At 30.5% G+C, this 123905-nt stretch overlaps 9 protein-coding genes and 1 non-coding gene across 16 annotated transcripts; 3 read left to right on the top strand and 7 right to left on the bottom strand.

Annotated features, from left to right (window-relative positions):
- Positions 1–5240: 5240 nt before the first annotated feature.
- On the bottom strand, positions 5241–12644 carry LOC114376935 (pentatricopeptide repeat-containing protein At5g24830-like). Of its 5 annotated transcripts, none has more exons than XM_028335271.1 (5): positions 12375–12644; positions 12094–12249; positions 9609–11155; positions 7578–8477; positions 5241–5580 (listed from the first exon to the last, which is right to left on the bottom strand). In XM_028335271.1, exons 1-3 carry the CDS (start codon positions 12512–12514, stop codon positions 9718–9720), a joined length of 1734 nt encoding a protein of 577 aa, XP_028191072.1. In that variant the 5' UTR covers positions 12515–12644; the 3' UTR covers positions 5241–5580; positions 7578–8477; positions 9609–9717. The 5 variants fall into 5 exon arrangements, with proteins under 5 accessions (XP_028191072.1, XP_028191074.1, XP_028191073.1 ...); XM_028335273.1 differs by having other exon boundaries at positions 7578–8472; XM_028335272.1 differs by having other exon boundaries at positions 7578–8469.
- A 1195-nt stretch (positions 12645–13839) lies between these two features.
- On the top strand, positions 13840–13942 carry LOC114377731. Its single transcript, XR_003659169.1, has one exon. It is a non-coding gene; the product is annotated as a U6 spliceosomal RNA (small nuclear RNA).
- Positions 13943–14330: 388 nt separating this feature from the next.
- On the top strand, positions 14331–15433 carry LOC114373266. Its single transcript, XM_028330768.1, has 3 exons — positions 14331–14344; positions 14748–15154; positions 15298–15433. Exons 1-3 carry the CDS (start codon positions 14331–14333, stop codon positions 15360–15362), a joined length of 486 nt encoding a protein of 161 aa, XP_028186569.1. The 3' UTR covers positions 15363–15433.
- A 6460-nt stretch (positions 15434–21893) lies between these two features.
- Positions 21894–27297, bottom strand: LOC114374482 (protein LATERAL ROOT PRIMORDIUM 1-like). Its single transcript, XM_028332125.1, has 3 exons — positions 26276–27297; positions 25285–25592; positions 21894–22116 (listed from the first exon to the last, which is right to left on the bottom strand). The coding sequence occupies exons 1-2, from the start codon at positions 26937–26939 to the stop codon at positions 25297–25299; spliced, it is 960 nt and encodes a 319-aa protein (XP_028187926.1). The 5' UTR covers positions 26940–27297; the 3' UTR covers positions 21894–22116; positions 25285–25296.
- An 11059-nt stretch (positions 27298–38356) lies between these two features.
- Positions 38357–46891, bottom strand: LOC114374064 (protein LONG AFTER FAR-RED 3). 2 transcript variants are annotated; one of them, XM_028331658.1, is made up of 15 exons: positions 46713–46891; positions 46012–46169; positions 45566–45667; positions 45123–45195; positions 44502–44608; positions 44298–44421; positions 42794–42988; positions 42155–42240; positions 41658–41765; positions 41334–41429; positions 41143–41241; positions 40935–41009; positions 39751–39882; positions 39537–39652; positions 38357–38853 (listed from the first exon to the last, which is right to left on the bottom strand). In XM_028331658.1, the coding sequence occupies exons 1-15, from the start codon at positions 46801–46803 to the stop codon at positions 38679–38681; spliced, it is 1737 nt and encodes a 578-aa protein (XP_028187459.1). In that variant the 5' UTR covers positions 46804–46891; the 3' UTR covers positions 38357–38678. The 2 variants fall into 2 exon arrangements, 1 of the variants encoding a protein (XP_028187459.1); XR_003658517.1 differs by having other exon boundaries at positions 38715–38853; positions 39747–39882.
- Positions 46892–49035: 2144 nt separating this feature from the next.
- LOC114374557 (prefoldin subunit 1-like) lies at positions 49036–51343 on the top strand. The gene is made up of 6 exons (XM_028332219.1): positions 49036–49197; positions 49297–49350; positions 50291–50396; positions 50541–50547; positions 50667–50751; positions 50964–51343. Exons 1-6 carry the CDS (start codon positions 49174–49176, stop codon positions 51075–51077), a joined length of 390 nt encoding a protein of 129 aa, XP_028188020.1. The 5' UTR covers positions 49036–49173; the 3' UTR covers positions 51078–51343.
- A 1576-nt stretch (positions 51344–52919) lies between these two features.
- Positions 52920–62580, bottom strand: LOC114373226 (beta-galactosidase). The gene is made up of 17 exons (XM_028330743.1): positions 62244–62580; positions 61384–61623; positions 60956–61102; positions 60548–60626; positions 59877–60060; positions 59416–59481; positions 58503–58748; positions 57846–58052; positions 57441–57744; positions 57139–57298; positions 56914–57022; positions 56682–56817; positions 56516–56571; positions 56139–56438; positions 55874–55996; positions 54146–54835; positions 52920–53433 (listed from the first exon to the last, which is right to left on the bottom strand). Exons 1-17 carry the CDS (start codon positions 62386–62388, stop codon positions 53260–53262), a joined length of 3366 nt encoding a protein of 1121 aa, XP_028186544.1. The 5' UTR covers positions 62389–62580; the 3' UTR covers positions 52920–53259.
- Positions 62581–64620: 2040 nt separating this feature from the next.
- On the bottom strand, positions 64621–81284 carry LOC114376949 (DNA-directed RNA polymerase V subunit 1-like). Its single transcript, XM_028335290.1, has 19 exons — positions 81166–81284; positions 80979–81037; positions 79687–79791; positions 78938–79064; positions 78735–78850; positions 78150–78203; positions 77423–77593; positions 76704–76862; positions 74450–76342; positions 74177–74352; positions 73876–73951; positions 73134–73258; positions 71771–71907; positions 70763–71037; positions 68562–68735; positions 68339–68479; positions 66126–68251; positions 65540–65654; positions 64621–65265 (listed from the first exon to the last, which is right to left on the bottom strand). Exons 3-19 carry the CDS (start codon positions 79765–79767, stop codon positions 65017–65019), a joined length of 6195 nt encoding a protein of 2064 aa, XP_028191091.1. The 5' UTR covers positions 79768–79791; positions 80979–81037; positions 81166–81284; the 3' UTR covers positions 64621–65016.
- Positions 81285–84211: 2927 nt separating this feature from the next.
- LOC114376964 lies at positions 84212–88200 on the bottom strand. 2 transcript variants are annotated; one of them, XM_028335308.1, is made up of 7 exons: positions 87978–88200; positions 87425–87875; positions 87263–87340; positions 87096–87176; positions 85656–85810; positions 84678–85564; positions 84212–84537 (listed from the first exon to the last, which is right to left on the bottom strand). In XM_028335308.1, exons 2-7 carry the CDS (start codon positions 87848–87850, stop codon positions 84413–84415), a joined length of 1752 nt encoding a protein of 583 aa, XP_028191109.1. In that variant the 5' UTR covers positions 87851–87875; positions 87978–88200; the 3' UTR covers positions 84212–84412. The 2 variants fall into 2 exon arrangements, with proteins under 2 accessions (XP_028191109.1, XP_028191110.1); XM_028335309.1 differs by having other exon boundaries at positions 87425–87870; positions 87979–88200.
- A 1614-nt stretch (positions 88201–89814) lies between these two features.
- Positions 89815–94649, bottom strand: LOC114375488 (phosphatidylinositol 4-phosphate 5-kinase 6-like). Its single transcript, XM_028333273.1, has 9 exons — positions 94318–94649; positions 93037–94204; positions 92592–92759; positions 92222–92387; positions 91488–91604; positions 91224–91417; positions 90937–91079; positions 90761–90836; positions 89815–90454 (listed from the first exon to the last, which is right to left on the bottom strand). Exons 2-9 carry the CDS (start codon positions 94149–94151, stop codon positions 90175–90177), a joined length of 2259 nt encoding a protein of 752 aa, XP_028189074.1. The 5' UTR covers positions 94152–94204; positions 94318–94649; the 3' UTR covers positions 89815–90174.
- Positions 94650–123905: the final 29256 nt, after the last annotated feature.

Here is a 123905-nt window from a genome sequence, read left to right as displayed (position 1 = left end):
AAACATAATTCTTAAGAGCATCTAAAATTTCGCACATGACATAATATTTTTATACAGTAGTATCAATCTTCACCTCAATCTCTTAATGGTGCACCACCAAAAGCATAATCATGCAATATGGTACACAATTTAACAGTGTCCTATCTACTAGCTACCATAAAGTTTACATTCACGCTCAGTAAACGGTAATGGCTATCAATGCTTAAACCGCATGCTTTGTTCCTAATATTAAGTGATGCGTGCATAATTATCATATGTGAGAATATTACTTTAATCTTTTACGAGTAATAATTCCAAATCATGTTTTTCAAACTTTTTTACTGAGTCCTTTTCATGGCAATATGGTCTTCAAAGTAATTATGAAAATCTTTCCTTTTTTGAAATGGGACAACCACAGTCAATGCATAAAAGCTTTTCTCCCATTTGCTGCTGTGAAACCCAGTGCTTCATTAATTTTTTTTAATATTAATTTTTATTATCACCCTAACACATATATGTAACTTTCTCCATTAATTTTACTTTCAAGGTTTGGCCGACGATACCTTATATATATATATATATATATATATATATATATATATATATATATATATCAATCCATAATCTACTTAACCTTTTTTTTCACATAATTTTCCTCTGTGAAATTAAGCAATACAAGACATATAGAAGCACCATATAGAGATGAAATGACTATGAATGTACGTACGTACCTAATTTTGGTGCTAGCTTGTAACCTCATCTTCAAAGGTTTGGCCGACTATCACAATCTGCATATACTATAATGATATCCAATAGCATTTTATGTATATAATAATAATAATATATAGATATTAATATATATTCTTGGTCACACACTCACACATGCACATTAACATAGCCACGAAATAAATTTCATTAATATATATATATATATATATAGTATATAATATTTTATTTTAATTAGGTCTATGATATTACCCTTTTGGTGAAGCTAGCCACATACTTCCTCTCCCGACAGCACCACTTGCACAACACTAACAAAGAGGGATAGTGTGAGTGGCAGTAAGTCAGCACCTGAAGCCAGACCTAATCTGTATAGGGTCCATTTTTGCATATAATGGGGTGTCCAAGTTCACTTATGCAACAGTTTATTTGATGAAAATTACAAGCTAGCTGTGGGGAGTGAGTGAGTGTGTGTTTGTGTGCTATTTGACAAAAATGGAATCTCTGAGTGAAAGCAAGGGCCAATAAAAAAGGGACTTTCTAGACCTTTGTGGGAAGGGAAATGTGTGCCCTAGATTCAATGACTCCAGGTAGGAAATTTGAGTTGGATAGAGACACTAATTTGTACCCCTTATAGCATTTTTCAATGTATATAAAAAAAGAGTAAATAATTTATATATTAGCAATGTAAACATCAATCACAAACCTGTATAATAAATTTATTAATTTTTATAATAATTATATCAAAAATCATATTGATAATAATTTTTTATCGATTGACTGTGTATACTACATAGAAATTAAAGTTGTACCAAAATTGATTTTACTAGGCAATCAAGTTGAGAATGACTTGCCCTTTAATGGTTTACTAGGGGAGGGGCCGCAAACACAGATTTTGGAGATGTTTACGTGGTTGCCAAAAAGCATTAGTGTTTTCCTAACCGATTACAGTGACAGATTGAGAAAAGTGTGTTCTTTATCTGCTGGTGGAGGCAACAACTACAATTCATGTGATTCTCGAATGTTTTTGGGAGGATTTGCATCCCCTTTTTTCGTATGTGAAGATGTGATATATCAATGAGAGTAATGATAATAATAATGGTACCTGAAACGTGCACGTTTTTCATATTCAGCCTCTGAAAAATAATCAAGATTAATAAGAGACAAATTATTGGTAATGTTTGGATCAAAATTCAAATTGTCAACGAATTTAAAATTTGTGGAAACTCAGTAAAATGTTCCATTTTTCAAATATTTTGTTTAGACAAAGTAATTTAACTTTCCTCGGATGAAAATTTCAATTTATGTGTTATTTGAAAGAAAGAAAAATCATTTTAGATGTTATTTGAAATTATTTTATTTTTCTTAAAAAAACTATAAAGTTCCAATCATTTTAAAAAAAAATAGATTTGATATCCAAACAAACCATTTTGATGAATTGAATGGTATTTTAAATTCTCTTAAAAATTTAATTTCTCTATTAAAATTTCCATTCTAAACACACCAAAGTTTTTTTTTGTACACACCAAAGTGTTATTGGAACAAGAAAAATTGGAAAGTGATTTTCTTAAAAATTATTAAAATATATTAAAACATAATTTATTTATTTTCACCAAAAAGATTATTAAATTAAATTTAAAACTTATTAAAGATCTGCTTTTATAAATTGAAATAGATTCCTAGTAAACTATTGCATATTAATTATATTTTGAAAGTATTTATTATATTTTAAAAAATATTTAGCACTCTATAAGAGCGCATCTATAATACATTGCTTATATTATTTATTTATCATAATTTTGAAGATCTTACAATTACACAAGTACTTTAAATAAAAATTCATTTCAATACTAAGATTGTTAAAGTGAGTGTTTAAATTAATTTTATAGGTCTTACGATACTTGAAAATATGTTCTTTATGGTATAATGTTGTTAAGCAACAATTACTCACATAAACAACGATACTTATATAAATAATTCCATGTCATATACTCAGTGAAAAAAAATCTTAAACAATGTTAAAAGTTAAACAACTCATGTAAACATACACATTAAAAATGTGTAAGAAGAAATAGTGTGTATTTAATGTCCTTAACTTATAAAATTATTATACTCTAGCTTTCATGATAATTTACTGCAAGCATATTATTTTTAGAAATGATAAATAATAATAAACTATTTTTAATGAAAAAATAATCAAACATATTTTATATATCAACAAAAGTTACATATTATTCCTCGTATTGAGTACCTATTATATCATCATTTCATGATAACTATACTTGTGATGGTGAAATATTAGTATGGTGCCTTGCTTATCTGAGTTATCTCAGTTAACACTATTTACTTTTTTGGTGGAATCTCAGCTAACACTAATAAGTAGGCTATTTGATTTCTTGTTGTATATTTTAATGTTGTCCATTATTTATAACTTTTTTTATTTCAGAACATGTTTTTGTTTGAAGTTATAAATCTATTTGTTTAATTTTTTTAGAAACAAAGTTAATTTTGTATGGCATACATTTTTACAAATATATATATATATATATATATATATATATATATATATACACACTAAAAGACTTTCTATAGTTTTTTTTAACTTTTTTTTACAAATACATTTTTCAAAAAACATGTAATTATTCTGAATTAATAAGCATATTTTTTTAATTAAAACATACATCTGTTTTTTTCATTAAAAAAGAGAAACAATCGAACCCGAATGATGAAAGGAAGAGGAAGATGGTAACTGAATACAAATCGAAAAGCTTTTGGGTCACTGTATAAAAGGAACGTGGACCACAACCTACCTTTTTTTTGTGTGTATGGAGTATAGACCTCTACAACATGGTTTTTGTACGGGTGTTTCCTACTTGGTATGCATTACTTTTGAGGTAAAATAAAAAAATCAATCTTATCGTGAAAAAAGTGTGTCTCAATTCAAATGGGTTAGGCACTTGGTTTGCATAAGTTTTGATGTAAAAGATAAACATCTTTCAATCTTATCATAAAAAATTTGTGGTTCAATTTAAATTAGTTTTTTAATCTAAATTGAATTGGTTGTTTTAATTTTTATTTTTAGTAGTCACATCAACTTAAAAAAGTCATATATATTATTTTTAGGTCACTGATATATTGATATAAAATATCTAATACATTTTGATTAATTTTTGACAAATTTGACTGACTATGATTTTTTTTCTTAATTAATTTTTTTCCATTAACAAAGACTAAACCTTAAGACCTTATTTGAGAAATCAACGATTTATTGGTATGTACATTTTTTACTTTAACTTAATCATTCAAATATAATTTAATGGTCTATATTTATATTTATAGCTCTCAATTTTTATAATAATAACTAATGGCCGTAGCAACCCCTAAGCCCTCGTAGCTCCGCCCATGCCTTTGTACATATATCATTCACTTTAAATTTTAGCATGTGATATAATGCAATTTCAAATCACATTTAATATAATACAATGCAAAATTCTTGGAATGTTTTTAGAGAAAAAAGAAAAACGTTAGACCATAGATATCCTTCGAGAGATACAATTTTGCTCAATTCAAGAACAATCATAATATGGCAAGATTAGTTCTTTTAATGAAAGTTTTTTTTCGATATACAAGACTCAAAGGCAACCTTATTTAAGATGCATATATCACCTGAATTAATCACCTATGACTACATCATTTTAAATTGAATAATTTTTTTACAGCATTTTAATTGATTAATTAAACTTCTATACTTTTGTTTGGAAAGTGTAGATAGTCAAGGATATGTTAAAAAAATATTGAATGTGCAAATTTCCATCTTAAAATCCCAGACATCACAATATTCAACGCCAATTTACATTTCCGATGGGCCTCAATTTTATGTGGGTATATATTTCTCAACTAAGGTGTTCCTTCACCCTCTATAAAAGCTTTACAGTATTTATGGAAGGCACTTTGAGGAAACAATTCAAGTTTGTCATGACTACGGAAAACACAATACAAAAACGGGAAAAAAAAAATCAACCTGAATCCTGCAATGTGGAATTCACAAAAATGTTAGAATGCTAACATATACTTCAGAACAAGTGGAGTAAATTAATAGATGTAGAATAACAGAAAACTAGTCTGAATCTATAACATGTAATTTATTTGATATCTTTCGGTGATGCTAGGTGTACCCAGCATTTTAAGTAAACGGATAAAAATATCCTTCACTCAAGTTGATCCATATGATTCATACAGATCCGTATAAATCATACAGATCAACCACGAACTCGCATACCTTCGATGCAAGGTAATTTTGAAATTAATAAAAAAATGCTAAGTGCACAAGCAATAAAGCTGGTGCACCTAGCATCACCTGATATCCTTTTAGCAGCCCAAAAAGCACATATGGACCTATTGGATACAAGTCATTAGTATTTTTGAGAGTTTCTCTATTGAAAATAGAGAGATTTTTCTAATAGACAAGTTCTCAAAAACACTTCTAGCATTGCATCCAAACAGGCCTCATAAATATCTCAAGTTAACACTTGCAAACCTTAATCAAAAGTAGCTGAAACATAGATATCTCGCCTCAACATTCCAACATTATTAGAATAAGTAACCATTTTAATAATTACAAGCTGATTCACAATAAAAATACAAGCAAATATGCAAGCTAAACCAGACTCGTCATTAACATTTACAAGCTAGGACACCCACCTAAAGTTACAATTTGAATCATTCAACATTATGAACCAGTGTGGCAACGCCTAAAATTCCCCAGTTTCTGTTAGGCACAATTGGTCCAAGTTGTGCAGGTAGCTTGGCAATGGTACACTTATGGACATTTACGATAACCTCCACCAAGAGAAGCAGCACTTTTTCCAATTGCTCCAACTGAATATAAAATATTTAAGGATAATTACAATTAGCAATAACATAAAAAATGAATGAATAATCAAGAATTCTATAGACAGAAATGAAGCTTGGAGACCAGGCAAATCCACAACTTTGAATGTGCAAATTCCATTAATGTTTGATTCAATTATATATGGTTTATACAGATTATTAGTGCCAGCCAGCTATGTAGTTAGATCAACGATAAGAAAAGAAGCACAAAGGATTGAAGCTACCAAGGATTTTTAAACACAAACACAATTTCAAAAAGTCTGCAGAATTATGCAGCGATACACAGAGAAGTGACTAAAATTGAACCAGAAAAGAAACCATCACCAGCAATAGATATTGTCGCAGGCCCAGACCATTTCAAAGAGAGATAACCTCTCAGTATCCTCAAAATTACTTGCATAAGCAGAACGCCCTTTTCTTTTTCTCACTAGCATCCCATTTAACTCCTTGCCAGTGGCACTCCTATGTGGACTTTTTAATGAAGTCTCCCCTTGTTCCCCACTACACCCTTGTTCCTTATAAAGTTTCAAAACTCTTGGGCCATTCACACTATTTCTGGCCTAACAATACATCTTCTCAGTGTGTCAGGAGCCTTGTTCTAAAAGCTAAAATCAAGAAACAAGCCCCTGATCATATACACATCCTCACATATAGCTTTGGTTTATGGTTATGGCCTATTAGACCAGATACTTGTGACACTTGGTGATTGTTGCAAATAACAACTCATAGGCCAACGCTTCTGGACATTTGATTGGTGGATCATCCACTTCTAACCTGCTGGTAGAGTCAGTTTGCCAAATGCCCTCCCAATGTAACTTTGATAAACCGTCATACTATTAGTTAATCTAAGAAAATTGGGTGAAATTGTATCTTATTCATTGGTATTTGATCTTAAATTTAACTCAATTCTTGACAAAAGGAGCCAATTTTCAAGATGATTGACAAGAATCGTAAGTTCTAGACTCTTAGAATGTGGGTTTGAGCCTAACTCAACCCCAAAAAGCTAGCTCATAGGGTGAGGCTTGTCCACCACTTATATACTCTATCTTGACACTATCTCTAACTAATGTAAGACTTGGATTTTTTTCCAATACACCCTCTCACGCCCAACACTTTTGGGTTTGGTGCGTGGATAATATGGTGGGTGACCCTTTTGATAGATTTAGGATAGACTCTGATACCATCTTAAAATGTGAGTTTGAGTCTAACTCAACCCCAAAAGTTAGCTTATAGGATGAGAGTTGTTCACCACTTATATACTCTATTTTAGCATTATCTCTAGCTGACGTGGGACTTGAGATTTTCCTAGGGGTGGCAAAATAGGCTAACCCGCCCCGCCCCGCCCCATTATTGACCAGCCAAAAACAGGTTAGCCCGTCCCACCTTGTATATGCTTCGGTTGGCAGGTTGGGCCACCAAAGACAAAAATTAAGAAAATAATAAAATAATATATTTTAATTAACTTTATCTTTTATGAAATATTAAATAATAAATACTTACTAAAAATTTGAGTGTATTACATTAAATTTTGAATAATAATTTATTTAGCCAAAAAATAAAGGAAATAAAAATTAATAATATATGTATAAAATATCAAAAAAAATATTAAATCTAAAAAAAAATAAAAAAGCATGTTGGCAGGTTGGCCGGCCCCATTTCTCTCTCAACCTGTTTTTTGACGTGTCAAAACAGGGCGGGTTAAAGTGGGTTGGCTGGCGGGTTGGAAACCTCAACCTGGCCCGCCAAAAATAAGTGGGTTGGACCCATTTTGCCATCCCTAGTTTTCCCAATATAGACCATGCAATGTCAAGCCTAGCCGGCTAGCCACACAACATGAAATGTAAATGGAAATACTCGTAATACTCAAAGGAAGAAGCCTCTGTTACAGGATTTAAGCAGATACTGCCACTACAATAACAATGGAATGGAGCTAAGCTCCTTACAAGATGGGAAATAGATAATATGGTCATAGAAATGGTAAATACCTGACTGAGAGAGGACCAGCTCATCTACTCAATCTAACCTGGCCACTGAGACCCTTAACAAATTTCGTCATGCCCCTTTCAGTTAATTCTCCCTCCTCCATTCTCCTTCCACTACCTGCCCATTCGGTTATTTTCTCTCTTCCTTTTCCTCCTTTGTTGTTGCCACCCTTTTCTTCATTCTCTCGTACACCAATAGGCTTGGCTTCATGAGGCTTTTTAATCCCTTCACTACTCCCACAGCCTCTCTATTTCCTCTACTATACACATTCACAATGGGCATATCAGAAAGGGTTGGAGGAGTCCTGCTGGAGACATGGCTTGGTATTTTTGTTGTTGTTACACTGGACATTCAGCAACAAATTTAATCATAACTGCCATCACTCCTGACCAGTACAAGTTTGCTGCTAGGCATCTGCATGTTTGTAATACTCCAATGAAATTCTACAATCAGTGGAGGAACCCATTCAGATCCTGTGGGTATGACCAATCTCCCATTGTGAAACAACAAGGTCTGCTCTAGTGTACCCAGGTTGGGAGTTAGGATCAGCTCTTATTTTGTCCAAAATTTTCTTCAAAACAGAATCTACTTGCACAGCTTCTTGCACTCTATCTGCATCCTCTGTATTGGCCTAGTCAGTGCCATTAATTCCCATTCCTCTCCTTTACAAGATACGACATCCACAGCTTTGTTTGTTTTTCCCAATTTATACACTACCAAAGCAATAGCCAAGCAATTTTGGCTAATCAATCTTGCTGGTTGGGTTTGATAATCTGCTGCTCTAGAAAGTATTATGGGTTCTTCTGATCATTACAAAGAAGTTATCAATCCCAAATAGCAGCGCAGAGTGGCCTACCCAAAACTGCTATATCATGATAGCAGATAGCAGGATGCCTGCTACACTAAAGATTATATATACAAGATAAATAATTTATAATTTACACTACACGAATAGGTGCATAAAAAGAAAAAAAAATCCAAAATTAAAGATATATTTGTAATTAATAATCAATCATAGTTGTGACTCCATGGCCACTTGTAAACCAGATTAATAACTGTGTCATATTTAAAATTTAAAACTCAATTTCAAAGGGAAATTTTTTAAGGCGTTGATAACTTTAAATTTTATTATATGATACACTGCCCTATTTTCCTTTTCATGAACATTTGGAAATTATGAGCCACAATTTAAATCTCTATAAAAAACTATTGCAAAAGAAATACAAGAACATTAAAGAAAGAGATGATGAGCATACACATATAACCAGTATAATATCCTCATATAGCATTCATAGACCAACTTCTAAATGGATAAAACGAAACCAGCCTCTATAGTAGGTCATATACCAAGCCAAAAAGACAGTGTTCTCAATACAATAAGCAAAGAGGGAAACTTTATTAAAAAGAGAGATATTTCACAAAATACCTACAAGGCACAAAAGGACACAACCTATCTAATACTAATATTTACTAAGCACAAGAAACATGATCAAAAGTCTAAATGAGGTAGACGTGCCTAGAAATCACAGTAGAAGGATGTCCAAGAAAGAGCATGCAGGTGATTTGGCAGGTCACTAATTCTCAATAGACAAAAAAACTGATTGTTGGATTGGGTCCATCTCCAGTGTGCCTGGACCCACATGCCATCCAGATGGGGATCAGTCCAACATACTCACTAACTTGTTCAGGGTCCAGGCAATGAGAATACATCCATTTTCTGAGTAGGACAGGGTTTATAGCAAGTAAATTTCATGCAAGTTAAGCATTTAATCAAAATTTATCAAATAAAAGTTCCAAACAGCACACGCATTATGTTAAATGTGGCATCCCATTTTCATTTTGACAAAATTACAGCATATAATTATGTAAAACTAATTCACAAATCAGCAGTCAGCACATAAAATGGCTCCACTTATCAACCCAAAATCTACTTATGTTTTCAGGTACAACATTTAGCAACAGTTTGGATGACTGAGACTAACACAACTAGTTCACTATAAGTACATTGTGATGGATAAAATGTCAACACACACCTGGAGTGTTCATTACTCATATGATTGCCGACATTTCATTCGAGCAAATGCGGCTTTCTTTTTCCAGAACTTCATGATGTATAAAGCCATAGGCACAATGTGGAATTTATCAAGGAAGACTGCCCTTTTTACTTTCCAACCAGTCTTGATAAAAGTTAAATGCTATAACTGGTTCCTTCAATTTGCAGTACTTATTAAAAAGAATCTGAACTGGAACATGATCATTCAACAAACCAGATTTTAGTATTTTGGCATAGAGCTCTTCTGCCTCTTTCATCTTACCTCTTATACAGAACCCCCTAACAAGTTCAGTATAAGTTATTAAATCTGGTTCATAACCCCTCTGCACCATCTGATCATGTAATAGAAGAGCAAAATCAAGACGTCCTATATTACAAGCAGCACCTATCAACAAATTATAGGTAACCACATCAGGAAAGAGACATTTCGAAATCATCTCTTCCTTCAGAGAGCAAGCACCATGGAAATTTCCACTCTTCACTTGTGCAAGAATTAAAGCATTATAAGTAAATACATTAGGGCAAACACCGAAAGACAGCATCTGATCTCTTGTAAAAAATGCATTACTAAGATCATTATATCTCCCATATAAGTCAATTATTAGATTCCATATTAAAGGCTTGGGCACCATTAAATTGTTCAACATACACCAAAGCAAGTGTTTTGCTCTAACAACCTCTCCAGCAAAACAAAGGCCTCGAATCACAATCTGGTATGTAATTTGATCAGGCATAATTCCCATATTAGACATAACTCCAACGGTATAGCAAGCCTCACTAATTTTTCCTTCCTTGCAAAGAGCACCAATAATAATATTATAAGTAAAAGCATCAGGAAGTAAACCTTTCTTAAACATCTCACATGCATATCCATATGCAAGGTTCATTTGTTGACTCTTGCAAAATCCATTGATAAGAACATTATAAGCTACAACATCAACTTTAGTACAATTTTGAAGCATCTGATTCCAAAGATTGAGAGCCTGAATAATTGCTCCATCCTTAAAGTAGCTATCCATAAATACAGTAGAGATAACTAAATCAGGTATGTCTTTCTCGTCATCATCCTTTAATACTTCTTCAAGCATCCTTTTAGCTTCCATAAGAAGACCTTTCTCACACAGTGCATGCACCAGTATCCTACAAGTAACCCTGTTTGGCAGAATCCCAGCATAGGTCATGGTGGAGAACAGATACAAAGCCCTATCCACACCATTAACAGCACAATAGCCCTTAATCAAAGTATTATAAGTGGCACAGTTGGGACGAGGACCAAATTCTAACATCTCTCTAACAACCAAATCCGCCTTGTCCAGAAGCCCAATTTTGCACAGCCCATTTACAATATGGTTGTGGGTAAACACATCAGAAACGACACCTTTCTGCGCCATTTTCCCCCAAAGCCAAACAGCTGCTCCCAGCTTACCATCTAAGCACAAACGCCTAATAGTAGCTGTATCTTCAGCATACTTGGATTCACATGCATATCCTATAGTTAGACCAGTCTTTACCAGACATAAGTTTTCCCTGCAACATTTAACCCAAAAGTCACTCATCGGAATCCCTTGCATCTTTTTGCTAATGTTTACATAAAACAGACAGGTATACAATATATATAGCTAGTGACAAAGCCATTTTTAAATGATAGGAACAAATCTAGGCCATACAACCATTCATGGATGTCAAGATTATAAGCTTTTTAAAATCACATAATATAGGTCACTTCAAAAAGTCACATGACCTCTTAAAAACTCATATGACCTGTGTGTTTTATGGTTTGTTTGGAAGATCTACTTACAGATTACTTAGACTTATGACATAAACACTTGTGTAAGTGTTTGAAAGAGCCAGTGAAAATATCTAATGAATATGATAAGTCCATAAGCAGTTTTCAGCAAAATTCGATATGTTCTGTAGGATAACTTATGAAAATAACTTACAAGGTGTGTGAAAATAGTTTAACCATGTTCACTATTCGATTATAAAAGCAACATAGTCCCAATTTGGATAAATGACTCAACAAGCACTTACAGGACAAAAAAATAAGAAGGTGAAATGCAAAAAAGCTTCTCCCATAAGTTAAAATTAGCTAATGCAATTAGAAGTTCTCTCATTTAACTTCCCCAAAAGCTGATTTTAAGCTAATTCTAACTTAAGGGAGAAGTATAATTCATTTCATCTTTTTATCTTCTTATCCTTTAAGTGCTTGTTGGGAAGTTCGTCCAAACAGGACCTATACATATGTACTTGCTTATCATGTAATAAGAGCTTAATTAATTTGTTCATCCAATTGCATCCTTAATCTTAATCATTCATAATAATAATATCTAACAGTCAATAACTCAATATTTATTCTTCTTATTCCCATATCATATATGAATGTCACTATGGTAACTAAATTGAACGAACATATCACTTCAAAGTTCAAACTAAATTCTTCGAATTTGATATAAATCGAAACTAACCTCATCATCTTAAGACGCTCTAAACTGTCCTTAAGCATAGTATCCAGCGCATTGAAAACGGCGTGTCGTCCATTCCCGCCGTCGTTTGACAAACAATCTCCGGCGTTTAATTCGCACTTTTTCTCAGTGGCCGAATCATCCACTTCACGGAAAATCCTGCAACAGTAACAAACAAACGACGTCGCCGTCGTCGTCGTCTTGAGAAAATCGAAAGAAAGAGATACAAATTCATTAATGAATGCAAGTGTGATTTAGCGGGGGAGAGAAATGAAATGGCGTGCCTGGAGTGTGCAACGGCGTCGTTTTGGTAGCGAAGAATGCGAGCGAGGAGGCGTCGTTTGATGGAGAGAAAGGTGCGATTTAGGAATATTAAGAAAGAAGGTTCTCCGGTGGGGACGGAGAAAATTAGGGTTTCAGCCATGGGTGTTACTTACTCAGATTGAACTTTAAGGCATTTGAGATCTGTGTTGTTGACAAGAGAAGAATATTGGGAGATAGACAAACTTGCTGCTGGCTGCGCAAGGAGGGAAGAGAGAAGCAGAGTTGAGTTGAGTTTAATTGGAATGTTATGGGTCTAACCCAATTGGGCTCTTAAACCAACCCGAGTTGCTATTTGCACTACTCACATGGATGTCTTTTAGCTGTATTTCCATTGCATAAACAGGAGTGAAAAAAATAAAACAGAACCACCTAAGAATAAAACGACTAAAACTTATACTTTAAAATCATCAACAAAAAATATTTATTATTAATATTTATAAAATAAAAAAAACTTTATATGCTAATAAAAATATCAAATATGTTAATAAAAAAGTCTACACATTTAAAGTAAAAAAAAGAAAGAAAAGTTTAAAAAAATTGTTTTAAACATCACTTATTGTTGGACCGACTTTTCACTCAAGAAAGCAGTTGAATCACTATTGAGAGGCTGGTTTCATTTTTGTTTGGAAATTTGATGTACTAAGCTATTCTCTATTCTCATGTAAGCCTAACAACATATCGGTTAACATTTGTCTTTATTTTATTTCCTACAATATTCTGGTTTTTCAGAAACAAACTAAGGCCATGTTTGATTAGCAGTTTGTTAGCTCATTCCCTATATTACACTCTACTTTATTCTTTGTTTTATATTTTGGTCACTTTTGTTTCCATCCTTTAAACCTAAAATACTTATGCCACATACATCAGTTTTTACTTACTGAGTACTGAGTAGTATGCAGAATTGCAGATATGACGTTGCACTGGGAGCTATACTTGACACGTGATAGTAAAAGAGTGATTGAGATTTGTTTTTGGTTGAACGTTTGACATGTGTGATTTAGTATAAAGTGAAGTTATGGTCAAAAGAAAAAGTGTAAAACGAAGTACCTAGTAATAAGTAATATTGAACAAAATAAATGGTAAAGTGTCAGATATATAAAATAGGCTTTAATAAAAGGAAGAAAAAAAACAAACAAAAAATAGGTTGCAATGGGGCAGAGCAGAGTCATCATGAAGCTAGAAAGGCTACCGATAGATAAACTATAGTTAATTAAATACATTAAAAAATACTTGGATCTTTCTCTTACCCTGTTTATATTGAGACCTGAAACTTGAGAGAGATACACTAATCTTGCCTTGTTGTTTCATTCCCTAACTTACAGGACTCAGCGCATGTCATGTGGTCTCGTTCCCCATTTAAGTCCCACACCGTCTAAACTTATTAAATTATTAATGTTTATAACTAGATGCACAACAACAAAGCTTGTCCCTTCGGGGACATCCGATAAAATTGGAACGATACAGAGAAGATTAGCATGGCCCCTGCGCAAGGATGACACGCACAAATCGAGAAATGGTCCAAATTTTTTTTTGAGTTTCTACTACGTTTAGAATTTTATTTCTTTTGGTTCAGTAACTAGGGCATATTTCGAATATGATTTTTGGGAAGTATTTTTTTTTTACGTTGCAAACGGTTATGCTTTCACTTTCCAATCTTTTTTCAGAAATCTCTGCTCAGTTCGGGTGTCTTCTTTTGGTTTTTATGCTTCTTCCTATGATTCTGGTTTATGCAATGAATATCATGAGATAATTGAACTATTTAGTTGTGTTAATGTATCTTATACTAATACGTGGATCCATTTATCAGTTTATTACATTACATGATTGGGAGTGAAGAACTTGGTCTCTAATTTAAATAGGAGAAACTGAACTAATTGGATACTTTAGTTGGGCTGCATATAAACATCCTCAGAAACATGAGTAGAGTTAAGTGGGTTGCACACTGCAATTGCAGGGACTCATTAGGTCTTTTATTATATCTTTAAGCAATTTTTATTGATTTCTCTAAAACAAAACAAAGGGGGAAAAAACAGATAAGTGGGTTGCACTTTTAATATTTCCCGTGTCAATTGTTCCACTCCCAGTAGATATTTTTTAAGGTATAATAATAATAATAACAAGCAGGATAGATAAGTGTAAGCAGATTAAGCACGGGGAGTAACCTCATATGTGATAACCCAAAAAGTTGTAGTATGCTGAATTAGAAAATAATGATATAAAATGTAATTTTTTTCTTTTAACTTATTTCTTTCAACTTTCTTTTTGGTTCATCTAAAAGACAGCACTAAGGTGAGTTTGGATAGAGTATTTTTAATAAGTTTTTTTTTTTTGAGGTGGGACAACATTTTTGAGAAAAATATACGTAGTGGAACAACTGATGCTGTCAATTTGAAGGAGACAAACACTCCAGCAGCCATTGACTCTATTTCAGTGGCTGAGGGCCTTCCATCCCATGGTTTTCATGATAAATGTAATAATGAGAAAAGTTCCGATGTTAATTTAAATGAACAAATTGGGAGGATTCGTGAAGCTTTGCCAAATGAAGATTTAAAAATTGCAGAGCAACCAGTCTTGGAGTTAAACACATCAATTTCTGATAGTTCAATGGAGGACAAACGGGAAACTGATGCACTTGAACTTGATGAGATGAAAATGGAAGATGATTCCACTGCTGCAAAACATTTATTGCCAGATGTTATAATGAAAGATAAAAGGCTTAGTGAAGTGAGCACTGCCTCAGGTGCCCCACTCATTGACTAATAATATCTTTATTTGGTTATTGAAATCTGTAATTTTTTGCCCATTCATTCACTTGCATGTTACCATTTTAAATTTTGTGATGCAAGTGGCAAGTATAATGAAGTATATTTCCATTATCTCTAGGTGGATTGAGAGTGAAGTCAAGGTTTATTCCCCTTCAGGCGATTGCTGAATCCAACGCCTTTTAAGAAGAAAGGTAAAACAAGCAAGAGAAGAACTAAGCTAAAGTAATTTTTTTTCCGGATTATCATTTTTACATGGCTTATATGTGAGCTAATTCTTTGTAATATCTATTAATACTAGCATATAATATTATTCTAATGTGTTTATATCACAATTCAGTAATAAGTTCTAAATTAGTGTTGTAATTGCTTTAACTATGAGTGTAGTTTTTAAAACATTGGTATACATGGGACTTGAGTCTTAAAATCTCTCCATCTGGTTCACAATATGTTTTGACACGTGTTTGAATGTGGGGGAGAAAATAAGAGAAAAATAAAGAGAAGAGAAGAAAAAAAATACTTTTGTTGTTCGGATGAAAAGAAAAAAAAGGAAGAAACTATAATCATGTAGAATAACATTTAGATTCTGACAATGAAACAAATCGTATACTAATATGTTATTAGTTTGATTGTAAATGTACCAAAATTTCTTAAGGTCTTAGGCTGAGCTTTGTGGATGAAATCACATTTGAGAGTAGTATCGTCAAATGGGTGGCTTCTATCCAATGAATCAAGTGTCGAAAGCGACTTGATCCGGCCTAGGCTAAATTGGCTCAATTTTTTGTCTAAATTTTTATGAATTTCAAATGAAAAAATAATAAAAACAATATTGGGTTTCAGTCAAAAATAAAAAACAATATTGGGTCAAATAGGCCTGATAATATTTTTGTCAACATTTTACAGGCCCAATCTAGTTTACTGGGCTAGGCCCAATTGACCTGATTCTTGGGATATTATTTAACGCACCTCATCATTTGCTTTGGTGCATTCAAAGGGTATTATGAACTAAACAATCCGTAATACAACTTTGTAGGATTTTGTTAAACACCCTCCTCCGTCTTTACTTGTACACCTCTTATCTCTTATTATTTTTCAATAAGTGGAAGGGGTGTAAAAGTACAAATGGGAGGTATATTTAGCATGAACCAACTTTATATTATGGATTGCCCCACTTGGTACGGTTTAAAAGTGCAAAATGTGAAGGGAATGAAATCCAAAAGGTTAGTGTGTCTTGAGGGGATTTGGCTGTGTAATGTCCCAAAATTACTGGTTGCATTTTAGTGAGTGCCTAGTTTTGACAATCATTCATTAAAATAAATCAAAGGATTTGCATCCAAATTTGTGTCTAGAAATGCTGCATGCTTTTCCATGTTTTCAAATTTCAATCCCTCCATTTACTTCAGCTGTTTCCAAATTTGAAACGTGTTAGATGACAGATAAGAACTTTTCTGAATACCAAATTGGCAATGTATTCAACCAACTCTAAAAAATAATATCTTATTTGTATGGATGCTCTGTGATTAGTATATAAACTTTCACATTACAAGTTGGGGAGATTATTGGATAAAGTTTAAATATTGTGTTAAATTACTTTTTAACTTTATGATGGTGGTCTGTGGATGGAAGAATTATTGTTCGGGTGGTATCTATGTATGATTTTACTCTATATGCATGCTCTCAAATACTCAGACACTTACACCCTACCAAGGTTAGTATACAATAATCTAGTCTTTAGATAATCAACCAGATGGTCATGACATTTTAAGTATCATCTAATAAAAATAAAAATAAAAAGTCTTGAGTAACATTGTGAACACTCAACAAAGGAACTTGGTTGGAAGTTCCACTGCAATAAGAATTATATCTTTTCCTTAGGGGAGCAATATACGATACAATTGATTCAATTCAGGGAACTGCCCTTAATTTTTTTCTGCACTGACTTCACCAGTTAATCAGTATCCAGGTCTGGTGCTCTATCTTCTACACATAAAGAGACCAACATTAATCGATGCATCTTTCCCCTCATCTCACAAAAGATATGTGTGAAAGTAACCATTAAGCAGAAATCTGATATTCCTAGAAATTCAAGTTTAATTAATTTGAATTTAGTATGCAAATGGTTCTTTAACAAAGTTGTTGCTCCAAGTTAAATTGGATTTGATCCTTTTAAATAAAATTTTATGTTCTACTTTTGTGGATGATAAAAATATAATTAAAAAAAGAAAATTTCACTAAAGATGATCATCGATCCTAAAGATGATCATCGATCCTTCAATAGAGATTACTACCCCAAAAATATGTAAATTTGCTCATGTGAATGTGAATGTTATTAGTAGTGACATAGTGAAAAACTTACGAGGGCCACTAAATTGATAGGATGGTCCTCATTTCCCCACTCTATTATTATTTCTAGTAGTAACCTCCGAAATTGAGCACATCAAATTTGACGCACATAAATGCCTCCATGGCATATACTTAGAAGACTTTGTAGCCATTGATAAAAATCATCGAATAAAGATTCAATCAGGCTCAGCAAAATCACATCAAATTATAGTGGATTGTGTACTATTCATTTTATGAGCATATTTTCTTTTTGGAAGCTTGGACTAAAACAATATGATATTATATTATTTTTCTATAGTCAAATTATCATATAATTAACTTGAAGTTGAAGGTACACACTGCAATACTGTTTACCAAGTCTTTTTCCTTTTCTTTCTTTCTTTAATTTTTATTTATAACAAGACGAGATATATTATTTACAATTTGATATATCTACTAAGAGGATGGAAATTGTTTGGAATGGTGAGGTCTTGCATTATTTTACCCTTACATGCCGATCCAAATTGAGTGCATTTGTCGTCTAATAAATATTGTGGTTGACCACCAAGGGTCGGTGCAACAATAGAAGAGGCTAGTTTCTAGGGCAGGTCCAAACATAAGGGCGATATATCCAAGTTATTTACAATTTTTGTTCTTATATTTTGTTGAATCCATAATTTTGATTTTTTTATTTTAAAATAGAAACATTCAATTCTTTTATTTTAGAAAATTCACAATTTTTATCATTATATCTTAAAATAAAAATATTTGATTCTCATATTTTAAAATATTCATAATTTTGGTCCTAATTTTTAATTTGCCTATATTTTTTTTTGTTCAATTAAACCATATACCTAACATATTATTTTAGAAGTATCATAATAAAATAAAAGTAAATAAAATATAAGAAATGAAAGAAATAAAACATAGACAAAATTGTTGATAGTACCAAAATTACATATTTTCTAAAATAAGGAGAGCAAATATTTTTATTTTAAAATAGAAGGACTAAAATTACAGAATTTTTAAAATATGATAACTAAATATCTCTATTTTAAAACAAAAGGGCTAGTATTACGAATTGAATAAAATAGGAGAATTAAAATTATATTTAAGCCTAATATTTAGTTAATTTAGTGTAGCCGTAATTAAGATATTTTTTCCTTTAGTAAAAAGAAATACTAATAACATACCTTTTTATACACACTCTATGGATGGTGGGACTATACTTAAAATTTGTTGAAAATTATAAAATTAAAAAAGGAAAACTCATTAAATAAAAAATAAGACTTGTCAATTGTAATTTCAAATAAATTTCAAGTGTTTAGTAAAGTGTGTTAGTATTTTTTATGTAGGTGAATGAGGTTCGAATCCTACCAGAGGAAAAATCTTTTTATATTTTTTTGTAAAATCACTAATTTTTCAGTACTTATATTACTCCCTCCGTTTCAAAATACATGTCCATTTTTGAGAAATTGCGGTAACCAAGGACAGGACACAAAAGTTCCTATTTTACCCTTGTCCTTTATTTTCTCCATTTTATATTTATTTATCCCACCTCATAATTACTCCCAATACCAAAATTAATTAAAGTTAATCAAATTACAATACCAATACATACTGGCAATACCAATACTACTAAATGGCATTATTTTTGCTTCGGTATTGAAAAGCTCAATTGGCATAGTTCGGTTATCAAAGTTTTTTAAAACTCAATTGAAAAAACTTCCCTCCATTATTAATTATACTCTAATCTTAAAATGTTTACCACCAAAGTTAAATTAAAATTTGTATTTCCCACCATTTTTTCAAAAACACTTATAATTTCAGTATATATAAGAGTTAGGTACTCATTTATCAAATTTATATTATTAATGAAGAACAAATGGGAATTAATTATTGTGGACAAAAAACTAGAATCCAATTAATTAGTAGGCAAGGGCAAAATAGTCAAAATGCATCCTTAAACTATCAAATGGACATGTATTTTGAAACAAAAAATTTCTCCAAAATGAACATGTATTTTGAAACGGAGGGAGTAATTTAAAGAGATCTCGCCTCAAAGTTCGCTTAGGTTTAAGAATTTTCGGGATATTGGGTTGATCTTTTTACTTTCCTACAACATGACAAATTCAGGTCCAAATCTCTATTAAAATGTGTGTCCATATTTAATGTTTTTAAACAAGATCCTCTAAAAAGGAAAATTGGTGGGAAAACATTAAAAATAAAATAAAAAATCGCCCTTGACCATAGTTTTGGAGGCTCATTTATCAAGATTTCTAAGCATGGTCCTGCTTTGTCCCACCTTTGTTTTGCCCACATACACCATGCCAGATTTGTTTGCTTCTTGTAGGGGTTTGTAAGGAATTGAACAAAAAATATCATAATATTTTACATCATCTTTGTCATGTCTAATCTAGGTCATACCCTTCCTATATAAGAGTTTAGGAATTTGCTTCTGTGCCATCATCAATGAACCTTGATTTGTTAGCTGATAATTCTACTGTGCTGTTCTATATTTAGTTTCCTTTAGGCTTTAGTCCTATGACTCCTTTATTCACACACACACACAAAATATAAGCAGTATTCGTTGTCAATTTTTTCTCTCTTTATTTTCCAAGTTTTATTTTATTTAATTTTTTTCTAGGATGGCATTAGACGTTCTAAGTGAGTTTGTTAAATTGAATATTCACTAAGACAAAGAACAATAATTTCCTGAGTTAAATAAAAATAGAATTCATAATTATTAAATTTGGTATCCTAACATAAACTTCCAGAACTCATTTGTACTGAAAATACTAAATGTACTCTAGGAATTATGTAAATACTTTAGATAAAAAAAAAGTATAACTAAGAAATAGAATACCTTTTCAGATTAGGAAATCCTGAAATTTGTTGGTTAACTTTAAATTATTTTAAAATAAATTACACTAATCTCCCTTTGTAAAATTACACAAATTCTCTCTCTTTATTTTTTTAACATTTATAACAATCTCCCTTGTAGAAGAGTATGGTGCAATATTTACTATAAAAAAAAGTATAATGTAATGTATTTCAAAGAATTGAGAGAGTTTGTGCAATGTATAAAGAAATGTCAGTATATATTGGTAGTGCGAAACTGGACCGATCCAAAGACATTAAAGAAAACTTGGATATAGTACTAATTTCGTAGTTTTCGGCCAAGCTAGCATAATGTGCATTATTGTAATATGCAATATCATCAAGAATTGATTATAAACAGAAGATTTCACTTAAGAAATTTATAATTAATAAGTTGTAAAATCATTAAAATTTATATGTCCTTATCTTAGAGGAGTCAAATTCCTCCTACGAGTCTATATAAAATTGATGAAGAGTTAAAGGCTTCACGTCATTGAATATTACACATCAATGTATTGCATCATCTTCATTTTTACTTTAGACTTAATCTCGCCTCATTCCTTGAATTTCTTTTGCCTGATGACATTGTTTTGGGCTATTAATGACTTTGGTTGTAGTTTTATTTGGACCATATATTCGTAGGATAATTTCTCTGGTACTTTTAGAAGTTCCAAAATATCTTATATCTAGAAAAAAAAATATAGCTCAGTTAGTTAAATAGAATATGTAAGTTATTATAGATTTTTTAATACTTATTTTTTTTACAGATAATTTTTTTTTGAATTATCTTTTCCTTTCCATTTTTTATTCTAGATCCATTATATTTGTTTCAAGATATAGAAAAAAAATTTAGGAAAATAAACTAAGAATATCTCCGATATAAAAATTTAAATTGGGCTATCAGGTCTCTTATGACAATCTCTTATTGTCACATGGAATTTAATAACACTAATTTTTACTACAACAGTAAAACTCAACATAAGCTCTTAATTTCTTTTTAGGGGGTATCGTTGTATCTCTCTACTCACACAGTAACTGTCATTTAAACTTAAAAATATTTTTTGATAATTAAGCAACCTTATAATAGTTGCTTATATAAGAATTCTATAAGAACCCATTTATTCTCATGTTATTTTCAAAGTTGCTTTAGTTTAAGAACCAACTTAAACAACTCATTGGAATTTCTCTAAAGAATATCATATATTTCATATTTTTTATATAAGTTTAAAAAAACGTTATAAAAAATACTAGTAGTTGATTCTCAAGAATATAAAACAACCATATTTAACTTAGTTTTTGTTCTTTTGGTGAAAAGTAAGTATCTTACATTCTCATTGTAATGAAGTTATTTTCTATATCAACTATTTATCTCCACTTCATTTTTTGACATTTTTTTTAATTTTCAATTAAATGTTGTAATTAAAATTACTAAATAATATTCCTAAACATAATATTCTTGGAAATATAATTTCTGAAATATAATATTCTACTTTGAAACAATTGTATTGTTAAGAATTAGGATAAAATAAAACTTTGATTAAGCACTGAATATGAAATTTCGCAACATATCAATGTCTCTATTCTGATGCAAGAAATTGAAACTAGGTCCCCTATGTATGCATATAAACATTATGTAGAAGAGAAATTTACATAATAACCAAAGAGAATATATTGTCAATTTTCCCTGCAAAACAGCAGAATGAACTGCCCTCAGAGTGTCACAGAACCGATCCATCACCTGTCATTTGTAAATAAAAGGTTTATATATGTTAGCCCTCATTTTGTGTAAAAAAAAAAAAATAGAAGCCCTCATTTAGATGTTGCCTACCAAGTACAGAATGAAACTTTGCAGTTTGACAAATAAAATTAAGAAGTAACATTTTATTAAAATTATTAATTTTTATCATTTTAACTCTACTCAAATATTATTTCCAAACAATGTTCAATTGTGTTGAGTAATAATCCATGGTAAATTTGTTAATAAGTTAAAGTATAATGTCTCCTCTCTTAAAATATGCTTACATTATATTATCATCTTTTAAAATATCTTTTTATCAACCTCCTATTATTTGTCGCAAAACACTATGATCTGTTTGGAAGAGATGAAATGAAATAAATAAATAAAAAAATAGAAAAGATTTCAAAAATTAATGTGAATTTTATACCTTCGTTACATTATTTTAATTCAAATATTTTTTCTTAATTTTATTTCACAGAACCAAATTCACCTGTACAGGTTTGAGGGTTAGGAAATAGTTATCTATCAATCATATTAGAGTATATTAATAATAATTTAATAATCTAAAATATACTTAAACAGCTCCTAGTCAAGAAATAAGCTGGACCATCCATTATTTGAGGCTGATCCAAACAAACAATACCAAGTTTTTGGCTCGAAATAAGAGGAATAAAGCAACCAAGGAAATGACATATACCAATATAAACAAGTTATAAAACAATGGTCAACAAGTCACTGGTGTGCTTTTTTCATACTCTTATTCCTGGATTCCCCACTTCTCTGTCTCTAACTTTCTTTCACATCCTTAATTTTCACTTTATTGAATCTATACTCTTTTCTTTTCAAGGCATTTCACTCTCACAACAAGGAATCATGTACCTGAATAGACGGATCCACATAAAGCTCTAAGGAGATGATTGCTCCCATTAAGATATTTTTTGTACTTAAATATATTTAATAAAAAAATTACTCCCATAAAAAAATAAAAATGAATGGTTTCAAGACATGATCGGTTGCTAAATTAAGCAACTAACATGAGAGTACAAAGCCCTGCTGCTCCAATAATATATATGAGATGCAAAATGGGAAAATTTAACAACTACAGGGGAAATCTTTGTATGCAAGGAAAATGAATCAGACAACACACAAGTGGGTTGACATGGGTGGAAAGAGATGGTGGCAAGTGAAAACTTTGGCACTCAACATAGACTGTATATAGATAGACTGAAAATACAGTTTGATTTTTTATTTTTTATTTATACTTTTCCTGATTGAAAATTGAAATCAACCCAAACTTTAAATGAAGGTGAGCCTAAACATTTCCACTAAACCGGTGGCAGTCTTTATCAGCACCAGGTAACGTGTCTAGTGTGAAAGGCTAAGAAAAAAAAAATACAACAATTATATAAGAGTGATGGTGCTAGATGTTGGATTAAAGCCTTGAATGGTCAAAATAACATTATTGTATCAACGAGATGTGACATTTTCTAGAAAATACCCTGTTACTTTAGAAAATAGTGTTGCAAATAACAAAAGAGAATTAAGAAGAGTGATGTTATTATTATTTTTTATAATATCCTCATACTAGCTAGTTCTTTTAATATTTTATAAAAAAAAGAATAATTAATTAATTTTTTATCTTAAAAATACACAAAAAATCAATACTTGATTTATGTAGTAAGGTGTTATAAAAGGATTTAAATTACCATGGCCATACTTACATCAACGAAACCAGGAGAAACAAAAGACAGAGAAAGCAGTAAACTCCATTGAAAGGCCTCATGGCACATTATAACTAGATTGACCTTTTGGTTTAAGATGATGTTATACTTTCAAACATATCAAAAAAGGTTTTTCTATTGTGCGTTCATGAACATTTGATATGAAATTAAAAAGATATTTTTTCTTATGAATGAAGTATTTATTATATAAATTATCAAATATTTTTTTTAAATATAATTTGAAACAGTTAATAAATTTCATTTAATTTTTTTCATATGACAATTTTATATATAAAAAAAACAATGAACAAATAAGTCATTATATATATTTAAAATTTTGGATAATGATACTTGAACACCTCTTGTATGCAGTCACCTAGAAAAAAGTGGAGAGAAGATAGAGATAAGTTGTTGATATTATTGGTCACATGATGTAATAAAAAAATTGCAAAATGTGAGTAGGATGTTTAGAAATGTGTGTCTAAATAATAGGATTCTAAATTTTTGGTGGGTGAAAAGGAGAAGTGGAGATAAGAGTTCTCATATCCTGTGGTAAATATCAAAAGTCAAAACTCAAAAAGAAAAGTGAATAAAAGTTGATGTAGATTGCAAGATGTAAGATAATATCTGTAGACAAAAGTGCAGTTGAATCTTGCTCAAATCACACACATGACATGAGTGTAACACAGATGATAATGTGGTAGTGGAAATGTAACACTCTCAATGCACATTAAAAAGTGTACGTGCATTCTTTGTCTAATTGTCCTTTGATTGAAAATGACATTTTAAAGTCACCACTACTCTTGAAACCCCCCGTACACGGTACATTATGCTTCCTTCCATATGATATTAACCAATGCATGATAAAAGTAAACACTCATGATAATTTAGATGCAAAGTGTACTGTTCTTTTTATCCTTCCTTTGTTGATGCACTCATACAGTATCAAGTTCATTCTCTCTTCTTTTTTCTTTTTTCTTTTGTTATGATGATTACTCTTCTCCCAATAGCTCAATTCATTGATGGAAATTTGTCACTGTCACTAAAGTGGTGAGACACAAGAATTTTCTAAGCTTTTGCATAGTCATGACCAATCAGAGTGAACTTTTTAACTAATTACCAGACAACCCAAGAAGCAGCACATAAATTTAGTAAAATTCAGCTATTTTTCTTAGGGTAAAATGAAACTTGTTTTAAGTCTATTAATTTTCAATTAAAATTGATTCTAACATGATTTTGGTCCTTGTATTTTTATTTTTTTTTATAATTGGTGAATTTCATCACCCTTTATGAAACTTCCATTATTAGAGTGAGGAACCAAACTCAGAAACTGTAAAGAAATGAAGACTAAAATCATAGCTTTTAAAATGCAATACTAAAACAATTTAATAGCATACTAAGGAGGGTGCTGAATGTTACTTAAATTAAAGCTAGGCCAATTTTGTACCTTTCAGCAATCTCAGCAAACAGAAGCAGGGTAAGCACTAGTTGGAACCCCAATTGCCGAAGAGCATTCCCTATTATTATTCTTTCCACTTCCATTGTTTCCCAATTGCAGTTCTGAGACACTAGGCACATCATTTCTGGCATCAGCACCATGATCATACAGAAACCCCTTAAAAACATGGCCACTAATATGAACTGTGGCCATGTAAACAATCTCATCTTCACCACTCCCAATAGCAGACACTCTATGGCACCTAAAAACCGCAGGTGCACGCACGTGCCGTGGCAAAGACTGTTTGAAACCAGCATCTGCGATTCAACAAAAATCACTTATACATCCAAGCTCCTAAAATTTTACCACACGCTAGAGTTTTTCCAAAGAAAGAAAAAATCTGTAACCTTTTGTTAACTTATTTTAACAACTACTAGGAAAAATTAATCAAAATTCAAAACACTTTTCTAACCTGTTTTTATTAAACTTTATAGGATAAATTTTTTTTAGTCCTTCTTCACGTAAGATTATCGCCTTACGGAGGGACAAGAATCACTACATTCATAGATCAAAGTTGAAGTACAGATACTAAAATCAAGTGAACTGAAAGTACATAGATTAAAAACATATTTTATCCAACTTTATAACAAATTTATAAATAAAATATTAAAACCAAGTCTGCAAATTATAATTAGGATCACATTAGTCACATTTATCTACAATTTTTCATAATGTCAAGAATTACAATGAATTTGCGACTGCGACCATAATTTAAAACCTGGAAATCAAGGTTTTGAAAAATGGTCTGCAGCTGCGATTTTGGCCTATCCGAGTGTTTACAATTGTGACTGCATGAGTTGTATTTGTTGCAATTTCTCACAATATCCAAGAACACGACAATACCAGTGCAATTAAAAACCTTAATTAAACAAGTACTTAATTAAACTATTTGTGAAATTGTAGTAAACATCTTTGAATTAAAAGAGAAAAATGAAATCACCTTGTTGACAAGAACTGGTATCAAAGCTCTTTGTTGGGGTAGCATTGGAAGTGGAACTATGAGAGGTAGCACTAGCAGCAACATTCTTTGATGACCCCAAAGTTCTTAGCCTCTTAGAAGCACCAGCATCGCTGTTGCCATCACCACCACTACTATCACCACCACCACCCCGTCTCATAGACGCGGGGACCCACGTGCTCTTCACGTGAGTGCTGCAATCAAAGCCACGTCCCTTGCAGCAAGTCCTGCACCTTCTGAAGCTGCAATCTCTCTTGGCTCTATTGCCACAATCCTGGCACACCCTAAACTCACCCCCACCTTCCTCACTCTCCATCATTTGCTTATTGCTTCCCTCATCCTCCATGTTCATAACACCTTTTCTTGTGGAATTCACTTCAGTGGCACCACACATCTTCAGGTTCCAATAGTTGGTGTTGGTGTTGGTGTTGTTGTTGGCACAGTCTTGAACCTGAACTTGAACATCATTGGTGTGTGGCACTGTTAGGAGAGGGAAAATGCCAAGACCAACACTGAGAGAGGCTTGTGAAGGCAAAGGGAGGTTTGAATGGTGTTCTGCTGAAATGGGTTGGTGTTGTTGATGGTGGTGAAGTTGAGAAGGAGTTGGAGCTATGAAAACTAGGTCTCTAAGGCCTAACATGTTCATTGTAACAAAGTTTAGCACTCTTTGAGGCTTAGATTTTAGAGGGTTGTTTTTTTTGTGTGTGTGAAAAGGTGTGGAATGTTAATGCTTAATTATGTTTTTTGAGGTTGTTGGTGTTGTGTTGTTGGGAGTTGGATGTGGCGATTTTATAGGGAGAATGTTAGGAGAGGATGAGATTGAGATTGATGGAAATTGGAAACTGTGGTGTATGAGTGATGATTTGGTGTTTGTGATTTTGTGTTGTTTAGGATTCAGAAGAGGGAGTTTTACTAGTTTTTGTTTTGGTGCAAAAAGACATTACTGCTACAGGTTTTTCTTCTGACACTGAAACTCCACTTAACAGATATTCTTGGAATGGTAATTATAGGTGGAGTTTTTTGTGGTGCCTGCAAGTGTAGTTAAACCTAAACCCTCTTTTCAGTTTCTTACACGTTTTTAGTTCTCGATTTCATTGCTGATGAAGGGAAATCATTATTGCCTTTTATTTTGAAATTCAACAAGGAAAACCTGCATAAACAAAAGTTTTCAAGAATATATAGTTTCTAAATATTATTTTCAAGCTAATATAATTTTTTAAATAAAAGAATAAGAACGTTTTGCTTTTCTGATTTCAATTTCTTATTACTCATGTCTTTTATTACATTTTTAACATCTTTTTTCCTCTCATTTCTATTCTTTGAAAATTAGTTTTGGAAATTATTATATAAAATATATAATTTTAAAAAGTAAAGCCAAAACCATATTCAAACAAACTGTGTTTTAGTTCTTCAAAATTCTCTCAACATATTGTCATAAATTATCATTATTTTAAAATAAGTTCAACTGAATTTGTGTTGTGATATTTGAATAAGAAAATAAGATAATAAATTTTTTAGGAAAGGTCTATAATGTAATTCAATTATATGTATCATGTTATTAAACTAATAACTAACTTTAAATTGTTTTGTAATGATTTTTTTTATCAATTTTCTTATTTATCATGTTAATAATAAGAGGATTGATAGTTTCTTTTAAACTATATAATTATTTTTATCTTTAAATATATAATTTCATTAACAAATGTATATAAAATTTAATTTCTGAAAATATAAAAAGTAATTATTTATCCTGAAAAGTTAACCTCCAATAGATTTGTTGTCCAATGGATTTGTTACATTTTTTATCCTTTTTGAACTAAACTAAACTTTGTATTTTTATTATTTTTCACACAAAGTATCCATTCAAAAACAAAAATAACTATTTATCTTTTTTTTATCTTATATTTTATCCTAGATATAACATTGTTATCTTATTACGGTGAACTTCAATTTCATCTAATCCTAATATAATTGCAAACAAATTGTAAAAAAAAATTAAATACATTTTTTCGGTAATTTAGATTTTTCTTTCTTTTATGTCCTGTAAAAAAATTATTTATTTTAATCCTTACAAAAAAATATTTTAGAATTTTTTTCCACTGTTCAAAATATGTTTTTATGTTGTAAGTGTTTTAAGGAAAAAAACAAAAATACATTTTACAATGACTGAAATGAAAAAACAAATTACAGGAATAAAAATAAAAATAAACATTAAATTACAGGTGAAAGAAATATTTAAGTCTAAATAAATATAATTGCAAAACTCTGTAAAAAAAACATAATTGCAAATTGAATCCAACTTTTGCGATCGAATCTTCTTTCACATTACCCTAAATGTTAATTTAATTTAATTTTGTATACATTTTATTTAAAAAATTAAGCATAATTTTTCTTAAGTCACTATCTTTTGAATTATAGTGGTTTACTTTCAATTTCTTAATTTTGAGTTAATGATAAAGAATTTACATAATTTATATAACGTCATAAGTTTAATTTCATATTATCATTATATAAAAATATTAATTTATGTTCAGCATTCTTAGAAAAACTTAGATACAAGTACAACTGTAGTGATGTTTGGAACCAAAACAAAAATAGACTAACTCCTATCATGTAATTATATGTAGTTGTCAATTTTGAGTTCATTCTATTATTGTGATATATTTAGTCTGATAACTAATTAATACCTTCGAATTTAGTGAAAATAGCCAACTTACATATTTTATTTACAATTCTTTTCTTGTTTTAATTATCAATATTGTTTTACCAATTTTCCAAAGTTATTCAAAACACACACCTTAATTCTAGCTTAAAATATGGGCAGCAATGTTTGAATGATCTTTTCAGCTTTTTTTTCTTTCAAAAAAGTTACTATCATGTACATATTTCTTTTAATTATTATTAATCCGTAATTTAAAAGTTGACTAGAGTCCTCTTCCGAAAAATTCAATAAATAAAATGAAGAAAATATTCGAACTACGATACAGGTAGAAATGTAAGGGAAAGAAAAACAGAGAGATGAGAATAAAAATATGAAATAATAAGGGGAAAAGAAGGAAAGAAACAATATATTTTTTTATCAGTGTAAGAAACAATTAATACATAAATACTGTAGTGAAATATATTTAATTATAAAAATAAGATATTTTAAAGGTTTAATAGGGACTTAAATATAAAAAAATAATAATTTTTATGCATAGTAAAAAAAGAAAGATATATATAATAGAGACAGGGAATCATCTTAATTAAATAATATAACATTAAATGTTCACGAGATGTTATGTTCATTTTAATGTTTTAATCCTAAAGCAATAAAAAAAATTAACTTAGTTTTCAATATAAAAAATTAAAAAAAATCGCAATAAGTAATCATCACTTTTCGAATTTAACAGTGACAAGTATTTATAATTTATCACTAAATACAAAATTAATTGAACTAGGTCATATAATAAAAATTATTAAGTTAAATTTCTGTCAAAATCCGAAAACTACGAATTCATAAAGAAAAAAGTATGCTCAAATCTGTCTCACGAAAAAAGAAAGTATATTAGAATGTGAGAGAATAGAAATATAAATTAAATTCAGTACTTAATTAAATCCAGTACTAAGTTTGATTTGTAGGGAAAAACATAAATATAAGTAATTTATTTAAATGAGTTTTTTTTACTGATTTATTTAATTGAGTTAAATTTAAACTTTAATTTTACTTTAAATTTATGTTATGAGAAATTATAAAATATAGATTTTACTTGTTTATCTCACCTATAATTTAATTTTTTATTTATTGAATAAAATCTTAAAATGTAAGCTTAATTGATAATTTTAGAGCTCAACTTTCGTTATTTATTTAATTTTACTATCGAAGTTTTATTTTTATAAATTTTATCACTTTTTTTAGAAGACAAATTTTATCACTTAAATTTTTAATTTTTTTTTATTTTATCACCACTGATATGTTATACAAAAAGTTAATGATAAAATAAAATGATGTAATTTTATTACCAATGTGAATGATAAAATACATAAAAATTAAAAATTTAGATGATAAAATTTGTAAAATATTAAAAGTTGAATGGTAATAATTGTGAAAAAAAACTTAAGTAATAAGTTTGTAATTAAACATAAAATATATTTAAAATTAGAAATATATTCAATAAGTTTGGTAAGTAAGAGACTCAGATGATTTTAAAATACACTTAACTATAAATATTTTTAAAAAATTTAAATTATTATTTTCATCCTTTAATTTATTTTTGAATTTTAATTTAATTATTTAATTTTTAAATGGTTGAATTTTTTTTTAATTTTTAAAATCAATTCAACCAAATAGCTTTGCATAAATTGAAGCTAACAATGTTAATATAAAAAGGCGCGTGTCACTTTTATATTTACTGACGGAGTTAGTATTTTTGTAAAAATTATTATTTATAAAAATATATTTAAATAATTGTGTAAAAAAATTCAGTCATCTCTTTGATGTATTTTTGAATTTTCTCAAAATGAGGAGTTACATTTGCACATCCTAATTTTAATACAGGTTCATCATAGACTAAATTTTACATAAATGATTCAATAATCCATAAATATTAAAATTAGGAATAAGCAGGACTCAACTTGTTCACTAACTAAACTTGACCCGAAATTGATTGGGATGAATTTAGGTTTTAAATTTAGACTTGATGTAATTTAGGTTTTAAGTAGACTTGACTCATATTTTTTATTTTTTTTTAAACTCGTCTTAAAATTCTCTCTAATTTTTATTTTTTTAAAAACAATTGTAAGATAGTTATTAAAAAAATGTTATCTTAGGAGCACTTTACCTATACAGTTGTTAACATCTCTATAAAATGTTAGAGCAATAATTCATCAAAACATTTCCATAAATGTAACTCACATGTCACTTAATGAGTAATACAAAACCCTATTCTACAATACTCTTATACCATTTTCATCCCATATATTTCAGGTCGATGGGGTTGGATTCGAGTTTATATAAACCACTCAACAAAACGTATTCAATTATCTCTGTTTCCTTTTTTATTTCTGTTTTCTTTTCTTATACGAATGATTCAACAAAGACTTCAATTTCATTTTTATCTCTGTTTTCTTAACTATCATATATATTACTTAACTCTTCTATTTCTTTTTTTTAGGTGTAGTTTAGTAGTATTTCTAAAACGTACCTAACCAGATAAATTACGTTTGGTGATTTAGATTTTAGAATACTAACCAATCAATTACAAATTTGGTTCAATATATCCTAAAAAAAATCACATATTTATCAGGATTTATAAATATATATTTAAAAATAAGCTATTAATTTTGTTCAAATTGGGATTGAGCTAAGCTAAACATACTACAGTGTAATACCGTACAGTAGTAGCTAATAGCTATGGCAGATTTGCAGTAATTAAAGATGGTACGTAGTGTAGTAGATTTTCACATGCTCAATGTTATGTATTGTGGGTACAAGGTGCGTTTACGACTCACCTAAACCTACACAATACACATGCTATATATATGTTGCTGCCCAACCCTACAAATATGAGACTGCCAAAAAATGTTTGATGAATGAGATTTTGATCACCTGCCTAGCTAGTTAAGAGAGGGAACAAAAGAATAATTAGGTTCTGTATAGTTTCTAAAATATGGGGCTTATATTAAGTTTTGGTTAATTAAAATATACTTAATTACATTTTAAAAATATTTATATAATCATATAATTTTTTAAAAAAATTCATCTTATATTTGATTCTTAAAAAATAAGACCAAACATGGTTACAGTTCTTCTTGAGAATTGAGACACTTGTAGTATTATATTCTAATTAGAATTAAAATTTTATCACAATAATTTATATCCTAGAAGTTTATATTCAAGATTAGTACAAGTTATTGAAGTGAAAATAATACCCAAAACTTAAGTGTAATTAAAAAAACTGTATTTGAATATTAATACCCAAAACATATAAAAAAAACATTATTTAAATATATAATACTAACATGCATAGAAAAAAAGAATAAGGTTAATAATAAAAAATAGATAAAGGATCCCTCATCTTTTAGTCTTTTATTTTTCATTTGTTAGCATAAAGGATCCCTGATCTCATTGATTATGTTGATGATTTTTTTACTTTAAAAACATTTTTTAAAATTTCTTTTCTAACCAATACTTATAATAAGAGATTGATTAACAAAACTCTAATAATAAATAGATAAAGGATCCTCATATTTCTTTTTTGATTTGTTAGCATATAGGATCCTGATCTGATTATCCCACAATACATCATTATCAATCCAGTTGGCCAAAGTGCCAAACATGCATGAAAGAACCAGTAAAATTGGTTGAGGTGCCCTAAGGTGGCTCATAGGCCTTAGTGGATACGGCCTATATTTGTTTCCAATAAGACCAATCTGAGTCACTTAATTAGGGTAGGGTTAGGCTATGATCATGACCTACATATAAGGCACGCTCTCTAGTCTCTAGCTAGGTCTATGACCCCATTATAGGTGTAGATGCTGGCCCCCTTACCCACCCTTTTGCATTTTTGTTTTTTCACCATTCTTTTTTTTATTATTACAGTGGAGAAAGGAGAATGATCTCAGTCTTGCTTACAGAACCTGCTAACCATGTCCCCAAATTTAATGGCACGCAATTAAAACTCTTCACTCCTACACTGTACATTAGTTGAATTATTTGTAAGTTAAAAGAAGAGTTTTAAAAAGGCTAAATCACTGTTTTGGCAACGACTATGAAGGGTCTGTGTTCTTCAAAGAGATTAAAAAAAACTCACTTACGGATTATAAATCAACAATTATTTTCTCTTAATTAATATTTTTTATTTTTTTCTATATGTAAATATTTCAAAATTTTATATTTTGTGCCTTAATTTTATATTTAAATTTATTGTCCCAATTTCTCACTCACCCGACAATTTTATTTTCTTTATTAACTTTTTATTTTTTTTAATAGAATCGTAGAATGTCTCTATTGAGTCAAGATTTTAGATCCGTCATCGAATTTAGTACTCCTCTTCATTTGTAATATTTTGTTTACTTCATTTATTTTATTTTAAGATAAATGCGAGCTTTTCTATGAAAAATATAAAGTGTAATAATTTTGTTGTAATTTAAAACAGTTGAATATTTGTAAAGATTTAAAAAAAAAAATCAGTTTCAACATGATTAAACTACTGCCAGAATTGCATAAAATAAAAAAAACTAAACACACTATTTTAATAGGTTATTGATCGGAGGCAAAGCAGCAACGGTTGCCAAAGTCACCATTCGTGCAATGCAATGCAAAGGATAACTAAACACACTATTTTAATAGGTTACTTTATTTGTCGGACTTAATTATTAATTTAGTTTTTAAATTATTCAATTTAATTTCTAAATTTTTAAAAAATAATCAATTTATTTCCTAAACTTTTAAAATTTTTAATTTAATCCTCAGATTTTTAATAATGAATCAATTTGTGATTTATTTTTAAGAATTTGAGAATTAAATATTTTAAAAAATTGAGAATCAAATTAATTTTTTAAGAATTTAATGACTAAATTAATTTTTTTAAAAAATTTGAAAACTAAATTAAAAAATTCAAAAATAATTTGAAAACAAATTAATAATTAAGTCTTATTTATCTAGCGATTGATAAATGGGATAATAAATTTTGAGATTCCACTGAGTTGTGAAGCTAAGCAACAATGAACTACTATGAACAATGAACTATAAACATTATTTGACACATAAGAGCTTTGTCTTCTTCACAATAACTCTTTTCACCCTGGGACTCAGACCCCATATTTAAACAAGAGCTTATTTAATACTAACATTTCACTGATTTCAGTATAATTTTTTTATACAGTAAATTAATTGCAATTAAGTCTCTGTATCCAAAAAAATTACAATTAAGTCTAAATAATAAATTTTAAGATAATTATGATACAAATTAATAAGTTTATTATATATGATAATTAATATAGTAAAGAAACTCAAGTATATAAAATTTTTAAGATAAACTTAATAAATTAAGATAATTTGAGAGGATGAGTATTAGTTAGAAACTCTGATATTTTTTTCTCTGAAACACTTTATTATTGATTAAATTTATAAAAAAAAGGCATAAATAAAGTTTATTAAATAAAGAATAAAATCTACACAAGTTAGTTATATGAATAAATTTTAATTAATAATAAATTTTTTTTTTTTTGAAGTTTTAATAAAAGATATATTTAAAACATAAGTTAGATTTTTTTTTAATAATAAGTATGTTAGATATTACTAGCATTAGAATTTAGAATTTTTGGTTAAATTATTCATAAGAAAGAAAAGTTGAGGTGGAGGGTGGCATAGTTAGCCCCTAGTCTAGGTAGGTACTTGACAAAAGTAGGCAAAAACTAAAATGTTTAGGCTAAATCAGCCCCTAGGGCTAGGGTATAGCCTAGACTACTATTGAATATTGATTGTAACAAAATCGAAACAATTGAATTACAAGGATTCTGCAATGTAGCAGACCTTGGCATTTTCTGCTGCTAATGCGTCATATATATAAATTTACGCAGAAAGAAGGAAATTTCTACGGTGGACCAGTTAAGTAGGTGATCCACCGGTGAGTAACTATGCTTCAACCGTTGGATTTTGGTGTAGAAAAAAATAGCGGCCCAGACTATTCCTGATAGTTCAGTGAACAGTGCATGCGTAACATTTGAGCAGTGACGAGCAAAGCAACATTTGTCGAATTTATCCCTCGCACGGGTTAAACTTGCTATTGACAACACCTGTATTTATGATGCACACCCCATTTCTTCTCTTTAGTTTTCTTCTTCGCAAATACACTTTTATTTTCCTCCCATCAATTGGTATATTCATCTCTTCAGACATCTTATTAACACGATATTTTATGTTCACTTAAAAAAATTTGAAGAGAATAAAGTTATGATGAGATAAAAAATAAAATCATACCAAAAATATTTTTTCAAAATAATCTATACCTATTTAGAAATATGTATTTCTAGAACTAAGACACATAATTTTGGAAATACACTTTTAAAGTTGATATATGTTAGTCCAGAAAGACATTTTGGTAATAATAAAACATAAATAAATGAACACACTTCAATAGTTGATGCGCACACACTTATTTAATTGTTATATACCAGAGTTGAGAAGCCACCTGGAGACAGAGTTAAGAGGCTGAAAACACATTTAAAATTGGCAATGCACAAAATAATGTGGGAAGTCATCATTAAAAGTTTTGTTTTGTAATTAAATAATATAATAGACAAAATTAGTAATGAACGTACCTTTTAAAGTAGAATGACACATCACCGCTGTCTAAGGTTGTTCTGTGAGAATTATTTTTTTGGGTTATGGTTTGGTATCAACTATTTTGAAATATATTTTTTTTTTATTATTATTATTATTTTAAAAGTTAAAAATAATTGTAATTTGAGAATTAAAGGCTATACATTAAAAAGATAATTTAGTGAGTAATATAACTTATGAACTTTAGTAGAATTTTTTGTAAAAAAATATGGATAATTTCTAATTATAAATTTCATGGAGATTCTCAGTGCCATGTGAAAATTGGTTATTACATTTGTAATTTTGTGCGTTTAAGAAAATATTTAATAAATTATTGTGGAAAACATATAAATGGCAGTAAAAAGAAGTATAAATACAAAGAAGGAAAAATATAAAAATAAAAATAAAAATGAAGTAAAAAACATAAGAATAAAAACAAAATAAAGGAAAAATGTGAAAAAGAAAAGGAAGGAAAGAAAAAAAAAAGAACGGAAAGAAAAAAAGAACTAAAGGAAAAAAAAAGTAAAACCCGAAAAAAAACAAGAATTTCATTGAGCTTAACCAAGTTTTTTCCTAAAAAAAAGAGTTTAAAGGGGTAAAATAAACACTTAACACATTATAATAAATTATTCACAGTAGTTTTTGATACTGTGTTGATGTGGTTCACGGCTAGACCACATGAGATAGTGGTTCATTGTAGAATCGTCCAACCAGAAACAAGTTAAAGAGAGAGACAAGAGTTTGAATACTCCTAGTTAGGGGTGAGAATAGGTCAGACCACACTTTGAAAAATTTGAGCCTAGTCTACGATGAATTTTTGAGGTCTGAGTTTAGCCTATAGTCTATCAAAGACTTTTATTTTAGTTCGATCTGACCTTTTTAAAAGCCTAGTCTGACATGATAGTTTTTTTAAAAGCCTTCTAGTAATAGAAGTTATAGAACAGTAATGTATAATCAAAGTCTGCTAGTTTAAAAAAAATTAATTATACCCAAAAAACAATATAAGTGTATATATATATATATATAAGTCTGATAGGCCAACATATATATATAGGTCGGCCTATCAGACTTATAAGATTTTTTAATAAGCCTAAGCTTGGTCTATTTAATTTAATAGGCTTTTAAAAAAGTATGAGTCTAACCTTTTAATTAAATAAGTCAATTCAGGCTAGACTTTATCTAGGCCAGGTCGTAGGCCCCCTGTAGGCCGACCTGATCTATTCCCACCCCTACTCCTAATCCTTGCCTGTGTGTTCTTTCCTCCCTTCTCCTTCTTAAGCTTTGTATAAATAAGGTTTTGAGTATTCTTCAATTTAATGATTTTTTTTTTATATAAAAAGAAAGAAAGAAGAAAGACATACGACAAAATTTATGAATTTCATTATTTCTTCTCAAGAGTGTGATAAAATGGATAGGACATATGACATCAATCTGATTTGATATGTTTATTTGAGGATTAAATTAAAAATTTTAATATATCTCATTTTAACTCAAAAAACAAACTAATTGAAAACATAACAAAACAAACTAATTGAAAACAAGACAAAATAATTCTTTATAAAAAAACACTTAATATTTTTTTTATATTTTACAAAATATTTTTTCAATATTTGTTTAATTTATTTATATGTAAATAAAATTATTTTTCACAATTTAAGATAATAAATTTAATTTCTTTAATAAGTAATTGTCATTTAATATTCAATATTTTTGTAAATTTTTTTAGTCTTAACGAACCATCCTATCAATTCAAACATGTACGAGACACACTTTAATTTTTAATCCATTTTTTATGCAGGACAAAACATGCCAACCCATTTTCTGCATATTAATGACGAGGTAAGTTAGCCCATTTTACCATTCTTATTTCTTCTTTTATTATTATATCATATAATAAATAAACATAAAATAAAAAAATGAAGTTATATAAAATTACAAATTAATATAAAAGCATCATGAAGCCATACAAAATACTCCTAATTCTATTTGTAAAGCTTTATTTATTTAATAAATAAAAATTTATATAATTTCAAAGAAAACAAAAACATTTTATTAAGGATTTATTAAAACCAAATTTCTACGATCATTTTTTTTCCGATTTTAAACATTTTTTTAACTGTCCAATTTGATTATCTATCAAGTTCACTGACGAATTTTGACCAACTTTGTCATCTATGTAATTTTTTTTTCTTTTAAATATATTTTTATCCTTCTAATTTAATATTTTTTGTATTTTTTTTCCGTTTTAATTCTTGTAAAATATATTTATTTTATTTTTCATCTTTAAAGTATTTTAGATAACATTTTGAATAGCAAAAAATTTCCCTTCTATTTTTCTCCATTTGATTATACCAGATCAGGTAATAACTCTTCCATTTATTTTCTTCATTTATTTTATTTTATTTTCTATTGTATCTTTCTTTTTTAGCAAAAGAAAAATTATAGTGTGGTACATATATTACTCCAACTTGGTGTCTCAAAAATCATATTAAAGCAAAGTAAAAGATGAATTACCAAACAACACACCTAACTGCCAATAACATTTTATATACCACAATGAGTTAATTCACTACCATTATGAGAAAAGGAAAAAAATCCCATTTTTTTAATTATCCAAAACCAAGACAAGGAAGGTATTTTGATTAAAGGTTCGCTCGTTTGGAGTGAAAAAGATGAAAATAAATAAAATGAACAGTAAAATGATGTAAGACTTACACTTTTACTTTCTACTTTAATTCATAACTTTTATCTCAATTGACTTTCACTCAATTTTATTTCAATCTACCGAATGGATCCTATGGATCAAAGATTAGCAATTGAGTTCGTCCGTACTGAAAACTGCTACTAAAACCATCTTTTACATGTGTATTTAGAATTAAAAAACCAACATTTTATTCCCTACATCCTAATCTAACACTACTATAATATTGACAAACAGCAAAGACTAATTCGTAAACATTTTTTTTCACATATCAACTAAAATCTAGAGCTTTTTTTCATATAAGGAATAAAATAAAAACATTTTTGAAGAATTTTATAATTTAACCAAAAATTTATTACCTAACTGAAAATGGAAAAGCTTCAAGGATATGCTCTCACACCAGAAACATATGTTTCCTCAACATTTGCAGATGCATCTTCAGCAAAGTCTTTCCATGAATCAGTGGACAATATGACAAAATCTGCCAGTTTCCCTGGAGATAAGGATCCAAGATCTTTGTCAAGGAAGCTTGCACGAGCAGCAGAAATGGTGTAACTGTCAAGGTAACAGAGAGTTTTAGTATCATGTAAGAACAGTAAAAGAAAATCGTGCATATAAACTGGAAATTGGAATATGATCATATAAGGAAAGTGCTCCACTCAAGCAGATAAAGGATTACATACAGCAATACACTTACTAAAATTATCATATGAAGAAGTTGTGCACTTGTGCATGTACCATGTAATTACTATCAGCAGAAAACACAAAAAGAACAATACAACACTGAATGAAAATGTCTGAAAAGTACAAAGCACAGAAGATAAGTGGTCTATCCACTATTTAAAAGCCATACATTTAATGGTCCTACCTACTAAATTCAGATGGGCATGAGCACTAAGGAACTTCTCTTCTGAGATGCAAATGAATATAAAGTTAAGTATGTAATCCAACAGACCATATCTATTGGATGTTATTGTTATATTCCTAAAAACTTGGGCTCATGTCTGTCTCAATTCCATTTTTTCTTTAGTAAAGATGAATATTGAGCAGGCCATTAGTACTACATCATGATATGCTATATGATATTTTGACTAATTTTCTAAGTTTGACAAACCAACAACACCCAAAATGGTTTTCTTTTCACCACATGCAAAAAATTTCCACTCACTAATCCACCTAAAGTGGCTCTCATCACACAAGCAGACAAGATATAAAAAGAGCTCTTTAATGTTGCTTACGCTTTTATAGCATCATCTAATGAAATGCATTCAGATGGAATCCATGCACTTTGCCAGTTGGGGGGCCTCCTTTTCATTGCTGTCTTAATACCACTTAAGGGATTGATATCTACCACCTGTAAAAGAGAGACATGATGTTGTGCAAAGTACCTCTTAACTAGTGTTACAGAATATGAAGCAAGGTGATGAGTACTAGTAAATGCTACATACTTACTGGCCAGTCAGAACCAAATGCCACTAATGCATTGTTATTTAAGAGTGACCGAAACAAATATGATTCCTTTTCAGCCCTATCCTTGCCAAGCTTTTTGCTAGTAGAGTCTGCATCATCCAACAATTGATCCGGCTGTTGACGATTGGTAGTAAGAAATTATTACAAATCTAGTGAGGGGCATTGTTTATACTGTCAAAACATATAATAGGGAAGGGTTCATTATTAAGTCACATTTTAGGTAAGAACAATAATGATACAAATTGAAGGAAGAAGAGAGCTGCTGGCAAGTTTGGGGCACAAAGTAGTGAAGAGAAGAGATTTCATAACAGTGACAAAACTTTTTTGGAAAAAGCACTTTCACGATGCAACTGAATATACATGATTATTGGTTGCTAGAATCAGCAATTCTTTTTGCCACAAAGCTGTAGGAAATGAACCTTTAAGTGCCAAATGCACTAGTACATTTAGAATTTAGAAAGTATATGTTCTTGAGATTAGCAAGTAAATAATATGTTCATATGAGCAATACTAACCTTTAGAGTGGAAAGTATTTTTTTTGGAAACGGCTAATTGTATTAATATAAACAATACTAACTTTCAGAGTGGAAAGTAAAACTCTATTTTATGATTTCATTTGCATTTATCTTTATGTTCTTGGGATTCGCAATACACTTGAATTTAGATAAAAGAGGCACCAAGATTAGATAATTCATGTTTCAAATAGAGAATCATTGTAAAAGGAAATCTTAGTTGCTGGATTGATCTGACATGCGACAAACCCTCTCATTTTAATTGCACATACCAGCCATTCTAGTGATTGTTCTAGTACCAGTTCATTTATTGTCAGGCAGGCCCCATGGTTAAGTTGGTCCAGTCCAACTCAATCATGGGCCACGGGTTTGGAAAACTCATAACAAGGGAAATACAAGGGGGAAGAATAGGAATTAGTTATGGGAGATCAATTAACAAGTCATGCTTATATAGTGGGAGAGGAAAAATTAATTTCTGCTTTTCTGCTGTGGACAATAGTGTGAACCTTTGTAGAAGCATTGCTCTTGGAATTGTGGAATTCATTCAGCAATATATTCTTCTCTGTTAAAAAAACATTTCATATCTTTTTCCATATAGGTCTCTGAGATTATATAGTAATAAAAAAGACACTCAAGATAATGATCATAAGTAACCTGCATGGAAGCAACAACCCGTTGTTTTCCAAATCGACCTGGGGTTCCAGCTGCCAACTGCTGGGCATGCTCAATCTGAAAGCAGAGTTGAAGTTCCTTGTTAACTTGATTCACAATGATTATATTAGAACAAATATCACTGAAGCAAAATTTTGCCATCATTAATAGAAAATTATTGAAGCTTTTTATGTTTATGCAAAAATGTTACCCTGAATCGTCGGTCTCTCATTCCATTTGTAGAAGCTACTAAACCATACATGTCCAAGATAAGGTCATTTGCTTTGTCCCCTATAGCATGAATAGCAACCTGAAATGAATCACCAGAAAGGCAGCCAGCTGGTAACTGAAATGTTATATAAACACAAAAGTTTGGTAATCAATACCAAAAGAAAAAGTCACCTGTAGACCATTTAAATCTGACTCTGTGGTCATGTTGAGAAGAGCTTCAAGCTCAGTCACTTGTAGACCATAATTGTCAGGATCATCAACATATGGCTACAAAATTTGAAATACCATGGTTATTGGTTAATCCCATCACAACTACATGATTCGATGTGCATAGTCAAACTAGGAGCTAAATTTCTGTCCCTATAACCTTAGGAGCTCCTTGTCACCTCCAACCCATGTTCATTAAAAAAAGGATAGAAAATGGACAAATAAATAGATTTTGAAATTTTTTATTAACAGGTAATTTATATGTAAAATTTGAATGTCTGGTCTCACCTCATAAAGCAACGCACTATTAGAACCTAAAGACCCATCAGCGAAAGCTTTGACACCACCTATATAAATCCATTCGCTCAAGGCATGTCCGACTCTGTTAATCACACCCTAAGGTGGAAAAATGTGACTTAAGGAGACAAATGTTAAAATTTACTGGACAGAAAATAAATATATTCCAACACCTTTTTAAAATAGAGTTTACAACAACTATTAATGCAATACCAAACACACACGTGTATGTATGTATATGTGTGTGTGTGTGTATATATATATATATATATATATATAGAGAGAGAGAGAGAGAGAGAGAGAACTATTAAGATCACGCATCAGCTAGGTATATGATGAAAGTACTCCTTATTAAAGTGAAGAATTTCACTTACAAAAATGGCAGAAAGATAGAAAAGAAGGAACACATAAAAATAAGCTCTAAGAAATGAGGAAGAGTGATAATATACTAAACATTCCATAAATCATAAGTCAGAAAGGAATCATACCACCAAACGTGACCATGTCTCCATTGAAAAGAATAAACACACTCTAATTTTCATTTTTGACATAGAATTAGCCCATTGATAAACATCTGTGCAATCCAAAAAAAAAAAAAACAATAAACAATCAAATGAATAGTCAACTAAACCCAAGAATAAGGTTTTTCACAAATCTCATAAAATCAGAGAAAACATCACAATTCAAATTTCCAAAGGAATTATCATTGGACCTTGGGTTTAATTTTGCATCAATCAGATGTATATTTTCCTACTCCCTTTTTCTTAATGAATTCAAAATATTAAATAATATAATTTAGATCAACTCAAGATATTAACAAATGAAGTTATGCAATGGAATAAGGTAAACCCTCTAGTCTCATAGTTATAAATCCATTACTTTATGTTGCATTTGAATGGTTTACGTGGGTTTCTTCAAATATAGTTCAATATACTGTACAGCAGAAACTGCTTGGTATGAGTTCTTTGGAGATTTAAACAATCTTCCTCTAATGACTAAGTTGGCATTCAGTTGATATACAAAATAAAAGGGGAAAAAATGGTATAACAAAAAAAAAATAGAAAACACCAAAACAAAAATGAATCACATTATGAGCTATAAAAATAACTCAAACTTATAGATCAAACCTGAAAAATCATCCCAAGAAAGTTCGGTTGAAAACCCAGGATAATATCTTCCCATATCAACAACCGTTGTCACCCCCCTTGTTAGGGCAAGATTGCTTGCTCTATGCAATGCCTCCCTTCTATCATCTACTGAATCCTCTGGAATCTGGGACGTAACAAGTGTCCTCGCTGAATCAATTAATACTCCAGTAGGTTCTGCATGATAATTAAAATTAGTTACACTGTATCAGTTTAAATAATACATAACCGAAAAGAATATTGAAAGGAAATTAGCAGTAGCATTTTCCACTGTTGGAATAAATTCATATATTGACAATAACATAACAACATGAAATCCACATTGGAAAACACATGAAGTAGACTGACAAACATGTGAGTAATAACATGGTAATGGTAAGGAAAATGCCACTAGAAATGTCAACAAAGGTTGACATGGAATGGCAATAAGACATGCTAATATGCTTGTTAAGGACGCTCCTAAAAGCTTGAGCTATTAGGTAGAGGCTCATGAATGGTTTTATTTTGTTAAATATTGTTGAATATCTTTAAATCCTTTTTATCACTAGTTTCCTATTTTCTGTTTTCAAGCATATCATATCGTGGATTTGATACTGTATTCTGTTATATTGATTTCTGGAATAAAAGGATGTAATTGTATTTTTTTTTCACTATTATAGAATTGATACAGCTGAGACCAACACTCTCTCAAATACCTCGTGCAAAAGCCCTTTGGGCTTTGAATTTGAAGCATGGACAATGCACAAGACTGTTTTACCTTGAGTTGAATTTCAACTTCATTTAGAATAGGAAAATACTTCTCATACTGTCTCTATTCAAATTAAGTGATTGGACACAAGTGACTAATGTGCTGAAGTTAAGGTTGAATCGTTCAAGTACTACCCATCCTTGGCGAAAACAATTCTTGGTCATGCTTTACTTACCTCCTGGCCGAATTCCGGATTAGTCAGAGCTCCTTTCCCCTGATGAACCGGAAGGTTAAAACCAAAATAATACTCTCTATTCCTTTGTTATCACATTGCCTATCACATTCATTACTTTCTATCTCTGTCTTTTCCATCTTCTTCTTATCTCTCTCTTATTTCCACCCCAATACACCCCAAAATGTGGTGTACGAATATCATAACTCTTTAGAATAATGGGGATGGCAAGAATTAAATTCATGACTCTTAGTCATAGAGGCTTTGATACCACGTCAAGGAAACTAAAAAGTAAAAACTCACAATATAGCATCAAGAAAATCATCATAAAAATGCAGAAACTAAAAATTTAGTAGTTCAAGTTATTGACTTTCGAAATTTACAAGTTCACAATGAAAAATGGTTAAAGAGTAGGATATGCAAAAAGGATAATCCCATATTATTTTACGATGGTCTAATACTCAGTCTTATATTCTTTAGAAATTCACTTCATCACTGTATCTACACAAAAATGAAACCACCAGAATGATCAAAATCCTTTAATTACAAAAATCATAGAGTATTACCTCCATTGGCAGTCCTCAATATAGTTCCCCCTCTTGGATCATCTGTTAAATTTGTAATCCCAGCCAACGTAAGTGCCACTGAGTTAGCCAAGCCCATGTGGCCGTCCACTCTTGACAGCCAAACCTGCTCATATACATTAAATAAGATTATATTGCTGCGAATGAAGATTTTCAAAAGGGAAAGAACATAAGTAAAGGGCTCACAGGATTATTAGGAGTAACATCATTGATCCAAGAGGCAGCTGGAAGATCTCCTCCCCATAGATCATTGTTCCATCCACCACCCAAAATCCAGGAACCTTGTTTTGTGCCTAATGTTGAAAATATACAAAAAGAGCAAACGACAGATATAATATAATTCCAAAATCAGAGGCACACTTTGAAAATTGTTCTATGTTATATTTCCCATTTGATGAACATATTTGCGTGGATTTAACGACAAGCCTTTAAGCCTTCTATTCCAGCATATTATTACTCAGAGAAAGAATGACAATATTTTCTGAAAGCTCATTGAGTAGTTTCATCTTAAAAAAACAAGAGGTAAAAGCAGCCAACTTTAATGAATCTACTACCAGAGGAAAAGAAAAAATGCGATTAATATATTTGATGGATTCAAACTAAGAATTAATGGAATCAAATATATACTTTATGACACATAGAAGCATAACCACAACTATCATCAAGTTTGTTTTAGTTGCATCAACAGAATATTTAGATGATAATTTTAGATTTGGAACCTCAATCAAATTTGAAAAGTATAACACAGTTTGCATTTGAGCAGGCACTCAAAACTAGGAAAAAAGCATGCAAAAGTTCAAGACTTACTTTGTGCTGCATCTTTGATCCTTCTGATAAATTCTTCCTTTTTATTAACACCTCTCAGCTTCACCTGCATCATCTGTAACTACAATAGGATTTTAAAACAGGGAACACATTGTAGATTCACAAACAAAACGGATTTCTCAGACAGTAAAATCAAAATTAGGTTCATATTCAAATGATTCAAGCATCCTAATCTATGGACAACCAAAATTCATCATAAGCAATGCAACTTGTGCATACTTCTGAACCGCACTTGATTGATAGACTAGTAGTTTTGCATAAATGCCTTCAAGAATCAAATGTTAGAGATTACAAGAATCTTCTTACTATCAGACAGTCCCATATGATCATTTCACAAAAACTAGGTAATAAACAGACTCAAGCACTTAATAAAGAAATGGGACAAAAGAAAAGAAACATTCAGAAAACTGGGACATGCACTTAACCTGCAATCCACCATCAATGAAATGCACATGGGAATCAATGAACCCAGGAACCACAACCTTCCCTCTAAGATCCAAAACTTGAGTTCCATATCCTTCGAATTCCTACATAAAAGTTGAAAAGCACATCTGGGTCAGACCCATTTAGCAACTGAAGGCCACATATAAAAGCAACAACAACAACAGGCTTCAATAGAATGAATTAAATTAGAATCTATCGATGTTGTAAAGATTTTTACAATGTCATTCAATCACATATTATAGTAAGTTTGTTGACTTTTACAAAAACTACTTTAAATGTAGCATCTAAGACGATTTCTAATTGGTTGGTAATATAACAAAAATTTCCACTGACAGTGCATAAAAATCAAAGTCCAATAAAATTGCTCTTCTTTCTTTTGTTTATTCACCAAATGGGGAAGTGAATTTAGCAACACAACAAGTATAACCTGGACAAATGAACGGTTTCCGACACAAAGAACCCTCCCATTGGCCACTGCCATGGAATCTGCAAATGGGAGAGAATCATCACTGGTATATATCACCCCATTCCTCAAAACCAAATCAGCCACTGGCTGAGACAACTGTGACTTCCAAGCCAAAAAATCTGAAAAAGAAAAAAAAAATTAAAACAAAAAGTCACATACTTAACTGAATTCCAATGTTTACAGAACCATCTAACTCTACACCATGACAACCATAGTATAAAAAATACAACAAATTTTAAAAACCAGAAGTCATGACACACAGAGTTATCAAAATGACAAGACTTACATACAATTCTCAATTCTGTAAGTGCTGTTCTTCAATTAGAATTAGAGTTTTATCTCGACATAAAACTCTGATTATAATTGGACAACAACACATACAGTACTTATAGAACAGTATGCAAGTTTTGTCCTTATCAAAATTAACTTTAGTCTTAAAAATTGACATTAATAGTTGTTTCCATAATAATTATTGTAATGTTTTTATCTGCAGTACAAAAGAAAAAGTAAAAAATTGCATGAGAATGGAGCTAAGAGTATGTGAGCATTCAAAATGAGCAACGTGGGTACAAGGTAGAACAGCAGGATGTTGAAAGGAAGGTGTTTGATAGTTGTGTTGTGTGAGAAAGAGAAGAGAAGAGAAGAGAGAGTTCATTACATACATGTTGGGCTGGGAAGAGGCAGAGACAGAAAAGTGATGCAGAAAAGGATTGGAGCAAAGACAAATATGTGAAGGAGAACAACAAAGTCCATTAGAATTGGAAACAAAACCACGCTTTTCTCTTTCTATCTCCTCACTCACTGTCCACCTGCTCACAACTGCCTCTCACCGTTACACATTGATACCAGTGACTTTAAGCTATACTATTATTATCTTAGCTATAAATTCCAAAATAAATATTATAAAAGTTAGACTTATCATTGAGATTCTCATCAATATCCTATTTTATTTTGAGTCGCCATAAATATTTTCGTTATCCTGAATCTCATGTATTAAAAGTTTTATTTTAAATTTTTATTATCAGCATCTTTATAAAGAGGAAACAAATTTTTTAATATAATTAGAACAATAAAATAATTTATTAAAAATTTAAAATAAAAATTGAGTATGTATCTAGAATTTAAAAGTTATTTGTACTAAAAGTTATATTTATTAGAAAAAGTAAAAAAGATCTTGTATGTTGACAAAAAGATTCAATATATAGTTTTTCTTTAAAATAAAATATTTTTCTTAAAATTTATTTTAAATCTCACTTGTTGGATTGAGCTTTAAAGTAAGAGTTTATTTTTTATATAAATTAATTAATATGAAATCATGATAAATAAAACTTATAAACCAAAAGTTAATAAATTGATCATATATGAAAATCGTGATTAGAATGACAATAAAACGATAGTTTATATTGTTAAGATTATTACCTCTGGTTTTTATTACTAGCAGTCATAAGTTTCTAACATTATATTCATTTCATATCCCTTTTGATTTATACTGCTACACAAAAATTGTTTTAATCCTTGTAATTTTATAATGATAAAGACTAAAAAGAATCCAAAAGTATTTGTATAGTATTAAAAATGATGGTTTTTAAATTTAAAGACTAAGAGGTAAAATTTACATTATCATGTTGTTGTGGGTGTTTCTAATTCGAATAAAATAGTTATTGTAAAGAATAGTTATGTGTTTTTTTTAAAGAAAGTTATGTGTTTAAATCACATAACAGAGATTGAAAATTAACGAAAAGGAGAAATAAAATGAGATTATATCGTATTATTTGGATGATTAAAAAAAATGTTAGATAGAATAAATTTTGTTGACTTAACTTGTTTTTATGATATTTTAATTGAATAATTATATTAATAAGTTATTTTTTATATGTATAGAAGAAAAATTAAATTACACTGAACAACTTATATCAACTATTACATTAGATCATTTAACACTAAATAAGTTTATCACAAAATCAACCATTAGATTAAAAAAATTATCAAATAAATTATGCTTTTGCAAAATCTTAAATTAATACAAAATTATTTAATACTCTATAATTTTAATAATTTTATAATTTTTATTCATTTCAATTATTATTAATAAGAATTTACTTTAAGTCTGATTTAAATTTGAGTCTTGATACATTTTACTAAATTGAAAATATTTATCTTGGTTAGATAAATTAAATTTTAAGAATATTATCAAAGACAATGTATTTTGATTTAAATAATTTATTTCATTTTTTTACTGAATAATTTATTTCAATTAATATATTTTTTTAAATGATAGAATTATGTTTGACGATGAAAAAAGGTGTTTATATCAAGAAAAAATATTATCATCATTCATATTTAATATTTAATGAAAATTTAGTAAAATAAAAACCAAGAATTTTAAATTTATTTTTAAACAATTATGATAGAAAAAACCTAAGCACATTTTTATTCTTACGAATAAAAAAATAAAAAATAAATAAATAAAAATATACTTAAAAAAATGATTAATTAAGATTTTAGTCCTCAAACTAAGTGAGTTTTAAATTTTTTATCCTTAAACTTTTTTTAAAAAAATATTTGGTCTTTAAATAATTTTTTATTATTACAAATAGGTTTTATTATTAATAATCTCTATCAAGTTTTGAGTTATATACTTAATGGCCACATGATTGGTAGAGGAGGAAGATGAAAGATGAATTATTGTTCTATTATATATCTCTTTATGAGATGATTGTTGTAAGTTTATGGATGATGCTTGAAGCATTAGGATTTAATAATAACTTTCTTCATTTTTTCTTTTACTTTTTAATAATATAATATTTTAATTATTTTACAATGAACCGTATTTACATTTCATCAATTAAAAAGAAACATTAACTGCATAAATTATTTTTAGTAGTGGCAAATCATTTAGGGACAACTTTTTTTATAAAATTATTTAGGGATTGATTAAAAAGTTAATTAAGCCTTAGAATAAACAAAACCTAAGCGCCAATTTGACCACGAAACGGTGCGTTTGACTCAAAGTGCTTATTTTTCTTGGTCTTCTTCTCCCGTTCCCGGATCCAATCTCGTTAGGGTTTTTGAGAGTTGCAGTTTGCACTTTGTAGGATCATCTCCTAGCATTGATCGATTGAGATGGCAGACGAAGCTAACAGAACTGTAGCCGCACTATCTCTGTTTCGTTCTGTCTCCATATTCGAAATTTTTATATATCTTCTTCCAATTGCAGTAACCATTTTTTTTTATCCACAAATGCAGGCTTTCCTTGAAATTCAAAGTCGCATGATCGATACTACTGGAAAAATAAAACAGGTTTGTCGTAATCGTAAGCTCTCTTGATTTCTAATTATTATTTGAATTTGGTTGAACCTAGCTAAATAATTGAATTTGATTGAAGGAAAACAGTACCTTAAGCAAATAGTAGAAAGTATAAATTGAGTTTAAAATCTATGCACTGACTGTGTAAAAAGGTTTTTACACTGTCCACTTATCAGAAATCACGCTAAGGATGGCTTTTATGGTAATTATTCAACAAAATTAACATACTTGACCTCTGCTGATTGTTTGGCGGTGTAAAAACTCTTTACACTGTCAGTGAATGTAATATTTACTCGTAAATTTATAAAGTTTTTTTTTTCTTTTCATATTTGGATTAACTTGTGGCTACTACTAGTAATTAGTAAGGTTAGGCTAGAGGTATCTTTGTAAAAGAAAAAGGTACCAAAGGAATTTCCTTTTAAAGTTTGATCAGAGGCTGAGTTGGGATGGATCCTAATGGAATCGGATTGCATTTAGTTTCATGTATATATTGATGGTGTTTTTCCAACATGTATTTCCTGGCTCCATTCTTGATGTTTTGGAGGATTTAATTGATGTTCTTGGAATGGTTGTGAAGAAGCTGTTATGTTGAAAAAAGAGTGATTTGATGCACAGTTGCACACTATTGCTATGATTAATATATTAAGATTTAATTAATGATTTGATGCATTTATTTTGCTATGACTGATAATACAGTACTGTGTTTTAAGTGGTATGACTTGTGCGCGTGCTGGCCTTGCACTGCTATCAACTCTGACTGAGAATACTTACATTTGAGTTCTGAAAGAAAATATGTAATTTTATTTATTTAGAAATGGGAGAAAAGAATGTAAACCTTGACTTTGGTATTTTGCATATGGGAGTTATATCTATATGCTTGTTAGGGGTTGCCTGAGACTCTTGGAGTTTATATGATCTCCCTTGGCACATGCAGGTGCAAACCCAGATGCGTTCCAAAGAAGCAGAAAAAAAGCGTGCTTTTCTGACCATGGAGGAGCTGAAGCAAGTTCCTGATGATACGAATGTTTACAAATCCATTGGTATGTAAGCAAAATCATGAGCCTGTGTTATGCTGCTATTCTTTAAACAACCCTACAAATATGAATAATTGTATTGCTATTTGTATTTAGTGATGCCCTAGTTTTCTACAGAAAAATGATGAGTCCATTTATTTTATTTTGCAGGAAGAATGTGAGTCCTGGTTACCTTTTTGAACATACTACTAAATAGAGTACACAAAAAGCTTGATTTATGGGCTGTTCAGAAAATATAAATTGCATACTTTAACATGCTCTTAACATAATGGCCAGGTTTGTATTGGAGACCAAGGCAACATTAATGAATGAACAGGAGACCAAGTTTAAGGATGGTGAAGCTTCAATTACTGCATTACAGGTATATGTCCTTCCTTCATTTGTCTGAAAACTTGTATTCTTCCATCATTTTTATACTCATTTCATTTCAAATTTTCTAAAGGTGAAACAAAAAAAGTTAAATCTGTTGATTGAAACAAATATAACTATCTTAGCTAAATTTCTAAAGCAGTAAATATGACTTTCCATAATCTTTTGAGCGAAAATAAGTTCTTATTATATGGCTTTGAACAGAGCTCAAAAGAATACTTGGAAAAACAGATGGCAGAGGTGGAAACCAATTTGAGAGAACTGCTACAACAAGATCCTGGTCTTGCTAGGCAAATCATGTCTATGAATGTAGTGTAAACTTTCCGTTAGTGAAATTAACTTAAAGTGGCAGGGTTTTCTGGTGCATTTGAGAAAATAGAAAATTCAGGACTTGGTGAGATGTGAGGAAGGATGTGTACTGCCTGCTTCATGGATGATTTTCTATACTTCTCAAAATGTTGAATTTGGAGGGATTTTTGTAAGTTATTTTAATTCTTAGATTGTTATGTTTATTACATGAATGATAATCCTTATTAGTTGTGTGCAGTATGGTTATTGGTTATTCATGCATCAACTTCTAGTTAGTGTGCATCTGCTATTTCCTATGTGTTGTCTTGTTGTGCTTGAATGTAGCAGTTTGGTAATTGAGGGTATTATAAGCTATTAGGAAAAAAAGGTGGCTCTAATAGAAACCATTAAAACTGAATTATTGGAAGCTTAATTTATGACAAAACTGAATGGGAAGGTTTGATTTACATAACCAACCTCACCTAATGAAAAAATGCTGTGCATGTTATTGTTGACGAATATGTAGTATACGTAGAACTATATCTTCATTGTTTCAAGTCAGTGCAGTAGTAGAAAAAAAGAGTTGTGTTTTATGGTGATTGGAGAAGAGTAGCTTGAAGTTCTGTGAAACTAAAAAAGGAAAAAAAATCCCCAAAAGGTTTAAAAAAATAAGGAAGCACGCATATTGATTTTGTCATGAGTATTCTCGATGGACATTAATATGTTAATGGTCGAATTGTCATTTTTAACCTTAACAAGTGAGATTTGTTCATTCCATCCCACCGACTCTATTAGACATGGGTATTGTCTCTCCAATCCCTGACTCCGACTTCTCAACATGTCCCATATCCGTATCCGATATCCGACGGGTTAAAATTTACTATCTCATTTCCGTATCCGATCCCATCCTATACCCGATTCAAATTAGAAAAATATTTTTTTTTGTAAAGAAAATATTAAAAATTTGATTTTAGAAAAAATAAATTGATTGTTAAACATTTATTTTTAACTATTTATATGTCAATAAATTTATTATAGTGCATGTGTTTACAAAAATTGTTAAGAAAAAAATATTAAATTATGTAAAAATTCTAAAATAAAATTAACAAGTAATAAAAATTCTAGGTCTTTTGATTAAATTATGCAAAAATTCTAAAAATTTTAAGTGGCGGGGCGGGTTCGGGTTTGGGGTCAAGGCGGATCTAGTAATCTTATATTCGTATCCGACTTTTGGTTATCGGAGAAAATCCAAACTGGAACCCATATCCAGTCAACTCAAGTATTATCTATTGACGGATTCAGAAGAGTACTCATGGTACGGGTTTTTTTTTTCTCTATCCCGCCACGTACTGCCTAGTGCCTGTTCCAATCACTTCGTAGTTCATAGAGCTCTGAAATTTTGAGCGATTTTTCAGGCAATACGCTGCAACACACAACGAATTTATGTAGAACAATGTTGTGTAACAAAGCTTGTACAAAAATAACAAATCTAAGTAAGACTTTTTCTTAAGAAAGATTTATTATCATTTAAAGAGACTTTGAGAGCACAAATTGTGTCTTAAATCTCTGGAATTAAGATTTAACATCAAATTAACCCACTCTCTATACAACTCATTATTAAGTTGTAAGACCATACTTTGACAATTATGAAATATAGTTGTCCTAAAATATGCTGTGATATTATTATTATTTAAATCCTATAGACATGATTTTAATTAATGTTGTGGGTTCAATTCCATCCGTTAACAAAAAGCTAACAATAAATATTTGTTGATAAAAATAATAATTTTAATTAATGTTTATGAAATACTGAATTTATAACAATTTCTTACATAAATGCCACACAAGCAAATTCAAAGGAGCCCGAACAAACTTACACAATCGAGGATTATTTTTTGTTCATTTCATTGCCCTTGATCTTCAAATAAGAACAGTAAATTATTCATATCACAGTTACAGCACATTTATTAAACAAGTTGTGAAATTGTCTGCTTGGTTCCTTGGGTAATGGAACAAATTTGTACAATAAGATTATTCACCTTCCACATTATTAAATCAAGCTTCCAACCAAAATGATTGCATGGGATCTTTACACCAATAGCTTCCAAGTTTCTTTGTAGTCCTTAGTAAGCACACCAGTCTTTGGTCTTCGGTCTTCGGTCTTCTACAAGATGTTTATTCTTGAATAGAACAAGTCATGTGATCCAAGAAATCAAGAGTTTTGAAACTGGGATTTGTAGATGTCATGACCAGAAGTGGCTGGATTTACTGGGCACAGCCTAACAGAGAATGAGTATGGCACAGGAGGAATCAAATACTGTTCGTGGACACATGGCGACCAACTATCATCTCCACCCAATCCCATGTGCTTGTGATCTAGATGAATCTGCAATGCCATAAGAGATAAGACATTAAAGATGATAAATTGCATAATTAATATGAAAAAAAAAATAATTTGGGCTAAATATATTTTTACTTCTTGTAAATAGGACAATGTTTGCTCTTAGTCCCTAAAAATTAAATTGTTTTTTTTTAGTCTTTCATTTATGGAAATGCGTCATATGTGGTCCTTATTTCCATAAACAAGGGATTAAAAGAAGACAATTTTTTGTGCAGGACAGACGAGGACTACATTTGACATATTTCATAAACGAGTGACTAAAATGAGATGACTTACTTTTGAGCACTAAAAACAAACATTGTCCTATTTACTAGGACTAAAAACCCTAGTTAGTTAATAATTTCTATGAAACTTGGGATAATATATCAAAATATGGCCACATTGCCATCTCATAAAACTTATTTGCATATGACCATACCAGGTAACAGTCAAATCACCTAATTGCTCATGAATAAATTTGTATGAAGTAATTCATGTCACAAAGAACAGAACACTACCACAATGTACTTTAATGCAGCAAACTGAATGAACATACACTGCATATAGCTGCAAAAAAAGTCAGCACTTATAAACAATTTTGAGAACTAATCTTAGGGAGACTACAATTGGACCCAGAAATCAGGGCAGCAAAGTTACACATCCCTAACTTTGATCTGGAAGGAACATATGCAGAAATATAGAAGCAACTTATAAATACCTCAATGCTATCTCCTTCAATGAGCTCTTCATTGTGTGTCGCACGGTCAAGTTCCGAGGTGCTGTAGTAACTTGCACTCATTTGCATGGGTGGAGAGCTACCATACTTAGAAGCATATATTCCAAAAGCATCTTTGTTTCTGAATGTTGCCCATCTAACATCTGCCCTACCTGAAGATTCCCCCGGAACAATATAAGGAACATGCAACTCACTAACATTATGTTCATAGACTGCAACCAGGGCTGCAGCTTTTCTATCTGGATAACACTCAAATGGTCCTCTTCCATACCAAGTTACTTGATCCAAAGACTTTTCCACATTTAACTCGATTCCCACACGTGGCAAAGGAGGAAGATCAGGGTTTGGTTTCACATTACATTCTATAATGACATCCCCAGAAGCATAAATTGTATATGCCATTTCTGTTGTAAATAAAACCTTTGACTTGTCTTGGTTGGAGAGAGAACCATCCTCGCCCTTGGTAACACCAAGAAAAACCACCAATATTCTAACTGAGTTCTCCGTAATATTTTGCACAGAACAGCTCTCAGTAATAAAGTGGAGGCAGTCCATTCCAGCTGCTTTCCACCTGGACAAATAACTGGCTGAACCTCCTCCTTTGTCATTATCGATAGGAGCTCGCCAGAAACATGGGAGGATGCCCTTTTTCATAACATGCACTCCTTTAACCTAGCATTACATTAATACCAATGTTTAATCAAGTCAAAAAGTCATACAAAAATTTGAAAAGAGACATCATGAAACTTCATTGAAGAGGGAACTTAAAAAAATAAACATATAAAAATTCCCAAAATTATGACGGGTTTCCGCCCTTCAAATATTTATTAACTTGGGCGCTTGTTTCAAGGTATTGTCATATTCCCATGTTTGGTACAATTTTTAGAAAAACATTCCCAGGAACTATTGATTCCCAGGAAAACAAAATCTTCATATTTACCTTGCTTCACATTCCCATGGTGGAAGGTGGGTATCTTAGATTCCCACAGGAATGAAAGTTATTTTCTACATTAACTACCCCTCTCCACTTCATTATTTCACATTTGTCTCACTTTCTTTTCAGTTTTTAATCAACTAAATTTATTTTTATCTGAAATTATTAAATGGCAACCAAACATGTTCATGGGAATAATATTCCTAGACATAGGAATGTGATTCACAGGAATGCAATATTATACAATGAAACTAACACTCCCTCAAGAAATATGAATAAGGAGGGAAAGTAGTGAGAAGGCATGAAAATTTTGGGAATTGATTGGGGAGGCTTAGGCCAAGGTCAGAATCTGTTTATTGCAACTCTGATTTTCTATCTTTTCCTTTCACTTTACATTTCCTAGTCACTGTTGTGTTTTTCACTGTTACCACTGCAATTGGACATTTGCTCTGATTTTTTTCATAGACTTTCAGTGTTAAACCAGTTTCTATCATATATCTAATATCAAAACCTTGAACCTTGGATAAATAAGCTGTGTTTCATAGCAAACACTTGGGCTCCTATCAGAGGGTTTAAAAAGGCATTAGTATTGAAAATAAATAAATTCAAGACATTCTTCATTATATAACATGAAGTCAGGTATTACCATTTTAACACATTTGTCCAGTATTCTACATCTAAATGAACTGCAATTGTTTTCATTTTAAAGAGACAAGAAAAATTCCAATATAATCAAACATTCAATGGGCAATAATAAGTTAAAAGTTCAGATTTACCTTCCAGCTTTCAACTAAACCTGTTTTAGTATTCAAAGTCAAATCCCAAGCATCTTGCTGTTTGACTACGATTGTATCTCCTAGTGTTTCAGCAACCAGAGTGCCACCATTAATATCAATAACCTGAACACAACAATCATTCATAAAATAGAAAACTTCAATTAAAGCAATATCAGCATATACTATAAATTACTAAACCTCATTACTTAACCCTAAAGAGACATATGTCTCAGTTCTAAAATGAATAAATATGGTAAAAAGTTACATGAGGTGCAATGTTTCTCCTGGTAGGCAATTGAACTTGAGCAGATGAAACAATATGACCAGCTTCAACCCAGCGTGTGGAGTTCAAAAGTTTAGCTGTTATAGTCAGGAATAGTTCTTCTTCATCTGTTGAAGCCCATAGGGAATACCATGGACCTGATTGCCAATCAACAGCATGACTACTCTGGGGCTTTATAGGGACAAGGCCCAAAAGACCAGATCCAAGGTTGTATCCATCTGCAGAAATAGACCAGCTGAACTCCAATCCTTCTGTTGTTTGAAAAAAATGAGTATTTTTTATCTGCAAAATAAAAAACTAAAATAAATAATCAAGTAAAATTAGACTAGAGAAACAAAAACTCCAGATAAACTGAGTACCTCCAATTTTCCTTCCTTTAAAGCCACCTTGATTGGTTGGTATAAGTACTTAACCTCTGAAACAGAAGACAGTCATGACTAATGATGCAAACAGACAAAGAATGCATTGTGATTTGTGACTCCTAGAAGGTGGTGTGGGAAAAAATGAGCCAATCTATCAGTTTACCATGTAAAACAGGATGAGGAGTTCGATCAGGAAATGTGAGGCCATTCAAACAGAAATTCAAGTCATTGGGAACATCCCCAAATTCACCTCCATATGCCCAATGCTTGGTACCATCTTCATAAACTTTCACCAAGGCCTACATCCAAGCAAAGTGTAAAATTGAGAGAATTCAGACAACATAAAGTGAAGTTGATCATTCATTGATTGGTTACGATATTCAAAAACCACTCACTTGATCAACCCAATCCCAAATAAAGCCTCCTTGGAGTCCAAAAGTGTTGTCAATTGCTTCCCAATATATATGTAGATTCCCATTACTGTTTCCCATTGCATGTGAATACCTGCCATTTGGGTTGGACATAACAAATAAAAAAATTATATAATTATCTATCACTGTAAACAACAGGGAACAGTAGAAGTCATATTATGTTGTTGATGTAAAACTACAAAATCATACTCGCACAGTATCAGAGGACGTGTTTCAGTTGGATCATTGGCTATTTTCACCATGTCCCAAACACGCATATACATAGGACACACAATATCAGTGCACGGAGTCCTGGATCCACCTCCTTCATAATGCAATACCCGAGATGAATCTCTTCCCCGAATCCAACCTGATGCATTGACAAAATGGAGAAAAGAAAAAAATATTAGAAAGCAATTTTTCAAACAAATGTAATAGCAGAGTCAATAAAAAAGTTACTTCAAATATGCATACGCCATCAATTGGTAAGTGAACCAAAGTGCAATGCCTACCAGCTAAAGCAAAATGATTTGTTCCAAATCCAGATTCATTCCCTAAAGACCAGGAGATAATACATGTGTGATTTTTATCTCTCTCAACCATGCCGATCACACGATCCAGCATTGAAGTTGCCCACTTTGGTTCCATAGTGGGATGCTTGAGATGTTTAGAATAGTCAAAATGATGTGTCTCAATATTGGCTTCATCTATCATGTACATGCCAAACAAATCACATAGCTCATACCAACGTGGATGTTGGGGATAATGGCTGTTCCTCACAGCATTAATATTGTTTTGCTTCATTAAGACCAAATCCTGTAAGCACAGCAATTATTAGTGTCTTAAAAAAACAAATAGCATTTGGCCATCATAAACTAACAATTTTTTATTGAAGAGGAAAAAAAGATTAGCAGTACCTTGATCATGCAGGATTCTATGTTTGCCTTCCCCACTTGTGGATGATGTTCATGCCTGTTCACACCTCTTATTACAACTGCGTGTCCATTAACAAGCAGTTGTTTGTGGGCTTTAGATACTTTTCTAAACCCTACTGGACATGATTCACAGTCAACAATGCGGCCAGATCTATCTTTCAGGACAACAACTAGGGTATAGAGGTATGGCTGTTATAAATGCAAACAAAAAAGATACATGAAAAACAAAATAGGTAAAAGAAAATTAACAAAAAAATGGTCATATGAAGCTTTAAGAAACTCCAAATATGTCAATATACTTCTAATCACATAAAAACTAAAATAATTGATAAATCATCATCAAGATACAGGTCTTTAACCTTTCCATACGAGTTTAAGAAACTCTGGTAAAAAAAACTTATCCGCCTATCACTCAATGACTATGGAAACAAAATGTCATAGATGAAAAATTGCATGGGAAGGAGGTAATAAGACAAGAAACTCAGGAGACATTTGCAGGTTTCAGTTGTGGAGTAAGCATTAAACAAAAATCTCTAACTACTTCGATATTATTTTTCAATAGTAATGTAATCATTAGTTTGCTAATCAATGAATAAAATCCACCCAAACACACGAAAAAATATGACTGAAATTTCTCACTTTTTCTGCGGACCAAAGCTTTGGCGATTTCAGTTTCCCTGTAAGAACATAGCCATGAAACCCTAATGGTTGTGCTGGTGCACTTGATGATTGGAGCTTTATGTCTGCCACGTTAGATGAAAGGAGATCAAGATTCCCGTCAGAGGTGTACCAGCTTCCAGAATCAAACAATGTAGCTTCTATAGAGTAGTTTGTGAGAACATTATCCTTGGATGTCTCTTGTAATCTATCTATTTTTACTTCAACCTGGATTATATATGCATGAGATTGATAATATGTCCCAAATAACGATAACATGTGGATAAAAATATCAGTGTTTTTATAACAACAATGACATGATGGGGCAATTATGGTAGAATAAAGGAAACAAAGGTGAAATTTATTGTGAAAATATAGGGAAAGTCAATTCATTTATAAATTTGGGTAATTACATACACTTTTACAAAAATCAAAACAACAAAACAATAGAGACTTAAAAATAAATGGATTTCGGTAAAATCTTCCACAAGCAAGACTTGTAACAGATACCTAACAGAATTATGACCTTAGATTTAATGAGCATAATTTAACAAAATATTTATGAAAAATAAATGGATTTCGGTAAAATCTTCCACAAGCAAGACTTGTAACAGATACCTAACAGAATTATGACATTAAATTTAAAAATCAAAACAACAAAACAATAGAGACTTAAAAATAAATGGATTTCGGTAAAATCTTCCACAAGCAAGACTTGTAACAGATACCTAACAGAATTATGACATTAGATTTAATGAGCATAATTTAACAAAATATTTATGAAAAATAAATGGATTTCGGTAAAATCTTCCACAAGCAAGACTTGTAACAGATACCTAACAGAATTATGACATTAAATTTAAAGAGCATAATTTAACAAAATATTTATGCTTACCATTATCTCTGCGCAAGAAAAATCTTCGGCAAGGTTTGATTTGAAAAAGTAGTCAGTAATAAATACCTGCATACCAATATTTTGAAAGATATTAGCATCAGCAGGGGAAAAAAATAGCGAAACAGCTGAAAACTTGGACATTCTATATTCAAAACAAAAACTAGATATAAAGATACATCTAAATAATTATCAAAGTTGGATTTTCTAGGACATTTTATTTTAATCATAAATTAGGTGCATTTAGTTAGGATCCAATCTAGCTCCCAGTTTCTTCTACAAAACATTATATAACCTCATAATAATGTTATTAGAAAATGAAAGAATCACACTTCGATTATTGTAAACATTAACAACTTCTGTTTTGACCTTTTATGATGCGCACTAACATAACTCTAATAAGAATGCTTCTCGTAAACAATATAAAGCAATAGTAGGTGAGGAGAAATTTGGAGAAAACTAACCTCCGGCTTTGCCATAAGAAGAACATCACGGTGGATACCAGATAACCTCCATTGGTCCTGGTCTTCAAGGTAAGAACCATCACACCATCTAAACACTTGAACGGCTAAAACATTCTTAAGGTCTGAACCACAGGGATGGCAAAAATCGGTAATTTCAAACTCTGCAGGTAGTCTGCTGTCTTGGCTGTCATTGCAAAATAGAACCAAGAGTTGATTAAAGTCAAAGCTTCGTTCATTTTATCTTTGTTCTTCATAAATATTATAAAATAAGACGCTTCATGCCATATCCACCAAAATAAAATAACATAAGCCCTTTCATTTTAGCATAACCATACTGAGGACCAGATGCCCCACTGCTATGTTTGACATGGGACTTGCACTAGAAGGGACAAGATGGTAAATATCCTCAAATGATTGGACAGCAAGTAAAATTTTTTTCATTGCCGAAGACCATCGTTACCAATTTTTCATCCATTTCACAACATTCCTTCCTCCCATCAAGCATTGCAGTGAACATTATCTCATCTATTTTCTCTATGCGCCCCCCCCCCCCCCCCAAATCATATTCACTTGAGTTGAAAATACAAAAGAACAAATACTAACCAGCAATTATGTATATATGTTTATGAGCCAGTGATCTGCATACCAGAGAGAGAGGGAGAGGGAGATACCTATATCCAACAGGATGCCCATTTATCCATGCACAAAAGGCAGAATCAACTGCTTCAAAATGCAACAAAACTCTTCTACCTACCAAAAACCAATCAATGTTCCAAAGAATTAAGTATTTTAGACTAGAAAACAGAAAGTACTGACAGAGACTTAAAACCAACAGGAATATAACAACAAACAGCATATCCACAAAATAGGATACCAAAAAAAAAAGGAAAAGAGAGGAAGTGAGAGTGAGTGTGTGTGTTCCACCAAACTCATTGTAAAATGCATTGTAATTATGTCTGAAGTACAAATACAGAACTGAATGATAACAAAGGAATGAAAACACCGAATTCCTCATTAGTGCATGTTGATCCACAAAAGAAAAATAAAATAACACTGTTAGGAAATTTAGTAAGTCATACCCTCCCATTCTTTAGGAATGTGGAAGTACGTTCTGTAACAGCCAGTAGGATTTTCCACAGGAATGAAAGGAGGATCTAGTGGAAATGGATACACCACGTTCGTATATATAGGAGTGTCAAATCCATGTAACTGCCAATTCGAAGGAACTGTCCAATTTTGAGGGAAAATAAGTAAACATTGATAATAATATCAGCAATAGCTAGCTAAGAACAGAAAATGTGAAAAATGAAAAATCAATTCAAATACAAAGCAGCATTTCACCACAACAACAGACCCTACACTACAGCAAAGCAAATTTTAGAGAACAGGGTGCAGAAATTATAGCAGACACAGTGAGGAAAAAATTACACGCTGAATGCAAATCTGTTTTGCAAATAAAATATATGCACTTAAACATAAATGTAACACCCTGACGAATCACACCTACCTGGCAAAGTTTTCCACCCTGAATCCTGGAACTCACTTTCATAAAAATAAGTAGGGACATTGTTGGGACTGTCAGCAATGAAAAATTTCCAATATCCAGACAAGGACTTGACAAAAGGCAAATCTTTGACCCAAAATGCAGCACAGTCAAGAGACCCCTGAACAGCATCATCATTCCAAACAGCTGACTGGGAAGCCAAAAAATCCACTTTATTGCGTTGATACCAATATTTAAGAGATCCTACACATCACAAAATTCCAGATTGTTCATAATTTATAATATATAACAAACAAATTTAAGGAAATGCAAAAAAATTTAAATCCATAGACTTATTTCACAATTTTACTCTCAGTAAACATCCATCCCAGAAAGCTACAGTCACTGATTTGAACTTATTTCCTGTGCATTGAACCATTGATTAATGATTAGTTTATAACAACAATTATATGAGGCCAATAATCCACACTTAGTTTTCTTAAATTATTGTATTCAATCGACATCTTGAAAGCATTTATGAACACTCCAGTAAAAAAGATTGAATAGATAATAAGTTTTATGAATAGAATAAATTTTTAGGGCAATTCTCTTTCAAATAGCCTCTAAAAAACTTGAATTTTAGAATACTCACATCCTCACTTCATTCTCTTAAATCATTTCATTCAGTAGACTCTCATGAATGGAATAATACCTTTTACAAAGGCAATTTTTTTTGCAAAGGGTATCTAGAAAAATGAACTTTTAGAATATAACCAATCAGCATCCACTTATCTAACAGACCCAAATACGAAATTAATCCCATTTTAGCATAGAATCTCTCGCAGTGAAGAAAAATCGGAAAAAGAAAAAAGGGTGTGTTAGACCTTCAAGAGATTCATGGCAATGCAAGGTAACATGAGGGTCCCTTTTCCTCCACTTGATGAAAGAAGGATCTTCCCACACTTTGTAACCATTCTGTGAAGTAAGATGGAGAGAGCCAACAACAACCAAAGAAGAAGAAGCCATCATCAACACAATTCAGAAATTTCACAAAGAGGATGAATAACAGTAGATCAGTCAAAGGTATAATAATATATCATATCACTATCAGCGACCAAAGCCGCCCCCTTTCAGTTTCATATCTTGTGATGGTGAAGGTGATGATGGTCTGAACCACATGCCACGACTCGTCGTTTTGGAAATGGATTTTTTGCTTCGTTGAATCGTTTTAAAGAACACTCTCATATTTTTTTTTTTCAGAAAGTACAAAAATTTATAGAACCAATATTGATAATAAAGTTTAGTTAGTTTTTTTCCTGGGTGAGATTAATTTTACTCGTAAGTAATGATTGACAGTAAAATAATAAATTATTCTCACTCAGATTCAATACATTAAAATTAAAACTCTTTATTCTTCTGTTATGTGTTAAATGCAGTATAATTTATTGATGACTTCAATTTACTAGATCAATTGACATATAATTATTTGTATTTACAAGAAAAATGATTTAAGATTATATAAAAAAATGACTTGATTTTAAATGAATTATTTGTTTGGTTAAAAGTATAAAAAAATCATAGTTAAAAGGTTTTTATAACTGGAGCTTTGTTTTTAAACTATTCAAAAAATTAAAATTATGATTTTTTCAACAACTAAGCAAATATACTTAATTTTTAAAAGTGCTTTTTTTTCATTAAAAATGGTTAAAACAAACGAGCTCAGTTTTTTTTCAAAAGTAATCTATCTTGACGATGTACTTAGCTTTTTGTTTTACATTTTTCTGATGTTACAATCAAAATATGTATTATTTGACAAAAATATGTTTATGGATAAAAGATACATTTCTCCATCGGTGCTTCAAAAAGTGAGGAAGTGGGGAGTTAAATAAAGGAAATATAAAAATATAACTTAACAGTTCACAAATTACAATCACGTGTTTACCAAAGTGAAAGGGGAAAATACCACGAGGATTTAAGAGAACAAAGTGGAACGTGGCCACGTGGGTATGGAGCCCATGTGTGATAGTGGAGGCATGATGGTTACTACAACGGTTGACCACAATTGGTAGATGATGTTGATGGCTGGTAGTCCATGGAGATCGAGAAGTAAGGTAGGGGAAGAGAGAAGGCATAGATAGCAATCTAACATTGTTAAGCACTAAAGATTAATTTTCACAAGTATTGCTTGAAAATTCATCCATTTTCAGATAACAATCATTTATAAAGCTAAAATTGGAGGAGATCCAAAGTATCAAGATGCATATAAACATTAAAAATAACATTTTTTTATTTTAAAAAAACTTTTCCACTTGTCTATTTTAACACCATTCCACTTCCTCTCTTTCTGCTTTACCACCAACACCACTTTTTTAATACTTTTACATTGCACTCATATCAGAAAATATAGTGATTAGTGAGGCTCTTTGCTCAAGGTTTTCATTGCCATAAGCTCAGCGCATTCTCTCTGCGTTAATTTTGAGGATTTTCCCGACTGATCGATCACTTGCGTTGCTTGTTCTTTATTCAAACAAGTTGGGCAAACCAAAGTCCAGTTTTTAAAACTATTCCTTCTGTTTCCAAAATTTAGAAGATAATTGCCAACAACACTCAAGTGATTGAAATTCATATGAATTCTAATAATTTGGAAATGAAACTTACCAAATAAAAAATACTCATACTTAATGTTTTTTTATCAATAATTATTCATTATTAATTTTTAAATTAAACCCATTATTTTTTCTTATCTCTTCTCCTTTTACCATTCAACTATTCTTATAACTCCTTACCGTGACCTACATATTTGTTGGTTACTAAAAATGACTCATACTTAATGTGACCTACATAAAAATGAATCATACATAATCTCATAGGGAGGATGCAAGGTACGACTTACGAGATGACATTAATCTAAAGGCTCACAAATAATGGTCAACGATAGATCACTTATTTGTTGGACCACCGTAGATGCCCCCGAAACATAATCCCAGAAATAACATCAAAATACTTTGGAAACATAATCCGAAGCCAACTCGTTCTTTCACATAAATTTGAGCAATACTTGTCATCATAGAAATTACACCCAAAAGGTTTCGTTACGCTAAATGATATTTTGAAAAAAAAATTTACCAGGAATTATAAAGAACAGTGTGGTTAACAAAATGGGCAGTTAAAGTCATTCCTGCCTTTGACCAGGACCTTTAAAAATCGAGATACTAAACCATCGCAGTATGTATTACAAAGATGAGACAAGAAAAAACTAAATCAAAGAAATTCTACCGGTTTAAATATAACTCGGAAATGCCTAGAAACCTATTAAACAAAATATAAGCCACAACTGATTCATGAAACTCTAATCAGAAGGATGCCATTTTTGTATCAGTGGTCCAATCAATGTCTGAAACCCAGGTGCAATTGATGGTTTAAATAAAATGATGAGCAAAGTTTGCTAGGCACATCATAAGTGCTGTAATCATTAGAACAATATTAACATCGGCAAAAGGGTGTTTGCTATCATCATTCGCATGTGAAAAAAAATTACCATCTAACTGTCACCAAAAAGAGGAACACTTTCCTACAGGAAAATTGGTCAGCTATGACGAACTATTCAGTGGCCTCAACTACACCGTTTCTGTACAATATTATGGACACAACCCTAATCTACTCACCCGAAGTGGCTGCTTCATCCTGCGCTGGTGTTGCAGTCTGGTCTCCCCCTAGTGTTGCAGTCTGGTCCCCCCTAGCACGAGGTTTCCGAAAATATTTGCCAAGGAATGATTCAGCAAGGTCAGGATACTTCTTGCTTATATAGTTGGCCAAACACTTCCGGTAGGAAAAGTCTTTGCTTTGACCATCTTTACAAACCACATAAAAGCATCTACTTTCCTGGAAGCTACTGTGTTTGTTAACCTGTGCAAGTACTCCCAACATTAAATCCAGCATAACATAAAGACAGACAATTATTTCAAGTTTCAATGCAACCCATTATCCAAGAATGGATAAATAGATGATGTATTGCATATACAAAAACTGACAGATGTGCAAGGAAATAGAGAAACCAAAATAAACCATCATTCAGTACACAAACATTGGAAGTTTAAGAAAGAAACGTGTTTATCTAGGGCAACTATGATCATATCAATCATAAATAAATGCAAAAGATGTAAACAGAGTTGGACAATACCATGACATAATCAATTCCAGCACCCATTTTGGTTTCTTTATCTGGGTGGTGCTCAAAGACATTCTCAAGTACAAAAAGTTGATCTTCAGCAGCCAGTGGATCCCCATCACTGTACCTTCAACAGGAATTTAATAAAAATGCTCCAGGTTATGATACAAAATTCATAGAAGCAGAGGGAAAACATACAGAAAGCACCCAAGGCTAGGACAGAAAGTACAGCCAAAGGGAACAGTGGATTTGATTAATAACACAAGCTTTTATCAGGAGCAAAAATCAAAGTAATAATAGCTATATTGCTAATGGTATCTTCTTAAAACCAAAAAAATAACTTATAGAAAAATTGTGGTGGAAGGAGAAAAAAACTGTTGAGCAGAAACAAATGTTCCTAAAATGGAAGGAATGACACCTTGTGCTTTCAAATTATGCTACTTGCAATTTAGTGTAGGTAAAACAAAGGTGACAATAAAATGTCCAGGCTTAACTTGAGCATAGATATTGTATTATAACAGGAAAGGAAAATAGACATCATGATTTCTTCTAGCCAAGTCATTATATTAGATAGTATTTACTGCCACGAGTAACTTACCCCTGTTGTTGCATGATTCGTCTGATAGACTGCATAATGGGTTCAATATCCTTCAGAACATCCTGCTCCTCAGATGAGTAAATGTCCAATCTCTGTCCAGGTGCTCTAGGCGGGCGATTCCTATTTTTCCAGTCACCAGCATTTGAACCCCGACCTTGCGAACCTTCAAATCGATTTTTCTTAAACGAGTCTCTACCTTTTCCCCACTGAAAACCTTTCTCATTTTCTGAATTAGCTGAAGCAATATGTGATTCCCACCCCTGTGAACTTGAATTTTGATTTGACTGATTATGGGAATCCCATGCATGACTTTCTGAAGACTTGGGTTTTCCCCAAGAGGTATTGCCAACTTTTGATTCAGCTTTCCAATTGCCAGAGTTCCAAGCATCCTCTTGGGGCTTTTCTGATCCACCATCTATTGTTTCAGCTTTATTTCTCACCCATGCAGACCCAGAATTTTCACCCCAAGCACCACAACCAGAATTATCTTTTTGGGTATCATTCAATTTACCCAAGCCCCATGAGTCATTCTGCACATTTGCAGATCCACCAGCTGGTATTTCAGTCTTGTTCTTTCCCCAGCTGGACCATTCACTAGATTTGGTAATTGCCAGATCTGTTCTGTTGGCACCCCAATCACCAGAGCCAGAATTGTCTTCTTGGGTAACTTTGTCTTTCCTCTTACCAGAGCCCCAAGAATGTTGCACATTGTCTTCTTGGGTAACATCTTTCTTCTTTCCCCAGCCCGACCATTCATTAGATTTTGTCTGATCTGCTGCATTTGCATCCCAAGCACCAAGCCTGGAATTGTCTTCTTGGGCAACATCAGCCTTCCACTTACTGGAGCCCCAAGAATCTTCTTGAACTGCTTTAGATCCACCAGCTGGTATTTCAGACTTGTTACTTACCCGGGCAGACCATTCATTAGATTTAGTTTTTGTCTGATCTGCTGTGGTGCTTGTATTCCAAGCTTTGGAAGAATCTTCTTGAACTGCTTTAGATCCACCAGCTGGTATTTCAGACTTGTTACTTCCCCAGGCAGACCATTCATTAGATTTAGTTTTTGTCTGATCTGCTGTGGTGCTTGTATTCCAAGCATTAGACTTGGAAGAGTCCTCTTGAACTGCTTTAGATCCACCAGCTGGTATTTCAGACTTGTTACTTCCCCAGGCAGACCATTCATTAGATTTAGTTTTTGTCTGATCTGCTGTGGTGCTTCTATTCCAAGCGTTAGACTTGGAAGAGTCCTCTTGAACTGCTTTAGATCCACCAGCTGGTATTTCAGACTTGTTACTTTCCCAGGCAGACCATTCATTAGATTTAGTTTTTGTCTGATCTACTGTGGTACTTGTATTCCAAGCGTTAGACTTGGAAGAGTCCTCTTGAACTGCTTTAGATCCACCAGCTGGTATTTCAGACTTGTTACTTCCCCAGGCAGACCATTCATTAGATTTAGTTTTTGTCTGATCTGCTGTGGTGCTTGTATTCCAAGTGTTAGACTTGGAAGAGTCTTCTTGAACTGCTTTAGATCCACAAGCTGGTATTTCAGACTTGTTACTTCCCCAGGCAGACCATTCCTTAGATTTAGTTTTTGTCTGATTTGATGTGGTGCTTGTATTCCAAGCGTTAGACTTGGAAGAGTCTTCTTGAACTGCTTTAGATCCACCAGCTGGTATTTCAGACTTGTTACTACCCCAGGCAGACCATTCATTAGATTTAGTTTTTGTCTGATCTGCTGTGGTGCTTGTATTCCAAGCGTTAGACTTGGAAGAGTCTTCTTGGTTGACAGTTTTCCCCCAAGAATTCTCTTGGGCAGTTTCAGATCTACCATCTTTGTTACTACTTGCCCAACCTGACCACTCATTGGTTTTTGATTGAGTCTGATTTGAACTTACATCCCAACCATTGGATGTTGAACCATTCAGTACTTCAGGATTCTCTTCAAATACAGCTTCAAAACCAGAGTTGTGTTGTGGGGACATGCCCAAGTCCATATATTCTTCTTCCAGCAAATCATCAATATCTTCACCCAAACAAGCATCAGTTTCTTCTTCCCCATTGGTTACACTTTTCACCATGTGAAGAAAACTGTAAACATCCATCCCTTCAATTTCATTTGATTTTATCTGCAAAAGAAAATGTCAATATTCAAATATTGTTTACAAAACTCCAATTCTAATCAAGTCCAATATTAAATCAGTATTATCAAATACCTCACTTGAATCCCAAACAATGTCAAATTTTGATCCTGTACCAACTGCCACATGTTTACCCCAGGAACAGGAGGCAACTATGCTTGACAGAGAATCAGTATGGCATTTCTCAGCAGCTCTCTCAAAACACTTTTTAGGTGTCTGCATAGTCACGTTTACAAAGTAAGAATAATAATAACCTGATACATCTCATGATTACAACAAGTAGCAAGCAGCAACTTACAAAGAGTGTTGCATCTGTGAACGGTACTTGTATATTTAATTGACGAGAGAGAGCTTTATATCCACCTGTATTAAAGCCAACCAAGTTCCCACCACATGTCATACTACTAGCTAACAGAATTAGATGCTCCCTAAGTACACCTTTCGCCACCATTTTCACAGATGCTGCAACACGCTGCAGGCAGCCACAAAAGGATGAGATATGAATAAAAGGTGGAGTCATAATGGGTGGCTACTAAAGATTGGATCATGATCAAATCTTTCATCAAACAAGAAACAATAATTAATGATATATCATTTGCACATTTTCTCTTAGGAGAAAATTCCATGAAGAGAAAATAGAAGCATACAGAAGAAAAATATATTCAATAATTGATGATAACAATTGGATCATGTCATAATGATCAAGATTTCATCAAACTAGACACAATAATTCATATCTCACATTTTCTCTTAAAAAGAAGAAAATTCACTAAAGACTAAAGAGGAAATATAAGATAGAGAAGTCATAATGGGAGGATAACAAAACTTGTAAACCAAAGATTATGAAATAGGGAGCAATACTAAGCATGCAGCGAGCCTTTCCAATCATAAAAGATACATGTTAAAAATAAAAATATTCCTGAAGACATAAAAGCACAGCTCAGAGATGACATAATTAAAAATATATTCCAAATCAAACTTAGAGACAAGTGTAAACTGTAAAACAAACCTCCTCAATGTTATGAACATCACACTCCAATACACACGAGAACAGCAAAAGTTGAATAGCACCATAAACACAAAGGTTTATTTTCAGTTGATTATTTTCCTTATATTAGAGTTAGTTATAATATTATGATAGAAATACATTTTCCAGTTTTGTTCTGTATGTTTCTGTTTGGGCCTTGAGCCCTTCGGTTTGTTTCATTTCAGGTGCAGTCTCTTTGCTGCCCTCAGTTCTGTCATAGTGTCATACTGTCATCTGTATATAGATGATTCATTTCATTGTAATAAATTGATCATTAATAACAAATTCAGTTAGCTCAAAACCCAAATGTTTCAAAAGAGTAGCATATTTGTTTTTAATTTATTCAGTTATTTCCTATTGCTACTAGGCAACAAGGTTATTATTCTATTCTTACTACTTAAGTTTTGTTTTTTATAAGCCAATGTAAGTTGTTAGTTCTTGTTAGAATTACTAAGGGTATGCTTGGGTAATCAACTTAAAGGAACTTCTAAATGCACCCTAAGACTAGGACTTCTGAAAAGGACATTTTAAAATAATTGAATTACTCACTAAGAAAATATATCAAAAACTCATTTACAATACAAAACTATAAATGATCTTTAGATCTAAATCTTCACATTTACACTTAAAAGATGTTGGGATAACCTAAGTACAGGTTCCCTAGCTCCCAACCCTATGCTTCATACCAGAACAAATCCCATGAAATTGGATATCTTTGTTTGTGAAAAAGTTGCTAAAAAAGATTTAGTTGTTTGTCATGCTCCATCACAGAACCAATATGATTACATTCTGACAAATGCCCTTGGAACCACTCGCTTTGCTAACCTTTGCAACAAACTTGGAGTAGTAGATTATGACAACGTAATTCCTCGCAGTCAAATCTCACCCTAGGGATTACACTGGGAATGTTAGACTGAACTATACCTAGCTTTCTGTTAGATCATCTTAGTCAAATACCACCCTTGGGATTGAAGGAGCAATATTACACTGAATTGTACCTAGCTTTCCGTTAGCCTTCTGTCAGTTATTAGATTGTTTACAGTTATCACTAGGCAGTCATAAAGCGTGCAGCTAAAGCTCGGCCTATATATTGGTTCTGCTTGTACCCAATATATAGACATAATATTCAGAATAAAAAACTTGTTCTTTCTCTCTATCAAATTTCAAGCATGAAGTTTAAAGTTGAAACTATACTGTTACATGCATGAAAGCAAAAAATGCCAACAGAATCAGATCAAATGCTCTTTCAATAAATGAAAAACACTAAGTGATGATGCTAAAAGCATCCAACTATAAATTACTGCTGATTATGACAGTTGGAATGTACATTAAAATAAAATAAATTCACTTTTAAAAATTAATGAACGAGGAAATACACAGCATAGACACTAAAGAGAGGAAATATGCTAAAGATCATAAGCATAAAGAGCAAACAGCTAACATTATGTTCAATATATTCTTTAGAAACTCACCTGAATCGCTTGATCAAAAGTACATGATATCCCCAGTAATTCCTGAATCTGCTTAATAGCGTAAGGGATGGAACGCCTGGTATCAATCAAGTGAAGAACAGGAAGGCAGGAATCAAGTACAATTCTCCAAGCATCGCCACTCTGCTTGACAGCTTCCTCCTCAAGAACGATGTCAAGTGCCAATTCACCATTAGATGATTTATAAGGGTTTCGGACCCATGTGTTTGTATCTGGACTAACCCAGATTATACTTGCAGAGCTAATGCGCGGGTCTCCTATTTATTTATGAGGGTAAATCAGAAGCATTACTAACAAGAAAATACGTGACATGAGTATTCATGAATCATGATTATAAATGCAACAAAACATGACAGGCCACAAATAATTGCAGAGCAAATCACATCTGAAAAAAATAAGTAAAAGTCAATTACAATCTAGATTGTGAAGCATTAGCATTTGAATGCAGGACAGGTCCTCTATCAACTACTTTGTTCTTTCTTTGAAAGACAATGGGATTTCTGATAGTGCCTATGTTGGCCAGTGGTAAATGTTCCAGTGCTTGAAGAGAATGGTCAAAGACTTATGGGAGCTATCTTCCGAGCACACCATCATGATTTTATTATTAAGGAGAGTACTAGTTACATAAGTTATTTATTTAAAATGGGCCAGTTTGTTTTAAATTATGGTGTCTGATATTTTGTTTCTGGTTTGCTACTTGTAACAGCCATAACCTTAGTAATCTTTACGAGAGAGAATATTAGAGTATTAGACCTTGGAGTCTTGTTGAAGTAGTGAATTTGAATTGTACTAGATTGTAGTATTGTACTAATACTTGACCTAATTATTAGAATAAATAAGACTATATGACCATTAAGTTAGTGAATTGTGGCACATCAATTAAACCCCACATTAATCTCTTTTCCACCTCACCTACAAAACCGTAAATATAGATTTAATGAAAAAAGAAATAGAGTACTTCCATTAAAGAAATGATAGCAAAGAAAATACCTTTGATTATTGTTTCGAACAGAACAGGGCAGATATTTTCAGACAGGACCTTTACAGCATTATCTAAATCACTATCATGATTCTTTAGCCAAAATGTTAAACATGGTGCAGCAGGATGTGAAGATGAGCAAGACTCACTGCCAAGATGGAACATAGATCAGAAAGTGATATAGACTAACAAATAAACTGCAATAATCAGAAAAAATAGCATGTTATAACAGTGACATAATACATATAAAGGCAATGTACAAAAGCTTTGACTTCTTTTTTCTTTCCTTATTTGGACCAACAAATTTAATACGTAGGAATAGTGAAGAAAAGAAGATAAGAAATTGTCATAAAGAAACCAGAGAAAATTTCATTTTTAATAGTCTCCGAAACAGAAAGAAAAACCATAGTTTTTCCAAGGACAATACTGAGAATGTGGGACACAACATACAAGGGTTACATCTCAGCAATATAAGATTCAGAAACTCAACAGATATGGTAACTGAGTTTCTTGGTGTAAATATCAGTATACCACATGTCACTAGTAGACATTAGGGATTTGATCGTATAAGCATTTAATCGAGATTCTTTCATATCAGCATATTGTTATTATAAATACACGTGTGATCTGTTTCAGACACAATTACATAAAACTGATAGTTGGGGGTACCTGATGATATAAATACACATTAAACATGATGACAATCATAAGACTACACCCAAACTCCCCAGTTTTAACACCAAGTCTAACTCCCAGTCCCAGACTCGAGTGTAAAATCACTTACCTCATGATCAATAAAATATAGATCTTGTATCCTAGATACAACAAAGATTAAGCACTTCACAGTTCCTCTTATGATCAGAAAGGACTGTCTGGCCTCTTAAGAGTTGTCATTTCAAACTTGTATAGACAATGGGCAGCTTTGTTATGTTTTCATTTTCTTTTTTTTTTTTTTGCTCAGCAAAAATAGATATATATTAAAGTGAAATAGTACCAGAGGTACTAGAGATACAGCTATTGAAATAAGTATGTAGCTGGTTCCTGTGAATACACAGACCCAAGCTATTACCCCTGTAGCTATTACATGATTATAGACCACCCCTCCCCACCTAGCTAGTGAAAGCTTCCTGTATGTTTTCATTTTCTTGTCTGCCTTTTACTTTGCTTTTAACATCAAAATATTTCCAGATTACCATTTATGCAACACTATTTTTAAAAGGAACGGTGTGGTTTTTTTAAAAAAAAAATGAAAAAAAAAAACACTTCTAGCCAACTACCAAACATACTGCAAACAAAACTTACTTCAGGGATGGATGAATAATTAAAAATGGATGACCGATTATCAAATGCAAAAGGAAAGAACTAAAGATTAACCTAAATGATAATTCAATGTTCTTCAAATATTGATTAACTTTCTTTTTCCGACTAAAAGACTTGAGTCTTTCTAGGCATTTTTCAAAAACATTGGCCATGCTGATCTTCAGCTCCTCTAACATCATCTGTTCAAAAGGATATTCTAAGTTATTAAAACATAAATAGTAATTACAATTACAAATAATAAGAATAATTCAAAATCAACAAATCTTCTCCCAGGGGGAAAAGTCCAGAGGCATGCAAAAATGTTCAATCATGTTAGTTTATTAAATTTTGTTAACATTACAGGGTTTTGGTAGAGAGAGAGGATAGAGATAACAGAGACAAAGTAGAATGGAATTGATATAGATCTGACATGATGTGATTCACAACAAAATAATGATAATGTGTTCATAAAAATAAAGCAGTAAACCTCATGTACTAATCATATAATCCTAACCAAGGAAAACAAAACATGAGATATTAGTAAATATGGAAAGAAAGAAAAATGGGAAGAAAGTTCTAAAAGATAATCTCTATGATACACTAAAATATTCTAATATACAATCTTGATATTATTAGATATTCTAAATAGTTCTTAGATACTCTAAAGATATGATCAAGATTTTAATGGATATTTTCATAAATATTATATTCTAACAAGTTGCATATAATGAAGGAATTTTTTTTAGCATAGTTGCCAATGAAAGTAGGCAGCGACATGTAAATGTTCTCAAATTGAATGAAAAGGAAATCCAATAACCTCATCCAGATAAATATGACCAACAAGTCCAGCATCAGTTTCAGAATTTTCCTTTTGAGTTCGCTGTTGTTGGTATCTGTGGATAAGAAACAGGACCCCAAAAAATTAAAATAAACTCATTCTTCAATAATATAAAATATCACGACTTACTCAAATAATGCAAAAGACTATGGTTAACCAACCCCAAACAAAATCACTAGTAGATGAACAATAGACAACATACTTGAATTTTATTTTTCTTAATAACTAAAAGATGTGTAGAATAAAGTTAATAAGTATAACATTAAAAGAAGAAACTTACTCAATAATGAACTCCACAGCTGCATTCTTGAGACTGACTTTTCTCAATTGATTTTTAACTGAATATGCTGCATTTTCTCGGCAACAACTCCCTCCACAATCACAGTCATTCAAGTACAAAATGACACGCCGATCAACAGGTTCATTCCTAAAATTAACCTTGCAGAGTAATATTTCCTGAAGATATAATGCATAAATAAAAAATTCAGGAAAAAAATCATTTACTGAGATATTAAAAACAAATAACATTCATTCACTACAAAGAAATGTCTACCTTCATCAACTCCCATGAAGAGTTGCTATTAGGACTAGCATCAAGAACAGCCTTGTAAGCAGGATTCGACATAGCAGTTGCTGCCAAGACACCTACAGGCTCACCAGCAGGGAATAAGTGCTCAGTTTTGTCTCCAGCTTGTATCCCATATTCAAACTGGATGATGGAATTACTACAAATGTTTCTGACAGTTCCATCATAACAGATAACAACATCCCGAAGGATGGCCATCAAATTCTTAAAGAGAGTTCCTGGTTCAGATAATCCTCTTGAAGAACGCACCATTATTTCCCTAGTTGAAATTGAATGCACCATCTCTTCATATGGATCCAAACCATTAAAAAAACACCCTTTGAGCAGTCCATACTCAGCAGAGGGATAACCATCCCCTTCATAACAACACTTTGCATGAAAATGTGATGCCACATCATCTACCAATCCCTTTGAGTAGAATCTTCCCCTATCAAAAAGTTGCTGCCCTAAGAACCCAACCTGCTGAACAACCTTATCAATAGTAGATTTACTCTTCGAATCAATTAAATCTCCTAATTTAGTCGACTTTAGAGCAAAATTAATGATAGGAAGTTCAACATCTTGAATGTGCTTCTCCAGTTGCTGCGCCACCAGCTCATTGTATAAGGACCTCAGCTGATACAGCAGAGAAGAAGCCTTTCCAATGCTTCTTCTTATTATCCTTTTGATTGCCCTGGATATTGAAAACTCTTCCAGGCTAACACTAAACCCTTCCGCAAATAAGCTTTCCATCAAAAAGGGTTGCAATACATCGAAGAATTTAAGTGCCTCCATGGGACCCTTGCCAAAGAAAATTGAAGCTGCTATTTCATTTATGGTTGCAGGCAGAGCATCCCTGCTGAAATCAAATTCTAAGATTTCACTCTGCCTAATCAAATATCGTCCCCCAGTGCAATCAAAACCCATAGGTAATGCACCCTGTAAAATTTGGATGGAAGTCCAACAAGCATCATCAGAACTGGCCTTGAGCAAAGCAGGCCGAGGCAAAGGAAGCAAAAGAAACATCGCCAATTGATTAGCTGCCGCTCTACCCAAAAAACATCTCTTGACCAACATCTTCAGTGCCAACAATGAGTCTGTGGATAACTGTAGGTTCAAATTACCACTGTGAGAGCTGAGCAGCTGATTCTCCACAGCAAATAGCTCCACAACTTCAGCTTTAGCAGCAAGTGACTGCGGATAAAACAGATGGACACAGTCACCATCAAAATCAGCCCCAAGCGGTCCACAAATTAAAGGATTAATCTTCACAGTGTGGTCTTCATGGATGTAAACATAAAGGGCTTGTAAGGAATGTTTGTGTGTTGTAGGTGGTCTGTTGATGAAGACAATATCCCCATCCATAATCCTCCGATGCACTATCTGACCAGGCTTGAGATATATGTGCCCCTTAGAGCCCTCCCTGAGTGAATAAGTTGACACACCTTCCTTGTAGGTCAGGCACAAATGTTCATCAACCAACTTCTGTAAATATCTGATGTTGTGGATGTTAACTCTCTCCTCAAATGTTATCCGCTGGGCAACTTCAACCGGAATTCCTACTTCATTTATCCTCTTATAACAATCTCCAGTAATTACATTCCGGGACGAAAAACCTGAACCCTTTCTTATAAATAATGTCCTCATTTTCTCAAGCCATGCTTTTGTTGAGGATGCAGTAAGCTCTTTATTGACCCCAAAATGTGTCTCTATATCACGTGCTGGCTTAGAAGTGCCCCTAATTTGAAAATATTGATCAACCACAGACTGCAAATCATTTGCTTCCACGTGATGAGACTCGAAATTTGGTTCACCAGATCTAGAGCTTTTTATGATTTCAACCTTCCTGAGCAATTTTCTGAGAATTGTCATGGAAGGATCCTGCAAAGCAACATAAATACACCACTTACCAATGTGCACTATGGCCAAAACAAAATCAAGCTCATAAAACCAAAATATGAATACTCGGATGAGAAAATCAAAGAGAAGAGAGTTTCAATAGTCTGTGCAATTTATTTTACATAATGAATTCTGAATGGAGTTTTCATATATTTATACATGTACTCATGGTTCAGAATTTTACAGCAGAGCCATTATCAAGTCTGGTTTAAACTTGGGCAGTTACACTGTTGTAGCATATTATGATAACAAAATAAACTATAACAGAATAGAATTAGCATAATAGAGAGCAAAAATGATAAGTAAGACGTTTTCTGATACAATAATATGTTCATTTTCTCACCGACGACATGACACTGACACCGTCTGAAACTTCTGGCACAGACAAGCAATTTGGTGGCACCGGAAGATACTTCAAAACATATCCATCTTGAGGAAAAAATCCTTTTCCAGCAAGCTTTTTTTTTGTCTCTATCGGAATTCTCTTAATAATTTCCATTGCCTGATAGATTTGTTGAGCAAAATATTAATCAAAAGGCAAACAACAGGTTTCAATAGAAAGATAGTGAATTAAAAATAAATAGCACACAACAATTTGCCTGAAACTCTCAATTACGGACCATCGTAACAGCCAATCAAAAACATTTCAGGAGTCAAGATTTCAATCATTTAGAAAATGCAAATGCCAATTCTTGTGGTGTAACGAAGCAAATAAATAGAATTGTCAAGATAAAAATATAAACAACATGGAATGGGTAATTAAACCACGAGAGAGATCATTCGTTGTATATATATAACTGATACAGATCATTCCATATGGAATATCCTTTAAAATCAAAGAAAGGTAATGTCAAGGACAAAAGAATAATAGGGATATATATATATATATATTTAAGAGAGAAAGAGAGAGAGAGAAACATAAAGAGGCCTAATAAAATGAAGGAAGTACATAAAAAAGGAGAATTGAAAAAATTTAATAAATTGGGCAACCTGTATGCAAACAAGTAAAAGCAACAGCCAGTTGAGAAGTAAAGTAAGAAGATGGGTTAGTAGAAACTAAACCTCACAAGGAAGCAAGGCTCGAGTGTCATCACCCTCATAGCGATAGCCATATTTTTCTAAGAAACTCCAAAAACCATCATGAATCTTGGATTTGGATACTTTCAGCGCCAAATAACAAGCCCCGTCACTTGTTTTAACTTCCCGAATAGAAACTAGAGCAGCATTAACATCCTAAAAGGAAGAAATAAATACCATGAACCTTGGAAATGGAATTTTACAAAAAAAAAAAATAGCAGATTCCCATATATAACAAATTAGCATCAATAGCAAACAAAATTTAGCCAACTCTGATAAAGAAACTGAAGCATTAATTATGAACCAAGACAAAATCATACAAACCTAAACAGAGGATAATGCACAGCTAAGTAAACCATGAAATAAACCGGGGAAGAGGGGGAGGGGCGGAAATAAAGTAGATGGACAATCTTGAGCCAAAAGGTGTATTGTGGTAAAAAATAAAGATAGTGAAGATAAGATCTTAAACAGTAGGATCAGGACGGGGGGTTATACAAGCAAAATGTGAGACCATAACATAGATCATAAGATTCTACCTAGAATAAAATGCATACATACACATGCATATAAATTAGAATGTCTTATATTCTTAACATAGCATGCATAAATGGTAGAATAAATTATAAACAATACTAGGAGGCAGGAACTATTTCAAGAATGTAAGTCTGTATGCATATTGAGAAAGGATATTATGCAATTTAATCATACTAACCTGGCAACATGGAGATATTAATCTTTGTGCTAAGCCACTGCTTGAAGCTGGAAACTGAAAGGTTGTGAGCCAGTAAGATCAAGCACATATAATGGCATTAGATGAAGCTTTTATCCTTGAATTAAATCTAACTAAAATGTATGATGCCAGGATTACTAAAAAAATATTAAGACAATTAACAACTCTCATTCAGGAGCCCTTATCTTCAAAATATGAGGTCAAGAATTCTTTTTCTTAAAAAAAAGGTCATGAACAACAAAATTGTTATAATTTAATTAATTTAAATGTTTCCTAGTGGATCTTAATTAATTAACAGATCTCTATTCTACACAATAGCAGGCATCTTTACCCATATTTATTTTAAAGGTGCATCTACAAGCACTCCTTGTACATATAAACTCAATTATAACATTTTTGTTTCCCCAATCACCCTTGTGCGGCCTTCTTTAAAGAAGTCAAACTTCTTTTTTGTTTCACACATTCTGCATATCACTTGTCTGCCAATACTCTATATTAGTTTGAACTGTTTTTCTAAATTGATAATCTCTTCTGTGTATGACATGACAATATTCCATTTGTCAATACCTTGGTTTTCCTCATTTTTAAGCAATTTAAGCAGACCACGCTCAGCATCCGTTTCAATTCACTGATATGGCTCGGATGGTATATAGGAACCGGTAGTTCCACATATCCAAAATGACCTGAAAAGTAATATCAAATTACTTCATTTGAAATATATCTCTTTTTACCATTTAAAAGAAAGTACAGAAAAGGAGCAAATAACAAACCTTCGCATTTTCCAACTTCAGAGGTACCACAAGATTCACATCTGCCAAATTCAAGGGGCAGCCCAAGGAATGGATTTGACAGCTGACTAGCATGACTAATTGAAGACTCACTAATGGATGCTGTACACTATCAAGATGAAAGCAGAAAATTACCAAATTGATCAAAACTATTCAAATATTGAATAGGCCATAACATCAATTTATATTCAAAAAATGTAATTAATTCTAACAAAGAGAACTTTTGATTAGAAAAAAGTGATGGTCCACTAAATTTAATCAAAACCAGACATGCACACGCAACAAGATCAGAATTGAGAAAAATAAAATAAAACTATGACCAGTAAACAGTCATGATATATACATATGTGTGTGTGTATAAGTTAATTTCAAATATTCAATCCATAAAAATAAAATAAAAACAGACCATACGTCTGAAACAACATGCATAAATTTCAACTTTTTGAGAAAAGTCACAAACAAAAATAATAGTCCAAATAAGGTCATCAGAAAACGCTACAAAAAAAATTCTAGCATGTATTTCCTAAGATCCAAGCAAGCCATCCTTCATCCTTGGCACTGCCACTAATGACTGATCATAACAGCATCGTCCAAACTTGATACAAGGTTATCTCATTTGAGTTAATTAATAAAACAGATGCTAACTGAATATTGCAAAGACTTCAACTGCTTGGTGGATCAGCCTTTAGTCATACAATTTAACTAAAAAAATGAATGTATTTTGTGCTTACAATTTCCTGATGTGTAGCCATACCAAATTTGATCCCAACAACGGTCCCATCTAAAACACTTGAAGGGGGATTATCCTCCATTACTTTCGTGATCAATTATAGTGCCTGCTGAATGATAACTCAAAGTTACAGTCATTACTTGTAAACCTAACAAAACTTCAACAGAATTACAGAGGAAAAGTAATTAAACAATCAATGAAACAGAAAAATACTACAAAGGTAACGCAGTGTAACTTTAGGGAAACATTATAGCACCTTTTCCCTTTACAGACACTTTCACAAAATCAAGCAAATAAAACAAGTCCGTAGAATGAATACATCTGATATGTCCAATACCAACTGACCACCATGAATGTCTGAAGGGATTACTAGATATCACAAATGTTTAGCACAATTAGAACTTTCAAAAATCAACTTATCAAGCACCTCTAGTACTTTGCTAATATATATATACTTATTTTGGCTGATAAAAAAAAAAACTTATCAAGCACCCAATCAAAGAGGTGATGCTTCCATTCTTGCTAGAAAGTACTATTGCCTTAAAAGCACTCCCCACACAAACAACCAATTATGTCAAAGTCAATCCTCAACCAATTCCCGATCAAGGCATTTGAAAAACAGAGAAATCACGCTGAAATGGTTAATTACTCACAAGTTGCAACCACAACTACATTAGTAATTGTAATCATTATTATACTCTAAAAAATTTACTCCTTAGTTATGGCATTAAATGGCTTTACACGCATAAACTCTACCAATACCCCATCCAAAGTTATGCAAGCTTATAATCACCCAAACCAACTCCTTAAGCGGGCAAAAAAAAAAAAAAACGCTCACTACTTCATCCAAAGCTACCTTTTCAAACTATGGCATTAAATGGCTTTACACACAAACTCTAACAATGCCCCAACCAAAATCATGCAAGCTCTTAAAACGGGTAAAAAATAAAATGCTCTCACTACTTCATCCAAAGCTACATTTTCAAATCCTGTTTCACCACAAAAAAAAAAAAAAAACTGAATTCAAAACTTTTTTTAAGAAAAAGTGGTTGGTGACATGTTCAACAAAACCAAAACCAATAAAAAAATAAAATAATAAAAGGAGAGAGACAGAGAGAAATAAAACGAACAATGGCATGAACATTTTCCCTAAAAACGAGTACATTCTAAGAAACAGAGCAAGTCAAACTAAAACCCAACTACGATCACAGCAAAAACAAACTCAAAAAACAAAAAAGCGAGAATGAAAAGGAAAAAAAAAACATGACTCTTCTTCTTCGACCTGATTCTTACCTCAGGAGCGAAACAAAAGCTGTTCAATTCGAGCGTCTCACTCAGCTCACCGCAAAACCCTAGAAAATGCAAAGAACCTACGTTAAAAAAAAAAAAAAAAAAAAGGAGCAAGCCACAGAATCAGTACTGAAAATGCGTTTGCATGAAAACGGAAATGCAGAATAACACAAACGCAAAATCTAAGTACATCATTACACGAAACCGATCGAAACAACAACGAGCGTGAGAGAAAGAGGGTTTTCGGAGAGAAATGGAATGAAGTGAGTAAGCGAGTGAGTGTGAAATGAAATGAAAAATTAAATTTTTTTTTTCTCTTTTAACAAAAACTGGGGAATTTGGTTTTATTTTTTATTTTTCTAATTTGCCTTTTGCGCTCCATGCAAAGAGTGTTGTTGGAGCCTGGGTTTTGGGGATGAAATGACGAGTTTACCCTCGTTGACTCTGCTTTTGTTACTGGTGGAGTTGGGGTTTTGATTGGGAATTAGGCCTTGGATAGGTAAAAGTGAAAAAGAGGCACACACAAAATTTGTGTTTGGGCCAGCTCAACCTAGTCAATCACTTTCTTCATAAATGAAATTAACTTAGTTAAAAAAAATCACCTAAATAGGGTGGTTAGTTAGTAGATTTTGTATTCACATAATTAATGGGTTTAGGGGTGGGATTGTATATAAAGACCAATTTTCTTTTTGAAAAAATATTCGACCAATACTGATGTATATGAGTAAGTGTTTGTTTGGAAAGAAAGAAATAAGTAGATATTTTAAATATATATTATAAAATTAGTAAAATATAAATTTAATGAAATGTATATTGAACTCTTTTTAAGAAATTATAGGAGATGATTTTGCTCAAATTTGGTAAAATCACTACAAAATACAAAAGTTAAGTTCTATTTTTATAGTATGTTAAGAACCATGTTTTCTTTCTTTAAACAAACTTCTCGAGAAATTATTAACATGTTTTTATTGGTTGAGATTGTTGTTCAAGTTTGGCATGAAGCTGGGACTATGGCATATTACTTGTCCCTTCGTTCAAACAACAGAAGGAAATTTTATAATGTGATGTTCAATATACTAAAAAATTTATCTAATTCTCAGTTGTCTCTGATATTTCTACAACTTTTGTGTGTATTTGGCGTAGGCAGAATGAAAAAATGTGGGATAATGTTACCAAACCACCCATGTCATCTATTCAACTGGTTAAAGAATCAGTTTCTAACTAGCAGCAAGTTTGTTTTTCTAGGTGCAATGTTGATGCATGCAGCCAACATCTTACTCAGTGGGAGAAACCTATTTATGGTGGTTGTAAATGCAATGTTGATGCAACACTAACACTGTTCAAAGAAAATGGGTGTTTCAGATATGGTATTACAACTAAATCAGATTAAAGCAGTGACGAATCCAGAAATTGGAGGCTGCAATTTTTTTTCCTTTATAATTATTTAAATGTCTAACTTTTAATAAATAATAATTTTAAAAAAATACAATTTTTACGCATAAAATTAAAGCTGGTTTTTTTACTAAATAATAATAACAATAAACACACAATTAATTTCACACACAATTTTATATTAGTTATTACTTTAAATATTAAAAAAATAACAAATATAATTAATTTTACATGATTTTACACTAATTAATCTTAATCACGATTATAATAATAACATACAAAATTAATTTTATACTAATTAATTTAAAAATATATATGATATACATGAAAAAAATTTACAGGGAGAGGAGGTTGGGGCCTTACTTGCCACTTCTTGAGGCATTATCATGAATCAAGGATCTTAACCTTCAAAGTTGTTAGACTGAGATGGGTTATGAACATGTGTTGGATTCACTTCTAGCTGCAATCCTAATTTCACAAATTTCAATTATATCATCACATGCTGCAAGAAAATTCTTCAACAATCACAAAATATTTCGGTTTGTTTTATCTAGTGACAAGTCAAACGTATTGTTAATTCACTAGCATGGATATCAAGATCTTTTGTTTTTGTTTGTAACCAAGTTTTTTTTTTATCCCAACCTGTATTGAATTTTTTTTACTACGAATAAAATGCTATGAACTTTCAATTTTTTACCTAAAAAAACAGATTTCTTATTCTCGCGACAATGTTCATAATTAGCATGGGTTTATGTATATCATTTTTTAAAATGATAAAATTATTTTTTCCTAAAAACTTTTTTAAAAATAATCATTAGATAATATTGCGTAATGTATTAATTATATTACGAGATTCATATAACATATAAAGCTATTAAGTAAATTACGTATTTTATCCTGACTCTTTAACAATAATATTTTTCTTCGAGGTCAAGGATAGAAGTAGGAACAGATAAAATTAGGTTAAAAAAGTAAAATCTAAATCTAGTATATTATTTGTTGCAAGTCTTTTTTTAATGATTTAGTTTGGCCAGCGTAAAACTTTGATTAGGCCTTAAAACCTATTTATTATTATTTTTTTAGAGAACCTACTTTATTATTATGAACTATAAAAAATACTAATAGGTTTATTGGCCTAAGTATACACGCCAACCAGTAAAAGGCCTATTACTAATTATATATTTGTTTGTATCATATATATGCATTATATTTTTTATATTTAAGGAATAGGATTAAAAATATGAATAATATAAAGATATATTTAACCTTTATTAATTATACAAATTATAAAGGATTGATTACATTTTTAGTCCCTAAATTTTTTGTAATTTTTGTATTTCTTCCCTGTAAAATAGTTTGACTAAACTTAGTTCCCGATAAATTATTCAATTCCATTTTTAATCTCTTATTATTTTTCTCCTATAACTTATGACTGTCATCCACGATAGCAAAAGATCATTATCCACGCATAAAAACATTGAGTTGGCATAACATAATGTTTTTAGTTGCTCAAGTTTAGACAATTATTTTGATCAAAATATGTTTTTAATCCCTATCAACCTTTTTAAAGGGACTAAAAAAATATCAAAGATAAAAAAATTAAATTTATTATTTTATTAAGATTTTAATATAAAGAAAAAATTTATTAAGAACCCAAAATAAATTTATTAGTTTATCGGAAACCAAAAACATATTTTAACTTTTTTTTCTCTTCTCTTTATTTTTCTTTATATTATTTTCTCCCCCACATTCAAACACGTGTCAAAACATATTGTCAATCAGATGAAGAGATTTTAAGACTCTAACCTCCATTTAAAGCAACGTTTCAAAAACTATACTCATAGTTAAAGCAATTATGACACTAATTTAGAATTTCTTACTGAATTGTGATATAAACACATCACAATCAAATATAATTTTCCAAATTACATAACAAGATATATAAAATTATAAAATTTTACTAACATTATATGCTAGTATTAATAGACATTACAAAGAATTAGCTCACATATAAGCCATGTAACAATGATAATCCGGAAAAAAAATTACTTTAGCTTAGTTCTGCTCTTGCTTGTTTTACCTTTCTTCTTAAAAGGCGTTGGATTCAGCAATCGCCTGAAGGGGAATAAAGGTAGTCCCTGAGGCGTCCTTCGCTTCACTCTCAATCCACCTAGAGATAATGGAAATATACTTCATTATACTTGCCACTTGCATCACAAAATTTAAAATGGTAACATGCAAGTGAATCAAAGGGCAAAATATTACAGATTTCAATAACCAAATAAAGGTATTAGTCAATGAGTGGGGTACCTGAGGCAAACTGATCAGAATCAGTGCTCACTTCACTAAGCCTTTTATCTTTCATTATAACATCTGGCAATAAATGTTTTGCAGAAGTGGAATCATCTTCCATTTTCATCTCATCAAGTTCAAGTGCATCAGTTTCCCGTTTGTCCTCCATTGAACTATCAGAAACTGATGTGTTTAACTCCAAGACTGGTTGCTCTGCAATTTTTAAATCTTCATTTGGCAAAGCTTCACAAATCCTCCCAATTTGTTCATTTAAATTAACATCAGAACTTTTCTCATTATTACATTTATCATGAAAACCAGGGGACGGAAGGCCCTCAGCCACTGAAATAGAGTCAATGGCTGCCGGAATGTTTGTCTCCTTCAAATTGACAGCATCAGTTGTTCCACTACATATATTATTCTCAAAAATGTTGTCACACCTCAAAATTTGACCTCTTGTTATAGCATCTGGTACGGAGTTTTCATCATACTCAGGACAAACAACAAGTATGTTGGACTTCTCAGTTAAATTGTTAGGTACATGTGTTGACTGACTTAGTTTTTCGGCAACTGGCGGGAAATTTATTTTATTGTCTGCACAGACAGGGAAAGCATTATTTGCAGGTAAGATATCCTTGATTTCAAAACCATGAGATGGAAGGCTTTTGACCACGGAAGCAAAGTCAATGGCTTTTGCAGGTTTTGATGCTTTACAGGAGAATAGAGAAGATTTTTGCATATCATCCAACAGGATATCACCTTCACCACTGGAGATAGGGTCCCACTTTAGTAACTCTTGATACCGGTCTTCCTTAGAATGAGATGCCGCATCTGATGATAAAACTTCTACTCTTATTGCCTCTTTGTAAAATCGCTTTTTCCTTAAAGAATTAGCTAAAAGAATCCTGCAAACCATTCAGAATGATATTCAGGACATCTAAACATTGCCCGCCTATAGAACCAAATGCAATAAAGGATTTTAGCAATAATCCATACCTACAGTTTTTAGAAATAGCCGCATTAGCTCGCTCCTTGGAAAGCCCAAACAATGACAACAAGTTTGCAACATCACAGGGCCCTCTAAGCTCATTCACCGTAGGAGCAGCACTAGAAAATACAATGTTTTGTCCCCGAGTCCAATCCATCAACAACTACATGTTTAACCACTGTGTAAGTTTGTACATGTCTTAATATTGTTATTGTAATCATATAAAGGTTGTAAAAATCATAGATCTTACCTACAATTGTATCAGGATCTAATGATATAAGCATGGGGTTCATAAGATCCTACTCTAATAAGAAAGCAGAATCCAGAAATGGAGTAATGAGAATAATAAGATAAAAGGCAATGTGAATCAAAACAATTTTTTTGAGGCAAAGTCTTGTAATTACAGTTTTTTTTTTATATTATATAACCAAACTTGACTAGTGACTACAGAAACTAATTAGTTCCTTCCAGTCCACAAGGAATCTCTTTACCTACCATGTTCACACTGGCTTTTAGCTTAACACAATGTCACAATCAACTAAAGTTGTTAAGTATATGCTGATTCAAATTATTCAATCACATCCAGAGCCTAACACAAGCTTATATAGATCATGCTTGTGCTTAAAGCTGTTAATCAGACTATTTTGAGTCCCTGCTTATAAATACAGAAGGTGCATCCCAAACATACCTCCATCAAAAACAAGAACTCTGTGAAGTACACAAATTCAATTCAAAACATAAAACCTTCCTTAATTTGTATTGTCATCCCTCAAAACTATAACAACCTATTGCTGCAAAACACATCAGCAACTCACCTTAATTCAAAACTAATACTTATGGTACAACAATTGTGTGTATGTTAGGGTCAAGGAGTTTAAAGGCATGATTGAAGCAACAGGACATTGGGGTGGTACAACTCAATCATGAGCCTAATACTTGGCAAGCGTATACTATAATGGGTAGGAATAGAAATGTTCAAAAAAAGGACAGTGAGATGTCACACTCAAATTAGTTACAAGAAAGAAAGGGATATGTCATAAGCTGAGCAGAGGTGCTTTGCAATCTCTAAACTAAGGAGCTATGGTCTGGATTTGGTAAATAATACTCCTCAGTTCCTAACAGTTGGAACCTGACATTTTTATTTCATCTACAGTTTTACAATGTGAGCCTACCATATGATATACCCCTATTGCAGTGTGCATAGGTAGATGAGTCTAGCAAAGGACAAAATATCAAACCTCTAGTTCAAATCCTTTAATTTAAATAACATCTGCATGGTTGAGTGAGAAGTAACTCTACTAAACAGACACCATGAAATTTATTCAAAGCCATACATAGCTCGGAAACAATATGAAAAACTTCAATTACGAGAAATAAAAGAAACAATCGAAACATCTACACTTGCAGTGAATTCACTCAACTCAAGTATATAGGGAAGCAGCAATCACCTTGGCACTGGAAATTAGCTGTCTCCTTATTTGAATATCAGCAAATAAACCAGAGTACGTGACTTCAAAACAAACCCCACGCTGCATATCAACAAGCCACATGTTAATTTTTCACCTTCTTTTTTCAGTTTTACGAAATTAAAAGGCAAGGAGAGTCAAGAACAAACCTGAGTAGCAGCTTTAACCATAGGTTGCTTCAATCTAAAGGGCAACTTAGCTGAGAAATCAATAGAGATAATATCCACCTGCAATTATTTCAACAAAATAATCAGAGTTCAAAAAAGCCACTTCCAGTAATCAACAGCGTAGATGAGATTTAACCAACAAACCTCCATTCTCTCACATGCAAGATCAAAGGCGATCTGATTCAAAGGCTTAACAGCGACCAGATCATAGGTTTTCAAAATAGGGTTACCCGAATTGAGGGCTTGAGCCTGGGAAGCACTATCGACGCAGACGGTGAGACGTGTGTACTGACGGAAGGGGGTGGAGAGTGGGACATGGAGTAGGAGGCGGTGGAGGTTGGCGGAGAGGGAGAGAGAGGGAAGGACGTTGAGGAGAGAGGAGAGGGTGAGGGGAGAGATGGAGCAACGGTGGTGATCGGACATGACGCCCTTGATCGTGCGGTTGTAAGCGATTCCGGTGTAGCCAAACTCCATGGCCTTCACTGCCAGCCTCGTACGGTTACCTTGCTCAGTGGGCTTGTTGGCAGGGGAAGGATCAGGGTAGGGGATGTTGAGGTCGAAGTAACCCATGATTGTTGTTGTCAGTGATGCTAGGGTTTAGGTCCCAAAACAGATCAACTTAATGATTGATCGATAATGCAGTGTAACGACAGTAGAATCTAATCAACAAACAGAGCGTGTAAAAAATTCTGAATTACCTGGAAAAGACTTTGGTCAGAAGCTAAGCTAAAGATAACCCCACTAAGAAATGCATCACCAGCAACCCTGCCCTTAAATTCCAGCAAAGAAATTTAGCAATGCCGTTGGGTTCCTCGGAGATTTTGCAAAGAGAGATTTACCAATTTGGAGTCTAGGGTTCCTCGGAGACTCAATGAAGGGCTCCCATCAATCCATCATCGTTGGGCCTTCAATTTGTAACCCAATTAAGAGAATCGGATCGGAAGGAGAATAGATAAAAATGTTAAGTTAAATCATTCCGTTAATACGATTATATTTTATATGCACGTTTTTTTTTTCTGGTGCAATTTTTATATGCACGTTAGAAGAGTTTATTTTAATTTTCAAGATGAAATATATGTTTGAAATTAGCATTTTGGTATACAGTTACAACTTGTTAAAATAGTTCAAATAATATAATATATTATTAAAAACATAAGACGATGTATTAGTTATATATTAAGAGCATATTTAAATTTTAAAGATGAAATATATATATATATATATATATATATATATATATATATATATAAATTTAGTGTTTGAAATTGAGTTACGTGTTAGTTTAAATACGCTGGTAGTTTAAATAGCAATTGTGATACTGGGAATAGTAGTTCCCATGAGATAGGGTTCAAAGATGTGAGGTTAGGCCTAAACAAGAGAGAAAGGCCCAATGAAATATTTGACCCAAAATGAAAAAGAGCATGTCTTGTATGGTGATTTTAACTTGTATCTTTTGTATAGACTAAACATGTCTTGTATGGTGATTTTAACTTGTATCTTTTGTATAGACTAAACATGTCTTGTTCTTAGTCTGATTTTATTGAATTCACTTAAGCTTCTTCAAAAAAGCACGTCAACTAGAGCAATTACACGAAGAACATTCTTAGAAATATGAGTTTTGGTTCTCCATGGTACAGTGGGTATTGATTGCAATGTTTTATGTTCTTCTACTTTTTCATATGCATCCTTGAAATTCTATGATAGGAAGAATGGGAAGGGTGTTTTCTCTTGTCTAAGACGGCTTTCCATACAGAATTATCCAAATTGCCAGAGCAACTTCGATGTTTAAAGACGTATTTTGTTGGTACTTCACTCTTCTTCTTTGAGCTCAATGATGTGTAGCTATGAAGTCCCAATACTTCAAAAATGAAAAAATGAGTATCTAATTCTTTTATTTGAATTTGTTTTTTAAATGTAGGACACAATTGGTATATGGCTCCAGTATGACTTTAGCCACTTTTGAAAATTTTAATTTTTAATTTTATTTTTTAACCTTGGAGGGATTTTTAAAATTAAAAAAAAAAAAAAAGGATCATACATACGCAAAACACAACTCCTTTTATCAGCACTCGAGCATTTTCATAATTTTATTTTAACACAAGTACTATTGCATTTTATTTTATATTTTATATATACTTTTTTTGTAATTTTTTATTAACATATTCAGGAAGTGTTGTATCCTTAATATAAAAAAAAAAATGTTGTCTTCTCATATTCGTGTTGTATCTCATCTAACCTTCATATGGGTAGCCACCTCAATTAGTAGTTACTTGCATTTCCTCTCAATTCTTTGACAGTTTGAAAGGAGGATAAAGTTAATTTTATTATTAAAAAAAATAACATTAGAAACACCCTTAAAATGATTGCCAAGACCATTTCGTTCAGTAAAGGGTCACAGAAACACCATGCTATGCAAAAAAGTGCACCACCACACAAAATTGAGTGTTAGTTAACTTGTAATCAAATCCCTTCCTAAGGTGTTAAAGAATGATCCACACATTTCTGTACATAAAAAGCTTAATACCCTTACTACATTTTCTGTACATTTTTATTCAGCGCTGAGACCCCAGAGGCTCACCTGGGATATATATATAAAAGAAGTTAAAAAAAATAAAATCCATGACCCTTTCTGTTGGTTCATTTACAATTGAAAAAAAAAAAAAAGGCTTGAGTAACTCTGAACAACATTGATCTACACTATAACATACATTAGCTGTGACTATAATATAAAATTCACAAAATATAAAAAGGGGGTGAAGATGAACAGATTTCAGAAACATGTAACCCCTCCTGTCTATTATCATAAAATACCCTCCAACAAGTGAGTTGGAAACCATTCTGTGCATGGATATATCAATGTGATGGTTAGTGATGTCACTGCAATTTGAATATGTTTAGTCCTCTACAAAAACTCTGAAGATGAAATCGCGAAACCGTTTTGAATATAGCCTTGGATCAACAGCAGAGATTGATGTTGGATCATATTGGAATGATTTGTAAGCATGCTCAAGCTTTTTGCTAATGTCATAGTCTTGTAATATGTCGATGATCCCGAAAAAGATGATAATCTCGTATAACTCCCCTGTTGGTTCTCCAACCAGCTGAGGAGTGTCACAACTTTTTCGCACGGTCATTTCGGCCCGTGCTGGCATGCTTATACCCAATTGAATCCACCTGAAACATGAAAGAGATTGAAAACATTTTCAGAAAATGCAACCATTCCCGACTGAAGAGAGAATCCATGTATGAATCTATGAAACTTAAAGCTTTAGTATCGGTGCAAGAAGCAATTATACAAGTTTGGGGGCAAAAAAACGGAGTGAAGAAAATGTAATGAAAAAGTATCAACAATGAACTCATCAATGCATGATAACTAGGATTAGCAAAATAGTAACTGTAAAACAATGCTTTGCCTAAGCTATCAGAACTTGAGTTACTGAAAATTTAATACTTATGTCATGATGTGTTGATAGACTATACCGATTCGGATCTACTACAAGATGATCCACATCGACTCCAGAAAGACGAGGGGCTCCATCATCAAAGTTACCATGGCCTGCGATGTAAGTTCATGTATTCAGAAAAAAAAAAAAAAAAAACAAACAAACCATGTTGAAAATAAAATTAAGAAAAACCCATCTAAGACAAGATCTAACCAGTTGGAGTTTGTGGACCTGGACTGTGACCAGAAGGAGTAACATTGTCACCGCACGACATTCCTCGAAAATGAAGACCTACCAACATACTGTAATCCATGATCCTCTCGTGTTCCAGAAAGTCACAGTCTCTGTCCACTTGCCTACACAAATGAATGTTAGAAAATACAGGCTAGTTCTATTGACATAGCAGCTAATAAAATGTGCCGAATGAAACAAAAGCTGGGGTAGTGCAGTTTCCTGAATGGGGAACACAGTAATGGTTGCAACAAGAAGTGACAAAGTACCTGCAGAATTCTTGAAACCAAGACTTCCGCAACCGAAATATATAATTTAGATCAAGGTCCTTGAGTGTTGTTGTAGGCTCTATTTCTGACTCGGGTTTGTCAGTTGTGCGACCGAAGGTCGAACCTTTTAAGTCAAAGCGCCTATGGATGGGATATTGTGAGCAGAATAGATTTCCCATGATAACAAATCGAACCTGAAATTTATGAAGGATAGTCGATTATAAATTTTTGTCAAAGTAGAAACCTATACAAACTTCGGATTACCTTCTTCTGTGCAGTTCCTGTTAGCTTAACACAGTGGAGGCCAAAGAACTTGGTGACTAGAGTGTTCTCAAAAGCCCGAACATGTTTGTAGTAACCAGGTAGCATTCTCAAGAAAACCTGAAATCATTTTATACAAGTCCTGAATGAAATATCTTTTAATGGATGATAAAAAATAACCTTTGTAAATTGTAATGAAGCAACAACTGAAAACCATCACATCAAAGAGACCTGTTACAATGGTAACCAAGTAACTTGAAAAAACTTTTAAACTAGCTCAGTTTAAGTAAACTTCTCAACAAACACTTACAGGAAAAGAAAACAAGAGATAAAACAAACTTCTCACATAAGTTAAAATCAATTTATACACCTTAGCATATTAGAATTCAGAAGCTTTCTCATATAAATTCTCTAAAAGCTGGAGCATATAACTTGATTATAACTGATGGGAGAAGTTTGATTCATTTTACCCTCTTATTTCTTCTATATGTACTTGTAAAGGAGTTATTTATTCAAACCGAGCAATAATGTGCCAAGTTTAAGATAAATTTTCTGAATACATAGTAATTCTTGCTCTTTAATGATGCTCAATATAGTTGCACTACTTCTCTGAAAACTCAGGATTACTGGTGAAACTTTCTAATTCTTGAAAAGCAAGGTGAGCAAAGTGTATGGTTAGGAGAATTACAAAGCCTCAAGGCTTATATTATAACTAAGCCAACTAAAAGGGAACTCACTTTTACTTCTGATTTCTTCATGGTCTTTATCATGTACCGGTCATCATTGGTCAAATAAAAGAAGCTTCCACTTTTTCCAGGGGAAGAGAGTTCCCGAAGGGCATCATTCCCACATAATGATAGCATGTAATCAGCAGGATCTACTTTGAACAATTTTCTGAGAGCCCTACATATATAGATAAAAAAAAACCATCAGCATCTAGGAATTAAGATAGACAAATAAAGTTCTAATAGTCAGAGACTCTTCTGGATACAGTTCCACAAGAGCACACTCAAAAGGTTGCAGATTCAGATACAAAGCACGGTTCACCTAATTGGTGAACAAAATTTCAGTGGACTTTTAGTCTTGAGATTTTGATCAAAACCTTACCTGAACACTACGGGGCAGTAGTCTTTCCATCTAAACTCACAAGATTGGTGAGGTGGCGTGTGCTTAGATCCTTCTGGGGGAAATTTAGTCCACACTTTTTCTTTAGGATCAAATGCAGAAGACTTCAAATCAAGAGATGTACTTGGAGCAGGTCTTCCAACAGCATGTCTGTGCTATGGCACGAAAATTAATAACCGTGCAGTTAAAATTAGAATCATGGAAAGAAATTATTGTTTTTTTCAGAATGCCATATTATCATTGCACCATAACCATAGGATGACACACATTTAAAGTAAGCTAAATCATCATATCCTAGAAGATACAAGGTATCAATCAGTCTACCACTCAAACAAAAAGAAAAAAAAAAGTTAAATGTTTAACTTTCAGAGACAAAAAAGAGAGAGTAAATAAACATAATTCACAGGAAAACAGCTATGATCAGTACCTGATACCAAGCTGCAGATTAAGCATGAGCTCATAGTTCTTATGCCCTTGAGAAATAGTCTCTCCCTGTCTCTTTGGAGCCTTCAACCTCAAATGTGGCACTCTTGGAATAGAATTATCCACCTGAGAACTCCTTGAGCCATTATAGGATGAATAAGAACCATCTTCAGAGCTGTAATTACTAATTCTTGCATCCACTGACATCCTCCTTGTCCTCCCAGTCCCATCAGTCCCCTTCTTACACATCTTATTATCACCCTCCAACATGTTCAAACTCTTGTGTGAAGGGTAAATTGCCACCTTCTCAAGGCCACAAACACTGCACTCCACCAAGTCCAAAGAGAACAGCTCCTGAGGATCCCATTCCAAATGGCCAGCACAAGAGCCAGAAGGGTAATAAGTCCCATTTTGCTCCTTTGGATCCTTACTCCAAACCCCAACATAGAAACTCCCATCACCACCCCACCTGAATGTTCCATTCCCCTTAGGCAACCCTTCCTCCCAACAACCATCATACCTATTCCCATTGCTCCACATCATGGTGCCATTCCCATGGAACAAGCCATTCCTCCATTGTCCAATGTAATGGTTCCCATTCTTCCATTGGTACCTTCCATGTCCATTCTGCAACCCTTTCCTCCACTCCCCATCATAGAAATCCCCATTGGGGTAACTCTGAGTCCCCTGGCCATGTCTCAACTCCATCACCCAACAACCCTTGTAGGTGTCCCCAGAAGACCCTATGAAAGTCCCTTTTCCATCCATATAACCACCCTTGAAATCACCCTCGTAGGTTGCACCACTAGGCCAACTGAACCTCCCTTTCCCCATGATGCCACCCTTTTGCCATTCACCAACATACATGCACCCATCTGTCCACAGATACTTTCCCTGGCCATGAGGGCCATTGTTGTCAAGCCACTGGCCTGTGTAGAAGTCACCATTGGGGAGAATCTTCTCAACCTCACCAACAACATTTCTTGTTGCATCATCATCATCATCAACATGGGCAACAGACATTGGTGTGAAGATGCTGTTAGCCCTCCTCTTTGGACCTGCTGATTTCCTAACTGCTGCTTCCCAAGCCTTCACAAAGCTTGTAAGCTCTTTGTTCATTCTTCTCCAAAAAGGCTTCAACTTTGCCCCTTCTACCCTCCCTCACACATACCCTACAACAAACAAACAAACACCCTTTGGCCTATTCATTCATTTCACCCATCGATGAACATGTTGTGAGGATAAAAAATAATAATGATAATAATAAAAATAATAATAACAATACCTGTTGTGTTGTGTATGTTGTCAATGCACATTGTTGTTCAGAGAAGAAGGCATTTCTTTTTTCTTTCTGGAGAAGAGAAGGAGAAAAATTAATTAAACAAAGGGAATGAAAATTGACAAAATCAAAATCCAAAACCCAATGCCAAGTTTGTTTCTTTTCCCCAGATTTTGGCTCCTTATTTGGGTCTGTGAAATGGGTTGCATTCGGATTTTGAAAGAAACTGGTGCTGTTGGATTGACAGGGAAAGCAAAAAGGTTGGTTGGAAGCAGTAACTGGCTTTTCTTTTCTTTTCTTTTTTTTTAATTTTTTATCCTTGTCTTTGTTTTTATGTAAATTGTTCTTTTTTTATTTATTTAAATATTTGCTTTTTTTTTTTTCTTTATGTAATTTTTGTTTTGCTGGATTTCTTTCTTTAGATGATGGTTGGAAGCAAAGAGATTGAACTCATCATTCTAATGATTCCGAATTTGGCTCCTAAAAGTAATAGCAGACTTGACAATTGGAAGAATGAGAGGAGAGCATGTCTGTCAATAGCCATTTTTAGCAACTTACTCCTAATTTTAGTTTTGTCTTTGTTCTTCTTTTTCTCACAAAATGTTCAGATTTGCCTTTTGATCTTAAGATTTCTTTTTTGTTTATTTCCTTAATCCTTTGGTACATGGAACTAGTTAGTATTTTTGAAAAATTGTTTTCTTACCCTTGAAAATTATTATCAAAATCCTTTATGCACTGATGTTACGTGTTTTTTTTCTATAATATAAAAATAATTTTTTTTCAAACCACGACCATCATCCACTTAATTAACTAAAGATATGGTTGGATATTAAATAATAAATATGTTTTTAGTTTTTATAAATGACGAAATGTTTATTTTTAATCTCACGTAGCATAATAGAATATTAATGATCTCATTTTCAATCTCATCTATGAAAATATATTATATATCGTCTTTGTTTTTATAAACGAAGAATCAAAAGAAAATGTTTTTGTGATGAACAATGCCCATATTTTCAAAAATGAGAAATTAAAAGGAGAATATTTATTTTTCAGAGACTAAAATTAAACAATGTCTTATTTAAAATTACTAAAAATATATTTATCCTTTACAAAATTATATTTATATTTTTTCACTTTGTTTTTTATTTTAAAAATTTATATAGGAAATAGTGAAAAAAAATCACTATTTCCTATATAATATTTTTAGAACAATAAATTAAATAAAAATAGGTATCATCGTGGTAACTAGTATTTTAGCATATGTAATGCATAGGGTAAATGTTTTTATTTTTATATATAAATTTATAATAAATAAATAATTTTAAATATACAAATTATATTAATTTTAAAGTTCATAATAAATGAATATTTTGATAGACTATAGTTATATCTTCTAACAGAGATCATTCTGTTTGAGCTTGGTATGACCAAGGTGGCAGGAGAATTTTTCTCTCTCACTATTTGACATAGTTACATATGGATTGAGAGTAATAAATAAATTAGACACGAATTGTTAATGTGTTGAAGTAAAGGTTGAATCGTTTGAGTATTATTTGAATTCAATCTTAAGTGAAAATAATCATTAGTTAAATTTTACTTACATTTTAATCCAACGTCTAAATGAGTCCTAAGTTATTTTCTCTAATGAACCAGAGGATTAAGATAAAAAAAAGTTACATGTTAAGAGTCAAACTCAAAATCTCTAATTAAAATAAGATAATTTTGTATCAGCTAATACATATGCCTAATTATATAAATAAATATTTTTAACATATAAATCTTAAATTTATGATAAAGAAAAATTATTTTTTATAAAAAGCTGGTTTTTTATTACTAATAATTTCTTTTGAAAATATTTAAATTTAATTTATAAATATAGATGAAAAAGGACAAACGGAAGTGATAGTAAATGAAAAAGAAAAACCCAAAAATGGTTTCATTGAAAAAAAAGTCCTAAAATGCTTCAAGCTAACTATTTTTTTTGTTAACAACCATAATCACTTAGTTCAAAATCTAGTCATGCTTAAGGCTCTACATCCCATCACAAGAGTTTATTATGTGGAATCAAACTCATATTATTCTCCATAATCAGTTCAACTATACTCATTGGATGTTAACTATTTTATTTAAATAAATTAGATTGAAAACAAAACAAAAAAAATAAAAACAGAAAAAGATTCATTAAAGTAAACAAACTATAAACTGTGTAATAAAAACAAACTCTAAATAAATAGGTATAAGAAATTAAGCATAGTTGAATGTTAAGCGTGAGTAAGTCTTTTTTAAGTTTTAAACCGTAATTAAAAATTTTATGGGAACTAATATTATTTTAGTAAATCTAATTAACTTGCTTTGATTTATGAGAAACTAGATTATCAACTTATAATGAAAAATAATTTTATATCATTATCTAATTATAACTCATCAAATAAAATAAATTTATTATTTTTTATGATAATTATTTTAAAAGTCACATTATTAATTATATGTGATTCAATAATAATGTAAAACTATTTTAAATTGTTATTATCAGTAGATGATTATTAAAATCTTGATTTATTGATTGTTATCTATTTTTTATATGAATGAACTCACTTAAAAATAAAAGATAATACGGGACATTTAATATGTGTAAAAAATAACAAAGTGGTGAAAACAAAATATGAAACGGTGTTGACTTTATTTCTTTGAATCTGTATATGTATATAATTTTGTTTGACGTCAAAAGCAGATAACTCGTTTTATATAACAAACAAAATGTCATTTAGCATTGGCATTTCTGAAGTGTTGCATTGAAGTGCCAATTTTTACATGCCTATTGCCAAAACATTTATTAAAAATATGCAAGTTATAACCCACCTACACAGACTTTTCAAAAGTGAATGAGCTGTCTAGGAGTGTGAAATAAATTTTAAACCAACCCATCATGAATTATAAAACTAAAAAAGGTAATGAATTATTATACAAATTAACCCTAATGTGTTTTTACACACACATATAAGCATTTTCTGCGAGCTAGAGGTAATTTTGTTCGTGGATATTGAATAGAGATATCTTGGCAGCCACGTATTCATATATTATTATACAAGCATATAGGTCATCATGGATATTGAATAGAGATATTTTGACAACCACGTAATTAGTTTATTTTCATTGCAAACGAGATTTTTTAACTTCTCAGGGTTTTTTTTTATAAAAAAAAAAAAAACACCATAAGTATTTCTCGGAGAGATAATTAATTTTGTTCAAGATGAATAAAATTATTATTATGATAAAATTATTCTTCCGAATATATAACACAATTGTGTATTTTGCACACTTAAGATGATTTGAATATGAGACTATTAGTTTAGCTAACTTAATCTTATGTTGATTGATCAACATGTTTAATGACATTTAACATGTAAGGATTGAAACATTTGTGTAATTATTCTTTGACATGATGGTATAAAAAAATTATGTTTATTTTATGTGTTACTAATAATTTTTCTTCATAATAATTAATATATATGCACGTTTAATAAGTTTTCTTAAGACTTGAAGCAATATTTTTGGGTACACCAGTGGAATAGAACAAGCTAGTCTCTTAGAACTTGTTGTATAGCCTAATTTTAGGACAGGATCTACCTTCTCTTTCTCTTAGGGCTGGTTTGGTTGTGGATAAATGACTAAAAAGAGAAAGGAAATTTTTGAAAAAATATGTGGGATCCACGTCTTTTTACTCTTTCATATGAGGAGATTGAAGAAGAGACTTACAATGAGCAATTGTTTATACCATTTTGTCCCAGTGATCATTTAAAAAAGATTAAAATGATCATTTACTAATTTTCATTATTTTATTACTTATCAACTAACTTTAATTCAAGAATTTACATTGTATTTTCATCTATTTATCTTTAACCAAATCACTTCTATTTTTTTTTTCTTCCCGTCTCTTCTTTACTCCTCCTTTCTCACAGTCAAACAATTAATTAACTCCTTACAAAACCCTTACACCACGCTAAAAAACACGTGGTATATAATGGTACGAACAAGGAAGTTTATTGTTTTTCTTTTCGTATATACATTTCATTTTGGTGGGGTTTTGAATAAATTTACACATGACCCTTTTAATTTTCAATCAATGGGTTTGGATAGCCAATATTAGGTAGCAGTGGAAATTTGTCATGCAATACTTTATTTTCTTTGCAAGTAATGGAGGTAGCTCAAACCATGATTAAATGTAGAAAAAGGGCAGAATTAATTAGTATACGGGGAATATGTGTGCTGGTCGAGTAATTATAGTTCTTCTTTATTATAGCTAGTAATCATTAATTGATTTTATATTTTTATAATAAACTTTTGATAGCAAAAGAATAAGTGCCGATTTTTTTGTTAAGTACGTCGGGAAACATGTGAGCCAGTAGGTGTTGGCACATAGAATTATATTTAGTAAAATATTTTAGTTAATTTTTTATTTTTTAATTTAAAAATTCATTTGGTTATTTGATAAATAATTTTTTCATTTGGCTATTCAATAAATAGTTTCTTTTAGTAATTTTTACTGATTTCTAAATACGAATATTAAAATTTTAATTTTTATATTTTATTCATTGATATATTAATTTATTTTTCTTGTTATCTTTTTAAAATAATTCATATCATTATAAATTTAAAAATTAGAATGCATATGCATTAATATGGATAAATATGTGTGTTTTTTGGGAATATTCTTATATATTATAGATCATAATTAAATGGTCAGAGCTAATAACAGAAATTTAATTAAATTTTCATCTCATCATTAAAAAAATAAGGTCTTACCAATCAGTATCTTAAGGATTAATTAAAAAATTAAAAGAAAAAATATTTTATTAAAAAATTATAAGAGTGTATTTTGAATTATAGGAGAGTATATTTTTTTGCATTCTAATAAGACACGGGTTAGTATTGACCTAAAATTTTTTTAAGATATTCACATCTTGGGCATCATTTTTCTAATAAACCAATAAGATATAAATTGTAATCTAAGATTCATATTTTGTTTTATAAGATGAAAAAAATGCATTTAGTCGGTCATTTTTCAACAAAATTCTCTACTATATCAAGAACATGATATATTTTTTATACTATATTATTGAATAATGAATGCAGTGAAATTAGTTAATACAAATTCGCCATTATATTATTTTAGTTATAAATCTGTTTTCTTAACTATTACTACTTATTAATATATTAATACAGTGGCATGAAGGATACATCATTCAATGGTGGAACTGAGAGTGTTTCCTTAGAGCCGACCCCAGTTTCTTTCACTTCTTTTGTGGTGTTTTTTTGTTTCTTCTGTTTGATTTTTTATTTTCTCCCGTTGAAGTAGTGTTTTGGTTCTCTTTTATTATTGGACATTTTCTCCAACGGAGGTTGTCACCAATATCCTTTGGTGATAAGTAATAACCCTCATCCTTTTCTTAATTAAATGATTATTTCAAAGGAGTTTGATTTTGATTTTCAAAAATGTCTTCTGTCATAGTAAATTTGAAAGTTATGCTTTGGGTTTTACTCTTTTTTTTTTTTTTGTATATGTTTGACCGTACGGGACACTATAACTTTAAGATTTATCGAGCAAAACTTTGCATTGGTAGATGGTAGAAACCTTGAGTGGAGAATATCAAGACACCTTATGGTCAATGAAAAAGAAGGATGTAATTTTTTTCCCCCAGAATATTTCAAAAATGTTGGTTTTAGTATTAAAAAAATTAATACGTTTTTAGTTTCAATATTTATTGAAAGTGGTGCAGTTTTTATTCTTTAATCAAAGACTAAAAACACCTGTTTCTAAATGAATACAAGAGCTAAAGACTATGAAATTTTTATAGGAAATAAAGTTGGAGAAAATCAAGTGATTAAACGTAAGTAAAGTGATTAATGTGTTGAAGTTAAAGTTAAATTATTTGAGTATTATTGAGTTTGATCCTTGATGAAAATAATTTTTTTATCAAACTTTACTTATTTTTTGATTAAATTTTAAATTAATCGAGAATTATTCTTGAACAGGAGGATTTAAGACAGACATATATATATATATGAATTAAAAATATAATTTATCCTTTTTTTTGTTTATTTTCTACTTCCCTTTAATTTTTTTTCTTTGAAGGGTACAGGAGTTATAAACTTGTAATATATTTTTTGTCCTTTTGAGAGTGATTTTGAGTTGTATTATTTAAATTTGTTTGTTTTCCAAGGAGAACGGCCGATGGGGGGAAGGAAAAAAAAGAGAGGAAGCAAGGCAATTGTTTATAAAATTATTATTTTTTAATCAATTTATCCAATTTGCTTGATGTGTGTAAAATAACCAAAATGACAATTTTAATGAAACAAATAATTACCTTTTTAACCCTGTATAATTTGTTTAATTTTATAATAACATAAAATTTACTTTTCTATACTTATTTTAAGATTAGCGAATGAATATTATGGAATAAATGAAGTATAAGTAAACTTTTGTTAAACTTCATGTTATGTTATGTTAATGTGAGTGTAGTATAGTTTTTCTTGAAGAAAATCCCAAATACGTGCACAAGTGTCCTTTTCACATCTTTATTATCATTCATGAATCTGCTCTATCAACGCCAAATTAAACCGTGCAAGAAGTTTGATGGTCCCAAGCCATACGTGCAACGCATCCAACTCTGGATTTTAGACAAGGTCAAACCCCAAATATTCGTGGGCCCACAAAGCCTTTTGATTGCACATAAAGGTGACACTTGTCATTTGCCCCCACACAACCATATTGATTGCTACATTATGACAATGGATCACCGGCATAAATTAAAAAGCATGTGTCATGGGAAATGGCATTTTTTCATTGGCAAGATAAGAATGATAATAAGCATTATAAGTGGGAGAAAAAAAAATAAAGGAAATTAGAAAAGGGCAAAGAGCCTTATAACATAATTTTGTTTCCTTAGTTAAAGAATGATATCTTTGAAATTCATGTTTCATTGTTTGATTAATTAAACGGATTTAAAGTAAGGGGACATTCTTCCTTTAAAAATGCCGAAATTCTTTATTACTTCTTAAACAAGAGATTTTTTTATGAAATATGTGTTGTATTAACTTTATTAGTTATTTTTAATTAACATTTTTTTTAATATAGCAAACATTATATCTATTGTCTTTGACCCTTCCTTAAGTGATAAATTTGATTTTAATTAATCAAAATACTTTTTTGGTATAGATCAAAATACTTTTTTAATATAGATCAAAATACTTTTTTATTTGAATTTGGGTAGATTAGCATGAATCATATTTAATGGTGAATCAATCCAACCTAGGATATCTTTTTCTTTTTGTGTATTGAGAAATAAGACAAATTACATATTGGAATTGTCAATCATCACTAAGGACTCTAAATTAAAACAAAGTTTACAGGATTATTTCATCGACTATCTAAAAGTATATGCGAAGCTCCCTAAGCAGCTAAAATATCCACAATATTATCTGTTTTACGTGGAACTACACTATATATGATACGGTCCAATCTCGACATCATTTCTTTGATGAGAGATAAAAAAAAGGATAATGAAAATTTGAGTTGGTGAAACTAATGCAGCTACTTTTAAAGTAACAAAAAGAAGAGTAACAAGTCGAGTCATAGAGTCAAAGTGGTAAAAAGAATTTCTCTGTTCATTCTTTCATTTAAAATTGTGCATTGGACTTTCATCTCACTCAACTCTTAACTCTTAAGTGATAAAAGAATGATTGAGGACGAATTTTTCTTTCTTGTTTTATTATTTTCCTCACATATACAAGCCTCGGTGCTTTAGATTTTGAATTTTCAAAAGGATTACTAATATTTTTCTTTCAAAGAATCCTTTATTAGTGCATTCAATACCTCAAGTCATTGGAACCTACAGCAAACGAGTCTTATATATTGTTCATGCTCCTTATATGAGTATCACTTACTAGATTATTTCAATTCTCTTTCTCCTTTGGGATAATTACAATATTTTCCTGCATGAAGTTACAAAAAGTTAATATATGCTCATTTCCCTCACTCGAGATTAAGGATTTGCCCTCAAATTGTAATGTTGTATATATGTGTCTCTCGAAATCATTATTGGGCAACAAGACATCACACGTGTGGAGGTTTTAAGGTACAATCGATCAAGAAACTTAGAGTCATTTCAAAAGTTACAAGAGTGTCAAGACTAAAATATTTTTAATTTAAATTTAATTTAATCATAAAAATTTTAAAAGAATTATCAAATAGAACATTAAATATCTTGAAGATTTCATTTATAAAAAAATTATATCAAGATCACCACTATAACCACCACTATAATCACCACAATCATCATGATCGGTCATGACCATTTTCATTACAACTATCATAGTTGTCACTAGAACCTCCATCATAATCATCACACACCACTGCGATTGAGGGGTTTAGGGGGTGTGAATTTTGAAACAATAGTACAAATGATAAATTTAATGTAATTAACTAAATTAATTAATTGATTTTTAAGGAATATAAATTAGTTAAATTTGTCAGATGGAGGAAGTAATTAATACCCTTAAAATATATATATTTTTTAAAAACACTTTATGAAAAATGCTTCAGAAAGGTATATGTGATTTGGTGTGTGTGTTTACAATTATATTGATCATAGGTGTTTTGAAAAATAACTATTATAAAAAAATATTAATTCAATCTTTAAAACTGGTATTGTGTTTTTATTATATATAAAATATTTTATTTTAATAACATAACTTAGATAGCTATTAATTAATTGAATTCTTAATTTTAATAACATAACTATAAAACGCTTAATGACCTTCAAAAAGGTGATATTTACAAATTAAATTTGACCCTGCAATGCACGAGCAATAATACTAGTAATACTAGCAAGTTATAAAAATGTTACTACTTTACATTCTACATCAGTTTCCAAGACTTGTGTAGATTGATGATATGAAACATGTTTTTTTTTTTTTTTTTTTTACTTTTGTACTAGTTTAGTTTCTGAAGAAGAAGAAAAAAATAAATTTTGACTTTCAAACTAGAATTTTTCTCGTGTACGTTTAAATTTAGGTAAAATTTAAAAAGCATAAAAATATTTATTTAAAATTATAAGAAAACACACTTCATTAAAAATTTAAAAGTATAAATACAAAGTTTAAAATGAAAAATAAAACTGACAAAATTAATTCAAAAAATTTTAATTTCAATTTTAAACAGCCCATTCACTCAGGGAGAATAGACTAAATTATATTAAATCACTTTGATAACATTCACAGTTACTATCATATGTTATCTGAGTTGAAGAGATTTAAATCTTTTAAACATTAGACTTTTATTTGATTTTCATATTTATATGTATGATCATGAATAAGAATTGGTATGGAGGAAACTTTTCAATTCGACACCCTGATCAATAAAAAATTTACATTTCAAATAATAGGTATAAATAAAATCTTTGATGATTGAAATATAAGATTCACCTAATAATTGAAAAAAAAGGTGAAAGAAAAAGAGGAAGAGAATTTGTATGTTCTGAATCTTTTTCAACTGATATTTTTAATAAAAATTAATTAATTAATATTTGTTGATAATTTTTTTCATTATATAATAATACATAATATGATTGATGAGAGTGTAAAAGAATAATTATTGCACAAGTTCTATATTTTATGTAATCTAACTAATTTATGGTCAGAATTAATGCCGGTCATATTAAAGGATTTCAGACTCAACCAAACAGAGGTTCACGTGACCTTTAGCCTTCAGATCTGGCGATCATCTCCTCTCACTACTTTTCCATTTAACCTAATTAAGATCGATACTTCAAGTGTAGAAAAATTAAATAAAAGATGAAGTGTTTATCCATATGTTTAATTTCAATTCAAATGGAAAAATATAGAAAGTATATATGTGATAATAACTTTAAATTTTGCAAAACATAAAATGCCTAAATAACATATATTTAATAAGTGAAAGATTAATTAGTAATTGTAGTTAAGTGCACATTTTTTTTTTATAGTCGAGAGCTGAAATTTGGGCCAGACATTATTACGTGTTGCATACATGCTACGCACTCATGAAGTTCTTATTTCGAAAAAAGGTTCGTAAGAATATTGATATTAGGTAATCAGGCAATCATGGCAATTCTAAATTTCTAAGTCGTTTCAAGTTTTTCTTCATAAAAACTTCAGCATGTACGACAAAGTGGAGGGGTACGGTGTTCAGCATTCTTACAGCCCCAGAATCTTCACAATAATAAAAAAAAAATTTAGAATTACATTCCACATTAGGTTAAATTGAGAGAAAATATTGTTTGTATGATAAAATCTTTAAGTAACAAAATTTTTCCTTCAAATTTTAATGCATAAGTTTGTTACCTAAAATTTGAACTTAAAAACTTTCATTAAACTAGAATAATTTTGTGTCAATTAATTTTACACATTTGATTAACATTGATGAATTATTATTATTATTCTTTATGAATTCCATCAATCTCACCTTAATAGTCAACCAAACAAATCCTCTGGTTTGTTTTAATGAAATTATTATCGTTGCCTATATAAAAAAAAACAAACAAACAAGTCCTCAAATCCATAGCACGGTTTCATTCTGCTTTGAAAAATATTATTGATCGATAGTGAGAGGATGGTCACTCTTGTTGTCACGCCATAACATCTTTCCATAATTCAGAAATTAAGAGCCATATGATAAGAAAGTAACATAGTGGCATGGTGGTAACTAACCAAACTACTTGTCCACATGAAAATCAAGAATCTCATAAAATAATAATAATGCAACAATAATATTATTAAAATTTAAAACCAAGAACCCCATTTGAAAGGGCAAATTAAAAAATGGGTCTATCACTGTCCCCTTTGTTATGTTAGGTCAAAGTCAGTAATTGCCCTCTAAACAAAGGTATAGTGTCAATGACAGTGTGGTTTTGTGTGTATTGAGAAACACGAAGGGGCCTTGTGTTGTCAATGAAAATGCAAGCAATTTGTTGCTGATTGGGATTGCACAAGAGCCCACAAGTGCTCTAAAATTTTGATGTCAACTATGTTAGGGTGTTGTCTCCCATTGAGGTAGCTCGTGTCAGAGACAAATAGCCTTTTTGTCGAATTCTATGCTTTGTTTTCATAGGCTTGAACCCCAAAGGTTGCTTAGAGACAATGCCAATACCCGATTCTTAGGTGAAAGTGGTCCCCCACTATGTTCCTGTGTTCTTTAATTAATTGTGGCTTTAGACAACACTAGATTAACAACTTCTCTTCATCACTTGGTTTTAGTACTTCTTTTCTTGCTAATAACAAGGATCGATATGTCAAATGTTGTTGTCAACAGATGGTGAACGCTTCAAAAGGTGGGTTTCAGCAATTTCTTTTGTCAAGCTTTTATTAGTATGAATTACTTACTGTAATCTTTGAGAAATTTTATTAATCATGTAGGATTTTTTTCCAATTATATTTTTTATCTACTATAATGAGAGCATACATGAAAAATTTGAATCCAATTTCATTCACACCAAGGATATATTAATAGTTTTAGCCGATACTCTTTCGGTCTTTAATTATAAGACTTTTTAATTCATTTATGTATTTTATGAAAAAATAGTTAATTTAGTTAATCACATTAAATTTATTAATTATTTATACTATCATTTTAAAGTTATTATTTTCTTGTATCTCTATCCATGTAATTATTTCTCTTTAATATTTGGATAGAAAATGAATAATTAAGGTATGTAAGAAAAAAATAATTGATACATCTAAAAATTTTTAAAATATCTTATAAAAAAGATAAAAAAAATTTTTAAAAAAACCTTATTAATTAAGAATGAAAGGAATAATACATTTGAAATTATACTAGCAAGAGTTGATTTTAAAGTGATGATTTTCTTTTATATCATTAGTTTTTAAATTATCATTTTATCTTCATATAAAATGTCACAGTGCAAAGATAATTAGTAATGTTTTTTTATGTTATTATATAAGATACCATTTTAAGATCTTTATATAGCATTTAATTAGATCCATTTATCTCATTTACCAAGTGAAATATTAGATGAACCATTATATCATATGAAGGGAAAAAATACTTTTCAAGCTTACATGAATTTGTCCTTGCAATTACAATGACAATGACTTTGTAAGGTCAATCATTATACTTTAGAGTTTAGACTCTAAGTGATACAAGATGCCTCGTGTTTGAATAGTAAATCACAAAAAAACTTACTCTATAAAAATATTAGATAAAATTGTATTTTTGGTCTCCCTAGTTGTCTCCAATTTCGAATTTAGTTTTCCTTTTAAATTTATTCACGAATTTAGTCCTCCAATTATGTCTAATCCTGTAAATATGGTCCTCCAGTTTAGATTTGAACGTTGAATGTCACGTGTTACGTTATGATTAGACAATTAAAAGATACACCATTTCAATCGAGTGTGGTTAATTTTTTTTTACCTAAACCCTAAATTTGGAGTAACCATTTTTAATGGCATTGCCGGCTTCATAGTAACCACCCACCATATCCTTAATGATGGGTCTCACGCCATCATCCTTGCCGTCATGCAGACCAGAGTTGCCTCTCCAAGAAACATTGTTGTGACGAGGGAGCTTTTCGGATTTCTGGGCGTTGAAGAAGAGGAAGGCCTTGTGGAGGGCGATGGTGTAGTTGTCGAGAAGGGGTGGCTTGTGGTGGTGGTGGGGGACGATTTTGACAATGAGAGTGATGAAGCTGAAGAGGAAGGCAAAGACAGTGAGGGTGTCGAGGGTCCAGATGAAGAGCTTGCGGCTAACAATGATGTAGCCAAGATCAACAAACACAATTTTTAATAATAGAAAGAGGTTCTTGAAGAGGTTGACCATTTGAGAAATGAACTTATGGTTGATATGTGTGTTCTAGTGATTTATTTAGTCTTTAGAAAATGAGATTTTCACTTTTTCACATGAAGTAGTGTTATCGATTTTTCAGGTTGGTGTTGATATTCTAGGCATGAGATATGGTTAGAGAAAAAGTTGTAATGGGTGGTGCCAAAGAGAGTGAAAAGCATGGTGTTTCAGTCACTCGAGCAATGGCTAGCGCTGTTTTGGGGTAAAAAAAATAATTAACCACACTTTGTTAAAATAACGCACCTTTTCATCGTCAAATCATAATGTAACAGTGACAATCAATGTTGCTTTGTAACAATCAACGTCCAAATCTAGACTTAGAAATCACATTTATAGGATGACATAATTGAGGAATTAAATTCGTTAATAAATTTAAAAGGGGACTAAAATCGAAATTAAAGACAACTAGAAAGATTAAAAATATAATTTTACAAAAATATTAAGGAAAAGTCTTATTTCTTACTAAAGGTAGAAGTGTACTTTTCCCTCTTTAACCAATCCTAGTTTTGTTCTCTTAAATCCATGATTATTTGGTTTAACATCATATTGATATCATTTTTGCTTTTTCCTAGCATGTTAAACGAGCTATCTTGTTACATGCATTTTTTTTTATGTATATCATAATAATATTGGCATGTGAAAATTTCTAATATAACAATTTAAAAAATATTGACATTTTCTTCCACCTCGCATCACAGGCTGCCTAACAAAAGGCTTTCCCAACTTTATTAATATCTTTGACCTTTTCAAACAATTATCAGTCATCAATGACTTAGTAGGTTTTTTTTTTTTTTTAGTTGTCGTTAAAAAAATTTCTCCATCCTTTGGTTATGATGATTTTAAAGGAAAAGCAACCTACAATGTAGAGCTGGACAAATGGACCATGGCCCGTGGACTACCCATGAAACTCACAACCCATACGAAATATAAATATTGATATTTTGAGCCTATTTAAATTATAAGTTTTTTACATGAACACTCATGGGATTTTTACATTTTAATATAAAAAATATAATAGTAATAAATAATTTGTGTAAACAAAGTAAAATAAAAAATTTAAGTATTTTTTATATGGTTTAATGATTGGTGAATAGTAATCTAATATTTTGATTTAGTATAAAATCGCAGATTAAATAGACTTGATGTAAAAATATATTTTTAGGTAACTTAAGATATAAATTATGTTACCATTTTGGATAAATAATTTTTTTATTAGACAATTTATAGTTAATTTTTAAAATAAATCAAATTTTACATTTTAAAACTTATTTTTCTATTTTTTAAAATTTTTTTTTCAAATGTGGGTCGGCCTATTATGCCTGCGGGACGGATAGGAGTTAAAATATATATATTAAAATGCAGACATCATAGAATGAATTTAGCCCCATGTTCGACTCTACTACAATCTACAACAAATACATTATTCTTATTTACAATAATCTAAGCACTTTAAATAGGTATTCTCTTTACATATAAGCCTTGCATGTTATCCATTTACACTTTATTATTGTAACAAATATCTCTATCATTTCCTAGTTGTTTGGACGTAAATATCAGCATAGAGATATATCATCATAAACTTGCACTTCCTAGTTGTTCAATGGAATTTGATGAATTTCCACACTGAATCAATTAAATTGATTTAAATAAATTATATTATTGGTTTTTTTAATATAAATTCAAACTAGAACAGATATAATCACTTTAGTTTTAGTATACACTATCTTTTTTCAACTTTAACTAGCTAGACTCAATCAATTATATTTTTAATTTTTAAATAATACATTTTAACCTTTAGAGCTTGAATATTGTCATGAAGTCTTTTAATTTGGTCATCGGGTATTTAATGTAATTTTTTAATAGAATAAATGACAAATTTAATCCCTAAGTTTGTATTTTGTTGTCATTTTAATTTCTAAAATTAAAAAAAACTTACATAAGTTTCTAATTTTTTTAATAGTTTGACTTAAGTCCTTGAAATTGATTCATTTTTCTTATTGGTCTCTAAACTTATATTGTATAATCATTTATAACTCTAAGTTTGGGACCGAAATAAAAAAAATGGACTAATTTTAGAGACTTTAATGAAATCCATAAAAAACTCAGGAACTTATTTGAGTTCTTAAATTTAAGAACTAAAATGATACTGAAATAAAAATTTAATGATTAAATTGATCATTTATTCTTGATTATATTTAGGTAAAGAAATTAATCATATATATAAAGTGATAATTATAGGAAAAAAATATTAGGTGAAATAAATATTTTGTTATTAAATATTATATTGTAAAAAAATTCAAAATCCAAATCAGCCCAACCCAGGAAAACTCCTAACTAATAAACTGATCCAAGTCACGAAAACTCCTAATTAACAGTTTTGTATTTTTTTATTGAACGATTTATAATTATAATAACCTCGTTTAAAAATATTCTTATAAAATATATTTTTTATATTTAGTTTAGGGTTAAATTAGACTAAAATAAAATTAATAAAATTAAAGATTAGACCAATATTATATATTTCCTTAAATGAAAAGATAAAATATTTCTATTTTAAAACAGAAAAATAAATATTACATATTGAATAAAATATGAAAACTAAAATTATATTTAAGTCTTATAAGTACATTACATTAATTTATCTCACACAATCCCTTATTTCTATTGAAAGAGAGATGAAAGAAATAAAATTAAATGAGGTGGGATTTACACTTTATATTATGTTTTAATTCAAAAAAATTATCTCAATTTACCTTTACTCAATTTTATTTTATTCTACCAAACATTTCATCATAAAATCTGATCGATCATCTTTATTAGAATTTTCCTCTATCTAATCACGTTTTTTTATTCACAAAACTCAAATTCAAAACTTTTCTCAAAGAGAACATTGACTTAAATATGATTTTAATTCTTATACTATAGTTTATTATCTTTTCATTTTTATTTATGGCTAGTAAAAAAATTGTATATAATTTTAGTCCCTAATTATTCTGAAAATTTAAGTTTTGGTCACTAGACAATTAAAAAACATTAATAATAATGTCATGCTAATATCATCATATGCCACATCATCAAAAAATAATATTATAATTTTATCATCACATGTCACATCAACATAATGTCATATCTTTAATGTCATGTCAGCATAAGTATCATGTCAATAATGTTATATCATCTTAAAGTCACATATACTAAAAAAATGAATTTACAAAAATTATAAATGAAAAAAGACATGAACTAAAAGAAAAAAATGACATATTTATAGATACAAACAAATATTGAAACCTTAGATATAATGTATAAATTTAATGTAAAATAAATAAAAAATAAAAAATAAAAAATTAGAAGAATTGAATTAAGAGATTCTAAATCATAGGATTTACTTTGCCATTTTTTTTTGCTATTATATTTTGTATTAGTTGTTTTTAATGTGATAACTTTATATTTTTAAATATTTGTGTGTTGATTCATCACATGTTATTTTAAATAATTTTAAATTTTTTTATTCATAAGAATTAAATACAATAACAAGAATTTTACAATACTCATACGTTATGTTCAATCAACTAAATTAGATTTCCATAGCAAAAATATATTTGGACAAGTTTGTAAGACAAATTTTGTCATTGATAAAGACATTAGTCAACTCAAACAAAATTACTTTTCATTGAAGAATGCATGTGGTTTAGACAAAAAAAAAATGTGTTTATAATTTTCTGCTTCCATGTAAAATTAAAAAATGAGTTGTTTAGCTTCTTCCATTATATGATATAATCATTAATTAATAACTTAAATAACTCCTTGGTTCCTATAAAATATGATTATTTTTTAGTTTTTTTTTTTCAATTTCAGTCTCTTGGATTTTGTTTTTAATTTTAGTCTATCTTGTTGTCTACAACATTAAATAATGAAGTATTTATGACATTAATAATTTATTGACTCATCATAACATTGATAATTTTGTTTTTTTTTTAATTTAATATATTTCAAAATAATTGATCACATCAAAGATAATTTTGTGAATTGTTACGTGTGAGCAAAATTTGAAAAAAAAAAACAAAATAGGAAACAAAAGTTGCCATATTATAGAAATTTGGGAGAAAAAGTACAATTGAATATTTTTTTTTTTCTCGTAACAGAATTGCTTATGTATTTCCAAAATACAAAATTCAGAAGACGAAAAACCAGAAAAGAAAGGAAAAGCGAGAATCACCAAAACCTGCTAACAGCTAGCAACGTAGCAGTTAATGTAAACAGGTTGGCAGCAGCTAGCGTAGCAGGCATAGCTAGGCCAATAAATTACGATCCACACAATATTCACCTCTGCCCAATATATATAATTTAGTTGAAGAGAAATTAAATAAAGAAAAATTTGATATATACACACATAAAAATTCAATTTTCTATTTCATTAAATTTTTAGTTCAAATTTTATATTTTTCTGTACTAAAAAAATATTGTTTTTCTCTTCCACTTTTTTTCCTTTTCAACCAAATAGATTCTTGTTTTTAATTTTCAATACATTTATCACTTTAGAAAATTACTTATTATTATTTTTGGTATCTTACCAAATACTGAAATGAATTCATTATGACATTTTTACTCTTTTTTTAGTAAAGATATTTTTGTTAAAGAATTTTATTTTATTAATATAATTTGTGTTATTAATATTTCCTTAAAAAAATGTTTGTTGCTTTTAAAGAATAAATTATATAAAATGGCAGGTAGTGATAATTATCTTTTTTTTTTCTTACTTAAAGTTTAGGTGAGTTTGGTTACGGGACTTACCAGGGTCAATAGATCATAAGGTTCAACAAAGATTTACGTATTATCCATCGTCTTTATGTGCATAGTAGAAATCAAACTCATATTTTTTAGGTGGTTTCTTACTAACTAGGTCAATCTTTGTTGACCAATGTTGTACTTCTAAAAATATTTAGTAATAATATCTTTTCAACACCCTAAAAAAATATGTTAATATTTTTTTAATTTTATATAAAATATTATTTATAAGTATATTTAATTTCTAAAAATATTAAACAACTTAATAAATAAAAATATTAGTAAAAATATCATGTTGGAGATAGAAGATTGACCAATAATTAGGAAATATGAAGGAAGGAGAATAGGTGGTATGTTCAAATCTTTCAAATGAGATTTATAATAAAACTAACATACTAATATTTGTCAATAAAAAGATATTAATAAAAATTATTTAAATATAAATTTAGTTTTAATATATGGTTAGTGTAAAAAGTTTATACTATTAATTAATTAGAAAACATGCTAGGTATAATTTTTAAAATAATTATATTAAATAAAAAAAATTATTACATATAATAACATATAATTAAATTATAATAAAAAATTACTTTATCAATATATTTCAATTGAAATCTTGAACTTTTTGGAATTATTCTAATTCAAAACGATTTCACTTCACCTGCATCAATGGCCGATTCATATTCTGCTAAAAAGAGAATAAAAACAGGTGTGAAATTTAATGTAATGGCAGAGTGAGAATGTGGGGACAATAAGGAATGAAAGTAAGAGTGTAAAGATATAGTTGTGCTGATGGCATTTGCAGACACCAAATTGCAACAAATTTGGAAAATTGTTCACTTGTTTGCCTTCACACTGCCTAGTCTTCTACTCACTTTTTACCACTTTGCATTCACTTGACAATTTTCAATTCAATTCAATTGGAATTGAAGAATATGACCGAGAACAGAAGCATGGCATGCAATGCCAATAAGTAATAAGTAATAACCCTTTTGATCTGACAAAGTTTCCACCAACCCCAACCAACTACCCTTGGTGGCCGTAGATAGCAGAGTCATAGGGTGGCGGAACAGTGTGGCAGACATGGATAGTGTCCCTTATAACGTCACTAGAATCAATCACTTTTGAAGGAAAAGTGAGTGAGTGGCTGAATAAGGACACACACTGTGATATAATACAGTTTTAATTAATTAATTGATTGAGAGAATAAAAGAAAGTAGTGTGGTGAATATGCTCATTTTGGTCATGATTGACTACTAACAAACGTAAGGTGTGGGGTACCATCGGCTTCTCATGTGTGTTTTCATACTATTTTTGTTGGCAGTCTATTTACCCATTTTGGAGGCTATTTAGTATGAGTAATGTTAACCGGCTTCTCATGTGTAAGAGTATTAATTAAAAATTTAAATTATGTTTTTTGTTGGAGGCGATAAATTATATTATTTATGATTATTTTTATATATTTTTTAATGATTTTCATAATAAATATTTTTTTCTTTTAATTCTTTAATTAACATCTTTAAGTGTATTGATTAGCAAAACTCATTTAGTATTTACATATTTTGGACTTTGGTGTAGTCAGTATAAGAACGACATAACAACAATTAATAATAATCATTGGATCAAGATTAAAAATAATAAATATTTTAAATTAAAATATTTAAAAGTTTAAATTAAAATCTAATATAATAATCAAGCCTCTAAAAAATTTAATAATCAAATCACATTTTAAAATATTTCAATTATTATTAATTCATTACTATAATAATGATTGTGATAACAGTAACAACAATAATTATGACCGGAAAGATAATAGAATGATAGATAACTTTAAATATAAATGATTGAAGTAGAAGAAGAAGAAAATATAGATAACTTTTATTTAAATCTATGGGTCCATGAATGTGTGATTTTAAAAAAAGGAATTGGAAGTACTAACTCCTTTATTGGGGAGTTATCGGGAGTGTATGATGGTCTTTGAAGAGGCCACCAAAAAGGATTCCAAGTTGTGGATCTCCATATTGATTCGAAAGCAGTCCACTGGGAAGAACTGAACAAGGTAGGAAACACTTTATGATGGAGCTTAATTCATCAAATTTGTAATATGATTTGTTTTGGATGGAGATTGTGTATTTCTCATATCCATCGAGAAAGAAACACAGATGCATTCGCTAACTTAACTTGTGAGTTGGAGTTTGAGTTTATGATGTTTGAACAACCTCCAGATTGTTGTAATTTTCTTGGTCCTGTTTAATGCAAAAAAAAAAAAAAAAGAGAGAGAGAGATGAAAGATATACATAAACAAGAAAATTAAGTATACATGTAAAGATAATAAAAGATTGGTTTAAGATAGTTCGAAAACAAATATTTTGATATAATTGTTATAAGAAATATTTGTAGGAATTAATAATTTAATCCAATGTATTACATTTGTAAAATTGGTATTAATAATCTAAAATTTAATTAAATAATTAAACAATATCAATCCACAAAATTCTAACAAAAACTTCATTTCTTAACATATTTTTTACAAATTTAAATTATATATTTTGGTTTACAAATTCAAATAAACATGTACAAGGCACAAATATTATATATAGTTAAAATTTCTGCCAACCTTTACCGTGGAAAAAGTAAATAAATAAATAAATAAATAATCTCATTTAATTATACTACACAATATGATTAAATGATTTGACTCAAAGCTCAATTAACTAAGTTTAAACTTCAATGTTAGTGCCCGTACGTGTAAGAAACCAAATTCAAACATTGGTGCCATAATTAAAAATGAATTTAAAAGGCATATAAGGTTGGTAATCCCAAAATTATAGCGCTCCACCCCTTGTGTATTTATTTTCAATTATTATTTGATGCCGATATTTATAGGCAATTAATTATAAATTAATTTTAATATGACTTTTAATCCTCTGTTATGTAGAATTTAGGCTTACAATTAATTCTTTAATTATAATTACAAGTTTAATTAAATCTCTCAATTATTAAAAAATTTAATTAAATTCTTTAATTGTTTCAAACACTACAATCATACCCATTTTACCAACTCTATTAATTTGATTGATGAAAATTTTATAAATAGATATTTTTATATGATGCATGGAACTGATGTAAAGATTTCTTGTCTTACATCACTAGTATTTGCAATAGATGTAAAAATATCTATTTTGATTCATCTTTGAATATTTTTTTATGAATCTATAATTGATAAACATTTAATGTAATACAATATATTAAAGTTCAAATACATAAATTATATAAAATAAATAAATTTATTTTCTTAAATAATAATTTATATCAATCTATAGTATATATTTTCCTTGAAAATTTCCGTTGTTTTAGTTCATGAATAAATTTTCGTGGCATATATTTGACTTAAAAATTAAGGTACAAACACTATTATGCAGTAAATAATGTATTTAACATATTAAAATAATTTCAATTATTATTTGAAATTTTCAATCAATCCATTTGAGATTTTACGTTAATCGAAAAAACATCCAATTTTTTACCTTGAATAATTTTTATATTATCTTGAACAAATTTTCTAATTTTAATAGTGTGTATTGATTTTAAATAGTTAAGGCACAAACACTAATCCGAAATAAATAATATATCCAATCTTTTAAAATAAATTTGGCTAACTAACTACTTTAATTTTTCATCCATTTGAATCGTCATATTTATAACTGAGAATTTTAATTTTTTTACCTTGAATAATCTTTTCTATATTAAATCCATATATTTAATCTTGATCTTTATTTTATAATAAATAAATTGTTACAACAACTTTATTACTTTTATTAACGGATTCAAACTCTAGCAATCAATGTATAAAAAAAAGTGTCAATCAAGAGTTAATTTCCGATAATTCTGTTAATTTTAGTTTAATATATATATATATATATATATATATATATATATATAACAGCTAAATAATTATTATTCAAATATTTTTCAAAGAAAAGATTTGATTATTTTAAAAACCTTATATAATTTTTTTAATAATTATAAGAAAACTAACCGCGTAAATAAAATATAATTTTGTATAATTTAGTTAATTTTTTTATAATTTTCATAGTTTATAAAAAATAAATTAAATTAAGTTTATAGAAAATTATAGGTAATTTTAATTAGACCTTTTTAAATTTGAGCATATTATATTATTATTTAGTACGCAACAAAAATTGGATAAAATTCAAATTTATCATGTTATTATGATATTTTATTCTTATCCTCTTCACATATCCTATCCGATCCTAGTCATTAAACAATTGAAAGTATATGTGATTTGTATTTATAAAAGGGAAATTACATAGTTGACCTCAGTATTTGTTTTAGGAAAAAATGGTTGACTTGTCTATATATTTAAGGTGACAGTGAAGAAGTTTTCAAATGATCTGTGACGAAGGAGTATAAAAAATGTGAAATAATGCAGGTTATATATATCTAAACGGTTGCCATATTTTAAATGTAAAAATTGAAATAACTAATTTGGCCCCTCTTTGCAAAAAAGGTAAATGACAATTAAGTCCCGTTTTATATAAAAATAAAATAAAATGTTGTTTGGTTTTTATATAGTAATTAGTAAACCAGAGGGATGAATTGAGTGCTCCGGAGCGCTGGTTGTTAGCTTATTTTTCTAATAATAGTTTTTACTTCTTTAATAAATATAGGTTCTAAAAAAAATATAAATCAATTATCAAATCAATGAATCATTAATTAAATCATATAACCTATTTTTTACATCCTTAACATATATTTATATTTAATCTCAGCCATTCAAATAATTATTCATAATCTAATTGCTTATAATGTTGGTTGATGGTTCACCCATACAATAACTACTAATATTGAAAAATCAAGGCCTTAACATTATTATTGTTGTTTAAAAATAATAAAGCTTAAATATATTTTTAGTCATTGTATTAATAATCAAGTTTGGTTTTAGTCCTTATACTTTAAAATTAATCATTTTGAACTCAAATTTTAAAAATATGTTGATTTAGTTTCTCCCTATAATACAAACCGTCGATTTTAGGGATTGAAACTACATGATTTTTAAGTTTAAGGACTAAATATATATTTACCTAAATCAAATTTACTAAAAGTAGACTAAAATAGTAAATTAGAAATATAAGAACTAAAATCAAATTTTACGAAAAGTAAAGAGATCAAAATCATTTTTTACTCAAAATTTAAATTCTAAATAAACAATACAACTTAAATTACAAAATAAGAAATTATTTCCTGTATCTCCGAATTGCTTGCTTCCTGTAGGTCTTTTCGGAATATAATTTCACATAATTGAAAGACTTTTTTTAAATATAAATTTTTACATTTAAGAGAAGCCCTACAGAAATGTAATTTTACATTTCAAATTAGGTGTTCAGCTGGAAGCTTGAAATAATAATTCTAATAATAGAAAACTTAAAAAATACACATGTAAATCATGTTACATGTTAATATGAATTCATTTTTTTAGACATCTTTTTAACTAATATTTTTAATTATATTTGTCGTTGGCAATAATTTTAATATTTTATAAAAAAATTAAAATTTATAAATCTATAAATGAATAATAATTTGAACTTGAGTATATATTTATTAGAGAACTTAATAATTTGTAAATTATTCAAAATATTGCATATAAATGATAATGTTATAAATTAATAGTTTTTTTAGAATATAATTTGTAAAATAATTGAATAAGAGCTGAAAAAAGCAATATTGGAGGTGCATGAAACAATAGATTACAAAATATAATCTTCACCGCAAACTCACAGGACTTGGGGACATGGCTTTTCAGGGTCAACAACGACTTTTGCCTTTTTAAAAACGAAAAAACGAAAAAACGAAAAATACAATACAACTTGTACAGATAAAGCCATTTATGTAAATTGTGACTTTCAATTCAATCTATAAAATTCTTCAACAGGTCAATAGTCACACATCTTTAACCATCCAAATTATTTATTATAGATCCAAAGGCTATTAAATATCACAATCATACCTAAACCACATGCTGCAAAGTTTAAAAACAATATGTATTGCTTTGTACACAGGTGAATCATTTAATACCTTAGAATTTACCTATTTAATTAAATACCTTTTTTCCTTGACAATGCATCAGATTTTCTCCTATTCAATTAAATGGTTTCCCATCCCCCTCCCTTCCCCTCTTTTCTTCCTAATCTATTTAAATTTTTAAATTAAATAAAATAATTATTTATTACCCAGTTTTAAAGTTTCTTTGGATTGGTCATGCTCTATCAATGAAGTAAAAGTTAATACGATAGAAGAGGAAAATGCCCCACATGCACAATCTAATTTCCACAAATAAAGAAAAATAAAAATAATGAAAAGAACCACACTTCAAAAGTCATGAAATCAATATGAAAATGATACACAATTTTTGTATTAAGAGAACATGAAATTAAAAAAAAAACATACAATAAGGAAGTTTATATATATTATCTTAATTGCCAAATCATCTCTCGCAAGTGCAAGGTTGGGAGGAAGCAGACGCCACTTCGTTGTGACAACAACTTAATGGTGGAAATTAAAGAGGCTAGAGGTAGTTTGTGCATGATATTTTATGGACATTTCTGTAATTGTGCTGGAAGTGGTAGACACTATTCGTTAAAGGCTTTATGCGTAGCAGATAGGAAATTCTTATTGGATAATTATGTTTTTATTTCTTGAATTTTCATTTTTAATCTTTAAATAAAAAATTCACTGATCTTGATTCTTAGATGTTTTCATCCGTTAACATTTTTAGTCTCTTTCATAAAATGCACCATTAGTTGATGATGTGACGATTGATAGGAGGACCACGTGAAGATCTTTAATTTGCGGCGGTTAATTTTTTTGGTGCTTTTGATAGCTAGAACATACTTGACTGGTGTATTAAAAAGGGTATTAAACAACTAGTGGCGGTTTCTGCCAGAAATTTTTTTCACTGGTTATTTGGAGGATCCATTCTTTATGAGGACTTGTTAAATCTTACTTAAGGTGTTAATTAAGAGCAAGTAGATGTTCTTCTTGGCAAGATTCATCCGAACGCTTGATGTGACAATCTATTAGTATTAACGGTCGGATTGCAGGACTAGCTTGCTTCCAAAAATAGGTTTTTGGGATACGTTAAAATTTCAATACTTCTGAAACTAATTTTTGATAGTGTTAAAATGTTACCATATTCTATCAAATGTATTAGATACGGAACCTAATTTCTAAAATATTATTCATTGACAAAAAATTATTCTGAAAATTCGTTTTTAGAAAAGGTTTTTAAAAAAAAATAAAAAATACTAAAAATATAAAAGAAATCACATTTTAAATTTCGAGGAGGTACATTTAGCAATTACAATGAAACTAACGACAAAGGTTTAATAACGGTGTCCACCTAGCGTCCTAGGTCCATTGTCATAACTACTTAGAACTGCCAGCTTTGGAAAATTTAACATAATCCTTTATTAAGTATAAATTTTAAAAGTCTTATTTTTTAGATATTTAAAATCTTTTCAAACGAAAATCTTTAACATGTGTCATATGGTTTTACTAAAAAAAGGAAGTTTAAATGCAATTTTTTGTCTTTCTATTTTAAAATAAAGATATTTGATTCCTCTTATTTTAACAAATTTATATTTTATTTTATCAAAATTGTAATTTTGTCTATATTTTTTCTTATATTTTAATTAATTAAATTATTTTGATAGTACCTAAAATGAATATGTTAAAGGCTTAAAATAAAAAATAAAATAGACAAAAATAAAAATTAATTAAAATTATGAATTTTCTAAAATAAGAGAGGAGAGGCCAAATGTTCATATTTTAAAATGAGAGATTAAAATTAAAATTGAAAATTAAGCAAAATAGATCATTGTACAATTTTGGTTTCTTGACTCTAATTGTACAAATTAAGTCATCCAAGTATCATAAATTTATAATTTTGGTACCTACTATAATTTATTAAACATTTAATAGGTTTTGTTTATGTGATAGTGGATGGTAATATGTTAGTCGATATATTGTCGATTCATATGCTAATGCTAATATAACTTAATTGCACTTTGATTCCTAATAGTAATTGTGATATTATAAGGATAATTAAGCTATGTTAGCATGTGTCAAACAATATATATTAGCTATCTCATTAGCAAGATATTATTATCTTGTGATAAATAACAAAAGACCAATGAATTGAAAACATACAATTGTGATATTAAAGATGATTTTTTTTTTCATTTTTTTAAATAATCATGATTCACATGTTTGACGCTGATAATTTTACATTTTCATATATATATATATATATATATAACGGCATTTTTTTTGTTATATTCTTATTACATTTTTTACATCTTTTCTCCATGAAATTTGCCAACGTAAAGGTAAGAGGGGGGGGGGGGGGGGGATCCCAAATTGAAACGTATCCTTTCAGCTTTGGGTTAAAAGAAAGTCAATTATTTAATTAATGACATTTTAATAACTAAACGAAAATGAACTTGGAGTTGGTTAACGCACGTCGTAAATTATTTGACAATTTATTTTTTCTTGTATAAAGATGTGATCCCAATTCTAGAATTGTAAGCATAAGCCAGCCTCCATACAAATAATAATAATCATAATTAAAGTCGAGTGTGAGCATGCCAATTAGAGGAAAGTTGGCATTTGCAATGTTGGTGTTTGCTGGCATTGTAAGGGAACATGCCACTTGCCTCGGCTCAATGCGGAGGTAATTTCACTCTCATTTTTCAGAAATGTGGTGAGTTCATAAGAAAGGAAGGGGATACCATTCCCCCATCCCAATAATGTTGCCAATAACTCAACAATCAAAATATTGATACCCAATGTGGAGGTAACCTTAATTTCTATCATCTTTAACATCCTTTATTCTCTCTCTTTTTAATATATCAAAATATGTTATTCATCCAACTAATATTATATTTAAATCTTTTAAATAAGTTCTTAAATTTAAGTTTTGTGAATAAAAATAATATTATGACAAAATACATACCTACTAAAGAAGGTCATCTAGGATCTTAAAGAAAAAATAATCATTTGTAAAGCCAACAAATAAGTTCTCATGACATGATTTTAAAAAAAATAATTTTAATTATTTTAAAAATAATTATTATAAAAACTAATAATCTAATCATATGCAACAACTTATAATAATTGAATAATGATCTAGTATTTAACACAATCAATGTAAGATTATTTTATTTGAATAAGTGATTTTGAATTATGTAAATCACTTTAAACATTCAAAGATAGAGATATGATCCTTATAGTGATTTTGGTCAACTTGGATAAAATTTACCTCTCATATAAATAATACATATGGGCTCTAGAAAAAAATAATAATAACAATTGAATGACAGTATCAATTTTTTTTTACACTTTTAATATATTTTAATTTAACTGATAGATGAAAAGTGAATGGTATGGTGGCCGCTGGCAGAGAAGGAAGGATAACATATATAAACCCCAAGATCATAAACAACAAATTTCTTTACTTGTTTTCAATAATTTGCTGTATGTAAAGCCAATTTGATGAATATCTTTGTTATTTTTGGTATTGAGATGATTAATACTATCAAGTTGTGCTTTTCAGATTACGATGTTCCTCCTGCTCCGGAGGAGTGAACGTCAAGTATTGAAGACGTATGCACACAACTCCCCTTACCTAGGGATCCATAAATAAGCCAAACATGGCCTGCATGCGCATTTCATTCTACTGTACGTTTTTCTTTTTCTTTCTTTCATGTTTTATAATTATATATGAATTAAATATCTTTTTAATCTCTTAAATTTACTACGTGCCTTTTTAATCTTTTAAATTCAAATTTATAGTTATAATTCTCAACTTCGTGAAATGCTATTTTTTTAAACTCATTTATGACTTATTTTTGGTAATTTGAATGCATAATTTGAGATAACACTACAGCAAAATTGAAAAAAATATTTTTTGAATTTGAAAAATTTTAAAAAATATAAATTTTAATTTGAAAGACTAAAAAAATAATTCCTTAATACGAGAGACTAAAAACACATATAAACCATATTATGTTTAATTGGTTTATGTATTACAACATGTTGAATGTTAATTGTGACAACAATAATATATCTCTTCCTATTCCTATGACATATTATCTTAATAATTTGCCTAATATTTGTTGGTGAAAATTTACGTTGTGTTTCAATTAACCTAAGTTCTTATTTGCTTTAGTAATGGATTCTCAAGTCACTCCAAAGAGAAGTTGTTAGATTAGAGTTGTATAATACTTTTTTTAAAATGAATTTAATGGTCATATATACATGACCGTGTAAAAAAATTATTTTATATTATTATTCAATAAAATTTTGATACATGATTATTTATGATTAGATATATTGTAAAATTAATTTTATGCTATTTATATATAGTTTTGTTTTCTTTTTCTTTTTTAATATCAAGTATAATGGCTATGCATTAAAAATGAAAAAAAAATTATAATCAAATCACATATTATTGTTCGTATAACATTTAAAATTATTATTATTAAAATCAATAAATTTGTCAAAAAATAATTATTTACGGTTGAATGAGAATATATATCATATTTTTTCTTTAAGCTCGATTTTTTTTTTTACCAATTATTCGCTAAAAGTTTATTTGATTACAAATTTCCATGTTATATAATTTTTTGAATAAAAATATAATTGTGTACCTTTTTTTTTTTCTCTCAAGAAGTGACTCATAGTAAGAGTGAAAGGGAGTGTAGCAAATAGGGATTGTGATATTTTTCTTTTGCTTCGGATAGGGATGGAACAGAGATATGGTTTGTCTTTTTTTTTTTTTAACATTAATATGGTTTGTCTTTTTTTTTTTAAACATTAATATGGTTTGTATATGAGAAATTTTGCAAGTAAGGAACAATAGCATTTTTAAGAAAAAACCAGTTCAGTATGAGCCTTGCACAACAATTATTATAAGTATGCATTCAATTTTGTTATAATTTCTATTTATTTAATTGTAATTTCTTAATATACATAAATTCAATTAAGTATTTATATGCTTAATATACATATATTATCATTAATTTTTTTAATTCAATAAATATATTATATTTAATAAATAATACTATATTAGAAAAATATAAGTATATTTACATAAATACTATATAAATAAAAGTAATGGAGGGTTATCGGCCCTAATTGGAAAAAATACAGGGATTGTGAATGTAATCATATACCTCCTTTTTGTTAACACTGCCAATAGTGTTTGGGCCTTGGGGGAAGAATACGTGATGTTTTATCTGAAAAATAATCGGGATTTTTTTAATCGAGACAACTACAAGAAGAGTATAAGATATAATTGGCTAAAAACACAATACTGTAAGTATAATTTACTCAAAAAGGTTAACATGTATAAATTGACTTTAACTTCTAAATTATTTTTATCTATTTTATTTCTTGTTGCGCATGACTCATAAAGCTCCCGTGACACAGTACATGAGTCGTATTGCAATTTTGTGTGTATGTATGTATGAATTGCTCATTAAATAATAGAAAGTCCCAAAGTAGTAACCATACATGCCGAATTTGGGTATGTGTGTGTGCATGTTATTTTATTGTTTAGAGTTCGGTTGCTATTGCTAATGCCTCATCTACGAATACCCTGGAAGAAATTTATTCAAATTGTTCCACAATCGTATTAGAAGGAATGAATGATTGCCTTCATAGAGTGAATGAAGACATTGGTTTTTCATTTCAGTCATGCTCCTTGAGGAGTAAACTGTCAAAGAATTCATATGCAGGAGGGCTTTGCTACGCCCACTCAACCCAAACGATTTTTTTTTTCAAAAATATGTTTTAGGAGTTAATTTAAAATTAATGACCCAAGTAGAAA

This window comes from Glycine soja, chromosome 11 (genome assembly GCF_004193775.1).
Source record: "Glycine soja cultivar W05 chromosome 11, ASM419377v2, whole genome shotgun sequence".
Classification (NCBI taxonomy): Eukaryota; Viridiplantae; Streptophyta; class Magnoliopsida; order Fabales; family Fabaceae; genus Glycine; species Glycine soja.
This window is presented reverse-complemented; position numbering and strand designations above follow the sequence as displayed.

Coding starts and splice junctions, on each gene's coding strand:
- LOC114376964 (XM_028335308.1), bottom strand. CDS start 87,850: ATGGGTTACTTCGACCTCAACATCCCCTACCCTGATCCTTCCCCTGCC. Junction 85,811..87,095: donor AGCTAATTTCCAGTGCCAAG/GTGATTGCTGCT, acceptor TTAAACATGTAG/TTGTTGATGGATTGGACTCG. Junction 84,538..84,677: donor TTCTGATCAGTTTGCCTCAG/GTACCCCACTCA, acceptor CATTATCTCTAG/GTGGATTGAGAGTGAAGCGA.
- LOC114373266 (XM_028330768.1), top strand. Junction 15,155..15,297: donor TGAAGTGAGCACTGCCTCAG/GTGCCCCACTCA, acceptor CATTATCTCTAG/GTGGATTGAGAGTGAAGTCA.
- LOC114374557 (XM_028332219.1), top strand. CDS start 49,174: ATGGCAGACGAAGCTAACAGAACT. Junction 49,198..49,296: donor CAGACGAAGCTAACAGAACT/GTAGCCGCACTA, acceptor CCACAAATGCAG/GCTTTCCTTGAAATTCAAAG. Junction 50,752..50,963: donor CTTCAATTACTGCATTACAG/GTATATGTCCTT, acceptor GGCTTTGAACAG/AGCTCAAAAGAATACTTGGA.
- LOC114375488 (XM_028333273.1), bottom strand. CDS start 94,151: ATGAACAAAGAGCTTACAAGCTTTGTGAAGGCTTGGGAAGCAGCAGTT. Junction 92,760..93,036: donor AATCTGCAGCTTGGTATCAG/GTACTGATCATA, acceptor GCCATAGCACAG/ACATGCTGTTGGAAGACCTG. Junction 91,080..91,223: donor TGGTTTCAAGAATTCTGCAG/GTACTTTGTCAC, acceptor TCATTTGTGTAG/GCAAGTGGACAGAGACTGTG.
- LOC114374482 (XM_028332125.1), bottom strand. CDS start 26,939: ATGAACATGTTAGGCCTTAGAGACCTAGTTTTCATAGCTCCAACTCCT. Junction 25,593..26,275: donor TACCAGTTCTTGTCAACAAG/GTGATTTCATTT, acceptor GTTGAATCGCAG/ATGCTGGTTTCAAACAGTCT.
- LOC114376949 (XM_028335290.1), bottom strand. CDS start 79,767: ATGGAGGATAATCCCCCTTCAAGTGTTTTAGATGGGACCGTTGTTGGG. Junction 73,952..74,176: donor GCTGTGGAGTTCATTATTGA/GTAAGTTTCTTC, acceptor TCTTATCCACAG/ATACCAACAACAGCGAACTC. Junction 65,655..66,125: donor CGAATCATGCAACAACAGGG/GTAAGTTACTCG, acceptor TTCCTGTTGAAG/GTACAGTGATGGGGATCCAC.
- LOC114374064 (XM_028331658.1), bottom strand. CDS start 46,803: ATGGACTTTGTTGTTCTCCTTCACATATTTGTCTTTGCTCCAATCCTT. Junction 45,668..46,011: donor GAAACCGTTCATTTGTCCAG/GTTATACTTGTT, acceptor ACTTTTATGTAG/GAATTCGAAGGATATGGAAC. Junction 44,609..45,122: donor GATCAAAGATGCAGCACAAA/GTAAGTCTTGAA, acceptor TTTCAACATTAG/GCACAAAACAAGGTTCCTGG.
- LOC114376935 (XM_028335271.1), bottom strand. CDS start 12,514: ATGGCTGAAACCCTAATTTTCTCCGTCCCCACCGGAGAACCTTCTTTC. Junction 12,250..12,374: donor GACGCCGTTGCACACTCCAG/GCACGCCATTTC, acceptor TTACTGTTGCAG/GATTTTCCGTGAAGTGGATG. Junction 11,156..12,093: donor GAGCGTCTTAAGATGATGAG/GTTAGTTTCGAT, acceptor TAAATGTTGCAG/GGAAAACTTATGTCTGGTAA.
- LOC114373226 (XM_028330743.1), bottom strand. CDS start 62,388: ATGATGGCTTCTTCTTCTTTGGTTGTTGTTGGCTCTCTCCATCTTACT. Junction 61,103..61,383: donor AGGGTGGAAAACTTTGCCAG/GTAGGTGTGATT, acceptor AAAATTGGACAG/TTCCTTCGAATTGGCAGTTA. Junction 60,627..60,955: donor CATTCCTAAAGAATGGGAGG/GTATGACTTACT, acceptor GGTTTTTGGTAG/GTAGAAGAGTTTTGTTGCAT.